This window comes from Acomys minous, assembly GCF_964271855.1.
Source record: "Acomys minous genome assembly, chromosome: 14".
Taxonomy (NCBI): Eukaryota; Metazoa; Chordata; class Mammalia; order Rodentia; family Muridae; genus Acomys; species Acomys minous.
The window spans coordinates 108,571,487-108,715,665 of NC_140496.1; positions in this window are offsets into that span (position 1 = coordinate 108,571,487).

Genomic DNA, 144,179 nt, shown 5'->3' on the forward strand with positions numbered 1-144,179 from the left:
GCTCATAGCCACACCCCTTCTAGTTCACTATTTTAGCTTCAGGTTTAGTGGTTGGAGAGCCAATCTGTCAAGCTTCTTGTTCCAGCAGCCTGCTCTCATGCCCCACGGCCATCACGGGCTCTTGCTCTGAAACCACGAGCCCACATAAGCTCCGCCTTCCTTCAATCTCTGTTGTTGATAGAAAGGTAGCCAATGCAGGCTGCTCCTGGGAACTGGTTCCCACTCTGTGGTAACCCTGGAGCTCTGCTTGACAACTGAGCCGGGACTTTGTTCCCATTCTTGAATCCCTCTTTATTTTTCCCTCAGAGCTCACTATTACCTACCCAAAGGCTCTTAAAGTCCAAAAACTACGTCAGGGTTCCTACCGCACACCCCGTACTCCAGGAATCCCATTGTGTCCAAACAATTCTTTGTTGTTCTTTTGCAGTATAAATAGAGTTCATGGGGCCTCCCTTTAGATTTTATTTTACCAGGGCCCCTTGTTCTTGTCAAGCTTCAGTGAACGAGAGCTTAGGTCTCTCCATTAGTTCCTTAAAGACATAAAATATTACCCTCTCAAAGAACATCATTCTGCAACTGCGTAGAACCGACTTAGTCTGGCTTCAAGCAGACTGACTTCGTTGTTTCCCAAAGATTTCCAGAAAGCTCTTGGAGTCTGGCAGCCCACAGCTGACTGGCCATGGCAGTCCACGGGTCTGAATGTAATCTTGGCGAGAGAAGCAGCTTTCCTAAAGCCCAGAACCATGAACTTCTAAACGCCAAAAAGCTTAATTTCATCCAACCCTTGGAAACCATGGAAACGGAACACTCCAATAAACGCAAAGGATTGCAGAGCCTCTACTCCTCCTAAAACAAACCAACGTCTCTCAGCAGAAGTATATTTGAAAGCTTACCTCAAAGCCTCTGGATTTGTCCCAATGCCAGCGGGATTGAAGATATAGATTATGAGACCTGCGTTGTGCTTCGACCTGCTTATTCAGGGTAATGTGGAAAGCACACCCCCTTCACTCAACATCTGCCCAGAGCGTGAGATGCAAGCGGGAGAGCACTCTAACTGAGATGACCTGAACACCCACACGTGCCCCTGCTGAGAGCAGCCTGCATGCGAGTATCCTGTAACCAGCAAGCGATTGACCCTATCTTTGAACTAATAATGGAGATACTTCTTGGCCGATTTTGGTAGAGCTTAGTCTCATGGGGACGCTTAGGTACTAAAACTACGGACAGAACATTCTCAGATGCTAAGGTACCAGTCAGGAAATGCCTCACATGACAGCTGGGAGTTTGTCACACAGGATTTCTCTTACTTCAATCTGAATTCAGTGCATTGGAGTCATGGATGAACAGGGACTACTTGTAATTTCATGTAGGTAGCTCGGAGACCTAAATTTGGGAGTCACAGGCAGCCAAAGTGGAAGAACCTTTTTGTATAAAGCACCTGGGCCAAATAATCAGCGCTACCTGTTTATGTAAAAGAAACAAGTAGCCAGTCTTATTGCTGAAAGTGATTGTTCCAAAATACTGAAAGAAACTTGTAAATGTGGTCTCTCACTGTGACCCAGAAACAGTATCCGTGTTGCCTTTCTGAACTCCTAGTTGTAGAAACAGTAAAGACATCAACTTTCTCAGAAAAGTGCAGCTCCAAGTGTGAGGACTCTACCTTCAGGATCCTGTTCTGACTTAACCTCGACAATGGACTGTGCCTGGAAATAAAAACCAAATAAATATTTTTTCCTATTTTTTTTTGGTCAGAGTGTTTTCTATTACAGTAACTAAATGAAACTAGAAGATCAGAGGTTCTTAGACGATCTTTGTTCTATAAAGGAGAACCTTGCACATCCTTTCCCTAGGCCTCTAGCTTAGTGACTGATCTTCCCCTGCTCAGCGCCCCCTACTGGTCCTTTAGCCCCATGGATCCCTGTGCTCCACCACAGGTTAAGAGGAGACAGGTACTCTGAAGCCAACTCCAAGGATCTTCTCACCTGCAGATCAGAAGCCAGATTCAAGACACCGATTCGCCAGGGACATTCTGAGTACTTACTTCATAATGGGGTATAAAATATATTAAAATTCAGCCCCAAATAGCAATGAGGAAGTGAGGGGTGGGTATCAAGGTCATGGATGGAAGGGAAAGACGGTCTTGAGAAGGGAAACCATGCACGTGTGTTGTGGGAGATGCCACTGAAGTCATGTCTACCACATTTCCTGCTGCGGGTCCCTCCTCAACATCCTGAAGTCAGTGTACCAGAAAGAGTAGGAGCCAGACAGATCCCAGAAGGCAGACAGACAGGGAAGAGAGGCTACAGGTAGATCAATTTACTTTTCTTTTAATTGTGAAGATGGCCCACTTTCTGGTGCACCCTCTCCCAGAGGGAAGAACTGGGGCCCGGAACTTTCAAACCTCCCATGAGAGGTAACGTCCTGTGGTAGGAACCAAGCAAGTTCTCCTCTGTCTTGGTCATCTGATATCCAACAGAGCCCAAATTGGCTAACTCTGCGGAGAAAGGGGAAAACAATTGATCCCTAAACACATGAAAGTTTGGGGTGGCACAGCCATAGCCACTGGAAACTGCATGAGCCATGAAGCCAGAACAGCCGCGCCGTTGCAGCAAGGCGAGCTAAACGTTGCAATTGCTGTCATTCTATCTCTAACTTTTGGTTTGTGGTCTCTGTGTGTTGCATTCGTTGGGACTTTCTGCAATTTGATTCATTTTATGTCTTGTTTCCTGAGAAAAATAATGTCTGAGTCTTTTTAGGAAAATCCTAAAATTAACTTTATCTGGCCACTATTTGGCAGTCTTCCTTATGCCCTGTAGATCACTAAGCACAGATAAGCACACAGCTAAATGAGACCATCACTCCAGGAATCCTCCTGGGGTATCTGCCCCTGAGCTAACTTATACATTATAATTGCTGTAGGGTAAACAGAGAGAACTGACAAGCTGACAGGCCAGGAGACTAGGTTGCAAGATTCAAGGTCTCTTTTTATTACAGGCTTAGAGCTATTTGAAAATGTAATATAAATATAGGGGTGTACAGGATACACTCCTGAAGGAATAAATCTCAGTAAATAAGATAGATGGACTAAAACAAGCCTTTTCTATTTTATAACATGTATGATGAAACATATAGTAAAGGAAGTTAAGTATTAGTGTTTGTTATTCATATAGAGACCAGTTCAGACATTTTCTGTTTGTCTGGAGTGCTCTCAGATTACAAACACTAAAAAGTAGCATGCCATATAATAAATGCGTTTGCTTTGAAGGAAATTTCTTTAGATTATTTTAAATTGTAGTTATAGGGAAAATAATGATAACAACAACAACAACAACAACAACAACAATATCTGTTCTGTTTGTATTTTTCTAATTGTAACTGAATTTATAACTTGGACATGTAATGAAAACTCAAACTTCCAATTCTTACCATTGGTATAATCGTTAGTTTGTCTTTGTTATATAAATGAAGAGCTCCCTTATTGCTAGTTAGTCACAGCAGTGAAAGTCCCTGACCATTCCCCCAGACTCACTCCCTCCCCTCGACAACTTCTTATCTCCTCTACTGGCCCTTTAAGCAGGGACCGGACCCCCCTGGGGAAAAGAGGTGATCAGGTAAACTCAGATTCTCTTGATGATCCAGATACCTTTCCTCTGTCTCTGTGCCTTGCTGCATGTGTGTGCTTACCTTAATAAAATCTGGGTGAACGCTGAGCCCCTGCTTCTCCTGCCTGTATATTATTTAAAAAAAATTTTTTTTTATTTCATGAACATTGGTGTGAGGGTGTCAGATCCCTTGGAACTTGAATTACAGACAGTTGTGAACTGTCATGTGGGTGCTGGGAATTGAACCCAGGTCCTTTGGAAGAACAGACAGTGCTCTTAACTACTGAGCCATCTCTCCAGCCCCTCCTGCATATTCTTTAAATCAGTGGAGAAGGAGAAACAGAGGCCATCCCTGGGCCCTTAGGAGCCCACATCGTAGGGCACCGTCCCTGCGCTAAGCAGACTGTGGAGGTGAACAGGATTAGCAGTTGGGAAGCCCCTAGTCTATATCAACAAACTCTGTTTCCTGTGCTAAATGAAGAGACCCTGGGCCTGGGCAAGCTGCTGTAGGCACACAGAGAAGGGCGCCATCTCTGGCAGCAGTAGGCGTTGCTCCTCTACAGCTTGCCCTCCAGTGAGCACCTCCTGACCTCTCAGAAGGCCCCATAAGTAAGTGGTTTTAAGTTTTGGTTTCAGAAGAATCTGTATGTGGCTCTTTAGCAACAGAGATTAGTGTCTGGGAAAGGAAACTCCTTGCCTATTGGAGTATTTGATCTGGATGCTTCCTGACTCACCTTCATCCCTGTTCAGCAAACACAGGGAGGGCTCGATGCTCCCACTGCTACAGGGACACGGGTTAAAAATGTACTTAGTCTCACAGGCTTTCCATCAAGGGCACTTTGAAAGTTCAAAATGAATGGACAAATCTATTCTTTAAAGACTTGCCGAAGCACTCAGCGTCTCTGCGGCTGTCAGGGAGATGTACTGCAGATTTCTTTGCAGACATTAGATTGTCTGCTCCCGTGGGCTGAAGTATTAGTCACAGGGATGGAGGGTAAGGGCCGCAGTGCCTGAGCACTGGGGTGTGTGACTGCTAGTCTCCTTCTTGCTTTCTTCCTTTTGCTTATGCTGTGTCCTACAAGTTGGATCTACTTCTATCTTCTCGTCTAAATAAAAATTCACATTGCTCAGGACTCTGCTCCTGGTTTGATTCCCTTCCTGCCTCCCAGAGCTCATTGTTTATTACCTGTAAGACGCCACAGGCTAGAGTTCTGAGCCAGCAAACTTACTAGTAGCCAATAAATTATTTAAAATTTATTTTAAAAATTATTTTATTATGTTTCTTTTTTAACATATAGTTATATTATTACACATGAATAAAATAAACTACACACAGCAGGAAGAATCGTGAGACAATCGTGAGTTATATAAATGTTACATTCATAGTGATTTGGCTATTTGCATTTGTCAAACTTGAAGTAAAGATCTTTCCTATCTTGTTCGGTCTAAATTTCTGAATGAAAATCAATATCTATCATATCTCATCTCTATTAACTTAAATCCTTTATTTTGTTCTAAAAAGATCTTACCCCCTAACCAACTAAATTTGATTGTAAGACTAAACTATCTGGTCTTCAACCTCCCTCAGAGACTTGAGAAGGAATAAAACTTAAATGCCTGAGTGAACCGGTAGTGCCGGTTAGCAGTTTCCAAAATGGAACAAACAAAAATCGACGGACAGTTTACTTCCTGAACAGCCACCCAACACTCTGTATCTGGGGGTGGTGAGATATGGTTTTCTTTAGCCCAGGATGACCTCAGTTTCCCTGTGCAGATGAGGATGAACTTTAACCTCCTGCCTCTGCTTCTCAAGAGCGGGGAAATCAGACTCCGCCAAGCCTGCATCAAAATCTGTCCTTGGTGCTGGAGGACTACGGCGTAGGAAAGTGTGAGTGAGCTAGGGAAGTTTTATGTGGTGGTTGCATAATGGGACAGCAATCCACAGATACTTCAGGGTGGAATTCTGACACTATTCAGACCAAATTGTGCTTTAATGTTTTCTATAAATATTCATATTTGTGATTCCAACGCTCTAGGATTTAAAACCTTATTTCCTCCCCGTGTACTCTTATCTGTATGCTTTCAGTGCGGCCATCATTTCTTGAACAAATATTTGAACGGAACTCATTTGTCTTTAGTCTACGGCTTCATCTTGTGCAGGAGACAGCCTTCCAAAAAATTCATCTTTACGGTAAAGATAAGGAAGTGAGTTAAACGTCCACTCCCTCCCTGTAACCATCTGATGTCCTGTGTTAGCCAGACCTTCCAGATAATTCCTGGTTCTGCCTCAGGAGCCATCATAGGGCCAGCCTGCTTTTTATAGCCTTACTCAAATAATGTACTTCCTGTTAGTGGGTATGGTTTGAATGTATGTTACTGTGTTCAATCTTATGTTCAACACAGCCTACTTCCCTGGGCAGATTAAAAACATTTGTAAGCCACTGTGTGTCATTTATATGCAAGGTTTAGAAAAATTACAGCTGTTCAAGAAGCATTTAAGTATGACCAGTAGAATGCCTTTGTGTCCTTTCCAGGTGATCTTCTGATCAGCAATTCACTTCCTTCTCTGTCAATACTATTGCAGCCTTTTCTGCTTTGGCATCCTTCACAAACTGCGTTCCCTTTATCCCACCACAGTCTCACTTTTCCCAACTGCCCCTTAAATTCTTCTGTGAACGGTTGTCACTAAGTCTTTCCAGGTGTGTTGGTCATTATACCACAAAACACAGTTGAGCCGTTCCTCATGACCAAAGCTCACTCGTGATCTCTTGGTGCCTTATATAGGCACAAATCAAGCCACGAAGTCAAAAAATGAGACCATCCTTGCTTCTCTCTCTTCTTTAACCCCCTCACAAAGTGTCTCCATACCCTGTAAATTATGTTTACAGAACATATTCTTATCTGTCTCTTGTGTTTTCTGCACCTTCTCCAATTCAGTAGAAGGTACTGGTTCCTCTTTTATAGGTGATTTATAAGTTAGACATCTGTAGCAAAGAGCACATTACAGAGAACTGCCGTTCAGGAGGAGGTATGGCCCATGTGGACCATGGAGGTCAGTACAGGCCATCAGATCTCCTGGAACTGGAGTCACAGGTGATTGTGAGCCACTGTGTGGGTGCAGGGAACCCAGATCCCCTGAAAGAGCAGGGCTCTTCCTGCTGAGTCTGTCTCCAGTCCTTCTATGGCAATCTCATATGCAGTGTTAATACTTCACTTGACAGCTGAAGAATTGATGCTGAAAATCTGAAAATGCTTCTTCAGCCACACACTCGCTAAAGGGGTCAGAGTTCCAATCATCATCCCCAGTGAGATGGCTTCTTCCAGATTCACTTGTTTTCCTTCACAGGTGTGTTCGCTGGTCCACACAAGGTGGTTTGACCTAGAGTTGAGTGAGGAAGTGTGGCCTAATGTGCAGTGTTACATCGGGATGTTCAGTTTGAACACTGTTTCTAGTGTAGATGATGGGGCTGGACTTAGGATACCTGGGTTCAAATGTCAGCTCTGTTTATTCATTTGTGGTTTTGTTGTTGTTGTTTTGTTTATAGCAAATTTTGTGAAAGAAATTATTGTATGAAGTTTCAAATTCTTCTTCTTTAATATGGTAAGTTTTGGGTAAAGAGGAACTGAAATCATGCTTGTGAACAAAAATCTACAAGCAAGTCTGACACACAACGTCTCCCCAGTGAGAGGTAAACAATGACAGTGAACACCATGGCTGGGGATCCATTAAACGTTTCTCACAGACAGACTAAGGGTGGCAAGCAAACCAACAGCGAGCAGTCTTCATGGGACAACAGGAAAACCAAGCAGATTCCTGTATCTTGTACACAGAAGGAGAATGCCTGGACAACCTTGCAGAGAACAGACCACCTTTGGGGAAAGCATTTGAAGGGGGCGCATCTTCCATGAAGTCAGCCTGTACCTCATGGTTCCAACCACACTGTTTAAACAGCTCTCTCTCTCTCTCTCTCTCTCTCTCTCTCTCTCTCTCTCTCTCTCTCTCTCTGAGAGACTGAATCCGCTCCATTGGAAAACCTAGCTCTTAGGACAAAGGCCCTTGTTTCCTTTCTGACTTTCAGGTTACAGCCCATTTCCACGAGTTTGTCAGGAAAATAGAGGCCCACAGAGTGCTGATCACTAGGGCTCTGTGGCTGACAAGGCACTCCATGGAGGAGTGCCCAGGGTGGAAGCTACAGTGTGATCTGGAATGCCCAGCACGTGTCCCCCTGAGTACCTCTTCCATCTTTTTATTCCTGCAGCTCACTAGTCAATGCATCTGAACTGTGAACTCATCATCATTTCTAGTTCAGGCTATGGCTCTTAGCATATGCCGTGTACTGAAAGAGGAGGAGACTCAGACATCCAAGGTCTTCATTATGGTCCAGTTCTACCCATGAATATTTTAAGAAATGTTTTGTCTCAGATTGCTCACTTCCCGGCACATTATCTCAATGTCTCTTGTGTGTGAGAACCATCTTGCCAGGTTATTGCAAGGGCTGAACGAGAAGTCACACCCTGAAGATTTTGAAGCCTCAGGTATCACAGCTGCTGTGCACCTCACACCATGCTCCACGTTTGGCTAGAAGCACATCAACAATGGTAGTCAACATTTTTTTAAAGGACATGACGATTTGACTACTTAAACCTCCAGGGACTTACGGTGGTTGGTTGCTTTCCTTTTGTCTCTGCTTACAGCCGTAAGGCACAACAGATGGACGAGGCCTTAAATGCCACAGAGGCACCTGAGGAGGTCCCAGCAATTGCTCTTCCATTTAGAAGCAAGTGGGTAACTAGCTCACTGTGGATGGAAGTAAACTTTATTTGATATAATAAAAAGCAAATGGAGCTGGTGAGACGGCTCAGCAGGTAAAGGTGACTGCTGCCAAGCCTGGCTGCCAGTTCCTACACAGGATACACATGGTGGGAGGGGAAAAAAGTGACTGCCAAAAGTTGTGCTGTAACATGCACATGTGTGCTATAGCATGCAAGCACACACACACACACACATACAGAGGCACACAGGCACACACACATGCACACATGCACACACGCATGCACACACACACACACACACACAGAGAACAATAATAGCAAATAAATGTGATACATTTAAAAAGATTTGTATTTATTTTTAAATATTTGTTGTGTGTATATGTTTAAGAAGAAAGTTGCTTGTAAAGGCCAGAAGAGGGTGTGGATTTCCCTGAAGCTTGATTGTAAATGGCTTTTAGCCACCTGACCTGGGTCCTGGGAACTGGGCTTAGGTTGTCTGCAAGGGCAGCTCTTAATCATTGAGCCATCTCGCCAGCTGCACAAAGTTTGCTTTATCCTTTTAAGGTGGCACGTGCGTTTGAAGGCAAACAATTACTTCTAAGGATAATACTTCTGAAAGATATAAATACTTCTGAAAGATACACTGCCAACTTCCGAGTGTTGCCCTGCATATTGTCTCTGACTGTTATCATAACCATTCCTGCAAGTGAAAGGTTTCTAGCTGACATTGCAAGTGGCCACTCAAGTTTTTTGAAGCTGCTTTATAACCTGACTAGGAATTCTGGAGGCCACGAGGCTGTGTGAGGTGTCCTGTCCTTGTCAAGTCATCTTGTGGGTGACATATGTTTGTGTCCTTGTGAAGTTGTCTTGTGGGTGACATATGTTTGTGGCCTTGTGAGGTCGTCTTGTGGGTGACATATGCTGTTTATTGTGAGGTCGTCTTGTGGGATACATGCTGACCTGTAGCTGTAAGGATCTTTACCTTTCTAGTAGTCATGTGCACATTTTGTGCATCCATTTTCCCTCTCTAGGAAATAAGTTAAGTGTGTATCTCCTCTAGCTTGTTCTGTGCATTGCTCTTCCCAAACTCCTCTCTACTTTATTTCATCTTCTCGTGGTGGCTTAAATGAGAAAGCCCTCTTAGGCCCATCTATCTGAATACTTGGTCCCCAGTTGGTGGAACTGTTTGGGAAGGATTAGGAGGTGTGGTGGTTCAAATGAAAATTGCCCCCAAAGGCTCCTAAAGTTTAATATTTAGTCACCAGGAAGTGGCACTGTTTGAAAGGCTTAGGAGGTGTGGCCTTGTTGGAGGAAGTATGTCACTGGGGTTGTTGGGCTTTGGGGTTTTATTCCAAATCTAGAGTCTCTCTCTTTCTGCTTCCTTCAGACCCAGATGTAGAACTCTCAGGTGCTTCTCCAACACCATGTCTACTTGTGTGTCGCCCATGTTTGCCGCTACGATGACATGGACTCAATCTCAGAAATTGGAAGCAAGCCCCACTTAATGCTTCACTTTGTAAGAGCTGCTTCCTTTTCACAGCAATGGAACACTGACTAGGACAGGAGCATGACACATTTGGAGGAGCTGTGTCACTGAGGGTAGGCTGCGGGCTTTCAAGAGTCTCCTGTCACTGCCAGTGTGCTCTCTGTCTCCTGCTTGTGGATCAAGACGTGAGCTCTTAGCTGCTGCTCTGGCCACCTGTTGCCCATCCTTCCCGCCACCATCACAAGCTCTAACCCTCTGGAATTGCAAGCATAATTAGGTGCTTTCCTTTCTAAGTTGCCTTGCTAGTGGGAATTTATTACCTGTTCTTATTACAGAAATTAAAAAGTAACTAATGTGCCTCTCTTTGGATACATTTTACCTTCTGTTTTGAAAGATAGTGGCTACTTCTTCTAAGATGTGAACTTCTCAAGAACATGCATGTGCCTTCATCATCTTAATTATCAGTATGATGTTCATCCCAGAAATGTGTGCATAGGAAGCAGATGAGTCAATAGTTTGCTTTTCTCACTTTTTTCCCTGTTAAATATACTACTTTACTAATAGTCTGTCAAAGTTTTCTTACTGATAAAATGAAACTTCAGCCTAAAATACAATGTGTTACACCATCTCATGTATACATAGATGTATACATATCATGTATCTAAGTTATAGACACAGAAAAATACTTCCTTTTGAAATATCAGAGAATAACACTTGTATCCAAGAAGTGACAAGAGCCCGGTGATTTGCACTAACTTAAACTAGCACATGTTGGGAACTTACTCATCTTTCAGAAGAAATGCACCTGTTAAAGCATGAATGGTGCAGAGAGTGGAATGGGGGCAGGAGTCTCCACCCCATGAATGTTCTGTTATTTTGATAAAGATATTCATGGATGTAATCAAGTCACTCTGTAAAGTGGTCATCATCAGTGATCTATGTAATGTCAATGACAAGCCTTCCTCTGAGGGACAGGAGGAGGGCTCAGATTGAGGAGGTGATGAGAGATGCAAGTAGAGAAATAGGATGAAAACTACCAGATGCCAGAAGAGGCAAATACAGAACAATTAGACCTTCAGGAGAGAGGGCAAGTCTGAGGATGCCATACACCTGGACCTGGCTTCAGAAATACAATTGAATATAAAAAAAAACCCTACTACTATTATTTTGTTATATGGATACAGCATCAAACTGCCTTCTAAATACATATTTCTATACATGCAGACTTATATGGCTCTCAGTCCTCCTCGGAGCAGCTCGTTTTTAAAATGCACAGTGAGTGGTTAAAACTGAGACTCACAACTAGACAAAGCACAGAGAGTAATTAGCTCAGAGGGTTCAGCATAAATGGGATATCTGTGAAATCTGTGAGTCTCTCTCATAAGCACACACAGACAAGCATGCACACGCACATACACACACACACACACACACACACACACACACACACATGCACACACGCACACATGCTAGGAAACATCTCAGAAGAAGAAACAGAAAGATGGGAAGAGCAGTAGTTTGGGGAGAACTGCCATGTAACAGTGTCTTCTGGGCAGGTCAGGTAGCTGCAATCAGGACTCACAGCAGCTGAGGTTGCCTACGTAAGACCTGTGCAGAGTCAAGTCAGTCTACATCCCAGCACGCACAGCGAGACCCCTCTCCTAGCTGAGGAGCTCTTGGCAGTTTCCTTCAGAGCTGTGGTTACTGGTAGGTTGGCCAGGATCCAACGGATGTGAATATAGGCAGCACTAACTGGACTTGGTGGATTGTGAAAGAATTTGTTTGAGTGTGTGTGTGTGTGTGTGTGTGTGTGTGTGTGTGTGTGTGTGTGTGTGTCAGGGGGAGGGGAGATTGTGGGGTGGTCAGAGATGACCTGGAGGACTGAAAGGGGATGAATACAATAAAAATTCATTGTACACGTGTAATGTACAAAATTCTCACAATTCTATTATATTTTTTAATTAGCCATGGCAGGTTTCCTCCTGTTTTAAGCCACAGAGGTCACACAATTTGTTGTAGCATCCACAGGGTCCCAGCATGTGTGTGCTGGGACGCGGTTACAATCCACAGTAACTGAAGCACACTATGCTGTAAAGCAGCTGAAGAAACAAGAGGGGACTGTAGGAAGTCACCCAAATGCCCCATTCAAGTGACACCAGCCACTGAGCACAAGCAGTCAGTACAGCTAAACTGCCCCTAAAGGATTCTAAAACAGACAAGGATTAAAGGTGGCCTGTAAACATGCGGGCAAATGCAGTTAAACATGGAGGCGTTCGTGGTGATTTTTCTGGAAGGTAAAATGCCTGTAAGAAATGAGGAGGAGGATTTGCGTGTGGAGGGGGTATAGGGGAGGGCATGTCGGTACACAACCTTCTTGTGTCTGTGACAAAATATCTGACAAAGGCAAAGTAAGAAGGAGAGTTTACTGTGACATATGTGGTTTTAGGAGAAACAGCCCATAATAGCAAGGAAGCAATGGTGGCCAGAGTGACTGCACAGCTGTGTTACCAGGTGTGAGGCAGCTGGCTTACATCATGTTATCAGTCAGGAGTCAGATCAGACATGAAATAAAGCCAGGCTGCACACTTGAAGGCCCCACACCCTGCAGACAAATCTCCCCCAATAACACCGCCACCTGGGGACCAGGTGTCCAAGCAGGGAGCCCTTGGAGGACGTTTTCTATAGAAACCATGGCAGGATGGCAGGTAAGTCCTTAGCACTCCTATTTCAGTGGAGGATAACTGGGCATGACACTCCCACTTCTGTTTATACTTTATGGCTAGGAGCAATGTTCTACGCTTTGAAAAATTGCCAGTTTCATAACATTTAACATTCGAATAAAGATAGGTAGTGTACATGGTACTACAGTAAGCTTCTCCTGAAACCACTCCTGGAATCCAATATCTCTTCAGATAAGTCATTGAAGATTCATGTTGGCACTGAGAACTCTAAAACAAATTACCCCAAAGGAGAAAGAAGATTGAGTGGTACTCCCTAAATAAATTCAAGACAGTAAATAGCAATGTCTTAAGCTATATGGGAATTTGTCTCTTATTCTCTGGAGTCCTGGAGCACGGAGTCCCAGGGCTGGTGTGGGTCCCACATCACTCATGTTCTCCTCGGTGCCTTGGCTCATGGCCTAAAATGGCCACCCAGGATGGCAAAGTCTGCAGCACTGTTCACAGAGCCTTGAAGGGTGAGGGAAGTGGGGGTGCACAGGACACACCTCATCCTTCCAGGAAGTGGAGGTCCACGGGACACACCTCATCCTGTCAGGAAGTGGAGGTCCACGGGACACACCTCATCCTGTCAGGAAGTGGAGGTCCACGGGACACACCTCATCCTGTCAGGAAGTGGAGGTACACAGGACACACCTCATCCTGTCAGGAAGTGGAGGTCCACAGGACACACCTCATCCTTCCAGGAAGTGGAGGTGCAGAGGACACACCTCATCCTGTCAGGAAGTGGAGGTCCACGGGACACACCTCATCCTGTCAGGAAGTGGAGGTCCACAGGACACACCTCATCCTGTCAGGAAGTGGAGGTGCAGAGGACACACCTCATCCTTCCAGGAAGTGGAGGTGCAGAGGACACACCTCATCCTGTCAGGAAGTGGAGGTCCACAGGACACACCTCATCCTGTCAGGAAGTGGAGGTGCACAGGACACACCTCATCCTGTCAGGAAGTGGAGGTCCACAGGACACACCTCATCCTGTCAGGAAGTGGAGGTGCACAGGACACACCTCATCCTTCCAGGAAGTGGAGGTGCAGAGGACACACCTCATCCTTCCAGGAAGTGGAGGTGCAGAGGACACACCTCATCCTGTCAGGAAGTGGAGGTGCAGAGGACACACCTCATCCTGCCAGGAAGTGGAGGTCCACAGGACACACCTCATCCTTCCAGGAAGTGGAGGTGCAGAGGACACACCTCATCCTGTCAGGAAGTGGAGGTCCACAGGACACACCTCATCCTGTCAGGAAGTGGAGGTCCACGGGACACACCTCATCCTGTCAGGAAGTGGAGGTCCACGGGACACACCTCATCCTGTCAGGAAGTGGAGGTCCACGGGACACACCTCATCCTGTCAGGAAGTGGAGGTCCACGGGACACACCTCATCCTGTCAGGAAGTGGAGGTGCACGGGACACACCTCATCCTGTCAGGAAGTGGAGGTCCACGGGACACACCTCATCCTGTCAGGAAGTGGAGGTCCACGGGACACACCTCATCCTGTCAGGAAGTGGAGGTCCACGGGACACACCTCATCCTGCCAGGAAGTGGAGGTGCACAGGACACACCTCATCCTGTCAGGAAGTGGAGGTGCAGAGGACACACCTCATCCTGTCAGGAAGTGGAGGTACACAGGACACACCTCATCCTGCCAGGAAGTGGAGGTGCACAGGACACACCTCATCCTGTCTGCTTATATTCCCATAGCCAGAACTGAGGGGACATGATATTTTCAGTGCAATGAGAGTTGAGTTGGGTGCAATGTGACACAAGCACAATGTGACACAAGTACAATATGACACAAGCACAATGTGACACAAGTACAACATGATACAAATACAATGTGACACAAGCACAATGTGACACAAGTACAATGTGACACAAGCACAATGTGACACAAGTACAACATGATACAAATACAATGTGACACAAGCACAATGTGACACAAGCACAATGTGACACAAGCACAACGTGACACAAGCACAACGTGACACAAGCACAATGTGACACAAGTACAATGTGACACAAGTACAATGTGACACAAGTATAATGCCTCCCTAGGGTGTTGGACACTGATGTGGAAACAGCTGACTCTTTGATACATATATTGAGCTTGCTGTGTTGATTATTTGAGAGTTTTAATTTTACTCTCCACCAAAGTTTTTTCTTTGGAGGCTTTGAAAGCATTTTAAAACATACAAAGAATAATAATAAATGCCTTGAAGTGTTCTACCAGGTTTATAAATTAATGATTTGAGACATTTACTTTTCCCATTCCTTCCCTTTCCCTATCTTTGTTTTTCTTCTATTCTCTCTTCTCTCTCTCCCCCCCCCTCTCTCTCACACACACACACACTATTTTCTTAAACTATTTAAAGACATTACAGTATCTTATCTCGGTAAAGTGAAGACAGTAAAGGATTAGACATCCCTGAGCTACACTGATAGGTGGGGAAGCTGTGAGAAAAATGTGAGGGATGTCCCAGTTCAAAAAGACCCATATAAAGAAGACATCACTGACAAGTGGGGTCTGAAACATTTAGGCTTTAGGTCACCGCAGGTGTACTCTTAGAATGGCCTGCAGCAACCCAGGCTCCTCCTCTTTCTTACTTTCATGTCTCAGGCAGAAAGTGTTTAATTTCAATGTGCTTCATTCTCTGGAAGTGACATATAGACACCCGACACCCAACCAGAAGCCCTAGTGTGATGGCTTCTACCTTAGATCCTCCAAACTGTGAGCCAAAATAATCCTCATTGTGAGTAATGGAGGGCTGACTGAGGGAAGCAGAAGGGGAAGCTGGAGAGATCTTTCTGAATCAAGTGAAGGGAAAGGAGAAGCTGGGGAAAACGCCAGAAGACAACACTTCCCTCAGGCCAGGCCAGGGTTCTTGATCCCCTGTCTGCACTCCATATTCACAGCATTACATCATATGACAATAGTTAAGGATTCGTGTGTGGTATCAAAGGTTCCTACAGGAAACAGCAAAGTAGGAGGAAAATAGAAAATACTATAGGGGCCCTGTGTGATTACACAGCCTGGAGTTGCCTCGGCCTCACTAATAACAGTGTCCTTTGTGTGAGAAAAGGAATAAGAAGCTTGGCAGTGGTGGGAAGGGAGTTTGTGGAGAGGCGACAGCAATCACAAAGGCCTGAGGTGTGCAGGGGTAGGAGGAGGCCACGTGCCAGCAGCAGAAAGAATCGGGACCTCAGCATGCCTGCCCTTTCATCCTGAGCATGGACCAGCTAAGGCAGGCCTTGGAGGTGACTGTGGTGCAGCCTTTACTGCAAGTGACTCAGAGAAGCTACTAGACAATTTGAGCATAGGAACATCATGATCTGGCCTTAAAACACAAGGCTTTCTTTTATTGATTTGTTCAGGGTAGGATAAATGATTGGGCAGATTTAAAAGAGTGACAGGGAGATGGATTGGGACTGTCCAGGTGAAAGACAGAGCAGTTCAGATCAGAATGGATCTGGCGGACGCTGTGAAATCTGATCCGGTGTGGGGCAGGCATTCAAGTGCCCGTGGAGCTCCTGAGGGGTCGGTGGCTTTCATATCCACAGATGTGCATGTGTGCTTCATGGTGACACGTGTTGCTCAACTTAGATGCTTCATACAAGCCAAAGAACTTGTCCTGAAACAAGCACTTGGGTATCTGTGTTTGTGTGTCCCTGAGGGTGTGTGTGTGTGTGTGTGTGTGTGTGTGTGTGTGTGTGTGTGTGTGTGTGTGCACCATATGCTAGCAGTACACAAGGAAGCCAGAAGAGGGAGGCACATCCATTGGAACTGGAGTGAGCCACTGGACTGTGGGGAACCCCCCGTTGACTTGAAAGAGCAGTCCCCTTCTATTTTTTTCATTAAATTGTTATTACACTTACATATTTGGTTTGTGTATGTAGTGAGGGCTGCGTGTGCCATAGTGTGCAAGTGGAGGTCAGTGGACACTTGGGTGAAGTGCATTCTCTCCTTGTGTGGGTCTCAGAGAACAGGACTCAGGTAGACACAGCTGCTTGCACAGTGCCTTTGCCTGCTGAGCAGTCTTCCTGACCTATAAATCTTATTTTTAAAATGAGATACTACCGTGCTATATTCTACATGACAATGTCAAAATACAAAATTTAGAGAAAATACATAATATGTTGTTTCTTCTTGCATAATGGAACTTATTGTTATGAAAAACACAATAGGTTATTTCATATGGTCAAAATATTTTCAAGTACAAATCTCAAGGGACTTTAAGTGTGTGATTAATTCAGTTTCTCCAAGCACAACACTAATAAGCACGCAGCCCAATTATAAAATCATTATTCTCTGTGCTTGATGATCCAGTAATGTTTGTAGTGGGTTTTGATGAGGCGTAAAGTTCTAGAATGCTCCATTCCACCACCACATGGCAAATAGTGCAGGGAGAGTTGGAACTACTTCCTGTGAAAGCCAGACTTTGCTTATATCTGCAGGCCTGCACAGAACAAAACGTTCTGAGGCAGGTCACCGGCCACCACGTGGCTGACTATGTCTGACGGAGTCTGAGCTAAGCCTGAGGAACACAGGCTGCCTGCTTCTGCACACATGACTGTGATGGAAGCCACCAACACCTACATGATAGCCTCACTTTACACAATCATATATGTTCTCTTTGGTGATGCCTTGGACACATTTGGGAAACAACACTGAATAATAAAATAATTTGATTAATAAAATGTCAAATGGAACATTGGGGTCTAGAACTTGTTTCTACTTAAATTAAGCAGAGTGTTCAATTTCTAAAAATTGTAATGAAAGTAGGCCTTCTTTATTTTTCACCTTCTCAAGTATACTAACGCATACAGTGGCATGACAAACATTTATTGTCTTGAATATTACCGACATTTCTCAGGCCTGGGTTTGACCAAGGCTTTGCCCATGCTAGGCCAGCACCCTCCCACATGTTATATTTGGGGTGTAAATTCCAGAAGATTGTGAAGCCTCTTTGACCTTGCTGCTGTCACTGTCTCAGAGACACCCCCATTCCCTCCTCACCCCCCATCCCCCCATCCCCCCTTCCTAAATGTTGCTTAGGATCACCTGGGGCTGAGGCAGGAGCGTGCTCTGTGGGAAATATGTTGGGCAGCTGTGTGTGGAAGAGGCTAGAATGTCAAATAATCTTCCGTGGCATTAACGCTAAGATCGAGTGCTTAATACCATCCCAGACAATATGCTTGTAACCAGCAGAGTCATTGGCTCATTGTATGCTGACAGAAAAGCCCGTCCTTACTCTGCCCCTACAGAACCCTACATGTTAAACACTTAGGAAATGTTAAAGTTGGATGGCACCTCACAGAAAATAAATAGGCAGGGCCCTATCTTTTATGTCTCTGTGTGAACAAGGCCTGCCCATCTTTCAAGGCCAGGTGTAGATCCCCCTTGTATAGTGAGCACTGCTGTTAGCAAGAGCCTGGGGAAACAGCCCTGAGGAAGGGAGGGAGCCAGTTTGGGCTTAGGCATTAGGGATGCTGTCCATCATGCAGGGAAGACAGGGTTAGGCACACGGAGGCATCCTGTCACGTAATATTGTTTGTTTCTTCTATTTATCCAGCCTGACTCCACCTAAGAAGTTGGTGTTAGCCATTTCCTTCCTTTCTCTCTCTCTGTCTCTCTCTGTCTCTCTCTGTCTCTGTCTCTCTGTCTCTGTCTCTCTGTCTCTCTCTCTGTCTCTGTCTCTCTCTCTCTCTCTCTCTCTCTCTCTCTCTCTCTCTCTTTTTGGTTTTTAAGATAAGGGCTTTTCTGTTTAGCCCCAACTGTCCTGCAACTTACTCTGTAGACCACACTGGCCCTGGTCTCATAGAGATCTGACTGCCTCTGCGTCCCTAGTGCCAGGATGAAAGGCGTATGAGCCACCACTGCTCAGCTTGTGCCAGTTATTTTCAAGTTTTTCCTGTTGACCCTGGAAATGCCCTCATAAGTATGTTGTCATGCTGGATTGATGTCAAGTTGACAATAAATATTATCCAACAATGTCGTCTCTACTTCTTTAATGCCCACTTCTTTATTTTTATTGCTATCCTTCAATACTTTCCTATTCTTGGTTTGCAGCAATCGTTTGCTTCTTCTCTTTACTGGCTGTGTTAGTTTTCTGTAGCTGTGGTAAAATATCATGACCAGAAGCAACTTAAAGAAGGAAGCCTATTTTGTGTTTACAGTTCCAGAACAGTGGGCGAGGCATGGCCGCAGATAGCTGGGCGAAGAAGCTGAGAGTGCACTCATCTCAGGCACAGAGAGGAAGCTGAGAGTCTGAGCTGGAACCAAGGCGCAGCTGTGAACCTTTGATTTCCTCCTCCCCATCAGGGCTCCACATCCTAAAAGTTCACAGCCTTCCCAAATAGTGTCATCAACAAGTGTTCAAATACATAAGCCTGTGTGGGACACTCCCCATCCAACCACCATAGCTGCTTTATAGTGTCTGGAGGCGAGTGATTGATTTCAATCTACATTTTTTCCCTCTAGGGCAAAGATACATAATGGATAGTAAGGAATACTTTGTGAGTAAATGAGCTGGGGGAATTTTTTTTTTTTTTACTTTGAGACAAATGTTCATATGCACGATGGGATCTCCCTTCAATGCACACGGCACATTTGTTCCCTGTTTGACCCACTTGTAAGGCCTCTTCTGGCTACATTTCCTCTGTGACATTTTATTGAGGATTTTCTCTGGTTGGTGCCTACAAAAGCTGAGTTTCATCCAGGTTATTACCCTCTCTTTAAGATAAAAGGGTTTTTATCAGGGTGTCCACACTTAGTCGCATTCCAAATGCTTTGTAATGATGATAATTAGCATTTAAATGGAACCTCACCTGCTCAGGAGTTATAGCCTCGCTCACCGCCTAATGGAACAGTCACGCTACCATCGTCCATTGGCAAAAAAAAAAATCTTCAAATATAATATGCTGTGACATATGAAGACCGCAGAAGCCCGGGGGGCGGAGGCATCACCGATGGCTCACATTCGCCAGGAACTTCAATTTTATGGTATGAAATTGAAGCAGGGGCAGCTACTTGTACTTTCCGGCCCTGAAACTTAAGCATGCAGCATACAACTTACGGCCCAACTATACAGACAGAAATCCCTTCCACAATAGCTGCCATTTGTCAAGGAGGAAAAAAATCTTTTCTTTTCAAAAGTGTCTTAATCGCCACAGGACAGGAGCCTGTTTGAAACTCAGTGAGATCACTCAGAGCCAGTCTCAGGCTGTGCTCGCTCATAAAACACTCCTGATTTCTGAGAGCTCCACAAGAGAACGGTTAGGCCTTCAAAGAATAAATCTCAATTCAAGATCCCCGTTGGCTTCTGACAGCTAGCCCATCATCTTCCCATTATACTACTGTATCTTGAAGGAATGCCAGGATTTCCCCCTTTCATTCTCTTCCTAGACGCCAAGTTTATATTTCTCGTCTTCCCTGGCTTAATTCTGCAGCTGATGAGCTCATAGAGGAAGAGCAGATGAAGGCTAATAAAAGAATTATGGTACAACTTGAGATAAATGATAGAATACAGATTTAAACTAGAAAGTTTTTTTCAATTCTGCTAAACGTTTAGTATACCTTTCTATTTCTCGAGAGACAAAACTTTATTTTAATCTCATTAAACTTTCTAGACTTACACAGAGAGATATAAAGTGATGTGGACAACAGTGGGCTCGGGCTGAGTGCTGGGCAGTGCGGGTTCCCTGCTCAGCTTACCACTCACTAGCTGTGCAGTTTTGTGGGGATAACAAGCCTCCCTGGGGGTACGCTAGCTCCACAGCTTTGAATCGGAAAGTTGAGTGCTAATAGTCACTTAGGTTTTGTATTTTGATGTCTGACTCTATAAGTGGACATATGAAATTACAAAGTAGAAAGTGCCTTTATTTTTGTGACTAGGAACCTGGGTTTCTGTCTCTTGTCAGAACTGGCTCATGAGAAATCCTGCAACTCAGTTCATCAGTCAGGAATTATTTGAAACACATTTGTTTTCTCATTTACCCTGCAAATTAGTACTGCCCAACTATTTTTTAAATTTACCTTTGTGCCTTGTTCGTTTGTTTTTGGGAGAGCGTGTTACTGTGTAGCCTTGAAGTCACTAGGTAAAACAGGCCCTCTTGCACTCTGCAGCGGCCACCGTGCCTCTGACTCTTGGCTTTGAGATTAGGCACACCATCAGACCTGGCCTCAACTGATGTTTTGGGCTTTAGCATATTCAGGTCAATGTCTAAGCATTTCAGCTAACAGCATGCTCGTCAGCATTTCCACAAACAGACCCTGCAGTCAGTTGGAATCTGGAAAGAGGGTCCATTTGTGGCTTCCACAGAGAGGTTACTAAAATATCCAAATGACCTGTACCCTGACAGAGGTCCTAGCTTGGAGCTTCCGCTCTAGCTCAGGAGACAAGGGAAGGAGGCTGCAGGCCACACTCCCCTCCTCGCTGGATGGCAGCATAAGGGGCTGCTGCATGTTGGAGAACACCATCTCCTCCCGGATCTCTGCCCCTGCTGTCCCCAAGCTCATGGTGCCGTCCTGCGTATTTCTCCCCGCCTTTTCACCACACAGCGCAGGCCTAGAGCTGAGAATGGCCTCTTCTTTTCCCACTAAAAAAAATAGGACAGCAAAAGACGACCTCACAGATGAGGGCAAACGTTACCCTGCTGGATGATCCTAATTCTGTATAAATTATGGCCTGTGCTTCCAGTAGTTTCCACCAAATATAAAAAGAAAAATTACACATGCAACACAAGTCCCTTCAAGTGAAGAACAGCTCTGGAAGAGACAGGACAGCATGGTCTGGATTCACTCAACTTTCTAGTTTAGGTGTACACAGCAACAACACTTGCAGCTGCATTGTAAACAGAAATGTGAGGTTTTTTTTTAATTGCAACTCATCCCACACTGGGCCCCTGGATAAAATTTGGGGGAAATACAATGCTACTTGAATTTTTAAAAATATTTGTCAAAACAAATCATCTACAGGGCAGGTACCTAATTCATATTTCCATTCATCCAATGTGACAGGCTCCCGGGTAGAGAGCTGAGTGGCCTAAGTATGTGACAAAGGATCCTATAGAGTTCACTTTCCAAGTTCTGAGTTAATAGTGTTTGAGTCAGAAGCCCCTGACACATGTCCTCCACAGCACCAATGCATACGTGAGTGCTGAGTTCCAGGGGTAAGAAGAGGGGGCAGCAACTCTGTCAGTGCATCCTTCACCCGTCTCATCTCCCTCCATCCCTGGCTTTTGTTGAACACTGTGTTGTCCGATACAGTGCTGAACCTGAGCAATCATTAGCTCAAAATGAGCTCAGGTGGACAACTGTTGTATCACTGGAGCGCTTTGACCCGGATGTGTTCTCTCTCTCTCTCTCTCTCTCTCTCTCTCTCTCTCTCTCTCTCTCTCACACACACACACACACATCCTCACTTTGGTAAATAGAGTGAGAGGGGCCCAAGAGAGCCCTATAAAGTTTTAAAGGCTGCTTTGTAACCTCAGAGCCGAACCAGAGATTCTGGAGTGACTGGGGCAGCAGGTGGTAGCAACCATTCATGCTTAACCACTCAGAAACAGTTTCTGTTTAGTGCAGGAAGAGCCTCCACATGGGTTCTGGGTCAATTCTGTAAAGAGACCTATACTTTAGCTGGAACCTTTGAACACGCCCACTAGACACTGGAAACATAGAAACAGGAATCAAAGAAACAATGTCTGTGCCGATGTGACTAGGAACATAGACTTTTAAGCCAGGAGTGCTTTAGATGTGACAGAATAAGCCAGAGAACTCATAAGCACCAGAAGTTTTTCAAAGCGCTTTGTCATCTCCGAGTAGCATCCCACATGCAGAGTAGAGAGAGAGCCCCTAGGACCAGGGGCTCCCCCAGCTCTCACTTGGAAAGGAAATGGCTGCACTCATTGGTGTTACGTTACTATCACAAACTACATGCTGCCACGTAATGATAAAGCGAAAAGGTTCATGTAGCTCCCAGTTTCAGACGTTCAAGGTGGTGTGACTAAATTGGTTTAGTTTTTAGGGGGCAGCAGATAAAGAGACTGAGAGTGTCAGAACAAAATGCTCACACCTACACCCAGGGTAGAGAGGAAATGGGGAGGGTTACTTAATCCGTTGTGAAGCTGCACACAGTGACCTGACTGAGGGCCTCCCACAAGGGCCTGCCTCTTTCTTAGGGGACGAAGCTACTTTGGCTTATACCACCAGGTCGTGGTGCATCATTGAGGCAAGTCAGGGCAGGAAATTTATCAGGACCCTCAAGATAGAAACCATAGGAGAAAACGGGCTTGCTCCCAGGTTCAAGCTCAACCTGCTTTCTTATTCAGCCCAGAACCATCTTCCTTGGGATGGCGATACCCACAGAGGACTGAGGCCCCCCTCATGTCAGTTAACAATTAAGACAAGCCCCACAAGATCCCCAAAGGCCAATCTGATCTTGGCAATCGAGACTCCCTTCTCAGGAGACTCTAGCATGTCAGGTTAACATTTAAAGATAACTAGGAAAGCACCGTGAAGACATATACACACACCAGTCCTGGCAACTAGGCGCGGTGTCCCAGTGACAAACAGAATGGTAGGCTGTACAGCCGTATATAAGTCATCGCGTTATGACTCTGCATAGCAGCACCGCCGTGGGAAGACTGGCTCCTGACAGCCTCAGCCGAGGTAAGAGAGCTGCATTCTTCACCGCCTTGCTCTTAGGTGAGACGCACAGGTTTTCTTGGTTTCTATGCGTATCTCCTAACTTCAGAGGCCCGAAGCAGTCAGGGCAGCTCGGGTGGAATGACGCTGGGGTGGGAGCCAGGCTTTTAACCGACAAATATTGCTAAGTAAATAGGACATAAAGAAGACAGACGATTCTGTTCCTCGCTCAAACTGTAATGAGCACATGAGCACAGAACGCAGGCAACTGCAGCGCAAGGGGCAGAGAGAGCTTCAAACCCAAGCACTGCTCATTATCCACGGGATGTGATTAGCCTGGAGCTAAGCCAAGTCTTTCGAGATGCTTCTCACAAGCTGAGTGCAAGAGGGCCAAAGCAGCACATCCTCAGTGCGCATGCGTGCTCCCAGGGACTCACATAGGAACAAGACGCCAATAGCTGCCATTGCAGAAGGTGTTTGCTCACTATTACTCTCATTTTGTTTATACGGATGTTTCAGCATCTGCAGCTAGCACAGGACCTCATCCCCCGGACCCTACTTGTTTGAATCAGTAGACCGAATGACTCGAGGGCCACCTTATGTTCAACAGTGTCTAATTAAGTTAGTGATGAGATGCTCAAAGTCTAGTAGCTATGCAGAAGAGAAGCACATTTTATTTCAGAACTAAGAAAATCCAGAACAAGAGCGAACCCAGTTTGCCGCACAGAATGGAAACTAAAGTGCAGTGTTGACAGGTTAAGATGGTCTTAGCTGTGCCTTATGAGTCTAATTTGGGTAGTTACTGAGACTACCCCCTTCTGAAAGGTAATGAGTTAACCAGGCTGTGTGCATGCAGGTGTGTGTGTGTGTGTGTGTGTATGAGTGTGTGTGTGTGTGTGTGTGTGTGTGTGTGTGTGTGTGTGCATGTGTGTATGTGTGCTTGTGGCAGTGTGAGGGGTGTGGGCGAGTGTGCATGAATCTACTTAGAAATGCAGGAGTCATGATTGGTGACTGTTTTTACAGGGAATCTGTTCACTTGATTCTGTGCTGTTTTTATTAACTGCGCTTGGAGAATTCTTTATGATGAGCAAATTTAGTTATTACAAGCAAAGAAATAAAGTGCAGAATATGAGGGCTCTGAGTGATTCAAATGTAAGCTTATTATTCATTTTTCAATGTATATACCTAAGCCTTGTATTAATTTTATGGTAACATGTAGGGTAGAAATAAGGAATGGAAGTAAAATTGTCCTAGGTGCAGTGTCCTGGCTGGAACAGAGGCTCCTTTGAAGAATTTACTATAAAAGCAGCATAAGAAAGGCTCTGAAATAATTGAATATATTTTATTGTTTGAATTTACACAGGAATTCACATAGTCACCTCTGACACCTTATTTCCACAGTCTCTTCCTCTGTATTAACTGTTAGTATCTCTTAACCTCCTGACAAAGAACTGAATTGGGGCCATTGCCACTCCAGAGCCCCTGTGGACCAAGGCTGGAGCCCAGCCCCACCCCTCTGCTGAGGCCTCTGTGGACTAAGGCTGGAGCCCAGCCCCACCCTTCTGCTCCCCAGCTTTTCACCAACCTTTCCTGACTTGTTCACCTGGAGAACAGAGCACTTGGCTTCCCTGTAGCTGATGGTGGGAGTTGCCAAACAATCGAGGAGATGTTTATGTATTTTCCTTTTGAATCAAAACAAGACAAGCACATACCTTTCCACTGATAGTGTTGTTACAGTGTCAACAGCCATGTGAATAACAACAGGCTGAGGCATAGAATAAAATATAAAACACAGTAAATAAATTTTTTAAAAATACCTTTCTTTGGGCTATGAATACATTTTAAAAAAATCTATTTTTTAAAAATTCAACACAAAATAAAAATCTTGTTAGGGCATAAAAAACATGACATTTGTTTTTTTTCATATATGTGTCTGTGTATGTGTGCACACGCGCGTGCATATGTGCATGTGTGTATAGGAATGCACATACAATTATACAATGATTTACACAGGGATAACTGTCCATCACTCCATCTAAGGTACACTTGTAAGCAGGCTGTGCTCACTTGCTCCCAGTGAGAAGGTGGTTTAAATTCTGTCTTTTGGATATGTTTGTTATCAGTTGCCAGGATTTAGGGGGGAAAGTGAATATTGAATTTATAACTTGCAGTCTTCACCGTCCCTTTGACCTCCTTTTGTTACAGGATAGCGAGGTTGTCTCCTCTTAGGTTACAGCCCCTGAGAGTTTCTCCTGTTTCCTCCGGGTGAGTCAGGACACTCACAGTCCTTGGCTCCCTAAGACATCTCTGTGATGAGCTGAACTTCTTCACATTCCTTTCTCTCACCAAAAGGCATCAGTGAGGCCACCCGAGTCCTTTCAGTTAACTCATTTCCTGCTTATGGCTTCCAAGAACAGTTGCCTCAGTGGTCTGGGATGTCAGTCAGGATCTCTGTCTAAATCCACACACCACTCCAAACTGCAGATGGCAGCCCTCAGCCCCGCAGTGTTGGTGCCTCTGTCATCCCTCAACATTTAACAGTTCTGGAGCTCAGCAGGAAGGGCAGGCTTATGTGTTCCACACCATCATGTGATTGGTTGGGGCTATTTCAGTTACTGGTGTTGTATTTAGCTTTAGTTTTACATTTGTGCCTTCTTCTTGCTTAAAATCTCAGCCAATACCACCCCAGACCCATGGACAACTCCGCATTTCTCTGTGCAATGTCAGTTATGTGCTCTGTTTCTTCACTGCACTCAACTCATTACTGGTCAGTTCTGTCTTTCTGTAGGATCAGGGCTTCTTATGGACAAGTCCTCAATCTCAATCAGATGAGACTCCCTCCCACAGAGCATAGAGAATACACAATTAACTCTTACTTAAGTGTGATTAACCCACTGTACCTAAACATCTCTGTTATCCTACCGTCTTTCCTGGAGCAATGTCCAATCCACCTGCTGTGATTCCTCAGGAGCAGCTCAGTTATTGTGTTGGGTGCACATTTGGAAAGCTGTTATTTTTGTCTGTTTAGCATACACACACATAGATCTTTACTTTTCCTTTGGTATTTCCTCTCCACATTGGTAGTTCATGAGCTTTGGGTAGATCTAAGGTTCTACAGCGGTTCATGAATTGTTTGAATGTTCATAACTTCACGTTTTTCTGTGTCCAAAGATTGATTTAGGAATGAGCATGCACAACAGCTGGACCAGCGAGAGCTTCAGAGGTTACCTTCAGGGCATGTGCTGTTGGTGTGTGAATGGAAGACCTGCTTCTGCCATATGAGCAGCTACATGGTGGAATTTGGGGATAAAGTCAATGGTGGGAAAGAGATGAGGTAAGAAAGTTGAGAGCCGGCAGCGAGCTTCCCAATGCGAGTTGGAATTCTAGGTCTTGCCTTACTTCTGTGATATTTACTTGTTAAATTCTGAGTCACAGTAAATGGAAACTATTTCTTCTTTTGCTTAAACCACTGTGAGTGCATTTCTGTCATTTGCAGCTTTAAATGTGCATCTAATTAGTCAATCTAGACTCACATTCAGCTTTTTTACAGATTGCAGATTACATATATATATGTATACATATATATATTCCATTTTAAAAAAATGACTGGAACAATACTATAGTAAAGACATATAGTAAATTATTGAGTAGATTTTGAGTGGTTTGGACCTCCATCCTCAGAGTCCAAAAGTTTTACTTAGGGTTTTAATAGTAAAGACATCTTTTCATCTGCTAGCATTTATCTTAATCTCCATCTGCATTCCATGAGCACATACTGATTCATTTTCCTTTGAAAGACTCTTTAGTACTTTATTTTTGTTCAATATATAGTTGTTGAAAATGTGATGCGAGTGGACCACTGCAAGACACCAGTGATTCAAATCAGGGCAGCAGGCGTCCAACAGGGTAAGTAAGGTCAGCAAATGAAAACCCCATGTTTTCATGTGTCATGTTAGGCTGGCTGCTGTAGAGAATCACAGGAGGGCTGCAGGACACATAGAAGGCTCCTATTGGGTCTACCTGTTGACATGGGATGTAGAATCTGTGCTGCCACGTGTTAGTGTAGAAGTTGGTGAGGCTAAGTGTGCTGTCTCCACACATGAGCCCTTTGTATGCTCATCAGACCTGACTGCCGTCTTCATGCCCCATCTTGAGCAACCTTTCTCTTCCAGGGTGTTGGTTTACACTTGGGTATGTTGCATGTATTTGGCATATTTCACATCACATGGCAGCTTTTAGTTCTTTCTGTCTTGCTTCTATGGCTGCTCAGGGCTCTGCTGTAAGCACAGCGTGGTTTCCTTATTCATCTACTGATAGGCAGCTAGACTGATTCCATATCTCAGCTCATTTGAATAGTGCTGCAGTCTATCTGGGAGTAGGGGACCCGGGTCATACGGTATGTCTTCTTGTAGTTTTCTGAAGGTCTACTGTACTGTTATCCATAATGGCTATCCAAAAGAGGGACACTTATGAGAACCCCACAACCAATATCATACAATATCATGTCGGCCTAAGAGTATTTTTTGTAAGACCAGGAATGAGACAAGAATTTCCCCTACCACCCCTTCCATTCAGTGATGTATAGAAAGTTTTAGCCAACAGAGCTAAGCATGGAAAACAAAGAAAAGAAATATAAATGGCAAGAGAGGACTCCAGTTACCCTTGTTTGCAGATGAAAGATTCTATGAGCAGGAAAACTTAAAGATCCTGAGGAAAGATAACTAGATCTGATTAATTATATAAACTGGCAGCATACAAATTCTACACATGAAACATTAGTAGCTTTTCTGGGCTCCAATAATAAACCAGTTGAGGAAAAAAAAAAAAAAGAAACAGACCTAAAAAAGTGAGTGAACCTAACGAAGGAAAGACAACGGAAGTGAAAGGCTTCTGTGGTAACTTGTGGAAGGCATTGAGAAAGACAGAAATGTGGAAAGATCTAAAGCTTGGCTTGAAAAAATTAGGACCAAAGTACTGAAATAAATTTAAAGACTCAATGCCCACCCTATCAAAATAATAGCATTCTTCAGTGAACTATAAAATCAATCTAAAATTCATATAGAGTTATAAAATAGTCAAAATAACCAAAGAAGTCTTGAGACAAAAATAAATAAATAAAGCTGAAGACATGACAATAGTTAATTTCACTACATATTACAGAGTCATAGTAGCACAGAAAGCATGACATTGGCATAAAAAATAAATAGGCGTGTAGACCAATGGGATAGAACAAGGCTACAGAAATAAACTTATTTTTCTACAGCCAACTGACTCCCACTAAAGACGTTCACTACAGGAAGGGCAAGCCCCGACATCTGGTGCTGGGAAACCTGGAGACAGAAACACAGGAGCCTTGGCCTCTCCTTCTCACCATAACTTAACATGAATCAAAGCCCGGAGCATAGAACTTGGATTCTGACTCTGTTAGCCAAACCCAGGGAGGAAGAGGATCACTATGTCAGCAGATTTCATCAAAGTTTGTCCATGAGCCTGAGAGATCACTGTCTCAAGTCATATGGTACTTTGATTTACAACCGTTTGACCCACATTTGACTAATGGCCACACTGGGCCATGGGCTGCTTCACGTAGCTCAGCCTGAGCAGCACTTTTGTGGTTTGAACAGGAATGTTCCCCATGAGATCAGGAGTGTGAAAATTCGGTGTCCTGTTGGTAGTGCCGTTTGGGAGATCTCAGGGGTGTGGGTCTGCTGAGGGCTATGTCGCTGGAGCTGGGCTTTGTTGCCTTAAAGCCTCACACCATGTCCAGGCCATTCTCTCTGCCCTGCTTGCATTGAAGATGTCAGCTCCCTGCTCCCTGCCTGCCATGCCTGACACCACTGGCTGCCATGCCTCTCTACCATGACGCACTGTTTATTCCTGAACTGTGAGCCCCAAGAAAACCCTCCTTCTATAAGCTGCCTTGACCATGGTGGTTCATCACAACAACAATAACAAAGTAATACAAATACTGAATAAATTGGTTTTTTATTGCTCTTATTATCCATTACTTTGAAAGAAGCATACGTGGAGACTTGTTTTAGCTTGTGTGCGTAGGTACAACCTAAGGACAGGAGCTGCCATGTCCAGTTGCCCATGGTTGCTAATGTGGCAACCATTCTCTGTAGGGAACTCAGTGGTTCCTTCTCTACCCTCTCATGCAGAGTTACTTCCTGACGGAGGCAGCCGCTCCTAGTTTCATTAAGAAATTCTGTTGTCTTGATTCAGAGACAAGGCTTGTAAATAACTCGGTTTTCACTTTAAGCCTTTGCCTCCCTCTCTGTGTCCATCTAGCCTGTTACTCCTTTCTCTCCCTACAGTTTTAATTATCCCTGATACCATCTCCAGCATAATTGAAGAAAATTGTCTTGCAATTATGAGACTAACAGAGATATCAAGCCAGTGCCCCTTCCCTCTCACCTGCGTCTGCACTCTCCCTTGCTCATTGCTGATGGTTGGCCTGATGAGAGCTGCGCCTACTATTTATTTACTGTCTCTGTAAGGACTGCGTGTTCTGTGTCGTTACAGTGTCCAGTGGAACACAGCAAAATGGCTACAAAAGGTCTGTGTCTAAGCACAAAATGCTCCCCAAACTCTAGCTGTGACTAGTTCATTTAGTTCCAGAAGACAGTTGTACAGTCTCAATCTTAATCGTGCTTCCAAGCTTTTCAAAATCAAAGCTTTGAATTCAATGTTTTACCGACAATGTGCCTCTGCAATCCAGCCATTTGTTTCAAAATGATAAAAGGTGAAAAAAATCACACATTTCTGCGTGGTACTAGGTCATGATGTCAACCCGCATTCATTTGTTTGTCTTAGAAAATAGACGCTAAGACACCTGCTATGGAAAGAAGGTGCAAAGAGGGAAATCAGGCAAGGGAAATAGCATGAAAGGGAGGATTGTCCTCATCTGTAAAGAGTCTGTTCCAATGAGAGGTTGACAGGCGTTTATGTGTGTAAAGCACTAAGGGTAGATGATGTCCCAGGACAGCTCCATTAGGTGAGGAACGGACACATTCTGCTGACCTAAGAGCAACACAGCCTCAGTGTCGAGGGTGTACCAGCAGCTCCTGGGTCCAAGCAATCCGCTCACTCAGCGCCTTCCCTCTGTCAGCTCTGCCTGCAAGGGCATTGCATTCAGGGTTGAGCCATGTCCCATAGGATCAATTTCTTCTCCACTGGAGCAGTCCAGAAACCACTCAGGATCCAGCACTCCCATCATGCCTCTCACTTCTCAACAAGCAGCCCTCCAGCTGCAATCCCATTTCTCAGCTGCCCAGGTCTTCAAAACTTCCTTTAAGCATCCTGCATGCTAGGTCCCCTGTTCTACCTACCAACACGGTTGAACTGTGTTGGGAAGCCACAGCAGCGTAGTGACACACTGGGTACCCGAAAGCTGCAGGTTTTTTTTTCCTGCTTTCCAATGCCAGCATGGTTGCCTAGCAACCGTAAAGCCGATGGATGTGGCGATAGATGTTTCTTCAGAAGCAAAACGGAATAGCCGCACTGTGTGGGTTTCAATCATAACTGGTATAAAGTATTGAAGGCACGCAGAGGCTGATAGGCACTTTCGAAGTGAAGACGCTGACTGTGCGCTTCCAATCATTCCCAGGGAACTTCTGAGCTGTGTAGGGTGAGTTCTTGACCTCACAGGTACAGACGGCATGGTTGTTGCCTTTGTTCTATTCCAGTTCTCCGTTGTTTTTGGCATAGCAACTAAGAGTGCCCTTCTCAACTCCCCAGACAACCTTCCCCATTCTTTTCTCTGCACATTTTCCCAGGTCTTCTTGGTCTTCTCTGATGGTGATGACTCCTATCCTCAGCAACCCGGTGGACTCTACATGGAAGGCACTACCAACTCTGTTGACTTCTCCGTCTGTACTGGCACCATTCCAGGACATGCCTGGTTTCTGTAATGTGGAAAACGGCAGACTCCATATTTGCTCACATTAACCTGTTTCCCACAATGCCACAGTATGTTCTTTATTAGAATTGTTTGCTATCTAAGACTGTATCCCCAGAGAGACGAGACCAGTTTTGCATCCCCACTATCTGCAGTGGCAACAGAGGAGCTTGTACTTGGTACATTCTGACCAAATGCATAATAGGTAAACACGCTTCTCTACCGTTGTGGCCTCCTCAGGAGCTGAGCACATGTGGTGGTTGTTGTTCTGTTTGTTTGTTTTGAGATAGATCACCCAAATTTGAACACACCAAGGAGGCCAGTCTGTCTGAACAGTGATCCTCATGGCTCTGCGTTTGTGTCCCTCCAGCGATGGGACAACAAGTGTGTGCGTCCACACCCATCCTGTTTACATGGGTTCAAGGGATTGAACTTCGGTCCTCAGGCATTCATGAGTGCTCACGTTCCCCACGAGCCATCTTCTCCCTAGGCTCCATCACTCCTAGTTTGGGTTAGACAGCCCTTAGGTCAGGGTGGGAACGGAAGTATTCTCCACAGGGATTACTTGATGCACACCTTTTCACTTTCTGAGGTGTTTCTAGCACCTGAGTTATATTGTCTGTTTGTCCTCACTTCTATGGCCTAGATTACAAATCATTTGCTGTCTCAGTTTTTATTACAATTTGCAGATGTCTTCTCTCATCAATGTACTGTAACAAGGGAAATCTAGTCAGCCATTTTAATGCAACACACTGGGTGTCACACACTTAATGAATGCTTTGGGGACACCTTGGGTTTTTTTGTTTGTTTGTTTGTTTGTTTGTTTTTTGTTTTTTCTTTTTTCAGGTAGTATATTCATTAGGTAGTGACAGTTATGAGGTCACATGTATTTATTCATCATTTTTTGTTGTGGGACACAGACACTTTATGCCCTGTTGCTGGTCAGTGTGTATATTTGGATAATCACTGGAAGCTGACACTAAGCACACACCACTTCATAGCAGAGCCTGTGAGATTGGACAGAGGGCAAATGCATTTTCCAAGGAAGTGTTCACTCTCCCTTCATGGCCCTGTCCACAGTCTTGGCAGCAAATGCTCACATTATTAGACAGCTACCTTGACCTCAATGTGTGTGACGAGTGTCCTTAGGGTTATGAAAACGTCAAGTACTTTTTGTCCATGATTGGGGCAGTTCCAATCCCTGTAACTTTGCCTATCATCTTTGAGAGAGTTTGCTCTTCTGTGTTCCATAGCTACATTAGACTATTTATCTTTTATTCATGTTGGAAGGAGGAACTCCATCTATATAAAGGCTATATTTTGATGAATTTAAGCAGATATATAATCTTGCAAAACCATTAGAATTGCGGTCTCAAGATAGATGGCACCATTTCCAGCCCAGAAAGATTCCTTGACCCTCTTGCAGCTCATCCAGCTCCCAGCCTTCAGCTGCAGGAAACCATTAATCTTATTCACTATAGGTTAATCTGTAGCTTCTCAGAACAGTATTGAGGCTGTTCTGTGCAGCGTAGTGCCTGAGTATTGTCTAGGGCTTATTCTCCAGAACTATAACACACAAAGCCACAAATATATGCGTGCATGTATGTATACCTGTATGTGTGCATGTATGTATGTCTGTATGTATATCTCTATGTATGCATATATTATGTATCTTATTCTAGGTAATTTGTTTCACATAATTGAGTAGAATTTAGCTAGAGAATTGTGGCCATAGTTTGATCTATAATTTAGATAATCCTGGTTAAGTTGGGAAGAGTAAATAGTGACTGAGAAATGAGCACTTTACCCTGTGAGCAGAAGGTATCATACATTTGTGCTGTTGAAACAACAGGCATATTTTATAAAGAAACAAAAATGCTTCTTCGAGAGTTACTTCTGAGTCAGTAAAAAATTAAACCTTTTCCATTAAAGACATTCAATACTCCCTTCACTTAAGAGACCAAGCATCACCATTAAAAAAAAAACTTTCTGAAATGATGAATTTAGATGTAAAAACATAACGAGTGCGAGAAGCATTGCCACTGTTCCTGCAGGTTCATAGGAATCTGATTTGGGTTCCCACACTCTTTTCACAGGAATATTTAAATAATTTGACTGTGACAAGCCAAACTGTTTTGAGACCTCATTGAAAGTCAAATGAAAACATTAATTGCATGCAAAAATATTCCAGTCAGGCATGGAAATGCTTCAGGTTAGGGAATAAATATGTTGCCCATGAGAAGAAAAATCAATCGACTTAGAGAAAGCTAGTGTTGGCTCAAGTAAACATGGTCAGCATTGACCGAAAATCACTTGGGCTTCAGGGTCTTGTTTTAGCTTAAGAAGGAACAGACAGCCTTGAGCCGTGCGCACACTATACAATACATTTCTTTGACTAACTCTTAACCTGAGAAAATTAGAAAATCAGATCACTGAAACTACTAATTACTTTTCTTTTGTTTCTTCCTGTTTTCTTTATTCAACCTTTTATATATATTGGAGTGGGGGAGACTTTAGTGACTAATAGGCATATAATTATCCCTAACACCAAATATTCAGGCCAGTGATTTACACAATAGCAGTAGTAATTCAGAAGCAGAAAACATCTTTCATCTCATGAAATACCAAATTTGTATTGAGTGAGAATTAGTTTCTTATGCCTGTTTTGAATTCTACAAAGTGAGGCCCACGTGGTGAGGCAAACTATTGAGTACATTATATTGTTGTCCTGTCATGGCTGTTCTGGTTAATTGGAACTAAATATCAACTCATACCTGTGTTTTGGACTATATGACTGAACAACATGGATAACAAACTTAGCCTGTGACAAGCTTTATTGCTTTAGTAACTTTGTTAATCTCCCTAAGCCCTTCAGCCATTTTCTATTTAAAAGAACCCTTAAAATTAGAAACATTTAGGATGTGTGAAACACTAAATTTGATGGCTAGGACACAGACACAAAAATGGGTATTACTCTTATGGCCCTTGATATTTTTATAATTAATTCCTTCCTGCATTTGACAACCTGCACTGCGGCTATGCTGATAGAGAACCTCAGGTTCCCTGGAGCCCAGAGTGGTTTTAACTGACTGAGATCAGCACCAGCAGGAGAGATGTGGTAGCCTCCAGGGATTCCTGAAAGAGGCACGAGAGGTGGACAAAGATAAGCCAGGAACAAACAGCCCAGGGTGAGATCTAAGCCAAGTGTGACTTCAGATAGACATTAGACAAGCAACAGAGACAGAGCTGAAGGACACTCAGTTTTTCTCTGCTGCTGCAGAGCTGAAGAAGTTTGGCAATTAACAGCTCATTAGCTTCATGTTTAGGATACAAAGGGAACTTTGTCAAGGTTAATAAGAGTTCAGTGGGAAATCTCTGGCCACAAGGCCACTGACATCCCAGCAGGAGGCTCAACGTACTGTTCTTATTCTTTATATGAAATGAGAGAGGAGAAATTAAAGGAAGCGGAAGCATTAGAAGATGTCTGTGATCAGCACTTTTCCTTAAAAGCCCTGGTGGGTTGGGAGACGTCAGAGGACAGACCTTCCTGAGATCACAGAGAGCAGAAGTCAATTAGAATGTGCTCCCATCTCAAAGAAAGGGGTCACCCAAGATCCCTGACCCTTTGCTCTGAATGGACTAATGAAAGCTGTCTGCTACTCTAAGAATTTAGAAGTAAGATTTCCCTCTTCATTGGAGAGAATAGCAGCATTGTAAGAGTCCTTGCTACTCCATGCGTAGCACTGGGTGCCTTGCGCTAACTGCTGGAGGGTGTTGAAGACCTTATATGGGGACAGTGTAGAGACTGAGAGTCCAGTTCTTTCTGGAAAGGCTACAAATGTAACTGATACCAAGAGCAACCCTGCAGCGCTCAAGAGCTGTGATCATTCTGCAAGGCTGGCCTGGCTCTCCTCCCCCACCTGCTACAGATAACACATAAGCCTTTCAGACAAGGAGTACGCTGTCCCCACGTTGTCTCACCACCTCAGCTCTTCCACCTTCTGCAGGAAGGAGAGCTCGAGTGCTCTCTCTGCAAACAACACCGCGCCAACAGCTGGACGGAGAGACACTCCCTATCTGAGACCTTCAGGCAACTCTCTGGGTTGCAATGAATTCAAATTAAATGAGCGAACATTCACAAGGTGGGGTGGGACGCAGGACCCTTACCTGTGTAAAACATCCCCAAGGCTCTCTGGCTGTTTACGTCTAGTGTGACTGTGCAGAGTTGTTATGGGCGCAGAGTCAATTTATCTGGAGGCAGTTCACATGCTGGAACAGCCATTGATTGCCCACTCCTTGTGTAAGTCATGACTATGGGATATAAACTCCATTCAGGAAGCATATCTCTGGCTCCCACTAACTGGAGGCCAGGATGTTCTAATACCTGAGGCTAAAGGCATAGACTTCTCCCTTTGGCTGTAAATGGCTGACCTGCTGTCTCCACCAGCATCTTGATTTGTGACTTTTTCTTGCTCCCATAAAAATGTCCTGCATCTGTTGCCACTTCAGAACATGGAATTTGGGGAGCTCTAAATGTGTGCTCCCGGGCAATGACCATTTGTATTTTGGCTCCATGATGAGCCGTCTTGTATTCCTTTGAGATGAGAGCTTTCTGTGCTTACGGAGTTGACCATTAAAAGCAAACTTCCTTTGTGGAAACTTCCTATACCTGACTCTTATCGCTCATCAGAAACACATAACCTCCACTGTCTCCACTTTGCTCATGAAGAACTTGAGTCACAGAGAAGTCAATAATGCAACAAGGATGAACCAATAGGAGGAGGGATGACAAAGTTAGTTGTTGCTCAGGAATCTGACAGGTGTGACTGGGCGGGACTCCTCTCTCCTGTCACTATTAAGAGCAGCACAACCTTTTCTTAAACATTTATCTGCATTGCTAGCTGAGCTCTGTTGCTAGCCAGTCTCTGGGGAAGAAAGCTGAGTAATAGCGCAGATTCCCCACACAGTCTCCACGAAACCACAGCTAAGTCTTTCTGATGACTCCTTTTCACCACGAAGTGTATTAGTCAGCTGCTGAGTCAGGAGGTGACAGGCACCACCACTGTGTGAATGAGACCTGTGGACAGTCCCTGAGGAGGAACCTGGACACATGTAACTCAGATCCTGCCCCAGACATGAGTCTGTGTAACGGGCTCGCCAATGGAATCCCGGATACGAAGCTCAACCGCAAAGGGACTGCACAGCTCTGTGAAGGCAGGGATGCCGATCTGGTCCTTTTCCCACTCTTCCCAGAAAAGATGCCCACCCAGTCCAGGCATTCCCCAGAGCTTTGTGTGAGATGTTACCCTAACTCTTCAACGTGGTGAGCAAAACCATGCTAAGAGGATCAAGAGGGAGCCAGACCATCGGAAGCACACTTGACACTGAGGATACTAAGTGGTGCTCAAGAGATGGCTCGGTGGGTACCTGTACCTGCCACCAAGCATCTGTGACCTCCGTTTGATCACAAGGACACACGTGGTAGAAAAAGACAGAACTGACTCCTGCAAATTCTTCTCTGATGTCTACATATGGATTGCAGCATTGCACCCCTCTTGTATAAAATTAAAGTATAACCATTTTAAAGCCCTCATCAAATGGTAAAATATTCTTTCAGAAAGCTGATAATTGCTAACGTACACTCTCATTTAGATTCAAGAAGTCAGGTATAATTGATCCCTGAGAGTTACGGGTCAGAGAAGATTCAGTGAGGTGAGATTATTCACAGATGTACTGACTGGCTTCAACTCCTGGGCTCTCAGCTCCTTTGTCCTCTGGGTTTCAGGAGCATGGTGCCCTCAGCAAACAGTCCACACATGATCACTCTACAGCTAGAGGCAAAGAAAGTGCACATGCCTAGCAAGTGGCTTTCTCCTCAGGCTGATGGAGGATTTACAAGTAGAAAGTGATAGATATGAGATATGATAGATATTGATTTACATTCAGAATTTTAGTCTCACCAAGATAGGAAAATGTTTTCTTCAAGGTTGCCAAATACAAATAGCAAAAACAAACAAACAAACAAAAACTATGAACGTAACATTGATATAATTCCTGATTGTTTCGTGGTTCTTCTTGCTGTATATATTTTATTTTATATATGTATAATAGTATACAATGTATATGTAAAATTTAAAAATATTTTTTAAGAAGTTATCAATGCCTTGCCTGTTTTTACTGTCAAATTCATGTATAGTTGCTGAGGGGAATACGATGGGCAGGAAAGACTTAGCGAGTTATCAAGCTTAGACTCTGCTTTTAATTATTATTTCTGACTTGGGATCCATTCATACATTGTTCTGAAACTTTAGCATCTTAAGAATCAAACATTAATGTCTTTCGGGAACTGGGGGTTGGAAACGAAGATGTTGGAAAGGCAGAGATGCCAAAGGCGGCGCTAATATCATTACTGAAAGGTTAGCTGCTCAGGAAATCGACAAAGCTCCGAGAGGGCGAACACAGGGTCTCCTAAGAAACGAGAGCAGGAGATATGAGCCTGGACGGAGAGAAGCTCTTGTTGACATTTTCAAAGGCCGCCTTTCTGCAGGCTGGGTCTCTGGAGGATGGCAGACAGCCAAGCATGGAACCAGCAACACTAGAAACTGCAGGTCAGTGAGCTCAGGCCACAGCCTTGGGGAAGCCCAGGCAGAGAGAGGCCCATTCTGCTCCTCCACACTCAGCCCCTGGTGAGGGGAGGAAAGAAGGTTCCAAGAAGGGAAGGCGGCCCCTGGCTTGGACACAATTATCCCAAGGTGTAGCCCTGTGGTTTTAAGGAAAAGGAGCAAAACCAATCGCCTAGAAAAACAAAACTGGATTTATTTATTTGTTTATTTATTTATTTATTTTGTCAAATGAAATGTAGACTTTTTGTTACAGAATTCCTGCTCACAGCTTCCTATGCTCTGTGAAAGACACAAGAATCACGTGTGACTTAGACTCCGTCTCTGAGTCGGGGAGTTGGGATCTGAGCGGGATGGCTGAGCTGAAGGTGCTGGTGTCACTTACACATGAGAACACCCGGGGCAGGGTGTCTGTGCAGCAGCGCAGTAGACGCAAAGAGAACTAACCTCTCATGCCTCGGCGTTATGGCTGTAGAGCACGGAATAAGGACTCGGGCGGCTGCACACTTGTTCCCACTTGGGGAACCGTAAGCCGGACGAAATGTGCAGAGGGTACTTGTCACAGAACCGCCTCTGTAAACTGTACAGTAAGGACTGTGGGGGGCTGTGGGGAGCCGTGGGGGGCTGTGGGGAGCTGTTGGGGGCTGTGGAGGCCGTGGGGGGGGCTGTGGGGAGCCGTTGGGGGCTGTGGAGGCCGTGGGGGGGCTGTGACAGCCACACAGAGAAGGTCAAGATGGTTTGCGTGGAGCGTGTCTGTTGAGACTATGGGTAGGAAGTGGAGAGTCGTAAGAAAATCACGGTTTCTTCTGCACATTCTGGGAGCTGAGGACAAACGGACAGACTTCTAAGTCAGACAAGCACGTCAGAGTGGAGGCCAGCCATCAACACCTGAGCAGGGTCGCACAGAGTAGAGACTGGTTTGTCACACAGGACGGCCAAGGTGCCTCTTTGCTACGTGGAACACAGTGAGGCGCTCTGAATGCTAAAGCCATAGCTTATATTTAAATTTTATTTCTTAAATATGAAAAGCGCGTGCATATGTTTTGACTGATGCAGACTCCCTCTGTGTGTGACAGTAACGAACAGTGTAGTTCTTGTTCTTCCTCCCAACCAGTCTCATGTGCTCCGTTACTGGGGCCCCATTCTGGTCCTGGATCGGATGTCCCCACTTTCCCAAAGGCATTTTTGTTTCAGACCTAACTAATAATTGAATTTAAAGATAAATGGACAAAGACAGTATGTTACGTATACGCAATGAGATTTTGTTCAGCCATGAAAGCAAGCAATATCATGACATTTGCAGGAAAAGGTAGAACAGGCTTCAAGCATTGGGATTATCACAGAAACTCAGGACTGTATATGGTTGCCTGTGAATTGACATATAATACGTATGTGTACGTATATGTGGGTTTTAATGCACATGACTGCAGTGCATACTAAGAATCCCTAAGTCAGAAATCTGAAGTCCCTGACACTCCTAATGCTCAAGGGTTGAACCCTCTGACTTTCACATATTCTAGTTTAAACATTTTTATGCTTGGATTTTCCAGGCTAAGGCTCCTCAACTGGAAAACTGTCTGCTACTGTTCCAAACCCCGGATCATCAGAAGCACGAAACACTTCTGTTCTAGGCATTTTGGATGAGAGATATTCAATCATCATTAAATTCTACATTCTCCTGGGTTTTGTGACCTTGAATACATCTATAAAATATTCACTGAAAATGTCTGATATAGAAACATTTCCTCTGTTTCGGCTGCCAGTGAAGAATATACAATGCTTGGACATTTCTACTGTCACTCAGAGACTACACCTCAGAGTCCATAGCATAGGCTACAGACCTTCCTTAGAAACTGATAAGACCTGGGACCTATTCTCTGGACCACACACTAAGGAACTATGCATCCCTGACTTCAGCGGACTGAACGAATAACCATATCTTAATTAGCACGGTTTCCAAAGCCTCATTCTGTAATGTTTATAGTTTGTGTGATCATAGAAATGGGTTGTCAATCCTGTTCAAAGCTGCAAAGCTTCAGGCTCAACATGAGGCTTTCAGAGTCAGTCCATCCATGGCTGAAAGATGCAAATCTCTCTTAAAGTATGGGAGCCCACATGAGACTCAGGACCAGAAATGTTCTAAACTGTACTGGAAAAGTCCTAGGTCTACCATCCTCACATATACCCACAGACTAACATAGGTAACAGATAATTTCAAACATTCAACAAGCATTTGAAATGTATTTCTGAAGTGAAAAGGATTAGGAAAAAAATGTTTAGAAAAATCTTCAAGGCCCTCTTGCGATGATGGATTTAAGCTAGACAGCCACAAAAACAGAACTTTCCATAACTTCACAAGCGCACACAGGTTCCTGCGGACGTCAGATCCCTGAAGTTTAGTCATATCTTTGTTTGCGTGTCCTCAGGACAGTACTGACCAATGAATGCTAATGTCCTTCTGTACCACCACATATTATAATAGGCAGCCATGCAGACTCTGTCCCTGCAAACAGGGACCATGCCTGATGGGTAGTAAGAAAAGAAATAAATTACTTTGTTTGACTGTTGTATTTTTAATTGCAGTTTTATATTTTGTATTCAATTGAAAGGCAAATGCACATGTCAAGTTAAAAACAACTATTAAAATTTCTTTGTTATTTCCTAAAAATCTTCACTAATTTATTTAAATGTCACCTTTAAAATTAAAATCCATTTAGCCCTTATCAGGCTTGTCTTTTTAAATTACCTGTCATTCATCACCAAAAGATTTTCTGTTTTTAAATTATGCGCAATTATTTTCCTTTATATTTACTGGGAGAAGATGGCTCTCAAAACACCAGCAGCGGCTCCTCAGAATTATACTACTGAATGCTCAGCTTTACTTCATTAAAAGAAATATTTGTGTGAGCATGACATAAAGAGTTTTGTTTTGTTTTGTTTTATTCTTTTTCACTTGAGAGAGGGTCTAACTATAGAGCCAAAGCTGGCCTCAAACTGGCTCAGATCTGCAATTTAAAACCCTGCAACCACTCGCTAGGATCTGAGATTACAGGCATGTACCATGATACTAGGACTGATGGAGTGCTTTTTATAATTCCTTTCCTATATAAGGGAACACATGAGATATTAAGAAAATATTCACATTTTCTGTAGTGCATAATAGTATATAAAATTATGTATGTATGTGTATGTATGTATGTATGTATGTATGCATGTATGTATGGCCACTATAAAGTATTTACCATTATTCAGCTCCCATGGTTGTATAAAATGCTACAGTACAGATATCTGGAGAGAAGACCATCCATTTAATCCACATCAATTGGCAGTAATGTCACTGCCTTCCAACAATTTGGAGATATACGTGTTCAGGAGAACAGGCCTCGTTGATCTCAAGCACAAGGATTTAAAGCCTTTAGCTGAAACTGTAATCTTACTTAAGCACCAACTTCATGAAATAAATATGTAAATTGGGTTAAGGGCTAAGTTGGTCCTTAAACAGTTAGAGCATTCTTGAATAAAACTGAGAATCATTTAGAAATATTTACACTCAAAGGGCCACCCATAGTGGGCTGGATTTTCCTGTACCACCTAAGTGAAACAGTCCCTAAAGAGATAGATACCCACAGGCCAATGTAGACAATCCCTCACTGAAATTCTCCCAAGATGATTTTAAGTGGTGTCAGTTGATAATTAAAGCTACTCAAGACAAATATCAGCACCACAATCCTCCCCTCTCTGTCTTCTGAAATGACTGTATGTACCATTACCATGTGGTAATAAGGTGACTCTGGATTGGTCTCTTCTCTCAGTTCATTGTCTACACAATAGTGAAAAACAATACTACAGACTCAATGTGAGCATGGCCACCTCTTAGCAGAATCCTCCCATTCATTGCAGATGAACTTTCTCTTTAGTATATAGTGAGAACTAAAAGTAATGTTTATGGTATAACAAAAAGTGAGAGAGGGAGAGAGAGAGGGGGGGAGGGAGGGAGGGAGAGAGAGAGAGAGAGAGAGAGAGAGGGATAGAAAGAGCATGCTCTTTCTTGTCAAGAGAAAAGTAGTTTTTCTCTTTTGATGAACTAATAGCTCTGTCCCCAATATAGAAGAGTCCCCTTTCTATAGGTTGATCAGCCACTATCAATAGCCTCTTTCCCATACAAGTATGAAAGGCATTTGGAAATTCCACAAGACTCTAACCAGAAGTAGCCATGATTATATAAACTACCCCCTCCTTTTTTCAAAAACTGCAATGTCTCCCCAACTGATGCCCATAATTTCTCCAAGAATATGTATTTTTCACATTGAGTACAGAATGTGAGGAAAGGGGTGAGAAAGAGAGAGAGCTCTTTGACACTGAAGCCCTGTGATGTCTTCAGGAGTTGGGGAGATAAAACTATAAGCAACCAACAATCACATCAGTCCAAAGGCCATTGCTATCAGAGCTCCCTCTGCTTGCTCCAGGGAGACTTTCTGAGAACTGAGAAAGTGCAAAGTATGTATTCTTAGGGAAAAAAGAAAACAGGCCTATTCTTCCAGCTCTACAGCCTCAGCTTTCCTCTGCACTGTGATGTTTGGCTTTGCTTGACTTATCTTGAAAGATGCTTTCAAATCTTCTTGTCCTCAGTCATGCCCTAGCCAGAGTGGAGACTGAGGTGCTCCCTCGGTGTATGACTTGCTTTTATGTGAAGAAATTGTGTGTGAAGCATTGTGCCTTTGAGCCATGTACAATGCCATGTCTACAGAAATATAAAAACATATATGAACGTTTTATTGTTGTTTCTGGGTTGGAGATGGGTAGAAAAGGGTTTGCAAATCTAGTTAAGTCTCTATGCTTGTTTCATAAAATTTCAAGAGTTTTGGAAAATTAAAGCTGTTTGGTTTGACTGTAGTTGGGAAAAGTATGGTAAAATAAGCTTGTTTCTGTTACATATTAAATGTTTTCTTTTTACATCTAATCAATATTTATATTTCTGGTTCTTCTGAGCATGGGACAGTAACAACCTACACTTACTGAGAAGGCAACAGAGCATACACTGGGAATAAAGGGTGTGGGGCAGAAGACACTAGCAGCCTTCCATTGCACTCTGGTTCCACACACGGTGGCAGAAATGGATAATGATAATCTCCATGCACAAAGTCCTCAGTGCATTCTGCGTCAGTTTGATATTGAAATCTTTTCCCCAAATATTGTTAGCAAAGCGCAAATAAAATATAAAAAATATGCTTATTAGCATAAATGTCTTGAAAAGGAAAAAAAAAAGAAAAAAGAAAAAAGAACTAGTAACAGTGACAAAGACATGTCCTTTAGTTCAAAACTAAGAAACTGTAAGTAACTTCCCATAGTATTTACTTCCAATATTGGAATCACCAACTCTGCCTAGATGTCTATCTTTCCACTCTTGCTATTCTGCTTTTAATCAATGTCTGCAGTAATGAGCTCATCAAGTTCTTGACTGGGTCCTCATTGAGAATCTATCACGCATAGCTTAGTCTTTCTTTAAAATGACCTCAGGTTTGCGATTGCTGCCAAATACCTCAATGGCTTCTTCTTGCTTCCAGGAGAGCATCTAACCAGCCTTGCTTGCCCAGCATGCACTGTTTTACTTCTTCTGGTCCTTTTTATGTACTTCTTTCCAAGTGTTTCGCCCCAGACTTCACACACACACATACCTTTATTTATTTTGAACACTAAAATGGAGTGGCTTATATATATTATATATGTTCAACCTTGATCTCTAGTCAGCTACTCTCTTCCAACTCTTGAGATGTTCCTTCAGATTTACTCATCCCTAGGGAAAGGGTGATGTGTCTCTTCATCCTTGGAGCTGTCTCTAAACTCCTCTGGGCCGATTATCACCCTTTCTGGAATTTTATAGAAAATTTCACTACTCTGATTTTTTTTATATAGAAATTGATGTCACATATATTTAACTTGCTTAAAATACATTTAGATAAGCGTTTTCCTTTTCTGTTATGATGTGAAATCTCTTGGGAACTTGGAGAGTAGAATGTGTCTGAGTTTCATTTCGCATATGGAAATGCACCAAGTGTAGCAGGCTGTAAGAATAGTGCACGCCCATGTAGTTGCTGATTAAGTGCCTAAATAAAGTCGTTCCTTAATATTTAAAAGTTTTAGATGATATCTGGGATTTATATGACTTATTCACAGTCGAGATGTAGGAGTTGCTGGTATAGAATAGATGGATGATTTGTCTGCACAGCAGATGGGGGGTGGGGTGTTCCACAAAGGTAGCTGCAGGCCTCACTCCTCTGCAGTGGGAAATGGGAAAGTGCAGGGAGATTTCCAACCAACATTCAGCCTTTGGACAAAAATGCTCTACTTTGCATACTGGCCTTGGGTTAAGACTACTAGAGAAAGTGTTCACAGTTTAAGAAAAGCATTGACGTTCCTTGGGGTCCCAGCTCTGTGGAAAACTTGGATTCTATATCTGATTCCAGGTTCTGCACAGCATGAAAGCCTTTTGCATGAAACCCACATGAGGATCCTGCTTTGGTCTGGTTGATTGTCCTGGCACAAAAATATCAAAAAATATCTACTTTGCACCTCATGGAACTTTCTCCAAGATTGCCTACAAACTAAGATACAAACAAAGTTTCAACAGATACAGGAACGGAAATAACACCTCAAATCCTATCAGACCACAGTGGAATAAAACTGGGAATCAACAACAATAGAAACAGCAGAAAGCTTACATATTCACGGAAACCAAACAACACGCTATTGAATGAAAAATGAGTCAAGACAGAAATCAAGAAATACATTAAAAATGTTCTAGAATTCAATGAAAATTAATACATCACATATGCAAACATATCAGAGTCAATGAAAGTTGTCTTAAGATGAAAGTTCATGCCACTAAGTGCCTACATAAGAAAAACTGGAGAGATCTCATACTAGCAAATTAATCATGTATCTGAAATCTGTAGAACAAAAATAAGTAATCACACCTAAGAAGATTTGATGGCAAGGAAAAAAAATCTGAGGGCTGAAAAAAAAATAGAATAGAAGCAAAGAAAGTAATACAAAGAATTAATGAAAGAAAGAGTTGTGTCTTTGTGAAAATCAACAGCAGACACATATTTCCACAAACTAACTAAAAGACAGAGAATCTTCATATGAACAGAGTCACAACAGACACTAGGACATCCAGAGAACTGTAAGGCTATATTTTATGCCACTAAATTGAAAGCCTACAGGAAATGAGTAATTTTTCCAACAGGCACCACCTACCACAGCTTATCAAGATCAGACAAATGTTTCAAACAGACGGCAATGCAAAATGAAATAGAAGTGATCATCAAAAGTCTCCCAAACAAAAAATGCCAGGCCCAGATTGTGTTAGTGCAGAGTTCTACTGTACTGTCAAAGAAGAGTTAAACCAATACTACTGAAATTATTCCATAAAATATAAACAGAAGGAACATTGCCCAATACATTTTATGAGGTCACTGTCACACTAGTACTCAAACAACATACAAACTAGCAAAGAAAAAGATTTACTCAATAATTTCTCCTTTGAAAAAACAAAAATACTTAATAAAATATACTAGCCAACTAAATCTAACAACACATCAAACTGATAGTCCACTATGATCTGGTAGGCTTCATGCCAGAGATGCAGGGATGGCTCAATATGTGAAAAACGGTAAGTATAATCCACCATACAAACAAACTGAAAAAAAAAAAAAGAGCATGAACATCTTGTTAGATACAGAAAAGGCATTTGACAAAATCCAACACTCCTTCTTGATAAAAGTCCTGGAGAGATTAGGGATACAAGGAAAACACCTAAACATAATAAAGGGAATATATAGTGAGCCTAAAGTCAACATCAAAATAAATGGAGAGAAACTCAAAGCAATTACACTAAAATCAGGAACAAGAAAAGGCTGCCCAGTCTCTCCATATCTACTCAGTATAGTTCTTGAAGTTCTAGTTAGAGCCATAAGACAACTGAAGAAGATCAAGGGGATAGATACAAAGTGGAAAGGAAGCTTACAAAGTGTCATTTGCAGATGAGATGGTAATATACCTAAGTGGCTCTAACAATTCCACCAGGGAACACCTACAGCTGGTAAACACTTTCAGAAAAAGTGCCTGGATTAACTGAAAAAAAAATTTTTTTCCCTCCTATTTACAAATGCCAAATAGACTAGAGAAAGAAATCAGGGAAACAATACAATTCACAAAAGGCTCAAATAATATAAGATATCTTGGGAGAAACTCTAATCAAACAAATAAAAGATTTCTATGATCAAAAACTTCAAGCATTTGGAGAAAGAAATTGAAGAAGATATCAGAAGATGGAAAGATCTACCATGCTCATGGCTCAATAAATTAGCATAGTAAAAACGGCCTACCAAGAGCAATCTACAGGTCCAACGTAATCCCCTTCAAAATTCCAACACAATTCTTTACACATCTTCAAAGGACTACTATCAATTTCATAGCATAACAACAAATCCAGGCTAGCCTATCAATCCTGCACAATAAAAGAACTGCTGGATGGCCCACTGTCCCCAATTACAAGTTGTACTGCAGAGCTGTAGTAATTAAAAACACACGGTATTGGTGTAAAACATGCATCGTTGATGAGGTCAAATTGAAGACGCAGACAAATTCACACACATATGGACACCAAGCCAGAAAGGCACAATGGGGGCAAAGCAGCATCTTCAACAAATGGTGCTGGTTGAACTGAGTGTTTGCAAGTAGAAGAATGCAAGTGGATTTATATTTATCACCCTGCACCAAACTCAAGTCCAAGCAGATCCACATAAAACCAGATACACTGAACCTGACAGAAGAGAAAGTGAGAAGTAGCTTTGAATTCATTGGCACAGGAGACAAATTTTGTACAGAACACTGATAGTTCAGGCACTAAGGTTAACAATTAATAGATGGTACTTCATGAAACCAAAAGGCTTCTATAAGGCAAAGGACACCATCAATCAGACAAAGTAGCAGGAAAAGATTTTTACTGATTCCACACTCAGTAGAGGACTAATATCCAAAACATATAAAGCACACAAGAAACTAAATATCAAAAAACCCCAAATAATTCAAATGGAAATGGGGGAAGTGATCTAAACAGTATTCTTAGTAGAGAAATCTCAAATGACTGAGAAACATTTGAAAAAAGTGTTCAACATTATTAGCTACCAGTGAAATACAAATCTAAACTACTTTCAGATTCCACTCAACACCATCAAGTGGCTGGGATTAATAGCAAAAGTAACAGCTTATGCTGCTGAGGATCAATGGGAAATTTCTCCATTGCTGGGAGGAGTGCAAGCTTGTACACCCACTGTCTAGGACAATCAATATGATGGTTCCTAAAAATTTGGGAATCGATCTACCTCAAGATACAGCTATATCACTATTGTGCCTATACACAAAGGTTGCTTTATCCTACCAGGGGATATTTGCTCAACCATGTTCATGTGGCTTTATTTATAACAGCTAGAAACTGGAAACCACCTACCTGTCCCCCAACAGAAGAATGGATATAGAAAATGTAGTACGTTTATACAATGGGATATTATTCAGCTGTTAAAAAAAATAACATGAAATTGCCAGGTAAATGGATGGAATTAGAAAAAGTCATCTTGAATGAGGTAACCCAGACCCAGAAAGATAAATATGCTATGTACTCACTTATAAATAAATATTAATAATAAATATTAAATAAATATTAGCCATTAAATAAATGATAACAAAGCTATAAAGACCTAGAGGGGTTAGGTAAAGAGAAGGCATCTATGCAGGACACAGTGATCTCCTTGGGAGAGAGAATAGAATAGATTTATCAGACTGGAGACAGGTTGGAACCAAGCAGGTCAGGGAAGGTGTGGTGGAGCAGAAGTGTGGGGAAAGATGGCTGGGTCTGGGGGACGTTATTGGGGGTGGTGTGGAAACCTCCAGCAACAGAAACTTCCTGGAATCTATGAGGTGCTCCAATGAGGACTCCTAGTAATGGAGGGCACAGAGTCTCAACTGGCTGTCTTCTGTAGCCGGGCAAGGCCAGGGATGGGAGCAGGATTACATTCAATTGTGTTGTTGGCCATGAAGGTCTCGTGGAACTCATCAAACATCCCAGGCTGTCTCGAAGACAAAAGATTGCTATCTCCAAACTGGCAGCGAGGCCCCGTTTTTGAGGACAACTCCCACACAACTCACTGAACGTGGAGAAGTGGAGATGCTGCCCATCCTACTTGGAGGCCCATCACCCTACATTCTAATCTCCTAGGTGAGGAAAGGTATTTGCAGAGTACCAAAAGAGAAACACAGACGCCAAAACAACCACAGAACCTTTGACCTATAATCGGTCCTGCCCTCCTAATGTTCTAGGGCAATGGTTGCACAGAACCTGAGGGAGTAACCAGCCAATGTCGGATTTGAGCTAAGGCCCACTCTTTGAGAAGAAACACACACCTGACTTGACTCTTCTTGAATAACCAAGAACCAGAGACTAGACATCTCAGAGGCCTAGAGTAAAAGCAAACACTACTGATAAAATAAAACCAAGGAAAGGATTCCTAATGGTGTTCTGCTATACTCGTACATCAGTGCCTTGTCCAGTTGCTTGAGAGGCATTCTCTGGCAGCAGACGGGAACACTTGTGGACCGAGCGAGCCTAAATTGGAAGATAAAGCAAAAATATTGTAAGAGCCAGAGAAGATAGAGGACAAGGCCTCCCAAATCAACTAAGGAAGGCACATATGCACACACAGAGACTTAAGTAGCAAGGGTGCAGCTTGCTGATCCTCTGTGTACATGTATCTATCAGCTTAATACCTTTATGGAACTCTCGTGAGGACAGGTGGGTCTCTGACTCTCTTACCAGGTATTGGGACTCTTCCTCCTGTTGCTTGTCATTCCAAATCCAGCTAATAGGGTTTTCTTCATCTTATTATGTTTTTATTTTGTCACATGTTAAAGACAAAGAAAAATGCTCCCATCTCCAAAGAAAAGGAACTTATTGGTTAGCCATAAAAATATGAAGATGGGAAAAATCAAGTTTACTGATAATACTTGAAAATTGTATAGGATTTATTTCTGAAATTCTGTAATTGTAATTTTAGACATCTTTGCCTGCCAAAATTAACTGTGGTGGACTTTTATTTTAAGTGAATGAATTTATATCATCTATCAGTGTAGTATAAAGTCTCTGTTTTGACAAGAAAAAAAGTTTCACTTGCTGAAATTGCATTTGTGCCAACTTTCTTTGTTATCTGTGCAGTTAGTGATCTATCCAAAAAAAGCAACTTGCAGACCAAAGCAAGCAAGATCTTCCTCATGTTGTCTTCTGGTAGTTTACAGCTTTGTGTCTTTAGCTTGTGTTGAGTTGCTCTTTGCTCATGGCATGAAATAAAGATCCATTTTTCTTTCTTCATATGTAAAAGAAAAAGACTTTAGTATTTCACTTGGAAATAATGCAGCATCTTTGTAAGCCTGAAACATCAACTAACACGATGTGGGGTACGTAGAGAGCTTGCTCCACCACCATGAGACCTGAGTTTGGCTCACAACTCCCTGGGTGAAGAGCTGTGCATGCATCGCTAATCCCAGGTTTAAGAAAAGGGAGACAGGTGCCCCCTTGGTGCTCACTGGCGAAGCCGAATGCAGTAAGTTTTCTACCTTCGCATTCTGATTCTCAGAGTGTACCCACAATCCTGGGCTCGATGCCTGCTTTCCTGAGCCTCAAAGCCAGAAGCCGTGTAACCGAGTCCTCTTCATACTCCTGTGGCTCAGCTTCTGCTGCCCTTCTGCACACTTAAAGACCACTGCAGGTCAGCGGCTCAGCTGAACGAGACAGGACAAAACTTCTCTCTTAATACAGTCTATTATCCTTTGCTCTGCGAGGCAGCCAGCTCACATTCCAAGCATCCATCCTCACGAGTCCCTGTGGCATTTTCTTCCTCCACGTGGTTCCACGCAGATGACATGGGTTTCCCCATCATCTTTTAAACCCCAGGGTGGGAGAAAGATGGTGGCAACAAAATCCTGCGGTAGTTTGCATGAGACTGGCCCCCCGCAGGCTTGGATGCCAATCAATGCTCTGAGCCTGCTTAATGGATGTGCTGGCGGAGAATTAGCTGAGAATTAGCTGATGTGGCTTGGCTGGAGGAGGTGGGTGGGCTTCGAGGGCTTGAAAGGCCTCTGCCAGATTCACTCCCTCCCTCCCTCTCTCTCTCTCTCTCTCTCTCTCTCTCTCTCTCTCTCTCTCTCTCCCTTCCTTCCTCCCTCCCTCTCCCTCTCCCTCTCCCTCCCTCCCTCCCTCCCTCCCTCTCCCTCCCTCTCTCTCTCTCTCTCTCTCTCTCTCTCTCTCTCTCTCTCTCTCCTCTCCCTCCCTCCTTCCCTCTCTCTCTCTCTCTCTCTCTCTCTCTCTCTCTCTCTCTCCTCTCTCTCTCTCTCTCTCATCAGATGTGAGCTCTCAGCTACTGCCTAAGCACCACGCCAGCCTGCTCACTGCCATGATGATAATGGACTAAACCTCTGAAACTGTGAGCCAGGCCCCAATTAAACGCTTCCCTTTATACCCTGCCTTTGTCATGGTGTGTCTCCCCAGTAACCCAACAGCAACTAAGACAATATTTTTGGAGGTAAGTCACTCTTTCAACTGCCCCTCACTAAATTCATAGCTTCTGAACTTAGAGCTTGACCCTGTAATCCTGCAGCGAATTGGAAACTTTTCTTCAGTAACATTAGTATATAGATTTGGGTCAAGAAAATGAAAAAAAAAAAGCCAGACCAAAATATTTCCCATTATTTCTGCTTCTCCTAGGAGACACTTCCCTCAACACATACCCCAGTGTTGACCCAGATATAAGAGTCTAATTCACAAATTCCTCTTGCCCGTGCCTCTGGGCTGTCTGTGAGCTGACTCTGTTGAACAGGCAGAGGCCCTAGGTGCTCCCCAGCGGATCAGGGCGCAGCATCATGAATTCTGACCGCCTGTGAGAGACGCTGATCACACCCGTCATGTTTCTCTCACTGTAAACGCTCTCTTGGCTCCACTTGCTCTGAGCAGTTCTAATTTCCTGCCAGCATGGTGGCACGATTTGCTGGCATTTTCTTTGGAATACTTTTCATCAAAAGTCTAATGAGTGTCTGGGTTCTGGCTGGTGATAAGCCAGCGGCTGCCAATGAGGTGCCAAGAGGCCCCCTCTGCTCTGCAGGGCAGCTCTCTGCCTCATCTCCATCGCGCTGATGGCTGAAGGCGCAGAATAGGAAAAGCTCCTTTGCTAGAAGCACTTCGGCAAGCCCTCAGTAGGAGAAGGAAGGAACCACAAACACGGGGCCACCGTCCCAATCCTGGTCACAAGGAACAAAGCAGAAACGCTCCCTTTGAAACGCCACCGATCTACTCATCAAGCCACGCCCCTGAAGGAGGACAGGCAGATAATCACGGTACAGCATCAACATGCCCAGACCTAATCAAAATTCCACAGATTTAAGAAAATGTTCTCCTATAGGCAAAAATCCAATGTCTATATTCGCATATTGTAAACATGGCAGGTTGCTGCGCCCCTAGCTCAATTTAACAGCAGTCTGCACATTCAGAACTTCAGTGTATGCAGCAGGGGGATCTTCGCTCTTACTCTGATGGATAGGAATGTTACTTTCCAGGTGTGTGAGACTAGAAATCAGTTCCCAGAGATGTCAGGGCAGCAGCCCAGTGATGCATCGTGGTCTTGGGTACAGTGGAAACCTCATGGCTCTTGAGGAAGAAAGTTTAACTTTCTCACAACGTCTCTCCATCTCACCATTTCAACGTGGAGGCAATGGACACTGCCTCCACTCCTTGTCTGGGGAGTAGTTTAAGAACTAGATATGAAGGTCAACAGAAAGACAGCAATGGCAGCACACCACCCAGGGTCTGGGACGTTGAATCCCTTTGAAACCTTTGTTTCGGATTAGAGGAGACACAGCTAAATGTTGACTGCCATTCCTCACACACTCACCTCCTAATGTTTCAGTGCAGGGTTGCTCGTGTGCCTGGTGCTCACCAAGTAAGGTAGTTGTGTGTCCAGCAAGCCTCGGTGACCTGCTTGTCTTGATCCTCTCGTGCTCGGACCTCAGGTGCACACACCACTAAGCTTACCTCTTGCCCTGGGTCCTCGGAACAGAATGCAAGTCCTCATGTTCCCATGACAAGCGCTTGTCCCATCCAGCCATCTCCCCCGACCCTGCCCGCCCCACCGCATACAGGGAAGCGTTACTGAGTTGGGCTTCAGTTGCCCGAATCGTTGAAGGCACAGACGCAGCTCCTGACACTGGCTCAGAGGAACCCAACTTCCAGCAATGGCCCATGTGAGATTTAGGCCAATGTCTTTGTGCACTTCTTATCGTATAAAATGTCATTTTCCAGAAGCTTTGAGACATGGTGTCAGATGGTCTCTTTTGAAGTCTGCCCTTCCCACAGCTTGGTTCCCTGCAGAGAGTTCTGACACCACGCTGCCGATGAGACCAAAGGTGAAGACAATTCCTGGCTTACTATGTCTTGCCATGACTCAGCTCTGCCAAGTGCCTCCACGGTGAGACCCACCTGACCTTACCCACCCAGTTATTACTGCTCCTCCATTACGAAGTCAAAAGAAAATGCGACCCGCCATTAGGCACTGGTGCGGATTGGCGAGGATGACCAGTTACTGTGAGACCCTGACAGCTGAGGTTTTCCAACCTCCTGCCTCTCTTCTTCCCTTCTCAACCCATCTGCCCTCCCCACTTCCTCTCCTTCTTTGACTATTCGTCACGCACCTGTCAGAGGCCAGAACCAGATTCTTCCCAGTGAAGCCTCTCTGACTGCTCAGTTTTAGATAATGTCCTCAAACACTTTACTCATCACTGCATTTCACTCTTACTTTGTTGACAGCTCTTATGTCATTGTGGTATATGATCCTCTCCATTTATTTTCTTAGCTTTGGTCTGTCTCTTTCTGTTAGAACTATGGCCTTTCTCAGAGCACAAAGATGCTACCTGTGTTTCTCCTTGCTTCACCTCAGTTCCTGGATCAGTACCCCCTGCATTCTAGCTGCCAATGCATTTCTACTGGAGGAATAAATTAATAGCTATAGTAAATATATTGTTGAAAATCAGCTTTTTTTTAAAAAAAATTCTTATAGCAAGGCTATTTACCAGCAAAAAAAATTATACCCCCTATGGGACTTGGGGAAGCAGGCTTGGAGCAAGAGTGTGGGTAAGGCATGTCCAAACCATGGCATCTCACCCTGACAGCTGCAGGAGCGGGATCACTAGCCCCCCTGCCCCAGACCTGTATGCCCTCATACATGTATCCCTGTGCCGCTACCTTTGCTTCCCAGAGGAGGTCACGTAGCCCAGCGACCAGGAGAAACTTGTTTTTTGTAAATACAGGGCTCTACCTGTATATACAAAAAGTAGGACAATACTAAAAACTTCCTCTCCATTTATAAGGTTATGTCCTATGTCTGGCAGCACCTGGAACTCCATCTGAGGTAATAAGACATCCCCAGCACCCTGGCCAATGATGCACACTCACCCTGAAAGCCCAAAGGTTTAAGGCCCCTAATCCTGCTTCCCTGTGATGAAGTCTGGCACTCTGCTCCCCCCCCCTCCCCGACCCCTTCTTTCTTACTTCTGGTTTGCACTGTCATGAGGAATCAGACATGGCGAAGCAGCAGCTGATACCCTCTGGCCAAGGATACTCCATAGTATGGATAGAAGGCCTCAAGCCCCATGTTTGAACCCTGACTGACCATATGGGTGTTGTCTACAACCATTATGCTTCTTCTCATAAAAATCTGGTGACACGTTGATCGGTTAAAAAACACTAGAGTGTGGTGGTGCATGCCTTTAATCCCAGCACATGGGAGGCAGAGGCAGACAGATCTCTATGAGTTTGAGGCCAACCTGGTCTACAAAGTGAGTCTAGGACAGCCATGGCTACACAGAGAAACCCTGTCTCAGAAAACAAAATAAAATAAAGTAAAATAAAAACAAACAAAAAACAAAAAGCCAACGACAACAAACACTAGGGTGGCCACTAGCTTTCTGAAATTTGTTGACAGACTTGCATCTAGGACACCAAACTCTAAAAGCCCAACTTAAAACACAAAAGACAGTCACCTCCTCCCTCTCCTGCCCCCACAACTTACAATTATCAATGGCCCTAGTCACTTTAAACATATTTAGTATTTACAAAAGCTCCAAACATCCTCTATTTCCTTCTACTGGCACACAGCAGGAGTAAGTCCGCCCCTCCTGGTACGACTCCTTAGACAGAATATGGAAAGGACCCAGACCTCTCTTCATGATGAGAAGGGGTTTTGTTTGTGCCTTTGCATACGACCTGCCCAGGTCTATTTAGGTCCCAGCCAGAACTGTCAGATATCACCCCTCCAACCAAGAAAATGGTCTCTCGCTCATGGGTCAAGGACTGATAAGACAAAGGAGACGCCACCTGTGACAGGACAACGAGGTCTCCTTAAAGGGCCTCCATTGACCTGGTGGCCTCTTCGGCCTCTGTGCTTGTGACTTTGTTATTCACCATTCTAACTCCACTGCCAGCCAGCCCCTCTCCAATCCTCCCAGTGCCCACCACTGGAGATGTTTTGTTAGAGAAATCTATTATAGACACAGCAAAGTTATTGGATCAGGGGGTTGCCCTCAAGAAGGGTCCTGGGAGCCCCAATATATGCAGACTCTCTTGGCCTTGATGGCATGCTTGCTTCCCACATTGACAAGCAAACACATGAGTCTATGGGGTTCACACTTAATCACATGGACACAAAACCACAAAATCAAAAGCTCCCCTTGCCTGCATTTCTGTCAGTGTCTTTACCCTTCAAGCTCTCGTGGCTGTAGCTCACTGAGATTTAAACACTCAATGGCTTTTCCAGCCCAAAGTACAAACGCAGCCAGTATCTTCCAATAAGACAATATGGCCCATCATAGCAACACCCCATGTCTGGAACCAATTTCCCTTCTAGTGGCCTGTCTGTTGCTGTGATAAAACACCGTAATGAAAGGCAATGTGAGGAGGGGAAAGGTTGTTGGCTTGCAACTTCTAGGCCACAGTTGATCAGGGAAGGAGACCTACAGACGTGCTCCTGGGTCTTTCTGTTCTAGACAGTTCCTCAACTGAGACTTTCTTCTCAAATGACTCTGGACTGTGTCTGTCCAGTTGACAATTAAAGCTAACACTGACAACTCCATAACTTCAGGTTTCCAACTTACAGACATAATTTCAGAGGCAACGGAAGAGCAATAATTGGTATTCCTGAAAACATCATTCACGAGATGCCCTGTGATGGAACATGGGACATATTGTTATGTCTTTTTTTTTCTTTTCTTGATTTCATTTGAACAAACATACCCTGGACTTCTGTGAAGAGTCAGCCACTGAATTTATCTGTTTTGGAAGACAAAGACTAAGAGCTCTAAAGGTTGTTATACAGAAGTTTGCAATTCAGTAGGGATAAGGTGTTTTAGGATGATATGGAAAATAGAGATACAGTATACAGGTGACAAAATGAAACATTAAAAATGCATTTCTGAGACTGGGATGCAGACAAGGCTTTCTCTTTGAAAGATTTTGTATGCTCATTTGTGGTGGTCAAGTGAAACATCAGAAATGTGAGGAGTGGAGTTTGATGGAGAAAAGGGAAGAGAAGAGCCCTGGGAAGGAAGAAGGTAGAAGGACAGGTGCGTCCAGGGATAAAAGAGGAGACTTTATGACCATTATATTAACACATCCTGCTCCTCTGTGTCATTAAATAGAACAGTCAGTAAATCAGTTTGGAACATCCATGACACAGAGTGGACACTGGGAAAATGGTGGTGACCTAGAAACTTAAGGTGGTGGTTGTCACATGTGGGAACATCTTTGTGACAAAAGTGATTGCGCACAGCGTTGGCAAATTAGGAGGTGCACTGGGTATGGTTAAAAAGTAGTATTTTTTTCTCTTTCTGTATGTCATTGTGTGTCACTGAAAGGTTTTGCATTTTTAGTTCATTTGTTAGACTATAGTTAAAGAAATAGGTCTGAAGGCTATTAAAAGCAAAATGGATTATTAACAGGTTGTTAAAATCAATTGGGCAAAATATAAGAAGGGTCTGAACCAAAATAATTGTGGTGAGAATGACGAAGAAAGGACAGAGTCAAAATGCACTGAAGTGGAGTGAGGGGACTTTTTATTTCAATGGCTATTTGAGCTGGGGGCAGGAAGCTGAAGGAGAAAAAGGTCAAATATTATCTTTTTGCTCTTGGATAAAGTGACACTATAGATGGTGCCATCAAATAACAGAATGAGTCAGGGATAAACAACAGAGGCATATTGACGAGGCCAATGATGCTGCATTTGGTCTCAAGTTTCATGTGTTGTTTAGACAGTCAAGTCTAGGGATGGGGTCACCTTCTGGAGTGGTAGTCTTGAGCCTTGCAGGGTCTTCCAAAACAAACCTGAAAGCCCTACTGTGGCCAAGAGGCTTGCAATGCCCGAGGAGATTTCACCACCATTTTATGTACCAACACAGCGACACATATGAGAATGGTGGTACCAAATTACTGTAATGATACTTTAAATAGGGATTGTCAATTTTTTTGTCTTGATTTTGCTTTAGTCTTGAGGTTTTAATGTTACTAGTATGCTTTGAGCCTCAAATAAAAGTGAGCATTTATGTGACCTATCATATACTTTTATATTTTTTAAGTTTTGTCTAATGGACTTGGCATGGACAGAAACCCCTCAGTAGATGCTCCGAAGGGATTCTCACATACTGTCTGATTATTTCACATACACTGAAGCAAACTGAAAATGAGGAAAATTCTACAGTGCACTTAAGTATAATGAAGATCTCAATTTCCATCCAGGGTCTATCATGTTCTAAGCATATCTGAAGGCAGAGAGAGATCAGAGGATGCACACATGGCCATGGGAATTAAAGACATGAAGGGATGCACACGTGGTCATGGGAATGAGAGAGATCAGGGGATGCACACGTGGTCATGGGAATGAGAGACATGAGGGGATGCACACGTGGTCATGGGAATGAGAGAGATCAGGGAATGCACACGTGGTCATGGGAATGAGAGACATGAGGGGATGCACACGTGGTCATGGGAATGAGAGAGATCAGGGGATGCACACGTGGTCATAGGAATGAGAGACATGAGGGGATGCACATGTGGTCATGGGAATGAGAGACATGAGAGGATGCACACATGGTCATGGGAATGAGAGAGATCAGGGGATGCACACGTGGTCATAGGAATGAGAGACATGAGGGGATGTACACGTGGTCATGGGAATGAGAGACATGAAGGGATGCACACGTGGTCATAGGAATGAGAGACATGAGGGGATGCACACGTGGTCATGGGAATGAGAGACATGAAGGGATGCACACGTGGTCATAGGAATGAGACACATGAGGGGATGCACACGTGGTCATGGGAATGAGAGACATGAGGGGATGCACATGTGGTCATGGGAATGAGAGAGATCAGGGGATGCACACGTGGTCATGGGAATGAGAGACATGAGGGGATGTACACGTGGTCATGGGAATGAGAGAGATCAGGGGATGCACACGTGGTCATAGGAATGAGAGACATGAGGGGATGCACACGTGGTCATGGGAATGAGAGAGATCAGGGAATGCACACGTGGTCATGGGAATGAGAGAGATCAGGGGATGCACACGTGGTCATAGGAATGAGAGACATGAGGGGATGCACATGTGGTCATGGGAATGAGAGACATGAGAGGATGCACACGTGGTCATGGGAATGAGAGAGATCAGGGGATGCACACGTGTTCATGGGAATGAGAGACATGAGAGGATGCACACATGGTCATGGGAATGAGAGAGATCAGGGGATGCACACGTGGTCATGGGAATGAGAGACATGAGGGGATGCACACGTGGTCATGGGAATGAGACATGAGGGGATGCACACGTGGTCATGGGAATGAGAGAGATCAGGGGATGCACACGTGTTCATGGGAATGAGAGACATGAGAGGATGCACACGTGTTCATGGGAATGCACCTGTGCTCCCTGCTTCCTCTTCCCCACTGAGCAGACAAACGTTTCACCTGTGCTATACAGCGGGCTTCTGTCAGGGCCCACTGTCCGTGAACAGCTGTGTGTCTCAGGCAGGAGAGATTTAGCAGATAACTCCCAAATTCTTTATAATGAAAAGAGAAAGCCTATTTCAAGGACTCTGTCAGCAAGGCATAGTGGTTGGTTCACCCTTGGATCCGAGACCCAGGGTCTCATACTGAGCACACACCGAGTTCCAGAGTAGCCTGGTCTAGAGAGAGCGACTCCACCTCAAAGAACCAAAGCACTCAGAAGTAATTTTCTTTGTTCATACATTTATATAAGCATATGCTACACGAATGTAACAAATGTGAATTACTGTCTACCCATTATAAGTATCTCTAAACTTACAGCAACTGTAATGTTTGTGTATAACCTCTTTATAATAACAATAAAACCTTTTCATTTAAATCACGGATACTGTTATTATATCTATTTGAAAGAGTAACTAAATATATAAAGAGGGTGTAGCCAGTATAGAAATACCCATACAGTTTTAGAAATACTACACTGAGATTTTCTTCTTTTTAAATTATATTTCCTTTTTTAACTTATATATTTATATTATTACAGGTGGGAGAGATGTCTCAGAGGTTAAGAGCACTGACTGCTCTTCTTGAGGTCCTGAGTTCAATTCCCAGCAACCACATGGTGGCTCATAACCATCTACAATGTGATCTAATACCCTCTTCTGTCCTGCAGGTGTACATGTAGGCAGAGCATTGTATAAAAAACAAGTAAATAAACCTTTAAAAATGTTTTAAAATGTACATTTATATTATTACACATAAATAAAATAAACTAGATACATCAAGAAAAACCATGAAACAATCAGGAATTACATAAATGTTACATTCGTAGTGTTTTGGCTATTTGTATTTGGTGAACTTGAAGAAAATCTTTCCTATCTCGGTGAGTCTAAAATTCTGAATGAGAATCAATATCTATCATATCTCATCTCTATCAACTTAAAACATCTATGTAGACCTAAAAACATCTTAACTCCTAAACAAATAAGCCTCGTTGTAAGACTAAGATAACTGGTCTTCAACCCCATCAGAGACTTGAGAAGGAATAAAACTTAATTACCTGAGTGAATTGGAAGTGCAGGTTAGCCACTTCCAAAATGAAAAAAAAAAAATAATGACAGAGACAGTTTGCTGCCTGAACAGTCACTCAAAACTCTCTATAACATTGGAGCATTATTTTCAGCCTTCAGGCCCAATATATCTGACAGACATATTTGTGAGGCAGGAACTATTGAGGACTTGCTTACTCTGTCTTGGCAGAGTTTGGCCATTGACTCTGCCTGCATCCAAGCTTGCCCATTTTTAGGCAGAATTCAGTCTGTGGCAGAAATGAGGACATTTTGTCTAGTGGTTCAGTTGCCACATTTGAATCCATCTCCATAAGGAAGCTCTTTGAATATACATATATATATATATATATATGTACATATATATATATTTCCATTCTAATATGAGCTATTGTACCCATACAACTCAATTATAATAGAATGTTTACTTGCAATACCTTGAAAGTGCTATTGGAGGATGTTTAGGATAGTTAAGCAATACAAGCTAATTGTTAGTTGATCAAATCATGGTCATGTCAATTACTAATCTATTTTTGGTCACAAGAATATATATTCTAGTTATAACAGACAGATAGGATTATATAGATATATAAAGTAAAATAGTTAGATATGGTCTTCAAAAGCCTCAGAGACTTACAGAATATGGCATTTAAAGATGTTTTTATTGTTTTAAAGATTCATTGACAACAAGACAGGTTAACTGCTGGCAACACCCAGCTACCTGGAGTTTTTATTGGCTCTTTTTCCCCTCTTCCTTGTTCCCAGTCTCTTCTAGATGCTGCAGGCTCACTAAGTACACACTAGGCTTAGAATCCAGGACGGTAACTGTCTGAGGCCTTCTGATGCTTGCAGGTGAAAGCTTGCAGAACAGCTCATGAACCTACATGTTCTTCCCTTTCTTTCTCTCTCACCTTCAACCCTCAGGTACTTTTTATGGGCTAAACTCTGTAGGAACTCATGACTATGAGATTTCATTACTCTGTTAGAGAGTACACGATAACACATTTACTATAAATAATTCACACCGCACTCTACTTGTCAGAAGGAATAAACAAAGCATGTATCTCAGGACAGGAGTCTCAATTTTTATTGTTTTGCTCACTTACTTCTAATTCTCCAATCCTGGCTTCCTGTCACTGTGAATTATGGCACCTCTGCTATATATAAATATTGCATTGTGGGTAATTAAATATTGGGGCAGGAGCCTCTGTAAATTACTTTAACTAGTGTCAGCACTGAAGCAAATCAGAAGTTTTTATTCCTGTTTCAAGTTTGGGTTATTTTCTGACCCTAAACAGCCTGACATAGAAGACTGCTTTTCTCTGTGGAAGGCAGCCTGTTCAAATCTAACTACCAGACAAGCCATCGAACTGTGAGTTCAGTTCTAATTGGCCGAGATGTTTTCATTTGGCTGTTTCATCTTTAATGCAATGGATGCAAGATTATGTCCAGATCTTTTCAATGGGCTTTCCATATTAGTGCTTAGGGCAGAGGCTTTGAACATAAGCAGAAAGCTGGCTGTTTCTTCTGGACAATTTAAATTGATTCATACAAGTCCTTTGTGGCCCCAGGAAAAGACAGAACACATACAAGAGAGATGGCGCACTATCCCTTCACTTTCAGGTGGAATTGTAGAAGCAGGAGGGAGGCGTGGGGAGGGGAGGCACTGTAAGCACTGTAGAGTTGGAGCTTGGTGCCATCTGCCAAACATGGCCAACTCTCAACTAGCAGATTTCAATGTAGAACTAAGGTCAGCAGGGGACACCTTCCGAAGATTGGTTTTGGTCTTCATTTATTAAACGGTTCATGCAAATAGGCAGCATACAGCCTATACGGTCCCACACAGCCAGGGCGAGTCATTTCTTTAGAGAGTATTTCAAAAGAAGAAATGACTTTCCTAGACTCTCAAAGCCCCCTGGAGTTACTGAATCAAAAGAATTGTGCGAGCGTTGGCTAAAACTTAATTTGGATAAAATGCATGGCTTTGAGACACATGTGGCACCGAGAGACACGAACTGCTGTTCTACTGTGAGTGTACTCTAGGATGAGCTCTTCAGAATGGGTGCCCAACCTTTTGGTCATTGTCACATGACACTGTTATCTATAAAGTTCATGTTTGTGAACGAACCACAACCAAGTGAGAGAAACACCACAAAATAACCTCTCATGCTGTTTTGTGCAATTTTGGATCTTGTATTGGGCCATATCATAAATATCCTAGGCCAAACTCCCCTAATAGAAGTGTCCTGTCAGAAAGATGCTGTCTGTGAACCCCCTGCCTAGTCTCACTGTCCTGGGGTCCTGTTAAACCACAGTGGGGCTCTTTGCATATGCCTTCTGCTCTGGAGAAAGAGAGAGAGAGAGAGAGAGAGAGAGAGAGAGAGAGAGAGAGAGAGAGAGAGAGAGAGAGAGAGAGAGCGCTTCACGCGGGTCTCACTGCAACCACAACTTCATCTTCACTTTGCCCACAGAGGAGTCTTTTTTGAAAACCATCAGTTAATTTAGCAATTCCCTCTCTGAGGGACAACAGAAGGATAGCCGAGCTCTGTCCTACTGACAGTACTAACGAGGCTATTTCAGTATTCCTAGAGCACATGAAAACAATGCTAGAAAAAAATGACAACAATTTCATCTTCTCAGTCTGACTTGCTTTGCCCCAGAACATATGCAAACCATCCATCTTTCTTCAGGACACTAACATTCTGTTTGTTTAAGTTCAAAGTAATTATGGGAATCCACGCTGGTGCCTGCCACATTAGTTCAGCAAATAGAGGTAAAGGTTAGGACCAATGCTGGAGAGGTGTGTGAGCAAGCCTGCCGAAGAACAGTGTTTCTGCTGTGCTTTGGTAAGGAAGCCCTAGGAATTGTGCAATGATTCATTGTTTTGTAAGAAGTGGATTAAAACACAAATAAAATAAATAGTGACTATCACTTTCAATGGACTAAAAACAAAGTCAAGCCCCAAGAAGAGATAGCTGCAACAGCAATTTCAGAATCGCTTTCTGGAAGACTACCCCTTGGTAAATACTGTCTTCTGCATCTCACAGCCCTGGAGAAAGGCTGTCTGAGAACTCATGGACGAACATGATATGTTGAGCAAAAGGAACCTAGTGAGGCCTGCAAGCTTTAAACCGTGGGAGATTTTCCAACTGATGCTTAAAGACAGAGCAACTTCAGTCTTGTAAACACAAAGTGGGAAGCGTTGATACCTTAGGGAGGTGCGTTCATATCCATCGAAAGTCACACACTGCACACTCATAAGTGAGTAAGAAGGCATAGAATTCTAAAAGTTCCAAACTGAAATGTGTCCAAATATCCACGGAACATAAACTATATACATGAAAACTGATACTGCCTCAAAACCTAAGCTGTGATATGAATGGACAGTCTACAGCTGCCGGCAAAAAAGTGGGTTGATCTTTCAAGTTGTCGGTTAACAGAAACTGGATACAGTAGAATATACCATAACGTTCCACTCCATATATCAGAGAAAGAGGCTTGTCACACTCCTTGGGGAAGGAATTAGAAAAGAAAGCCAGTCGTGTTTCCAGGGCTTGAGTGCTGGTAAATTTTATCCTCTGGGTTCTGGGTGGGTATAAGAACCTACTGAGCTATGTGGATAGAACTTGTGCGAGAATATAACGTGTTGGCTCTTTTGTCACTATTTTATTTACTTGCCTGTAAAGAAGTAACCCCACATCATTTGTACTAGCGATCTTCAGGCCTGTGAGCTTTTCTGTCTTTTTGTCTCTGAGTTTACAACAGTTCCCCATTTTCATCCTTCAAACTTCCTCTCTCTTTTCACACTAATGGACTTCACCCTGTTTCAGGCACAAAACCTTTTAGATCAACTTGGCAGCTGAGAAAGCCTACAGCTTAGTAATTTTGCTTGTCAGCATGATGTTTGAAGATTCTCACATTAAAAACAAGAAACCTATTTTTATATATACTTTAAACATCTTAAAAATGCAAAGAGGCAAGGAGGATTAAATAGGGAGGGCGAAAGAAGAGAGAGGTAAAGGAGAGAGTAAGGGGAGGGACCCGTTAGGAAAGCCACATGGAAATCTATAGATATGAAAGGAATCTAAATGAAGTTATCAAACAATAGGAGAGACAGTATCCCAAGTAGACATCTTATGCCACCAAGTAAAACCTCAAGTGCCGGAAACTGGTTATATCTTATTGAGTTGTTAGACAAAGGGGTGCCATGGAAATCCTCAACTATCACAGCTTATTGCCAAGGCTACTGGTTATTTTGCCCGACATGGTGATAAAGCCTTTTGGCTGAAGACAGTAGTTACTCATGTCATCCAACTTGGAGAAATTAGTTGTTGCCCAACTAGACGCTTCATATTTCTGACTAACATTCATATAATCACATTTTGATTGAATTTAAGGCACATTCCATGAGATGGAACCCATACCTGACACTGTTTCAATGACCCAGAGGCTACGTCAGTCATCAGCCTAGGGGACTACCTGCTGCTGTCATTCTGCAAAAGGAACATGGCAATAAAATGGTTCCCAAAAACATACTGCTATACACATAGATCAATGCTTTTCTTTGCACATTAGAGAAGCTTCTTGATGCCATAGTTCGAAATTAACAGCACCTACAACCAGACATTGTGAAGAGAGTGAGAGATTTGAGCACTCAGCCCTGAATGGGATGTCTTCAACAAACCCTTTGCCTCACATCCCACTGATCTATGCTGTGCAGAAGAGGAGGTGGAAAGAGCATAAAACCAAGGGTTGATGGGTGATCCAAGGAAACAGTGTCTTCCAGACACAACAGAACTGACACATATATGAACTCAGAGATTCCAGCAGCTCACACAAGACCTGCACAGGTTCAAACCAGACACATTCAACACTAAGATGGAAGTGGACACAGGGTTCTCTCCCCAACCAAGAAGCTTTCTGCAACTGATACACAGTGGTAAAGAGGAAAAAGGATTTTTCCAATTGGGTGTCAGTGAGCATATCAACCACACTCTGAGACAGGTCCCACAGTCTGCCCACCTTTGTGCATGACCCAAAATTCCTGGACCTGTTAGTTAAACCCTTTTGGTGTGTATGAACAGCCTGTTGGCTTCCACCAACCCAAAGGTTAAGAGTGGCATCACATAACACTGGAGACCTATAACAGAGACATTCTCTCATGGCTCTATCCAGCCTATCTGATATTTCCCTCAGTGTATTTGGGGGAAAAAAACCTCTTTTACTGCATTGGAATATGGTATTTTGAATCACCTAAATCTGTATTTCTCCATTTGGAATAAGCTTTTATTTTATTTTTTTTAAGACTAGAGCTCTGTGTTTTGTCTCCTCCCTCCCTTGCTTTCTAATACAGACATCCTTAGCAGTGTTAAAACAGACAAATGCTCCCCTGTTCATATACATATGCATATGTATGTATGTATGTATGTATGTATGTATGTATGTATGTTTGTATGTATGTATAAGACTTTTGATGCACATCAACACATCTTCTAAGATATGGAAACTATCTGTTATTCTACTCTGCTATGTTCACCTATCTCAGCCTTGTTTCTCTACAGCCTAGAATTGCAGCAGCCCAGTCCCTGTTCCCTGTCAATGTTGAGAATGCATCAGCTCATTTGCAGCCCAAAAGTTTCTTTCTCTAATAATGATCTGCTGGACTCTTTGATCCAGGTCCCCAGAGCCTTACACACAATCTACAGAGGAAATGGGAGGCTACAATTTATGTAAGCAAAGAAATTATTGATGCATTGACATAATCTATGCACACAGTTCAATGTGTCACTGCAGAGACACGATGATTAAAAACATACCTTTTTTCATAAGCCCACATCAAACATGTCTGCTCATCTTTTTCACCACTAGACCTGCTGGGATCACAAGCCACTAGATTCATATCTGCACCATTATCCTGTAGGAACTGCACCAGGCGAACGTGGCCATGGTGGCAAGCAGAGTGTAATCCTGTGATGGAAAAGAACAAAAGGAGGAAAAAAAGAAAGACGAACATATGCTTTGATGTCAAAAGAGTCACTCCTAAAATCAGGGTTGTTTCCAGAGATATAAAGCCATATTTGATGTGTGATGATGAATTAAATTTATTAGAAAAAACAAATGATATTTTTAGCAGTAGAGGTACTCTAGTCCCAGCAACCTTCAATATTGACTATATTTACTCAGAGTGTGTTTTAAATTTTTTATTCCTCTTTCTACAGTAATTTTAAAAAACAAATATTATTGCCTTTACAAAAGAAAAATAACCAAGAATCTAATCAGCGTTTTTCTTGAGCACCAAATCAAGGGCAGAGAGACGTCATAATCATCAGTCTGTCTTGATCTAGGGAACACAGGAGGCAAAGATTGTATGTAGGTCATCAGCACAGCAGTGTGACCAAACAAAACTCAGTCTGATTTTTATTATCGGCATTTACCATTACTTCTAAATGATTCTAATTGATAAAAAAGAATACCTCATCCCCTGGGACTTGACCATTATCAGTGTGCTGTTTCCCTGTGGCTCAACACTGCTCTTGAGAACTGACGAGAATGTGTAGACATGATGTGCTCAGCAGTCTTACCTGTGTGCCCGTCTCTTTCTCGGTGGTTAATGTTCACAGCTCTCTGATCAAGAAGAAACTTGACCAAGTCAATGTTCTTGCCCTAGGTACAAGCACTGCAGAATCAGAAAATAAGAAAGACAGAGGCTTCGTATATGTTGAGTCATGTCTCCTCAGAAGTCCTAATTACCAGGATTTCAATGTGGACTGTACTTAGAGATACCGTATTCCAAGATGTAGGTGAAATATATCTTACAGTAGACTCCTTAGAGTAGATACTAATCCTGTAAGGTTGTTGTCCTTATGAGAAATGGAACTTGGGACAAAGATGACACAGGCAGAAGGCTGAACACAGAAAAGCAGAGAAAAGGTGACTATCTTCAATCTAAAAGAAACATTAGCACAGGAAGCCAAAGTTGTCATTGCCCTGACCTGGTAGATCTGGAACTGGGAAATGGTGTGACACTATTGCTTAGATTGCCCAGGATGTTATATGCTTCTATTGGAACCATAACAAATGATACAAATGGTGTGTGTGTGTGTGTGTGTGTGTGTGTGTGTGTGTGTGTGTGTGTGTGTAAAAGTAACAGAAAGACAGGCAAGGAAGAAGAAGGGGAAGAAAAAAGGAGCTGGAAAGAGGCAACAGGGCTCCTGTGAGCTTTGCTTAAACAAACAAAACACATATTAAGCATCTGGAGCAAAACAAAGGAGTTGTCTGGAACTCAAGTGTTCCCCAGCCTGTCTGGTCCCCTCTAACCCAGCAGATTCGAGCACAGCAGTTGTCAAATGCATATTCCAGACAGCTCCAGAGAACTTTATTAAACTGAGCTGACCATTGGGAATTAACCCCCAGGAAAACGACACAGCATCTCTCAATGGTTCTGTCACCAGCGCGTAAATGTTCCAGGTTGTCACTGCTCTACATTCACATATGACTGGGCGGGACCTGGCCTCTGAGCCTGAGACCTCATCCTCTCCTCTCCACTTGCCTCACACTGTTGAAATTTCAAATGAATCCGTGCTACGGAGGCACAACGCAAACTGTGCAGCATGCGCGTGATCTGCTCTTTCTAGTTGGAGAGAGCTCTGACATATTTAAGGGCCCAAAGAAATGAAGATTTCTACAGGTGAGTTTTGCAACTTCATCTGTTAAACTGCTTAAATGGAGTTTTGACTTTCAGTGTTGACTGTGAAAGCTGAGATACACGGGGAAGAGCATGTGTAAGATGAGCACATCGTATGTATAGTACTTGCCTTGTTGCCACAGGAGCAATTTGAGTGAGAGAGGGCTCCCTTTAGCTCACAGTTAAAGAGGGGACAGTTGTTTTGTTTGTTTGTTTTATTTTATTTTATAATTAATTTATTCATATTACATCTAAATTACTATCCCATCCCTTGTATCCTCCCATTCCTCCCGCTTTCACCCTACTCCCCTCCCCTATGACTGTGACTGAGGGGGATCTCCTCCCCCTGTATATGCTCATAGGCTATCAAGTCTCCTCTTGGTAGCCTGTTATCCTTCCTCTGAGTGCCACCAGGCCTTCCCATGAAGGGGACATGGTCAAATATGGGGCACCAGAATTCATGTGAAAGTCAGACTCCACTCTCCACTCAACTGTGGAGAATGTCCTGTCCATTGGCTAGATCTGGGTAGGGGTTCGATGTTTAGTGAGGGAGCAGTTGTTATACAGGGAGGGCAAGTAGCACAACCCAGAGCAGCAGAGGAGCTAGAGCTGTAGTCAGGAATCAGAGAGGCACACGGGCTGTTGCTCAGCTCAGCTCAGAATGCCATCTCTCACATTCAAAATGGGTCTCCCCTCCCCCCAATTTAAACCCTCCTAGAAACATTGCCACATCTGGGAGTAATTTTCAATCCAGTCAAGAAGAAAATAAAAGACAAACATGCCATCCACCAATAACTGGTTTTTGCTTTTAACCAGCAAGTGTCAGAAATGCCCCTGCTTCTGTAATGTCCCTTTACCAAAATTGGTCATTCATGCAGTCCTCTCAAACCCTAGTGCACTGAGGCTCCACATATAACACAGGGATCAGCCCGGTCTAATGATGGCTAGAGGAAACAGAATGAGACTGAGTTCTAGAAGAGGCAGTTTCCTGGGTCTCACTACTTCCTCTTCCTGGGATGGCCTTGAGGAAGTAAAAATTTTTTATCCTTAAATAATTATTTATTTATTCACTTTACATCCTGATTGTAGCACTTTCCTTTCCTTCCAGTCGCTGCACCCCTCCAACACCCTTCACCTCCCCCCATTATGCCCTCTCCTTCTCCTCAGAGAAGTGGGGAGGTCCCTGATGAGCACCAACCCACCTTGGCACATTAAGTCACTGCAGGACAAGGTACATCCTCCCATACTGAGGCCAGACAAGGCAGACCGGTTAGGGAAACAGGATCCAAACAGAGGCACCAGAGTCAGAGAGTGTCCCCACTCCAGTTCTTTGGGGATCTACATGAAGACCCACCTGTACATCTGCCACGTGAGTCCAGTCCATGCATCTTGCTTGGTTGGTAGTTCAGTCTCCTTGAGCTCCCAGGTTAGCTGACCCTGTAGATCTTCTTGTGGAGTCTTTGACCCTATGGCTCCCTCAGGTGTTCCTCAAATTCTTCCATAGGACACCCTGAGTTTTGTCTGTGGGTCTCTACATCTGTTTCCATTAGGCTGTGTGTGAAGCCTCTCAAAGGACTTATGCTAGGCTCCTGTCTACAAGCAGAGTAGCACTAATAATGTCAGATTGGTTCTCTCCCATGGGATGGGTCTCAAGCAGGGCCAGTCTTTGGTTGGCCATTCCCTCAGTCTTTGCTCTGTCTTTGTCCTTTGCACATCTTGTAGACAGGACACATTTTGGGTTGAAGGTTGAAGGTTGATGTCGTAATCCATCCGCCGGAAGTCTTGCCTGGCTACAAAAGGTGGCACAGTAGGTTCCCTATCCCTCATCGCTAGGAGTCTCAGCTACGGTGACTCCCATAGACTTCCTGGGGCCTCCTCTACCCCTCTCTCTCCTGCTCTTCCACTTCTGCTCCCCACCCTTGCTCCACTCCCCACCCCGTCTCCTACCCAGTTCCCTCTCTTCACCTACTTCGGATGTCTATTTTACTTCCCCTTCTGAGTGAGAGTCAAGCATCCTCCCTTGGGCCCTCCTTGGCTTCTTTGAGTCTGTAGACTGCAGCATGGTTATCTGTACTGTATGGTCAATAACCCATTTATAAGTGAGTATATACCATGCATGCCTTTTTGGGTTTGGGCTACCTCACTAATAAGATATTTTCTAGTTTCATCTATTTTCCAAGGAAGTAAGTTTGTTTTTTTTTTTTTTTTACATGAAACAGCCCCTGCAGCATAGACCTAAATCATTGCCCCTGTGTGACACCTCATGAAGCAAAGCCAGAGCTCACTCTCCTGGGTTCTTCCTTGCTTCACTGGAATGGAACACAGAGCCTCGTGTGTGGTGACAGTCTAACTTCTTGCCTTCACAGTTCACAGAAGGGGCTTCTTTAAGGAGATAAGCAATCCTGTTACGCTATTGTTCCTATTCCCACTAAACTGGGAAGGTCTGTAGTAATTATTACTTGAATGAGTGGGTGGATAAATTGTCACTATCTTGGTACAGTATATCATATCATTTTTTTTTACACCATATCACCTTTTTTATGTCATAAATAGAGATGCAACATTAGGCAGTGAACTATGGAGTTCACTGTCCTAGTTGTTTTTTTGTCCTCTCAAAGCAACTGATTACAGGACATGGAACATTAAAAACACCTTATCAGTGTATACATATGAGTGCATGTGAACATACCTATATATGTACACATGCATGTGTATGTATGTACTTGTATATGTGTTTATATGTATGTACCTTTGTTTATCCATATGTGTATGGATATACAGACCCCACACACACACACACATTCCATCATGGCTAACTTATGTTGTAGACTTAATAAATCCTTGGGTGTTAGTAAGGTACACCTTTGCATGTGTCTGTCAGGACTTTTCCAAAGAGATTTAACTTAGACATCCCCTGAATGTAGGAGCCACTGCCCCACGGGCTTGGGTCCTACACTGAATACCCAAAGAGGAACGGGACACCAGCTGAGAAGCAGCACTCACTTTTGACACCTGACTGCAGACGCCAGGGAAGCAGCTGCCTCCCTCTCCCGCCATCATGCCTTCATATCATGATGGACTGTGTCGCCACAAACTGTGAGACCAAACAGACCCTTCCCCACTTAATTGCTTCCTGTGAGCTATTTGACCACGGCAACAAAAAGAGTAATTAATAGATGCCTAGATTTTCTTCAACTTCAAAATAGTTTATGAAAATTAAGTTGATAATAGCCTGCTGTGTCATCACTGCTTTCTCCTTAAGTAGCAGTTCCCTTTTTTCTTTGTAACAGGTGTGCTAAACAAACAAACAAATATGCAATCCCATATTATATTTGAAGGGTTGATGTCTGATACAGAAGCACGAGGTTAATGTTACTTTCAGATCAAAGAGTCTTTTGCTCTTCTATTATTCACCAGCACAAGCAAAAGATGTGCAGACAACAAAGGAGTCTGGAATACAGTTTTTATAGGCTGCAAGTTAGCTGAGAAATATGTAGTGATTAAGTAAATGACTTTCTATTCAAGGTTTATTATGTTCAAATAACCATTTTTTACAGCAAAACATCATCAGCCAGGACTTCCAATGTTATTAAATGCCCATTTTCCTCCTGGACAGCTCAGGAGCTGCTGTGGCTGTTACCAGCAGCCCCCTGCTTCACTAGCTGGGTGCATCTTTCCCAATCCCAGCTGATCTTGAAGGGCACTTTCCTAAGCAGCCCAGCAAGAGCTCTTAAGGGTTCCAAGAGATAAGAGTGACATCCTTGGTATCTCAGCACCATCCTGACTAGGCTTTTAGCAGCTGGCAGATGCATATCCTGGGTAGACACATGGCACATGAGGTTTAAGAAAGTGTCATATTTGATGCTGATGAATCCTAGTAATGAGATTCTTGTCAGAGCAGGATTATGGGTACAGCCCCTCTTGGCAGCTTTTCACAGAGTGAGGAGCAATATGCTTACAGATGTTGATAGGCCTGTTTCCTTGGCAACATCAGGCCCTGTCTTTCTGGCTCCAGCCAGAAAGGCAGCATCTGGCTGCAGATCCATTTGCTGTGCCAACAGCAGCACCTGCCTCCACCTTTGCTTTCTGCATCCAGACAGGCTTCTCTTCCACCCTACCTCTGTGCTCACTTTCTGACTGCAACACCTGCTGCTGTTTGTTATGGCTTTGTATACATGACTTCGGGAACTGCGTGGTATCAGCCAAGCTCAGTCGCTAGTGCACAGAGACATTCCTCACCTGTGGAAAGCCATCTCGCTGAAGATGTTTTCCTTAGTCAGACTCTCAGCTCCTGTCATGCGGACAATTTCCTTTGCAGCCTCATAATGTCCACTGTAGCATGCCCTGGATGGGATATAAACACTTTAATAAGAAAGGGGACACATGTTGGGCAGAGGAAGCGCTAAGTTGTAATCACAGGTGCAAAGGCGTGTCCCCATAGATGTTAACCACGTGAGGCTGAACCTCCAGGTCACTCCGGAGCAAGTAGCTCACTATACTGTGGTGTCCAGATCGAGAGCAGAAGAGCAGAGGGACAGGGCCCTCATTGTCCTGAGTGTCACTGCCATTGGTGAGAAAACACAGAGGTGTCACCTGGAATCCATTCTTTCTTATCCTTCATATGTGCAGTGCCATGCGCCTTGCCTAAGTGTCCAAGATACTCCTGGAAGTTGCCAGTTACTGTTTATAATAGAGGAAATTAAGTGCAACCAGCTTAAAAAGATGTAGTTCTAGTCTGTTGCCTATTACCACACCAAATAGACCTTCTGTCAGTGCTCATAAAGTCTGCAGAATACAGCTAATCAGATTTGTCTTGCAGTGGGGCGATTCCAGACACCAGTAAGCACCCAAGGGCACCTGTGGCCTCGTTCCCATAGGTATCCATTCCAAACTGACTCCCTTTTACCTGACCGCTGAGACGGTCAGCAGATAGAGGCATCTAAGCCTGTGGGCCCGAGTTCTATATCCAGGCCCCACGTGGTAGGAGAGAACGGACTCTTATGTTTTGTTCTCTGACCTCCTCTCATAATCTGTGGTACATGCTGTGCCCACACACATGGTACACGAGTGCCCTCACATACACAAGTCTATGTAATGTAAAGTTTTAAATTAAAGGCCCCATCCAGATCACTGAATCCAGTAGTGCTGGCCCAGTTGGTGGAGGCAATAGCTGGTGATCTGAAATGTTTAGGACCCTGTACAGGAGGTGCTGCACTCCTCAGCTGAGAGAAACAACACTGTTGTGCACAAATGGAAGCGGGTTTCGGATAAGAATGATCAGAAAGGGATCTCTGCCATTCCAGCACTGAATCAGACTCTGACTTTGGAGTTCATGACACAGGAGCTCAGGACCCAGTTGTTGTTGGCCACACGGTCGTTAGTGACAGTGTTGCCAAGCAGTCTCTCCTGGTAGCAATGCCAGCCGCAGGATCAGGGTGCTGGTTGGCTGTTTCTAGAAGCTCGAGGTCTGCATGTGTCTGGCATTGCTGGCATCGTGTCTCCATGGGTTCCTTTTGAGGTTGTGACATTGAAAATGGTTCTTTGCTGCGAAGACTCTGAGCCTCACTCTTCGATCAGACTCTGGCGTTGCTCCAGACTGCTCTAGTTCTCTTTTCTTTTAGAAAACAGTAGGAGCAAAAGCAGACTGGTGAGGAAAGGCTTGTTTGTCTCACATTTCCAAGTCGTAGTCTACCACGGAGGGAACTTAGGGCAGTAACTCAAGTAGGGAATGAAATAAAGCCATGGGAAGATGGTGCTTACTGGCCTGACTGTGGCTCATGTTTAGCTACATTTGTTTGTCCACCCAGGACCAATGTCTCAGGGCAGGTGCCACGTATGGTGGGCTATTTCCTCCCACATCAATCATTAATCAAGATGTTTTCTCATAGCCATGTCCAGAGTCCAGTCTGATAAAAGCAATTCTACAACTAAGGTCCTTTCTACCTTGGTGTGTCTAGGTTGTTCCTGGCTTGCAGGACAATAGTTTTGAATATTTTTGTTTCGTGTTTAAATCATTATTAATTTGTTTTGCATGCTTGTAAAAACTTGACTGCAGTCTCACTCCTTAAACAGTCGCTGCAGGTCCACCACTGTACCAGTGTTAAAACACTCAGGTTTTATCAATCATCACAGCTGTAACAGAACCATGGTTGGAAGCAAATGGAAAACATCCGTGAACTTTATGTTCGTAAGGCACTTATACTTTTCATGCATACACACTTAATGAAGATCTTTCTGCCTCTTCCATAATTTCTCTCTCATAAGTTTTGTGTTAAAACCAATGAACTATAAACACATAAAGGATATCTCCTAATAACAAAGTCTAGTGTCGAGACAGACTTAATAGTGACTGAACACCAACTGGTCAATCCTAGGCCTGACATGAACTCAATATCTGAGGGGTAAAATAATTGGATAGCTACTCTAGATACATTTGGTTTTTTATGATTTTTTTCTGTCCAAATTCACTTGTTATTTGATGCTTTGTACACATAGAAGGAATAGGAGGAAGTGCTGTTAAATGATGGGAAAGCGAGGGAAGACCACCATGACTCAAAAGTGTGTTGTCACTTATTCTGACTGCTGACACACCAACATGTAGCAGTTAATGACTCTGTATCTGCCGTCTAGCTGCAGCATTTGTTGACAGCCTCTCTTACTTATTGTCCTTCAAGGTCTTAAACAAACAGAAAAACCTTAGCTATATCCCTGAGATTCTCCTGTAAAACTCTGAGAAGTGCTTGAGAAGACCAGCCTTCCCTCACAAAAACATTCTGGCTCATTTTTATTGCGTGTCTATAACCATTTTTCTTCATGTTGGGAAGGGTCTCCAAGTCTCAACTGAAGACTTTAAAGAACAGTGGAACATAGTCGCATGCCAGCTATGAACTGCCACTTGGCGTGCCTCATCCCCGCCCCGCGCCCCAGTGTGATTCCTCTTCAGCAGAACCAAGTCAACTTTGAGGTAGTCTGTGCTGCAGACATTCCTCCATTCACTACACTTGAAGGGCTACGGCCTCAGACACAGGGGCCACACAGTTTTGCCACAGTCACTGTGGAATATTTGTTTTTCTCTTGGACTGATTTACAGAGACTGAATCACACAAATTATTACACTGTCTCAGGAACACTGAGCCATGATGACATGTAGCAGTGATGTCCTGTTTGGAATGGCTTTATATTTTACTAAAGCCAGGCCTGGCAACGCAGGTAGGTCTTTGATTCCAGATGAATCTGAAACAGGAGGATTATTACTTCAAGATCAGCCTGGACTACAGAGAGAGTTCAAAGTCATCACGGTAACTTAATGAGACTCAGCCCTCCACAAATAATGCAATGCTTGGGGTCATTGCTCAGCAGTAGGCAGTGTACTTAATGTGTGAAAAGCCCTGAGGCTCAATCTTAGCAAAGGAAAAAAAAAAAAAAAAGGTCTTAGTTCTTATCAAGATATTTAAATAAAGGAGTCTTTCAAACAATAAAATACATATAATTCATTATCAGGGAAATATTTCATGCTGTCATCCGTTTTACAAAATAATTAGTGCACACCAGTGGCTTTTCAGAGACTGTTGGACAGTTGAGTATACGCAAGCTGTTCTTCCCTATTTGTGACATTACAGATAAAACAAAGCTTCCGGGTTAAGTCAGCAATGACTGCGAAGAATATAAACTGTTTAAAACAAACCCCACATGCTTCTTAAGTAAAAGAGGTAATAAATTCTACATCATTTCAATGAGAAATATTTTTTTAAAAATTCCACAGCCTTGTTGACAATGATCTTATAGGGTTGTTTTAGATTTATTTTTACTTTTGGTTGTGTGTGTTTCTGTGTATGTGTGCATGTGTGTGTTTCACCTCCAAGTATAGGTGCCTACAGTGGCAAGAGTAGGAGAAGGCCCCCCAACACCAGAAGGTCAGGTGGTTGGAGCCATCTGATGTGCATTCTGAAAGTTGAACTCAGGTCCTCTGAGTGAGCAGTGCATGCTCTTAGCCACTAAACTGTCTCTTAGCCCCCGTGTTGGTAGATGTTTATATGGTTCTGCAGGAGCCTGTGGCATGTTAAAAGAGGACCTTATAGTAAAGAACTTACATGTTTAACAGTAAGTTAGCAAATATTAATAAAAATCGAATTTAAAAGTTCCCGTTTTCAATTCTGTTGAAAGGATACATTTTAAGCATCATCTCAGTATTTTCAACCTCAAGAGACACAGCAAAGCAGACCAGAGACGTGAGGACATCTGACTCGATAGGCACTGAAGAGCCCGCTTTCTGAATTACACTGGATAATTTTGTAACCTGAGTGTACTCTCATTTATTGCATTCCATTTCCATGGAAACATACTGTAAACACTAGGCTGCAAATTGTACTCCTTTCGGGGTTGTTCATTTAATCTTCCTCTTATGTCCATTTACCACAAGGGAAGTCTAGAGTTGAAACACATCATCCTGAGGGGCAGCTATGTTTCTGAAAGGTGAGTCTTGTGCCATCCACCACGTGGGGCAGGATATGCTGCGTTTTTTATGATCTAGTGCAGTACAAAGCAGGCTTACTGTCAAGTGTACTACAAGGAAATAAAAATACTTAAATGTTTGAGTCACGCTGTTTTTTTTTTTTTAAGTGATTGAGTAGGAAGAATGTAGTGCTTGTGTGACTCAGAAAGAAAATGCTAGAAGTTATACCGTGTCATGCGGTAAACGGGAAATGTGGTGCCACATGAATGTCAATGCCTTTTTACAGACGAGTCCTTTGATCCTGGAGACGTGCTGATCACAAACTGCACTCATTTGACACTGCCAAGCTTTGGAGCTGTGCAGGAGAATAGAAGGCTGACGCTGGCGTGGGTAATGAGAGGGGGGAGTGGTGCTTTTCCCGATCCCACAGAAGAGCCGAGCACTTTCAGAAACCTTATCCTGGTGGTGAGCGGAAGCAGGGGGTGCATCTTGGCCTCGCCTATTCTGCAAGAAGGAATGACTGCCCAAGACTGCTAAGTGAGGTCCACACCTTGCTTGTGTTGTTCTGAAGGTCCCTGCTGTTCATGATCACACTACCACATGGACACCCAGGCCACTGCACACGATGGCCCACTGAAGGCAACGCAAAAGTGCTTTCTGGCTGATTCGGACATGAACTGTAAGCAGCTCCAGCCTCTTGCCTGGGTGTCTGTGCGCCACTGGCCTTCCTTACCGCCGGATAAAAACATCGATTAGCTTTAGTAGGTGATTACCAATTTGAATTTTGTACCCAAGGAGCTGGCAGCAATATGGGCTTGACAACCGTGTCCTTTTGGAGCTGTGCCTCATTTCTGCTGCAAAGGCCAGCAGCTTTCTCTGATGGGTATTTAATTAAGTCTCTAGGGGGTTGGAGGGAGGAGGCTGGATATGCTTGAGAAGATTTTTATGGCCAGATGTAGCTCTTGGTGAATCTGTGTCAAAAAATAATCCGCTTTCCAAGATTTACTTAATAATTTTAAAAATAAAAATAAAAATAAAATCTAACCTGACAACCCTCAGACTTTATCCCAATCAAATTACAGTATAACAATAGAGTGTCAGGTGTTGGGCAGGGCATAGGGAGGCAGTAGAATACACTGCTACTGGGCTGGAAAGAGTACTCATGTCCAATGTATGCATTCCGTGAGGTCCAGCAATTGCACATCTATATATGTATCCAAGCAAGCTAGGCAAAGGCCTTATGTATACCACAATGGCAGAACTATCCAACTACAGACAGGAAGAAGCTGGGCATGTCAAAGGTGGCACATTTGGAGTCTTTTGCAGTTTAAAAGGTAAGACTCTGCTTGTTGCAATAATATGGATAAATGTCAGCATTATCTCAGTGGGCAAAGTTTGGAGTTCAGAGATGGCTAACTGAGCAAAAGCACTTCCTGCAAAGCATGAAGACATGAGTTCAAATCCACAGTACCCATGTAAAACCCTGGGTGTTGCTCTACAATGCTGGTAACCCCCTGCCAGAGGGAGAGACAGGAGGATCATGGTGAGTTCCAGATGCCAGCCATGATCTAGGTTCAGAGAAAGAGAGACCTTTTTATCATGGGACTCTGCCAGAGTAATAGAAGAGGACACCGGATGGTTGCCTGGCATCTACACATGGCTGTGATGACCTGAACACACACTGTATACATACACTGCACACATGTACACACAGAAAAAAAAACAGAATAGAACAAAAATTTTGTGGTGCTTAAGAAGAGATAAAGTGATTTGGGACAGGAGAGCCTAGAAGATCAGTTACTTTTGGAGTTAGCAGCCATTTACTGAATTTTCTATATATAAATAATACTTCTGCTAGATCAGTGAATAACAATAGGATCAATTTATCTGGAACCTTCATAGGGAAGTCAGCGTGTGGGAAACTGAACAGAAGAGTGTAACAGAATATTCAAATTTGAGTTTAACAAATTAACTTCTAAATATCAACTATGATTTGTGGAACATGTTATCACACGTCTGCAGGAGTCGCCAACTTCAAGCTTGTTCCTGAGAGAGGAAGGGAAAGACACGGAAAGATGACATGGAGGTAGCAGGCACAGCCTTACGATCTGCCTTGCTCCCCTCTCCTATTAGGAGCTTCACAATGTTGAAGAACCCTTTGGCGGAGGCCAGGTGCCTGTCTCCAACTTCACCACTTACATCGATGTCAGGACCAAACTTCAAAAGGACTCTGGTTACCTGGAGGAGCCCATCATTTGAAATTAGCATGGGATTGGTGTCCCCCTCCCTGCACTGGACGCCTCACCTGGCTACAGGGGGTGGTGACTTCTGGATCCATATCCTTTCCTGTGCTAGGAGTCTTACCTAGGGACACCCCCATAGACTCCAGGGAGCCTCCTCTGTCCCAGACATGCCACCTCCGTTCTTTCTCCTGGTCCTCTCTCCCACTCCCCACCCCTGCCCTCCACCCTGACTCCCCTCTACCACCCACTTCCCTCCCTCCATCTACTTCAGATGACTGTTTTGTTGCCTCTTCTGAGTGATAGTCAAGCATTCCCCCATTGATCCCTCCTTGGCTTCTTTGGGTCTGAGGATTATACTCACCCATAAAAACCTTAGACCCCAAATTTGTCTCTACAAGAAGTGTAGGGATAAAGGTAGAGCAAATATTAAAGGAATGGCAAACCAATGACTGGCCCAACTTACTTGAGACCCATGTCCTAGGAGAAAGCCAACCATCACACTATTAATGAATTTCTGCTTTGCTTGCAGACAGCAGCCTAGTATAACTGTCTTCTGAGAGGCTTAATTCAGCAGCTGATGGAAACAGATGCAAAGACCCACAGCTAAACACTTAGGCAGAATGCGGGGAGTCCTGTGGAGGAGTTGGGGGGAGGATTGAGGGATCTGGAGGGATCAAGGACACCACAAGGAGACCTACAGAGTCAACTAACCTGGGCCCATGGGGGACCACAGCGACTGAGCCAACAACCAAAGACTGGTCCTAGGTCACTATACATATGTTGCAGATCTGTAGCTTGCTCAACATGTGGGTCCCCTAGCAGTGGGAGTAGGGACTGCCTTTGACTGTCACCTGCTTTTGCATCCCTTTCCCTTTGTCAGGCCTCAGTGGGAGAGGGTGCACTTAGTCCTGCTGTGACTTGAAGTGCCAGAGTGGGGGCATCTGCTTCTCTGATAAGGAGAGGGGGGATTGGGGTGGGGGGCATGAGGGTGCAAGTGGAAGAGGAGGAAGAGGGGGCTAGGATCAGGCTGTAAACTGATGAGAGAGAGAGAGAGAGAGAGAGAGAGAGAGAGAGAGAGAGAGAGAGAGAGAGAGAGAGAGGAGTTTCAGTCTAGGGCTTCTACCTAAGGAATTGCCACCCACAGTGGCAATTTCACATTTCCATTAACAGTTAAGGCAATCTTCCACAGACAGGGCCAACTTTTCATAGACTATCCATCACTGAGACTCCCTACCCAGGTGATTCTACTATGTGCCACGTTGACACTGGAAACTAACCAGCCGAGTGCATACAATGACTACAGTGACTGGGAGTTAAGAACCAGGGGGCAGGGTGTCTGCATAGAATCACAATCTGACCTACTTAGGCTCTGGGCCCTTGAGATGAGCGATTAATTGCTTTCTGATGCTTTCAGTGCTGGCATTAGAGTCCAGGCCCTCATACTCCTAGCCAAGTACCTTATCAATGAACTACACTGCCCCGACCAATTGTATTAACCTCACCCCAAGTGCCTTTGATGTGGTCGGATGTAACTCACAGGTTACAGTGAGGACTAGAGGAGATTGTATGTTTAATGTGCCAAGTTCATCGGCTGACATACAGCAGGCTAGTACAACAGACATTTGGTACAAGCTCTCAACAAAGCATTAGCTAGGTGGCAGATGGGGAAATCCTTCCTGCTGGGTGTTCTAGGCAACAGGAGGGACTCTGGGGTCCAGCTCACATATCTTAGCTTGTCGCTGTCATCAACTGAGCTAATCTTTTGAGACCTTGGCTTCTTCTTGTTGGTGTAGAAGTGGAAATGGCTCTCTTTCTTCAAGCTACTGTGGGGACAAGTTAGACCTTGTAAAGAGCACAGAGAAGTGCTTAGCCCTAAGCATCTGTCTGCAGAAATGGAAACATGCACGGGAAATGCGTGCATTTCAGCCTTCTGTTTGCTAATGGACTGGTCCACACTTACTTCCTGATGAGCAGAACCTGGCCACCTAAGCAGATCTCCCCTCTCTTGCCATCTCAGAGACTTCATAACAGATTTAAACCTTCCAGAAACTCGATTGTCTATTAAGTGCTCTTATTACATGTTTAGGAAATACTACTCTTGCTATAAGGACTCCTTCCTTCACTTAAAATTAAGTGAATAAGCAAATGAGAAGGAACAGGGTGCACGGGGACGCTGAATTCACCACTCTCCTTGTCAGCATATTTTTGCAAATGACAACAGTTTCCATAAATTACTGGTTCTGTGCCTTCACTCAGAAAGTGAGTCCCTTATCATAAAAGGGCCATCCACATTTTAGCATAATTTGTACGGCTGTGACTGTATTTTCAAGGAAAGTAAACAAATTCAGTTGTTCACCGGCACACATAGAGGCTCTTTATCTCTCTGTTGGTTATGAGGTTAATCAACAAAGTTTATGACTCCGCAAACAACACACACATACACCACAACTCCTCTTCCTACCTAACTATAGGCAGTGTGGGGGTTTCCCCTCACCCCACTTTTGAAGCCTGTATGTGTACTGTGACCTGTGTCCAGTTTCCTGGCCACCTGGGCACACTCTCAGTAGCACATCGACGGGCTGACAAGTTTCATAATCTGTGGGCTGTGCTTCACAAGCCTAAGAGTGTGCAAGCCTATGCCATTGCACAGGGACACAAAGGCGCGGCCAGGGCAGCACAGAGCAAGGGAAAATGGCGTTAGACCCCTCAGGGTACTCAGACATGATGACTGAACAAGAAGATAAAGATTACACACAGGAAGGATAGTTTGATTTAGTTATCTACTTACTTTTGTATTTATTGGTTTCTTTGATTCTTTTTTGTTTATTTTCTTTTCAAAATAGCTAAGGGGGAGTGTTTAAAATCAGCACAGGTATTGTTTGTCTTTCACCATGCAGAGGTGGAAAATCAATAGACTTTGAAGTTAGAACACATCGTTTTGAATTCTGACTTCGCTGTTAAGTTAAACTGCCTGGGTTTGACGGTGGGCTCGCTAGAAGGGGGCATGTATGGCCTTGCAGAGAAAGCACAGGGCTAGGAGCTGGCCAGCTTGGTGCGCTTTCTGGCTCTTCAGTTCTTAACAGTCTAACTCGTGTTGCTACCTGTCCTGCTGGGCTTGGGATGTAGCACTGGTAACTGGGGGTAAATGCACTGAATTAGAAAATGTTTCTGAAAGCCTATGCTCACCCGATTGCTGCAGGTCCCCATTTGCAAAGCTGCTGACAAGGCCTGGCATTCGCAGCCCTTCCTGATGTGACTTCGACCTCTCACTGCAGTGTCCGTTCCCACAGTGTGTCATCATTTCCTCCTGCTCTATACAGACAGACCCGGAAGAAACATCAGGCCTGACAGCAAATCCAGGACAATCAGCTGAAAACATTGTTGATCACAACTGCAAGTTCCTCTTAAGGCAACTCACAGGCCTAGAGCCAAAGAAAGCTATGGATCTTTTGGGGGTGGAGGAGGAGGGCCTTTCTGGCCTCCCCCACCCCCAAGAGCAGAACAGAGAAGTATGGCTTCTGAAAGGCACCTGTTGCAGGCTGCCAGAAGGGCCTTTGTGATACGGCTCATGCCTGCTCCTCTAGCATCCTAACAGTGCCATGTACTGCACATCTCCCACACAGCTCTATTTCTTTGTAAAGGCATTCCTGGAAAGTCCGTGTCATACATATTCTTTCAATTAAGAAATGAAGATTGCTGTGTGTGGTGGTGCACATCTTTAATCCCAGCACTTAGGAGACAGAGGCAGGCAGATGACTGTGAGTTCGAGGCCAGCCTGGTCTACAAAGTGAATCCAGAACAGCCAAGGCTACACACAGAAACCCTGTCTCAAAGCCAACAACAACATCAAAAAAAAACAAAACAAAAAACAAAGGAATGAAGATTAGATGTACTATATAAGCTACAGATAGCCATAAGACTGGGAGATTTTTGGGTTATTTTTTTTCTAAATTCAAGCTGACTGATTCCCATTCCTATAAATCGCCATGAGCTCTGCAATATCTCCTTCCTGCACTAAGACAGTCTGAGTGAATGACACAGCATTGCGATGTTTATATGGATCTATAAGCTCTTACCAATTGAGCTGATGAGAATATTGTACAAATTACCAGCATGGTACTGGGGTTCAAACCAAGGAGCATATAAGATGAAACCTGTTGACCTACAGCTCCCAAAACACCTCAAGCACTTCTTTGTTGAAGACAAGACAGTTTAACAAAAGCCCATGCCGACCTGCTCATCCCATAGCAGGCTGCGGGGTGCAGTGGGATGAAGAAGATTGCATCTTGAAGATTAACGCTGGCCCCATGTTGCAGCAACACTTCCACAGCCTAGATGAGGAAAAAATGCTTGTTAGTGCCCCCTCCATGTGCAGCTCCCAATCAGGAGGTCAGTTCTGACACACATCCTCCTTGCCTTTGCCAAGAAAACAAACTTCAGCACTTTCATATGACATCTAAGGTCACCTTCAGTCTGATGGTATCACTTGTGTGTGTGTGTGTGTGTGTGTGTGTGTATGTGTGTGTGTGTGTATGTGTGTGTGTGTGTGTATGTGTGTGTTGCACATATGTGTGCACATGCTCCCTCATGCCACAGCATGCACGTGCTGGTCAGAGGATAACTTCCACAATATAGGTCCCAAAGATTAATCTCAGGTCATCTGGCTTGGCAGCAAACCTTGCCTTGCTGACCCTCCTTGCAAGACCTGATGGCATCCTTCTGACCATGCCTCTGAGGCCTCTCTTCTGTAAAAATGAAGCAGCTTCCGGTTTCCTCCTCTTTCTAAGCTTTCTTCTCACATTGCCCTCAGTCCTGTCTGCAGAGGTTTAAACTTTGGCCAAAATGGAGCTGCTTCTAATGTCTCCTCAGTTTCCTTCTCTTCACTTCCTTCTGCTTGGATGGGACTAGGTCTTGTCTAGGCAAAGTTTATTTTGCAGGCTCTACGGTGCTGTGGTCATGATGGCAGAGCTGCTTCCCGACAGGTGGTGCCATCCAGGGGAGTCTTTGTGACCTTATGAGATAAGGATGAAGGAAGGTGATGGGTGTGTCACTTCCTTTCTTCCTCACAGCTGGTGATGAGGTAGACCATCCTCTTCCACAGGCTCTGGCCACTGCACAGCCATGTGAACCTTTACAAGCCATAGACTTAACCTTTTAGAGTCAAAGTCCCCAAAAAAGCTACCCCCCCCTCCCTCCCTTCTTTCCTTCCTTCCTTCTTTGCTCCCTTCCTCCCTCCATTCCCTCCTTCCTCCCTCCCTTTCTTCCTTTCTTTCTTTTTTGCTATTGTTTTTGTTTGTTTAGTTTCTTTTTTTTCTTGAGTATTTTTTCATAAAGACACACAAGTTCCTAATACATATTAATCTTCTCTGTGTTAGTAAGAGTGGGACTAACTATTATCTACACTTGTAGATAGATAGAGCTTTTTTTTTTTTTTACAAGTCTATGTCTTCCTTATAGACAAAAAGGAAGAGAACAGAGCTTTGCTTGCTGATTTCTTCTCCACTTTCTGTGTCCTTACTTGATGTACCCACATGGTTTAGAGCGTTATGCTCTGCTGTCTTTCACATTGAGCCTGATGACCTGTCAGATCTTCTTCATCACACGCTGATCGCAGATATTTTTCCTAATGTATAAGCTAGTCTTCAGCTGACACACATTTGAGAGCATTTTCAAATGTCAATTAGATGAGAAACAGGATCTTGGTCTGGAGAGTCCAGGTTCCTAACTTTCCTTCTGTCCCAACAAACACCAGAGGCCCTCAGAGCTGAGGGGCATTTCCAATCACAGCCCTAGAGTTTTAAATGGAAGCCATTAAGAATGAGAAACCAAGACCTGTCTGAAGGTTATAGATCAGGTTGGTTTCAGGAGTGCAGTGACTCTGCAGTGTCCCTCCCAAGCCTTGCTCGGCTTCTACAGGGAGCTCGCTCACTTATTCGTTGTGTGACCATTGGCACTTACATTGTCGCTGGCCACTTTGTGCTTCCTGCTCTGCTTCCTAGTTGGTGGTGAGGTGGACTGCTCTCCCTTGCCACCATTGCTTACGCATCCACTGTCAGCACAGAACCAAGTCTGGGTGTCATACACAAAGGCGACGAGGCTGCTCTTGGAATTCTGAAAGTCTGGGTATGTGAGTCACTTCCTAGACACTTCAGAATTGAGCTTTAGTTTATGTTTAAATATTTTAAGTTAGTGATCAGTAGAAATTATAGTGTATCAGTAGAACTTGTAGTGTACTAGGAGAATCTGTTCTACTAATAAAAGTTGAAGTCATAATCCTTATTGACAGAGGCTACATATCAGACACTGAACTTTTCAGTGGAGCTTAGAATTCACTGTGTTTTATACCCCCAAACAGAAAGACAGGCACTTCTCTCCCATTTTTAAAATGAAGAAATGGAACCTTGGGGTGACCCAGTGGCACACTTATGGTCAGCTAGCCAGTCTGAGGGAGAGTCAGAGTGCAAACCCACATCAGTCTGACTTCAAGCTGTCCTTCCATCATGCTGCCCCCTGCCCCCACACCCCCACACTTCCAGCCCAATCTCACGAGCATTAAAAAGGAGCCAAACTCAACCTGGGTTGAAGAAGCCGCTTTCTGTGGATCACCCTGGGAATTAATGCCAGGGCCATTAATATGAAACATTTGGTATCTGAGGCTTCCTGTGACTGTGAGACTAGAAACGAGCCAGGGAGATGGGGCTTCTCATAATTTGTGTTATTTTAAATATAGCTTAAAAGAAAGTGGATGGCATGAATTTTTACTTGAAAAAGGACATTCAAATATTAACATGTAGAGCCAATTTCTTGGGCATGGTCCCATAATTTACTTTCCGTCTAGAAAGATAAATAGTCAAAGGCAGATGTCTTCCCTACTAAGTTTGCTCTTATCCAGCCACTGAGAAGGTCGACCTTGGGCAGAATATCCATTAATTATGAAGTACTGAACTTTGGAGAATCTGTCAAAATCTAAGTTTTAATGAAACCACATGGAGTCCTTATTGAACTGTAGGGTTTTAATAGCATATTTTTAAATGTAAGAAACTAGTTAACCATTGAGACACTGTCCGTGGGATTCTGTATTTTCAGTTAGAGGGAATTCTTTATGTTATGATTTTCAGTGTCATTCTGCATAGACTCTTTCCTAGGAGTCAGGGGAATAAGGAATATTTGGTATACAAACATGTCCGCCAGTTGGGCAAACACAGAGGTATTTGTGTAGACATTTAAAAAAAGAGCTCTACAATCGTTTTATCCATATTTCCTCTACCCAGAGCAGGAAAGGATTCGTTAATCTGCCTTATACTGTTTGTATTACATGGAGCCACATATTGATTCCACCCTACTTGACACTATGGAAGATATCTGTGGGTGTATGTGACTCTATTTTTAATCAAAGAGGAAAGGGGGAAGATACAACTGCTATGGTGTGTAAGGGGATTTAAATGCTGACAATGGCAACCTCCTGTCTGATAAGAATGTTAAACAATGTGATTCATTAAATGCCTGTTGAACTTTTACTTCAAATCAGTCTTTAGCAATTCCCAAGTGTTTGATTCATGACAGAACTTATAACTGGGCATTTAAAAATTATGTACATCACCTCATAAAGATTTCTGGGGGCCTACCTGGGTGTGATAGTATAAACCAGCCATTCCAACAATCAGATAGAGGAAGCAGAGAGAACTCCACAAATTCAAGGCCCTCCTGGTCAGCAGGCTGAGGCTTTGTCTCAAAAAAAGTAATTATAGAGTATATATTATGCAACTTAATCTTTTGGAAGAATACAGTATGAACTTCCTCAAAATATCAAAATAATTTTTTTATATAATAGTAACCTGGAAAAAATTCTTATCACATGATCTCTGAACAGTCTACAGACACATTCGGTCTGTAAGCTGTTTAAGATTTAACTTTGTGTACTCTACGGAAATGTCATTATTAAAGTATTAACTGGCAGAAGTACCCCCAGCTAACAGGAAGAGAAGGACCATAAGTACTTCCCAGTAAGTAGATTTTTTTAAGCACAGAAATTGGGTCAGAACGCTATATTTTGGGGGGAATGGAACAAGCATGATATAAATCACCCTCTGTAGATATACTCCTTTTCCAGGTTATCCATAGAGGTCCCAGAAAAACCTCTTCTTGAGCTTGTGGCTTGAATGTTCACTGGTACCTTCTGCCTCCTCATTCTTGAATCTCATTCAGCTGCTTAACTTATCTTTTGTTTTATGGGTGGCACCACAAAACATCCATCATGGATCTCATGGAGATGTTGACTGAGCTTAGGTATCTTTCCCCCTGATAACTCTAGCTTGTCACAAGCTGACACACTAACCCAGCCAGTTCCACGGCTATGGCCACACCTCTGCAAGAGCATAAGGAAATGGCTGGAAGTTACAGCCACACTCACAGGGAGATCATAAAATGAGCCAGACCATTGGAGCCAGAGAATGGCATTTAGACTGTCCTGGGCGATAGAAATCGTTGTCAGGAATGGTAGTGCCAAGAATGGGAAAGACAAGACCAAGGTGTCAATGATGACACCTGCAAAGTGAGACAGGCAGGAGCATAGAGCAGTCAAACTCGTGCATTCCCAGGGTAAGGAGCACAGAGCAGTCAAACTCGTGCATTCCCAGGGTAAGGAACAAGAGGTAGTAGCAAGGGAGGAAAAGAAGGCAAAAGAGAGCCTCCAAAGCCCACATTTCCTGCAACCCCTAGTCAGCCACTGTGGTGCTGTGCTATTGGGTCCACAAGACATGTCTTCATGGGAGAGTCTTATTTTAAAATCTAGCTGGTAACGCAGACTTTCAACATGAACTGTTAGGAACACATAGTGCTCTATGTCACCCCTCTCCAGTGGAATGCACCCCAAAGCTGTTATCTTTTCTTATGGGATTTATTTATATAGCCTGCATTTGGGCCCTGCATTTTCTACCACACTGCAATTGCTTAGACTTGGAAATTGCAGTAAGAGTTACGGTCCTTTCCACTGATGCCACAAACCCCTTGGCATGCAGCCTGGGCATCACATGGTAGAGGAATTCATATCTGACAAGCAATTTTCTCTGGACTTTTTCTTCAAGCCAACTCTCCCATTCCTTTATCTCCTCAGAGAAAGTGCTTTTGGGGGAAGTGTTTGGAAAACAAAAGTGGTAAGCCTTGGCTTGAGGCTTTGTAATTACATTCCTTAGGCGACTCAGCTGAGGGGGGCACAGAAAGAGTGTACCTCTCAGACAAGACAAAGTGGTATGAATCCTCCCAAGAAATTATGGCAGGAATTAATGAATTCTAGCAGCTGGGTTTAAAAACAAAAGTGACAACATGAACAATGAAGTCTCAGGGTCAGTACTATTGTAAGCTCACATCCAGAGGGTCCAGTGAGTCCTTTCCCGGGCTTGCTCGTTAATTAACGACAGAAAGCTGACTGCCTGATGAGCTGCTGGATACCACGTTAATTTGTTGTGGGACAACAGATGTTAGTCATCTATTGTTCCTTACAGGTTCCTCATTTAACAGTAATGTTGAGAGTGTTTGGCTTAAAATACCTCAGAGTAAGTGGTGCAGTGAGACCAGCACATTCACAGTTGTAGGCGAGCCATGGTTGGACAGGCACAGAAGCCGCATATAGATCATGTGCTTTTACTAAGAGCCTGTTACGTAAACACCTTCCGTGAGTCAGCCAGGGTTCTGTTACAGGACAGAGGCACAGTACTCATGATCGCATGAACCATCCTAAGTCCTGTCTGCCCAAATTCAGGCGGTATAAATGAAAACCCAATGACAATGAAATATATATATATGCGTATATACGTAGGTACTTATATATATAATATATACACATATGTATGTATAAACACCTATATGTAAAAATATAATAAAATATATAAATAATACATTTATATAATTTATAACCATCCCTGAGATTAATTTCTTTGAGTGTGGTCTGACAAAATGATTTATTCCTAATGACTAAGATGTGGTAAGATACGGAATGTCATTGACAGTGCTAGAAAAATTTGGCTGTGACTCCCTTGATACTCTCTTTTTGATCTGCCCCTTCCCTCTCTTTCTAAAGGAAGCCGGGGTGCTTGCTTGTGTGAGCCGTCTTATGAACAGGACCTCACAGCACTGGATAATGGCAGCACACTATTAATCTGCCAGCATCCACAGGAATGTGGAAGTAGATACCTTTCGCATCAGTCATTGAGATGGCTACAGTCCTCCCTGACACCTATATCCTTTTGAGACCACTTAATTCAGGGGGCCAGCTAATTTACCCTAATATCTTAGACCTAAACATCTATAGAGATAATAAATGTTACTTTACAAGTCACAAACTGTTGGTGGAACATCAATGTAGCCATCAGTAATTAAGGCTGTGGTACAATCTCTAATATAGATAGCTAAACGTTTTGGTACAATCTTTAGAATGATTTAACAAATTTGGTTGGACATCATCATCCTAAGATGAAGGGGTATTTAGTTCAGAGAAGGGAGCTGGGTGGAGGATTGTAGTTCATAAGACTGAGTACCAGTGACAAGAGAGATACACGAAGGCAGAACTCCCTGGACATGCAGAAGACACCCTGAGAACCACTGCTGACAAGGACGAGCACCATAGAGGAGGTTAAAGGTAACATTGTCCAGACCCCAGCAAGTGTGATGGCTGCTTCTGCCTCGCAGCATGAAAACCTTATGATTCAGGGGCATTAGTGACACAGTCAGCAGAGATAGAGCTACAGTAAGGCATGGTGAGAATCAGAGTCTCCCAGGTATCTGTCACTCAGCGAGGGTGTTGACAATACTCATAGATTCACATCTATAGGATTTCAAAATATCCAGCACATGGGGTCATAGAATTCCCAGTGTCTGAATCAAGTCAGGAATTATTAGGGATGGGAGGCAGTAAACATGACATATAATGAAAGGACTATAAAGGGCATAACCAAGCCTTCCTTCCTTCCTTTCTTTCTTTCTTTCTTTTTTTTCTTTTTGGTTTTTTGAGACAGGCTTTTCTATGTAACTCTGGCTGTCCTGGACTCACTCTGTAGATCAGGCTGGCCTAGAACTCACAGAGATCTACCAGCTTCTGTCTCCCTGAGTGCTGGGATTGCAGGTGTGCGCCACCAGGCCTGGCTAATAACCAAGTCTTACCCAGAACTGAGAACTGTCGGAATCACCAAGAAGGATTACAGAATTGACACTGAAATCATTCTGTGCAATCAGACATTCAGAAGAGTCACAGACGTACGATAAAGACCAATGCCCAAGTAACAGAGATGAAAACTACAATATGCAAAATTAAAATATTCTAGATAATATAAATAATACAACAGACACTATAGAAGAATACAGGGGTAACTTCATTTGGTAGATGAAAGATAGACAGTGAAGAGAACCCTTAGAACTGCAAAGCTCTATTGAGGCTCCAGTCCCTGGACGCAGTGTCGTCCATGTCTCGCACATGCTGCCCTCTCTGTGCCCTCTTCCATTATCTCCTTTTATGTGATGCTCATTCAGATCCTAGGATCACAATAATATTTGATTGAAAAGAACTTTATTTTGGCATTGTATTTAGAAGATATTCCACTGGAAATAGAATTTTAAATTATGCGTTCTTTAATTCCAGTCCTTTAAAAGCCACTGTTCTATCTTCTCATTTGCATGCGCTCAGATAGGGACTTTGCTGTCCTCATTGCTGTTGACTCTAAGGACATGCACGCTTTCATTCCTTTGGCTTTTGACTTCAACAGTTTTTCTTCTTATCACCTGCTTGAGCAGTTTAGTGACTACACTCTAATAATATCTGGATCTCTTTCAAACTCTTCTGTTCTGAGGGTATTGGGTTCCTTGCATAGGAGAGCTTATGCCTTTTATTAAGTTGTTTGGGTGTCTGTCTTCAATGCCTGTCTTCCCCTAAGAGAAGCTCTGAAAACTAGTAACCATAGCAATTTTTTTTAAAGCCATGAATTATTTGCACTGAGTAAAGAAAAAGACCTTTCACCTGTTAGCTGTTCAGTAGACATTGGTTTAGTAATCAGGTAAAGGGAAAGATGAACGACCGAATGTCTGAGGCTATAATTTATATGCCTTTCAAACTCTTCTGTTTTGAGGGTATTGAGTTCCTTGCATAGGAGACCTTATGCCTTTTATAAGGACAATTGTCCCATGTCATTGTGTATCTGCATTCAATAAATCTCATTGACATTATTTGATTCTCCTGCCCAACTTTTACACATATTTTGGTACAAATGTCTCCAAAGAAAATATGTAGAATAAGGGGGAAAGCCTCCTGGAGCATCAAGGTTAGCTTTGTGAAGTCTAAACCGTGAACACAGACTCTCAAGGTTTACATATTGCCCAAAACTAAACTCACACAAGGGAGAACCAGTAATGAATTTTCCTGTCCTTTGGGAAATAAAACTTGATAATAGAAGTCTATTTATAGTTAGAACTATAACATGCCTCTGGGAAAGCAATAATATTGGGGCAAACTATCTTGTTTTCTTAAAAATCTAGTTTTTTAAGAAAAGAAGCTGCATTTGCCATCCACACATGGAAAGAGCCAAGTCTAGAGAGTTCATCAAATCTTATCTCAGTCAAGTTTTCTGACGTCATGAACCACAGTACACAGGCCTGGCCTGGTTGGTGGAGGAGAATGAACAACAGCGGTGTATTAAAATTGCTAGCTAAGACTTGATACATTTTTAACACAGTTTAGTTTATTCTCTAATGATTGTTTATTGGGTTGAAAATTTGATTTATTTTTTTTAGATACTAGCGTTAAGAAAAGAGTTTAAAGTAGAGCAATAGTGAAGCACCACCCTTTTGATTGTTTCTTCTCCAAAGATTCAATTCTCCTTGGAGAATCTAAGAGCTTTCTCTCACTGTCCAGCAAATTCTGATGACTAAGTGAAAACAACCATGACCAATGTGCATGTAAATCACATGTTCACATAGTTCAGGGTTCCAGGGTGGCACCATTTCCCAAGCAACCCCTTCACTACGCGTGGTTGGCTGGCGTTCACAGGTGCTCAGAAGAAGGCACCCTGTGCTTCCTTCAGGACAGAGCAAACTGCACATGAGATGGAGAAGCAAAACTCAGTCAAAGGTTTTTCCCTCAGGTCTATTTCTCAGGTTAAAAAAAAAAACATGAATTCTCAATATGAGTTTCCTAAGTTCTAGAATAAAATAACAGATGCAGTATAAGTATGTCATATAACCAAGTATTTGTTTTCCTCCAAACTATAACCAAGTTATTATAGGCAATTATTACATATTTTAATTTATCTTTTGTTGCAGCTAATCCTTATTCTCATTTGGAATCAACACAGAAACAAACTTGTGGAATCATCTAGGTTAGGACCACTGAGAAGAAAGACTCAAATTAATTGTGGGCAGTTCCATCCCAGTGGCTGGGCTGAATAAAGGGGAGAAAATAAGCTGAGCATCAGCATGGATCTCAGCTTCCAGCTGCCACACCTTCATGGCCAGGATGGACCTCACATTCAACCTGGGAACTAAAACAGCCCCTTTTTACTTCAAGTTATAGTTTTAAGTTCTTTATAAATGTTAGCAACAAGGTGCATTATTAATGCATACATCTTACCTCTCAATTCAGTCTTGGCCGTTGTCTTAGCTGACAGAGTTTATTTCACTAACAGTTCCACATCGCAGCTCACCATTAAAAGCAGTCAGGGCGGAAACTCAAGCCAGGTAACAATCTGGAGGCAGGACCTGATTCCTGACTTGCTCCCCATGGCTTGCTCAGCCAGCTTTCTTATACTACCCAGGAGCATCAGCACAGAGATGGCCCCACCCACAATGGGCTTGGTTCTCCCCTATCAGTCACTGATTAAGAAAATGCTTTACAAGTGTGCATTCAAGCTGATTTTCTGAAGTCGTTTTCTCAGCTGAAGCTCCCATCTCTCAAACGATGTGGCTGTGTCAAATTGCTTTAAAACTAGATAACACAGCTATCTGCAAGTATAGCAGAGTATCTTTAATAGTGTCAGGGGTTGGCTCTCTCCCATGGGTTGGGTTTCAGATTGGGCCAGGCATTGGTTGGACATTCCCTCAATCTCTGCTCTATCTTTATCCCTGCACATCTTGTAGGGAAGGTGAATTTGGGGTCAAAGTTTTTGTGGGTGAGCTGCTGTTCACCCCCAGGAGTCCTGTCTCATTAGAGGGCAGCCTTGTTGTCTCCATGCCCCCTGCCATGTGGCCCCCTGCCATGTGGCCCCCTGCCATGTGCAGTCTCAGCTGGGGTCACGCCATATCCTCCCAGAAGCCTACCCTATCTTAGGACTCCAATATGTCACAGAGATGCCCTCACCTATTGTTTCTCTTCTCTCTGCAGGCCCTCTGTCCTGCCGTCCCTGCTTTCCCCAGGTCTGATCTTCACCCTCATTTCTAGCATATAATCTAGCATAGCTGTCCTCTCAGAGGTTCTACCCAGCAGTGGACAAGGCATAGAGGGTGCGACTGGGAGGAAAGGAGCGAGAGGGCTACAATTGGGATATAAAGTTAGTAAATTACTTAATTAAACAACAAAACAAAGAAACAAAACCAAGCTAGACAACACATAAAAGCCCACTGAGAACCTCAGGAGTGCTTTCCTACCATTGGGAGCATCATATGGTCATACACCTCACATCTATGGGGATGCTGAGCGTCTGTTAGGGTCCTGTTGTCATTACCTTGAAATTATTCTGCTTTTTTCCTTAACTTTATTTTTTTCTTTGAATATTTTTAAAACAAAGTGTGTTTATTCATTAACAATGATACAGTTTAGAGTTATAACAGAGTAAAAAGGCAAATGTCTCAGAGTTTTCAAATTCCTGGCATGTTGCTCATTAAGATTTGGGGACAATAAATCAGTATTCTCAGACATTCTCAGCATTTTCAAAATTGTGATTATTTTAAACACACTTTTAAAAATCACCACACTCTACTATTGAATAGCTACAATTCTTGTTTAGTGGCTAAACAAGGAATCCATCCTTTCACAGGACTGAGTAACTAATCCAGGTTGGCCATAAAGCATCCTTCTCAGGAGAGGGCAGATGGCCCAGAGCTTAGTAGAGAAAATGCAGAGATTATGCAATGAGGGCAATGAAGCTGAGAACAATGACTTCAGCAGGTGCTTAGGAAAACCACAAGTACCCCTCAGTCTCTCTTAGAGATTTCCCTCCATGTGGAGGTTTTAATCAATAACTAGTGAAAGACCCAGATCTCAAGGTCTCTTCTTTTCTGAGGTCTGATGATGAAGGCAGGAAGGTTTAAGAGAATTTTACAAAGTTTAGTTTGGAAACTTTGCCAATAGAAAATTTTTTTCCTTTATTAAATATTTTTTTCTTGCATACATATATGCACATATAAATGTATATATACATATATGTACATGCATACTTTATGTGTATGTAGTACACACACACACACACATATTTAGGGAGAAAGGGGGCACGTCATCATATAATCCAAGTTGGAAATAAGCATGCCATACTCCTTCTAAATTCAGGGACTACAGGCGTTAAGTCACCATGTGCATTTGTTCTGACATAAATTTGTTTGCATTGTAATGTACAAGAACTCTACATGTCCCAATAAAACAGAAAGACAATAATCAGCCATAAATAGCTTCGATGGGCGTTCTCCAGTTTCACATTTTTGCTTTAGTTTATTTGCAGTTCCATTCACGTATTCTACCAAGTTTCCTGTGCCCTGCACAGACGCATAGCCGTGGACCAACACTGGCCCACACCACGCATCCCAGGCAAAAGGCAAGAGAGCACTACTGGAGAGCAAGGAGCTCTTCCAACCACTGGTCCTGAGCACTAACTGCTTGTGGTCTACAGTGCTGCTCACTAATGCTGTGTTCTATTAGATGTCTCACAGTCTTCCTGGATTTTGACATTTCTCCTCCCTTTGACTGTGCATCTCAACACACACCATTCTTAGGAAGTCTAACACCAGGCACAGCCCAGAGCACTACGTACCTATGCAAAAGCCAGGAGCAGAGGCCAGGGGGTTCTAAGTGCATCTCAGAGTAAGGCAAGTACCGAGGCATCAGAGAAGCGTGATACAAAGATTTCTAGTCTATATGTTAAGTACAATTAAGCTCCAACGCTGGGGCACTTACTTCACAAGACATCTATAGCTTTCAAGGAGTAAGGAAGGAAGAATTTTCTGAGTACAGAATCCAATGCATTCAAAGAAAAGACTCAAAGAGGTCAGAAGTGGAAGGTCTGCCCTGTCCTCCAGGCTGAAGAGTCTTCAAGTGGGTCTACCGAGCATACATTTCTCAATTATACTGAACACTATTTTCCGTTCTTGATACTTTCATAAAATATACCACGTGAGCCTGTTGTGAAGTAAAGGGCTCACAACGTACATTTTGTCAAACTTCAGGTTTCATACTGTTGTGTGTTATCATATTTCTAGCTATCTTCATTTGAAAAACAAAAATCCCAGTTCACTAGAACCAGGGGAACTTATAATTGGACTAATGACTTTTTTTCAATAAGGAGGAAGCTAATTAAGCAATAATCAGTTTTAGGAGCTTCCATTGCATGACAGATTTTTTTCCCTGACAGCTAGAAGCCTACAAGTTCTGAATTAATTTGTCTGGTTAGGAGAATGGCAAACTTATTAGTGTAAGTCACTCTGGCTCCTAAATTGTTTCATACTTGTTAAAGAGCAGTAATGATTAAAAGTTCTATTTTCAAATGATCAGCTGCTCTAAGTTTGGTATGCAGTATAGTTCAAAGGAACTGATCCTTGCTCTTGGAGGTTCTGAAAAAATAAAAATAGCAAATGAACTTTCCCCAAATGAAGCAGAATGTCCCTGTCTGGAGCAAGAACTGTGCTTCCCTGGGGACCAGGGGACTCTCTGCCAGTGGTTAAGGGATGTGAGGTGGCCCAGGTGCTGGATTTGGCTATTTGCCATGTAAAAGGAAAGAAAGAACATGAACTTTCAAAGAAAAAAACCAGTCATTCAGGCTGCTGTGAGATGGACAGGCAGGGGCCTATTTCCCATGATGCCATTTGCATTTGCAGCCATTCCCTCAGAGGCACATTGCAATCCACACACCTCTGAGGGATGTAGCAGGAGCTGGCCTAGTCCCCAGGGGATTTGCTGCTTGTCCAGCAAAACCCAGTCTGGTCCCGGGCGCACGCATGCTTTTCAGCTGTGAGCAATTTCTTGATTATCTCCTTCTCTGATTTGGGCCCTTGATCTTTTAGGAATAATTGTATTAAATCTAACAAATAAATAAACAGATGAGCACATCATACAATTCTCAACACAGGATATCTAGCCAGACATTTCCAGAAAGACTTAAGTTATTAAACTTAAACATATCCAAGAGGAATCTTAAACCTGGATGCCTTATTCCTTTAACTTCCTAGTATTTATGGAAAGATGCAGTGTGACTAGAAATCTGCAATGTCTCTTGCTCTAAGATTCTGTTGGTACAGAGGACCCAGAAGATGGAAGCCAATGAGAAGCTAACCATGAAGATCACATGATCAGAAAACTTTGTCTGTTTGCTCACTTCAACAACAATAAAGCAATCAGCTGTAGCTGAAGTCATGAGTGTCCATTGTGAAACAAAGGAGTGCTGCTATCTAGACACATTCAAAGAAACCCTTAACTCTATGACTGTGTGTAGGTGTGTGCTGTGTTGATATTGAACTAATCTATTTTTACACAAGCTCTCTATTTTTAATATCTCTTTTTTGGCGGAAATCGTAGCTCTGGTCCTTGAGAAGGGGTTTTGTGTTTGAAGGACTTAGTCCTCCCTCTGCTGGGAGGACCGATGCTGGAGGATCTATTCGGGAGGATGTATGCAGAGAGGACCTCTGCTGGGAGGACTTCTCTTCATGATACCTGATTGAAGGGGCTCCCCGGAACGCTATGACCTCCTCAGAGAGCAGCCAGCATCTACTGGGCAGTGCAGTTCCACATACAAAATTACGGCTGCTTCATTCCATGTTGGAAGTCCCTTGGGATTCTCTCCAAATTCAGATCTGGCCAGGAGACTGCCTGAGACAAGACCTTTTCCTCGTTCATCCTCAAAGCTTGGTGCAATAAACACTATGACTATTAAGGACTTGTGCTCACTTGCTTCCAGAACTCTATAGTACTAGCAGAGGGTCAGTCTCTCAGAGTAACTCTTTGCAGCCTACCTGAGACTCGATGTCAAAACTGACTGTCAGACAGCAACACAATGTTCCCCTGCCCCGGTTGCCATGAAACTCCTCTCTCCACATCCTCTTACCACAGACACAGAAATGGTTATCAGATTCCCTACTTCAGCTTTTGTTGTATTTCTTTGCTGTACTTACCGTGTCATTATAACTAACATCTTCACAGGATAACACCAGCTGCTATAATTACTAGATTTACAAAGTGATATCTTAAACCTAATAGAACTAATGTGTCTTGCCCATTTACCAATTATTACTAGGTAAACAGGCTTTCTGACCACCTTGCCTCCACACCCTCCTGGACAAGTCTTCACTAAGAATTTCCATGAGAGCTAGCTTCATTTCAGGAGACCAAAAGAGGCAAGTGTATGAATGTCAGGTGCACACATTGCAGAGGCCATATGTGGAAACAGTGGATCTTTCTTCCATTGGTTTCTTTTCACACACGAAGCCAAGAGAGGCATAAAATTCATTCTTCTTGAAAATCCAAGGAAAAAATATTGCTGGGCCATTCAAGAATCATCCCGAGTCCTCACTTTGTAAGGCACAGCAGATCAATTCTTTGCAACCAGGTGTCTGAGAGACCTGCGGCTGACCTGTTGATTACTGTGCACTCAACCTTCCCTTGCACCATGTTCTTTGTTTATGTGAGCGTTTGAAGGGGGGGAACTGCTGTTGGTGTCTCCTCTGGTCTTACATTTCTCAGAATGACCTGTATCACCCTAATCATCTACTCCTGTCTTCTTGCTTACCTACATAAGAAATAAGTGTGCTGTCCCCTGGATGGGGAGGCCTGATGGCACTCAGAGGAAGGACAGCAGCCTACCAAGAAGAGACTTGATACCCTATGAACATATACAGGGGAGCAGGAGGGAGGGAGAAATGGAAGGATACAAGGGATGGGATAACAATTGAGATGTAATATGAGTAAATTAATAAAATATTAAAAAAAGAAAAAAGAAATAAGTGTGCATGTGTATATTAAATATATATATAAACTTATAAAACATATAAGTTTTATAGATGACCATAAGTTCAGCAAATTATTTGTGTGCATTGCTGTTAAAAAGCACATGCCTATTTTCCCATATATTTATGTTTCAGAAAGAAAATAAGGCATTGTTTTATTTCTAAAAAGAAGTGGCCTACTCATGGCCTTGGACCCTTTAGGTACTTTCAGTACTTAGAACAAAAAAAGTCACTCCTTTTAGTACCGAGTAAAAGACAAAGCTATTTGCATTTGGTGAAAAAGCAATGGGCTTGCCCTCTTACCAGGGCAGCACAAGATCAAACCATAGAGTTGAGGTTTAGACCTGAGTTGATTTGCCTCAATAGAATGTTGACACTTGTAGCTAGTGATTATGCATTACAGCTGGCATCTATGGAACACACAAAAATATGAAGGATAGTTAGAACCCAGGCAATGAGTGTGAGAACACACTGCAGCATATCCCAGCACACTGGAGCAAGAGCCACCCAGTAGTGTGTCCTAGCACACCAGAACAAGAATCACCCTGTGGTGTGTTCCAGCAAGAGCCCCCTTGTGACGTGTCCCAACACACCTGAGCAAGAGCCACACCGTGGTGTGTGCCAGCACACAGGAGCAAGACCCATGCTGTGGTGTGTCCCAGCACACAGGAGCAAGAGCTACCCTGTGGCATTTGAGCTTGAAATCCGGCAGTGAGGTTCCTGTAGGCAGTTTCCTGAATCACCTCTCCCTCTGCAGAATAACTTTTATGCTTCCATTCTCAGTTTTAATATGGAAATGGAAATCCTATAATTCCACTCAGCCAGAAAAAAATAAGTAGACTGAGCTGGTGTCAGGCAGGAGCAATGTTTAATCTCATTAGAAGCCTGAGATTCTGCCCCACCCTGAAATGCCTTCTCCATGAGTGTTTAGTGCCTTACACAAAGAAAAGTCTCCTGGTGCAGAGCCCTTCTCTGCTGCATCTCTCCCCAGGTGGAAGTCCTCAGAAACATGTGTCATTCTTCTAACTATGTCCCCAGGCACCCAGTGCATTGCTAGGAGTTCTGCAACTCATAACTTACAACATATTCCATTTGTCTCCAAAACTGCTAGGACAAAAAAACAAAACAAAACAAAAGAAAACAAAACAAACAAAACAAAAACCAAAAACCAAAACCCCCCAAAACATAGACTTTCAATGTGCCAACATCCAGAAGGGTGACATCATTTCCTACTTGGTGACATCATTTCCCACTGGGTGACATCATTTTCCACTGGTGACATCATTTTCCACTTACAACATGAGGACAATGAGAGAAATGAAGAGATGGTCAATAAAAAGTTCGCAGACAATGCCTGATGTGTTCACATACTTGAGAAATAATTTCCCAGTAACAGGTGCATATCTACGATGGTTTACATCATACTATATGTGGCAAAGAGAACATGCTGTGAACCAGTCTTACAGGAGATGCTTTTCCAGGTTTCTACAGTCTACTTGACATTCAAGTTTATAAGAGAATCATGCTGATACATTGGCAAGTCGTGCAACTACAGATAACCTCCACATTCTATCATAAAGAGACCAAAAGCAGTCAGCGAGAGCAGGGAGCAGTGACAGCCCTGCTGCAGGCACAGTGCAGGCAAGGGCTGCTATGCTGTGGTGGCAAAAATTTTGACATATTTCATTAAATTCATGATTAAGGAGAGTGTTTTTTTCTTGCTGTATTTCCTCCTCTGAAGAGCAGGACCTCACTTTGTCTCTTTCCACTTCTGATATAATTCAGAAAGAATAATATCGTGTCTTAATTTAAAATGAGTGATGTGGTGCAGCGTTCCAGGCCATCCATCTCTCCAGGGATGGCAGCTTCCTTTCACCACTTATCTTATATTCGAAAACACATTTAAATTAAACACATATCAACTGTAAATCTGCCAATGGCTGCCTTATTTATGACACTATTAGAGGAAACATTGATGCCCTTTTATAAACAAGGATGGACATGTTCAGATTCCTTCAGAGCTGAGAAGAAAACAGCTGAAATGTGTGATGGACTCTGATTAGTCACCAGGTTCTGCTGTTGTGATGACCTTCGGGGTGGTTTACTAAATGTGTGCTCACACTCATAAACTACAGAACAGCATAGTCAACATAGTACGTTAGAGGAAGGCCTCCATTTTGTGTACCAAACTTGGAAAATATGAAATTATGATATGACTTGAAGATTTAAGGGAAGGGAAAATTGCAGTACAAGATGGTTTAATCAGGTGTCTAGAATCTGACCTCGCCTAGATTTATGATACCTATAAAATTTACATAACTTAATATCCAAAGCTGAAGGAGAAGAAACAATGGATAGTGTGCTGAGGTGTTTAACTACCAGCTGGAAATAGTGGAAGCATGCACACCACCAGCACGCAGTAGTACAAGTGTGCAAAACAGAAGCCTGCTATGGTGCAAACACACACAATGCCAGCCTACAGTAGCTCAGGCAAGTACAATGAAAATCTGCAGCAGTGCATGCAAGCACAATACCGGCCTGCAGCAGTGCATGCAAGCACTATGCCGGCCTGCAGTAGTTCAAGCATACAAAACGTCAATCTGCATCAGTGCAAGCATATCTATTTACGTCACATGAGCACTTGCATACAGTAATACATAGTTGACAATTCTGTTATTCTTATCCAAAGTGTTTGGAGTGATCACAGAATCTTCTAGCAACTCCTGAATCTGGTTGTTCTTCCTTTCTGGGGTATTTGAGTCTTAATGACAGCAGGGTTGGGTCTCTGGCTTTAGCATTCCACTGTGGTTTTCTGTGCCTGTTCTACCCTGTGTTCTGGGTGAGCTAGACAGGCAGCTTGTCTCTTCAATACACCCAGAATCAGACTGAGACGCGGCATCATGGTAGATGGATGCGCTGGGGTCCTCACCTTTCTTAGACCTGACAAGAACCTGAGTCAGCACGAGGCTCGTGGATGAGTCTAGAATGGGAAGAGCACTTCCCTTGGGAAGTAAACAATTTAGAGTTACACAATGGACAATAGAGACATTCGAAGGGTGGTAACCTGTTTGACACTCACGACCGAGAAGTAGAGAACATTTTTCCTCCCTTTGAAACCAAGTGGCTTTGATTGCTTTGATTAATAGAGTTCAGTTGGGGGTGTTTTGTAGCTCTCAGGGTCATAAAAGGCCAGGAAACTTCTAACTTATTTATTGAAATACAAACACTTGTAGCCCCTTGGCACTTCATAAGAAATATGACTACTTTGGCTGGTTGTGAGAAAATCCAATCCAAAATAAATGAAAGTAATATATTGAAAACATTCTGCACCCTGTGTCTAGTGCAGAATTGTTCAAAATTGCTAAAATATGAAACAATCTCACTGTTCATCCACCTCTCTCTCTCTCCCTCCCCCCCCCCTCTCACACACACGCGCGCGCGCGCGCACACACACACACACACACACACACACACACACACACACACACACACGCACACACGGAGCTGAAAGCCCAGCATCAGGAGACCAGCATGGTCAGGCTCTGGTAGGGATCTTCTTAGTGGCACCGGGATCACATCTCTCTGTGATATTATTGCATTCATAGTCTCCCTCCCCAAACAGGACCAAGTTAGGCATCTGGGGCCTCTACAGAGAGTGTGGGAAACAGCAGTGGCAGAGCATTCCTCCACCACACAGTAAGTACAGGTGAGGTACACAGCCTGTGGTAATGGGGTCCGGAGCATCTGACTCACTCTCCTGAGCTGTGTGGGCACCAGAAGCACTTGGTGCTTATAGAGACACACAGCCAACACTCCTACATGTAAAGTAAAATTTAAAACTTTTTAAGAAAATCCAGTGGTGAAAATTTTCATATTTTTCTAATAAGAACAGAAAGTATATGTTTAGCATATTTGCACACAAGGAAATAATTTTAAAACATTTTTTATTTTGTACATGTGCACATTTTGCCTGCTTGTATATATATGTGCATCGCTTATGTGGTTTTCCCCATGGGGGCTGACAGGGGCATTGGATTCTGCAGTGAGGGTTCTGGGATCTAGATCTTTTTGTGAGAACAGCAAGTGCTCTTAAGAACTGAGCCCCAGAGAGAAAATGATCAGGAACATATGAGAGGAAACTCTTCAGGCAGACACGAAACGATTCCAAACAATCATCGAGACAACAGGACCAAATGTAAAATGTTGAGTACATGGGTATCCCAAGGAACACTGAGTGCGTTTGAGAACAGTAATACCTTGAAGTGTTTTAAATTCTTAAAGAAATAAGATGTGATAATAAATTTTTTAAAGTAAGATATAACAAATCATTAAAGTGTTCAAAGAGCTTTCAAAGTTTGGGAATTGGCAAATTCGATTTTACTATAAGAGGTAATTTATAGCACACGTCTAAAAGGTGAAGAACACACAACGCGATCCCTGGCCACCTTGACGCCGCCGTTCATTATTGATCTGTTGTTACAGAGACATCAAAGGTAAGAACTGAATACATGGAGCCTTTAAAATCAAATAATTAATATTTAAACTCAAACATATCTGTGAAGTCAAATAAAAAGTTTAAATGTTTTAAGTCTGCACAATATTCAAGAGATACAGCTTAAATGGAGGCTTTAAAACAAAATAATTAAACAATATTTAAACTCAAACATATCCTTGAAAGAAAAAATTTAAACATTATTAGTCTGCACAATATTTAAAAGATACACCTTAAATAAAAGACATGGAAATGTGGGAACAAAAGCACCAAAGAGAAATGCCTAATGTGTCATGACCCTGCTGGGACCTAATTTCACTGGAAAGCCACAGCAGTCCTTAACACATCGTGCACACCTCATTAACATGAGCTGAAAGATAGAGACAAAGCATTGGGAAGTGAAGGAGATGCAGACATGCACTCCCACGGTGTGTGTGTGAGGGGGGGGGGAGGGTGGTGCCTAAAGCAAGCGCCTCATTAACAGACAGAAAGAACACTACCTGATCCAAGTGGTCAGCAAAATGGGCATCGGCGGCAAGCTTAGAGCCATGGAGGGACATCTGCCAAAACAGCCATGTGCTGAGCCCGGAAGCAAGCCACTCGGAGGCTCAGTGTCTGTAAATTGCAAGCTGGGATCTCTAGTCACACTAGAAATCAATTGTAGAAAAAAAAATACCTAATGATTTCCAAAATGTTTGGTGATTAAGCAGTGCCAAAGCAAAGAGTCCAAGAGGCAAAGAAGAAATTTTATGGAAACTAGAAACGGCTCCTGTGTGTGTGTGTGTGTGTGTGTGTGTGTGTGTGTGTGTGTGTGTGTGTGTGTGTTCATCTGAGGTGCAGGTGACACCACTAGCAACACCTGGGAATGCCCTCAGAGGCATAGGAGGTTTTCAGATCATCCTGGAACTAGTTTTATAGGAGAGTGGGAGTTGACTGATGTGGATGCTGGGCACCAAACTCAGGTCCCTCCTCTGGGAAATCAGCAAGTGTTCTTAATCACAGAGCCATCTCTCTGACTTGTAGTCTTAATGACTGCCATTTGGACTGGGGTGAGATGGGTTCTCAATATCTGAATTTGCATTTCTCTGATGAGTAAGGATCTTTCATGTGTTTATTGGTGCGTTGTATGTCATCTCCTGAGAACTGTTTGTTTGTTTATTGGTGCATTTACTGACAGGATTACTTGGTTGGTTAATGTTTAAAGTTTCTCAAATGGTATAGATATTAGTTCTCTGTCAGATATGTAGCTAGCAGATTCCCTCTTGCCCTGTAAGCTGCTCTTTCCTTCAGCAATTTCCTTTGTTGCACAGAAACTTTTTAATTTTATGTAATCCCACCTGTCAATTGTTGGTTTTATTTCCTGAAGTATTATATTCCTTGTAGGAAAGTCCTTGCTTACTCCTGTACCTTGAACTGTTTTTCTGGGGAACTTTCAGAGTTCCTGGGCTTAAATTAAGTCTTAGATCAATGCTGAATTACTTTTTCATTTAGAGTGAAGTACACAAGGCTTCATTTTATCCTTATATATGTGGAAACTGGTTTCGTCAGCACTATTTGTTAGAAGACACCATCTTCTCCGACTGAGTTTTAGCCAACTTTGTCACAAGCCAGGTGCCTATAACTGTACAGGTGAGTTCAGTCAGAACCCTGTAACCCATTCTCCCAGCCCTTGTGATTGCTTGTATGCCTGTGTCTTCCTGGCTTTGTTACCAGGACTGTAAAGTAATTTTAGATCAACATAGAAAACCTCCAGAAACCCTCATTTTCCTTGGGATCACATTAGCTAAAACATATTGATTCATGCAAGGAAGCCAAAAGTAAAAAGGACTTAGCCTTTACTGAAGCTAAGGGAACTGTGCTAGATTTTCTAAATTAGTTAACTAAGCATTTTAGGTGTCTCTGACCTTACTTCACTTTTGTAACTAAATAAAAACTCAGTACCAGTGTTTTAATAATGTTTGCTTTGAAATATTGCTGTCATTGACTTCAGTGTCAGAAGTCTACGGCACCAGGAAGGCAAGAACTGTAAATCGGCAAACTTTCAAGTAAAGAACGTACTGTAAGCGCACCCCTGGGCCTACTGTGTACTGGGTGCTCAACGTGCTTGGCCTGGGGGCTACTTTACCCGAGTCTGGCACTGTCTATAAAAGTTTAAAGTAGTTACTGGGGGAAATGAGAAATGAAGCTAAGAGAAAATCCAGGGTCTTTCACTACAATCTGTTATGATTTCAGAGCTCAGGTCTAGGTTTTCAAAGGCTGTGTTATCAACCGTTTTATGGTATGTCCTCTTGTATACCAGTAAGACCCCTCATGGGAACAAAACATTTACACTATTCTCAGTATGACTCATATCAAGGTTACATATTTAGTTGAGCAACTTATTAAGTCAAAAAATATAAAGTTTGGAGAGAGACTAGATTGGTTTAATGCAGTTCTGTAACTATGGAATTATTGAATAATGGAATATATATATACTTTGGCAGTTTGTAGAGGAGTCCAGGCTGCTAGTAAGGAAGCTGTATGGCAGCATAACCCTACTAATCCAGAGCAAAATTTTATGCCAGAGAGAAATAGTCTCATATTAAACTATAGACAAGGTTACTAATCAGATTAGAGATGAAAGAATTCAGCCTGGTTACAGAGAGGTATGTGCAGACTTCTAAGATGAAAGCTCATCCCCACTGGGTGGCAGACTTCTGGCTTTGAGGTTAAGGAATTCAAATCCTACCCTGTCTTTTTAGGGGAAAATCTATCATTAGATGAAATGAAATTTCCTTCTCATATTTTACACAGGTCAAATGTACATTAGAGGAGGAGAGGGAAGCGGGCCGTACTTTAAACTTCAGAAGACTCCACAAAGTCAACTGTAAAAATTAAAATTTTCTAGGTCCATTTTCTATTTCCTTATGCCAAAGATAACCTCTTAACTATTAGACTATTTCTTTGGGTGTTTATTTGTTGTGTTCTGCTTAAACATCTTCTGTGGAGAATGAAGCTGCGATTTTCTCACTTGCTTCTCTGCCATTCATATATCTTTTCCCATCTTACTGAACATAATTTCTCACTAGATCTTTAAAAAATAGTTTAGGGCTTTATTAAAGTTTATATATCTACACATAGTTACATTGTAATGAACTAATTTACATAATTAGTTTCACATATGTGCTCATCATCTGTATTTCTCCTTTAAAAGATAACTATTTGGGTATTTGGATTATTGCTAAATTGATACATGCATTGGCCCTTTGAGGAGTTGATGATTGTGCTCCTTATGAATTTTGGATATTAGCTTCTCCTCAGATATATAGCTTGTAAATATCTTCTCCTGTGCCACAGAATGCCTTCTTTCTTTTGGCTATTTTAATTAGGTGTAATTTGATTTTCTACTTCTGAGTCTGTTCTCTCTATATTGAAAAAAATTATTATTATGCTCAACATTAAGATTTTAACAGCCAGGTGGTGGTGGCACATTGCTTTATTCCCAGCACTAGGAGGCAGAGACGGGCAGACCTCTGTGAGGTTCAAGGCCAGCCTGATCTACAGAGTGAGTTCCAGGACAACCGAGGCTACACATAGAAACTCTGTCTTGAAAAAGACAAAATTAATAAATAAAAATTATAGCTATGCATTTTTATAGTAATTTTTCAAGTATGTCTAAAAGTTTAAGTCTTGTCTATTTTGAATTGCTTTTTTACTATTTGGGTGTGTTTTGTTTTTTCAAGATAGGATTTCTCTGTGTAGCCCTGGCTGTCCCAAAACTGATCCTGTAGACCAGGCTGGCCTTGAACTCATAGATTTTCCTTCTCTGACACTTATGTGCTGGAATCAAAGGTGTCTCCAACCACTATCTGGTTCTTTGTAGATTTTTTTGAGATTGATTTTATTAGTTTTAATTATGTGTAGGTAGATATATCTGCATCCTGGTATGTGCACAGAATGTCAGGTGTCTGCAAAGGCCAGAGGTGCTGAGTTCCCTAGAGCTGGAGTTACAGGGTTATGAGCTTCTACTTGATGTGGAGGATGGAAACAGGACTGGTCTTCTGGAAGAGCATCAAATGCTCTTAACCACTCAGCCATCTCTCCACGCTCATGTTTTTAAGGACCCAGATCTATCCAGTTCTTCATGTAAACAAATGACTTCTCAGTACTGTGTGTTGTTGGGCAGTCTTTTCCCTTTGTGTGTTTGTGGAACCTTTAAGTAGCACTGTCCTTGGTGGCTCCTTGTATGTGGGTATCGCTTTCCTGCTGATGCTGTTGACCTTCTTCCGCTTGATAAATCTCATGAGTCAGCATCTCTCTGTTTAATATATATTTTTATTATTTATTATTTTTAATATATTTTATTAATTTATTCATATTACATCTCAATTGTTATCCCATCCCTTGAATCTTCCCATTCCTCCCTCCCTCCCATTTTCCCCTTATTCCCCTCCCCTATGACTGTGACTGAGGAGGACCTCCTCCCCCTTTATATGCTCATAGGGTATCAAGTCTCTTCTTGGTAACCAGCTGTCCTTCCTCTGAGTGCCACCAAGCCTCCCCCTTCAGGAGACGTGGTCAAATATGGGGCACCAGAGTTCATGTGAAAGTAGTATATTTTTAAAAATATGGATGTTATTTTTCCTTTTCAGATTAGGAAGTTTCCTGTCATTATTCCTGTAAATAGGCTGTTTTTCTCTTTCTCTTTCTTTTTGGACTTCCACAATGCATGTCTGAGTGCGTGCCACAGCACTGTTTTAAAAGTTTGGTTTTTTCCTTTGCAGTTTTTCTTTTCTTTTCTCTTATCCCTCTGCTTAGGTGGTCCCGGATGACTTTCCTTTGAACTCGCAGATCCTCTGCTTGCTCACGTCACCAGCTACTGAAGCTCTGCAATGTTGTTTATCTTAGTCACTGCCTCGCTTCATGTCTTTCTTTCTATGTGACTCTTGGCTACCTTGGCTGGACTTTTTATATTCTGGGTTTAATTTTTGTTCCACGGTTCTCTTCGGTTGCTCATCTCTCTTCTCACGTGACTCCCAGAGTTTCTTTAAGGTAGTAGTTTTGAAGTCTTTATCAGGGAATGTGCAGATGTTAATTCCTTAGAGTCTGGTATGGAGGGTTTACTTTTCTGCCTTTCTAGCATCAAAGGCCGTGATCATTTGCCACCCTTGTGACTTTGTGTTGATATCTGTACATTTGTAGAAATTGTGTCTCTTGTAGGATTTAGATTGATTTGTAAGTAGGAAGTCCTTTACCAGCCGTCTTGTCCAAGGATTCTAGGATGGATGGCGATCTGGTGAGATCACAGAGCGAATTGCAGCTATGCTACTTCTTGGGTTGGTAAATAGTTCGGGTCCCTGGGTCCCCAGGTGTTCATATTGGGTCTTGTTCTTAGGGTAAGGTCTGAATCCCAAGCCACCTGGGGTAGGATTCGACCGTGGGTCTACATGAGCAGGCCTGATGTCCTCCTCTCTCGTGAGGAAAGGACCGTTAGAGTTTAGGTCTCCAAAGCCAGCCGAGATGCTGGACCTACAACAGCTGACCTGTTTAGAGGGCTACTATGGAGGCTGAACTTGGATATTTGACTAATGAGGATAACCCGGCTTTGGGGTTGGACTAAAATAAAAATGGTTAAGAGTAGGACTAGAAATTGTGGCAATGGTGGAGCCTCAATCTGTTAATCCTATTACGGCCCTTTGGGTTGAGCCTGGAGGTTGGAGAGGACAGCTTGACGTGGGGCTGGGTGAGAAGCTGGGACACCAGGGCCCTGTCAGGAGCTGGAGTCCCTGAAGTCTACTGTGAAGGGGAGCCCCGTCCACCTTCCACGGCTGCCTGGAGTCTCTCTCTCTCTCCTTTGTTGTTCTAACTGGGGCTGGGCTTTCGATGGAATAATTCTTCCTGCTGTAGGAACTGTCCTTCGTAGCTTCCTTAGTCCACTCCTTTTTAAATTTCAGTACCCTACTCTGCTGTGGTGACATCTTCCCTGGAGTCCTAAGAGTTTGAGAAGGTATTTTCTTGTATGAATGCTTGCTCAAATTGATACTTGTGTGAGGGAATGAGCCTATGGATTTACTATTGTTCTGTCCTGAATGTCACTTGAGAGTTTTCTTTGTAAATGCTGTGATACTCACTTGAATTTTGTGCTTTTTAAAAAAAGATTAATCTGTATGAAGGTGTTTATGAAAATTGCTTGTGATTTCGTACACTCCTTTCTTCATGAACAGGGTCATTATAATCTATCTGCTCTGCCTTTAAGAAAGAGACAAATACATTTCCTCATTTTGTATAATTTCTGAAACACTTCAGTATTCATAAGTTTAGTCACTTAGCAAACACTTATTAAAAATCTGCTGAAGAACTAGGCCAGGTGGCGAATGCTTATAACCCCAGCACATAGGAGGCTGAGTTAGGAAGATCATAAGTTCAAGACTGGCCTGAGCTACCTAGCATGGCCTCTGTCTCAGAAGAGAAAAACAAAAGCAACTATCTAGTATACACAAAATATATTCTATGTATCTGTAAGGTCTATGAAGACTTTTAAAGTATGTTGTTCGCATAGTCAAAAGCACATGCAATAAATGGCCAAATCAAGCTCTGCTTCTGAGGCCGTCAGTCTTAAATCTAGCAGAAAAGCACCTAAAATGCTTGGGTCAATTGGAAGACAGAGATGCTCAGCCGAGAGGGATTCAGCAGTGTGATGTATAGAGCCTTTCACCTCAGCGTGGAGGACTCTCAGAAAGCAAAGCACAGACACTACAATATGAAAGAGCAGAGTACATTAAAATGGGAACAGCTAATTTCTTTCATAGCAAGTCTAGTGAGATGCAAAACAGGATGACTCCTAGTTACCTCGGAAGAGGATCTGAACCATGCATGCAGCATGGTGGAGCTGGCAAGGCTATGTCAGGCAGGGAAAGTGTCTTTTCCAGCATCTTGCTTGATAAAACCTAAATGTTTGGGGGAGGTTTTAGGGTTCACTGGAGTGTGAGCACTCTGTATTCAGACCTGAAAAGCCAGGGCACAGCTGCAGAATAGTGCCACCAAGAACACAGAGAAAATTGAACATTCAGGATACTTCTATTCTCTGTGTTTTGCTAAAGTTTACCAAATCTCCCAGATATCTCAATCTATATCTTTTCAGGACAGACTTACATTAACTAGTTTAGAGTATGGGAATATAATAATTTTAGACTGCTTGGTTCAGAGCAAAGAGAGTTAGAATCCCACAATCTTGACTACACAGTGAAAAGTATCAGTATTTTATACTCTACAAAGGTCCCACAGAACTGCTGCTCAGAGTAGCTCCAGAAGTGTTGTGTGCCTCCTGGAGAGCCCGGGTGTTTTGTGGTGTCTGTACTCACCTGGTACACAATCGTGCGAGGACAAACAACAGGAAGTAGGGGTAACACATGTTTTTGAGGAACACCTTAGAAGAGAGAAGCTACGAGGGCCAGGGAACTGCGAAGAGCCGGTAGCTGGGCTCCACAGCCTTCCCTCTCCTATCTCAATCTCAGAACACTTCTGGGAGTTGCTAGAGATCCTGCAAGGCAGAGCTACAGAGAACAAGCCATGTGGTGATCTTAGGAGGCCCTAGAGTTCCACCACTGACTCCCTGAACACCACCCCAGGCTGAGCCATTCCTGATAGAAGGGGGATAGTGCTCGCTGTCCGGTGCTCGCTGTCCGGTGCTCGCTGTCCGGTGCTCGCTGTCCAGTGCTCGCTGTCCGGTGCTGCCTCCATAGGTCCGGCAGAGAATACTGAGCTTCCCATGGCTTCATGGTCAAGCGCAAGAATGCTAGTTATCTAAACCCCCAAAGCAAAAAAGAAATTCTGGAGTTCTAGTAATATGGCTTGACCAGGTGTGGGATTAAATTTCATGGCAATATTCTATCAACAGCTAGAAAGTACAACAAGGATTATTCCCATTTGGCTGACATATCACATGTTGTGTGTGTATGTATGTATACATGTATGCATATACGCATAAGTGTGGGTGCATGTGTATGTGGGTATCCACATGTGTGTATGTGCTTATATGCTCATGTGTATGTTTGTGTTCATATGTGTGTGTATGTGTGCATGCGTGTTTATATATGTGTGGAGGCATATGTGTGTGTGTATCAAATCTGTGTTTGTAGAATGTATAGGGGACTGAGAATGTTTGAATCAATTTCAGCACCTAGAGAAATTGGGAGAGAAGCAGATTTTCACAAAACATTAACTGGTTACAAAGGATGTCTCATTTTGGGTTGATTTGATTAGCAATAATCTCTGAATCTAATTTCTCAGGTAATGTCTCTTTCGTCACTTTTCAGGGTAGAAAGCTGATTAACGTCTCATTTACATTTTTATTAGCCCATAAAGCTTTCCTGGCCTGTGTCCTATCTCACGCCCACAGCAATACTTACTGTCTAAGAGCAGCTAAAGCAGGCTATGCCAAGGGTCTGACTGAGCTCTAGGGCTCTCTCTCTACGTCTTACAAAGGACACATGCTTGAAGCCTTGCCTGTGCGAGTGTAAAATAAGCTGATTATAAGGTATGGCTTATTATCCTGTCTCAATATCCAGACCAAAAGCCTTGACAGCGAGACGTGGCCTCTACCTTTAATAAAGGGAGATGCTGCAACACGGGACTCGATAATTGGGAGCACAGGCTCTCTGGTTTTAACTTATGGGAAAATCGCTTTTGAATACCTCAGATGTAGTACTCCGAAATTGGATATTAGCCATTTAAGAGTGTATATGCAGTAAGGATTTAGCTTCATAAATGAGCCATGTGACACAGTGGAGGCCAGGCTCATCGTCACTGAGTGACAGCTCAAAGCACACGTGGGAACACGACAGTTAGAACATTGGTAAGATCCACTGGAGTGATAGTTAAGCAATGATTTTTATGCTGGACTACAGTTTACTGCCTACATTGGTCACCTTCTGAATTACTGTGGCCTTGAGGGGTCAAATTTCATGGAATAATTTAGGATATACTTCTTGACCTGAAAATTCTTGTGAGTTACCAGTCAGTAATAGCACTTGATGAAATATCAATAACTGGATATATCCCGGTGTCTGTGCGAGAGAGAGACTGGTGACTTACGCGTCTGCCTCCCATGTAAGATATGATCTGGCCTTCAGCAGGGCCGGTTGCCATGCACTGAGCTATAGTTGCCTCAACCTCATATCTTGAGGTGCTAACCTCTCATACTCTAAGATGGGCCTGCATTTAGGAATTGTATATTAGACAAATGAATGCGTTAGAATGTGACTTTGAGTGAGCATCACTTCTGTGACTATTGTTCTTAGAGGATGAGGAGACAGGGTCAGCAATAGGTCACAGAGGCAAATGCAGAGATGTGACTATAATAACAGTGAGAACCTCCCCATCTGCATACCATAAAAAATGTCCTGGAAGAAACCGAACTTCCCAGCATTGTGGTTTGGTGATTATAGGTCTTCTTTCCAACTGTTTATTCAGTCAGATGCCTATTTTAAATTTCACCATTCCTAATAAATTCTATGGCAGTGTCTCACAAACACGCATGTTCAGGCAGTAGATAGGCTGGGCGGGTCAGTAGGGCCAATTGGCTCCTGAGGGGGTTAGATCTTTCTTCCTTGGGGGTGGACTTGTTCTGAAATGAGACTGTGAAGATATCTTCCTGACTTTGTGACCACGCTAAAGCAACGGCCATTGTGTCCTATGATTTCTCACAGCAGAGCTTTTAAATCTATAATGCATAAGGAAATACACATCACAGTCTGGAAGAGGCACCAGGGCGCCATCCTGGATTTATTATGAAGAGTTGGGATGTGTACAAACAGCATGCTTTCCTGACACGTGCTTCGCTTTCATCCCTCATGCCTCAAGCTTTCATTCTTTCAGTCAGAGTACATGACAGAGCCGAACGTGGATTGAGAAAAAGGTACCCAGCCTCCATGAAAGGCATCAGATTTATGAATTACTAATTTTATCATCTCAGATGACGTTTCTGGATTCCTCTGTGGTTTTGCTTTTCTTTGTTTTGCCTGAGAAAAACAAAATGAAGAAAAAATCCACAAGGAGGTTTAAGTCTGGGGGGGGGTATACTAGGTTATTAGAAGTCTGTGTGGGGGGTACTAGGTTACTGGAAGTCTGTGGGGGGTACTAGGCTACTGGAAATCTGTGGGGGGTACTAGGTTACTGGAAGTCTGTGTGGGGGGTACTAGGTTACTGGAAGTCTGTGGGGGGTACTAAGTTATTGGAAGTCTGTGGGGGATACCAGGTTACTGGAAGTCTGTGGAGGGTACTAGTTTACTGGAAGTCTGTGGGCGGGATACTAGGTTACTGAAAGGTCTTGGGTAGGGACTCAAGAATCATATTGAGACAGAGTGTCCTTTGGAGTAAGAGATTTCCGGTTGTTGTTAGTGCTGTGTTTACAGAGAGTGGTGGAACCTCAGAAGAGAGTTCAGTTCCATGAGATGAAGTGGGGATCGCTCCCTATGGGTCTCAGAAGGCGCAGATTCCATAGCGCTGTTTGTACTCAACCTTTCTCTGACTCCTGGGTGGCAAGGGAGTCTGGGAGCCAGGGCCAGTAAACTCCCTTGTGGGAGGTGGACATTGGAGTGTGAGCACCTGTTGGAAGGTTAATGATTGACTCTCAGACCAGCTTCCAGTGAAAGGCTTGTCATTTTCTTTACAGCTGTGGAAGAGGAAGAAGGAGGTTGCTGCAGGTGGGCAGGGCCGCGTCAGCCTCTATCTCAAACCCAACAGCTATCGCTTCAGTGCGTAAATGCTTAATTGTTTTGTTTTGTTGCTATTTGTTTGGATTTCCAATAAGGTCCACAAGATACTGGAGGCAGCTATCATCTTGCCATGTAATAAATTCATCAGAGAAGAGCAGAGAACATATGAGCAAGATGGAGAGGCAGGCGCACGGTGTAATTTAAGCATTCTTTTGTCTATGCCTCTGGGGAGAAAACTAAAGCCATTATAAAAGAAATAATGTGGAGAGCATTGCAAGATTTTTGGTAAACAAAACTCTCTACTGAAACACTGAGATGATTTAGTTAAGAGTGGATTGAAAAACCATCAGCTACATTTCCTTGAAATCAGAAATAAATTCCCAAATAACTGGAGGCGCGTCTGAGCCACGCATGTGCTTCAGTGAGTGCTTCCAAAGCCAGAGGGGAGCAGGCAGGACTGATGATCCCTTCAGTGATGGCCTCCCCCACACGCAGTCTCTCTGTGCCTACGCTTGTCTGTGAAAACTAAGACACCCTCACTCTCTGCACTGCCTAGGCATCCTGGCTGCTATCTGCTTTTACTTCGGTGCTGCAAAGCAATGTACCCCTATTGACAGTAGCTGCAGAAAGAACTGCAGGGGAAACTATTTTACAGAGCTAAGTAATTAGGCACAGAGGTGTGTGTGTGTGTGTGTGTGTGTGTGTGTGTGTGTGTGTGTGTGTGTATTTCAGCATATCTCTGTATGCATATTTGTATCTGTGTGTGCTCTGTTTATCTGTGTGTATGTGTATGCATGTTTGTCTCTGTGTACCTTTGTGTTTCTGAGTGTGCGTGTGTCTGTCTGTGAGTGCATATCTGTGTGTTTCTGTGTATGCGTGCATCTATGTCTGTGTTCACTTTGTGTGTCTGTGTCTCACCTCTGTCTCTGTCTCTACCTCGCCCTCTCTCTGTGCCTGTGTATGCATGCATTATACCTCACTGGTTTCTTGTACTCAGACAGTAAGGATCAGGTAAAGTTCTCTTTGACTCAGTCACTGATGCTTTACATGTCCATGCAGTGACTCTCACACTTCCTTTGTGGCTGTCTGGACATATTTTGTTTGTATATTGTGAAGATAAATCCTGCTTTAGTAACAAGGCCAGGTCTCTGTGGAATACTGTCCTTTTCTTTATAAAATTGTGGCTTTGAATTTGGAGGATGTGAATGAAAATTCCTGAAAAGAAGCTGTGTTTGTCTGTCTCCAAACAACATCATCATCATCAACAACAACAACAACAGCAACAGCAACACTGCTCCTGGAAAGAGTATATGTCTGCAGACATTGATGGGACAATTGGGATCCCAGCACTGTAGAAGGATTGAATGTTGTACGTTCAGAGAGTAGTTACTTATCCTGGGCTAACGGTGGCTCCGGGAGCACCCATTCCCGGCCTCACACTCTCTATGAGCTAACAAATCATGAAAACCTCTTAGACCAGCGGTTCTCAGCCTCCCTAATGCTGCGACCCTTTAATACAGCTTCTCATGCTGGGGTTACCCTGCCCATAAAATTCTTTTTGTTGCTGCCTTGTAACTGTAATTTTACTACTGTTATGAATCATAATGTAAATATCTGTGTTTTTCAAAGGTCTTAGGTGGCCCCCGTGAAAGGGTCATTCAACTGGCAAGGGTTCACAACCTACAGGTTGAGAAACACTGTCCTAGAAGCTGTTAACTTAGCAGAATCCTAAGAGTGTCATCGGAGAGCACCTCAGGTCTGTAGAAAAGCTCCCTCAAACTCAGTATACCTGCTTCTCCTGTGTACCCACAAATGGGCTTTGAAATTGCCTTGACTTATAATTTTCTTTGATCTCTAAAACTGTAAAAAAAAAAAAATAACTTTATGTAACTGTTTCTGTGTTGAAACAGAATTTGGGGTAACCTAAGTCTATGTTCCTGAGCCATGGCCACTCAAAATGGCTCCGGAATAAGTTGTTTCTTATTCCCCTTAAGATGGGAGCTGTGGTTTAACAGTGACCAGGGCAAAGCCCTGCCTTCTTAATTTTTCCTTATCTGAATGCTCTACTCAGTGGCCATCATTAACTTTCCAGTCCTCAGTCTTTCCACTGTAGAAACTGATATTAGCTTTAGTTATTCTCAGAGGAGACCAAACAGCACATTACAGCAGAAACAAAGAAACAGCAAATCTAAGGTTCTGTCTTCTAGTTTCCATGCTTGAGAGATTGCATGACGTATGTGCACATATGAACCCAACGGAAGAAGCTTCAGTGCATGCTTATTGTTGGTTTGGGCCTTGTACAAATCAATATATGCACATGATTTGATAGATGGATAAATCAGAGAACTGTTGGAGCCACATAAAACCAATATTTTTCTCTCTTTTACATCACAATAAATTCACATCTGAGCCTCAGCTTGCATTCCGTGTATGTGGGAACCTGCAGCCTGTGCAATCTGCCATTATTGAAGCAGACAGCTGCCTGAACCAATAGAAATTTCACTGTAAAACTGTTTAACAGAATTCACAGTTAGAGGAGAACAAACACAGCAGAGACACTAATGGAGGGTCTAAATTTGATATGTGGAGAGGGAGGCCCGTCAGACCCAGCATCATGCATTGCTTTACAGAACAGGTGGGTAACAAAGACCTTCACTGCTGATAAGAGGCAGCTCCATCACACTCCCCTGCACTCCCCGGTGTTGGCCTGCCCCGTACCCCAAGGGTAAAGCAGGCCAGTGAGTGCATGCAGCTTTAGGAACCATACAGCAAACACAAACATCTCCATCACTGAATTGCCACTTGTAAACGCTAGTCTTTCCATCTTCTGATACCTTCTTCTATTTCTTTCTTTAGAGACTTGAAGTTCTTTTTCATATGAGTCTTTAACTTGTTTGGTTAGAGGTACACAAAAATACTTTATACCCTTTGTGGCCATAGTGAAGAGTATAGTTTCCTCAACTTCTTTCTCAACCCATTTGTCATTTGTATAGAGCAGGGCTAATGATTTTTTTGAGTTGACTTTGTATCCAGTCACTTCACTGAAGGTGCTTATCAGTTGCAGAAAGTTCCTTGGTGAAATTTTTAGGGTCCTTTATGTGAATACTACTCAGCTATTAAAAACAAGGAAATCTTGAAATTTTCAGGCAAGTGGAGCGAACTAGAGACAATCATCCTGAATGAGGTAACTCAGACCCAGACAGACACGCATGGCATATTCTCATTCATAAGCGGATGTTAGCCATTTAATTCAGGTTAACCATATTACAATACAGAGACTGAAGCACCAACCAAGGTCCATATGGGGTGTGGACCTAGACCTCCTGCTCAGACGTAGTAGATAGGCAGCACAGTCTCTGTGTGGGTCCCACAACATGTGGAGCAGGGACTACTTCTGACATGGATTCAGGCCTCCTAATGTATTCACAGAATGTGAGTTCGGTGGTCCCCATGGGAAGTACTGAAGCTTATGTACATGGCAGCTCTAGATGCCCACGTCTATGATGAGGCTCGCTTTACTTTATAAACTAAGTGCAGCGTGTGCTTAAATAACAAGAAGGAGGAGTTACAACAACATGCCACCATAAAACTTACTCTAACCTTGAGAATCATCTCTAGAACCTTCCTAAGCAGTGCTTCCAGAGCAAAGTTGACCATAGCTAACTCAAGCCTCCAGAAGGAAACCCACCCTGAAGGGGAGGCCGCTGCACGAGCCCGTTCTGCCCAGTCCCATGGCCTAAGCTGCTGGAGCAGCTGATGCTTCCCCTTGGCACAGAGAACAGAATATATTGAAAATATTCACTGCATCTGGTAGTTCTGCCCTGAAACTTTACATTTTTAAAAGATGTACTTCTATGTTTATCTATGTGTGTCTGTGTGGTAGCATGTTTCCAGTTGCTCATGTCCTATGTGTGCAAGCCTTTGGTGACCAGAAGTGGGCATCAGATCCTCTGGAGCTGGAGTTACAGAGGTTATGATGAGGGCTGGGAGTGGAATTAGCCCCTCTGCAAGAGCAATGCGGCCTCAACTCTTGGCTGCTGAGCCATCTCTTCAGTTAAAACGTTTACAGCTGAATATAATAATTTAGGTTTCTTCTTTCTTTTTCTTCTCTTTCTTGTAGGTAGCATTTCACTTCATTTTCTTTTAATCTCATCAATAACTTAATTAGTGTGGGATGTCAGAAGGGAAGAAAGAATGCTATGCCTGAACCATTTCATGTACAGTTGGTTATTGACTGTTAGAGTCATTAAGCTCTGTACACTGGGTAAGGAGAGAGGCTGGGTGACACACCAAGAAATTAGCAAGTATAGAGACTTTCCCAGAATTGTTTTAGTGGCGTTTGCCCTGAGCAGGTGAAATCCCTCTGGCGTTCTGTCTGTGTCCGATTCACAGCCCAGGAAAACAGAGCATTTGAACATGCTGTGGAGACTGGCCTGCTAAATGTCCCTTGCAAATACATGGCCTCACAAACGATTGGGCATCTTTCAGAGGAGTGCAGTGTCTGTTCACAAGCTCTTCCACTCAGATGTCTTAATGTTTACAACTTTAGCTAAACATTTATAATTTTGATAGAGGACAAGAAAATGCATGTAAGTTTACTAAGATCTTTGTTTGTCTTTCCCCATAAGCAGTACAAACCGATGCTGTGCATTTACAATGTCTCTGGGTCTCTGGATTAAAACTGTATTAAGTAGGGGTTTGTGTGGGGACCCATGGCAAATTCTGCCATGTCAGAAATCCTGTGCTTAGGTTGTATGCCGTGCCCTTCGAGTTGCTGACCTTTACCTCACCACGAGGTCTTGTGTTCTAGGCTCTCCTTGGACTATTTACCTTTGAAAGGAGTAGAGAAGTCTCAACTTGGAACCACCCAGAGATCTAGGAAGTTCTTACAAGGAACTACTCAGAGAACTAGGAAGTTCTACAGGGAGCGATTTAGGCTATTGCATTCTTGCCCAGGGGCTAGGGTGAGTGAAATAAGAATAGATCCTATTGACCTTGCCCTATATATGTTCCTGCTAGTTGGCATTAAAGTGAATCTTGATCAGAAATTTCCTGACTTGATTTGTTATTTCTCGCATCTCTGTATCCTACTTTCAATCCCCACTCCCTCTTTCAGGTGAACCCCGATTTGATTTTTCCCGCAGGCTGGGACCTGACAGGTTTGTAGTGATGAGAAAGAATAACATAAAAGGAAATCTTTTTTTTCCTTAACAAGATACTGTTAGATGTGAGAGCCTGTCTGGGGGCACTGTTAGGATACATGGCATAAATGCATTTCATAGATTCTATACATGGTTTTCTTTGCATCTCTGTCCACACTTGGCTGAGGGATTGTGAGTTGGTGGGGAAAGGCACAGTTGAATTTGGAATATGATAATTTTTAAAAATAACTAGTAAAGGGGGCAGAAAGGTTTTATTTATCACTTTAATGAGCTTTATAGGCTGGTGCATCTTACTTAGTGGAATATGAAAGCAATGGGACTTTGAACACAGCGATCAGGATTCCAGAGAAGATCTTTACTCAATGGCTTTGTAAGACAATTTCTCTCATGATACATGATGTGATACCTACTATAGCAGGGACAATGAAAACTACTCCTGATTATTTGTAAAGTTAGCCAAATATTTCCACAGCAGTCTGTTTAAAGTGTAACCCTTGGACAAAGTTAAGAGAAGGTCTGATACCTTCTCCTCACCTTGTCTCTGTGGTGCATCCTGCACACGCCCCTGTGACTACCGTGGCCTCCTGCCCCACTGGGCCTCTGTATTTATGTGTCATTGATTCTCCAGACTGCTCTTCCATTGTCATCTCTGTCTCGCTTCATCAGGCTCTGCTTCATCATAACCGTCCTTCAGAGTCTTCAATATAGAGCTATGTGAATGATACCCACTTCTCCAAGCTCTCCTTGTTTTATCATCCTATGGCACTCACTGGCCATTCTAATTATACAGAATTTTCTTTTCTTCTTTGCAAGGATGCTCCACAGAATTGGAAATTTTGTCTGCTGCCTTGGCCCTGCCACCCCAGCACTCAGAACAGAGTCCGGGGTATAAATTGAGTTTAATATATTTTACTTCAAGTAATATATAAGAGGGAAGATTAGAGAACCATCTTGCATCTCCCCTCACTCTGGAAGGAAGAAATAATCAGAGAGTTGCATGTGGGAAACTTAACTAAACACTGCAACAAACCTACAGTTCTTTTCTGGAAACGGAACCCAGAATCTTGCGTGTGTCAGGCAACACTCCACCACTGAGCTATAGCCTTATCCTTCTATTATTGTTTTCCAAATAAATAAAGCAGGTCATGAGAGTCAGTAGCTCCCCTGAAGGAAGAGGAGAAAGCCGTGGAGGCTGAGCTGCCTGAATCCAAGTCATTTACAATCGCTGTACAAGCCGTCTTACATCCAGACATCTTTATGTTAATTGATGTTTGAGTACATTGCTCCGTAATGAGTTGAACTCACCATAAAAGCACATTTACAGAGCTAAATTTTACCATCAGAGTAAATGAGTATGTCCAGTGGTTAGGAAAAAAACTGAATCAGCTCATAGGATCTGAAAAGCCAGTGTTTCAAACTGCCTCTATTTTCTGATCTTCTGAGTTGTGTTATGAAGCTGAAGATGGCCAGTCAGCTCCCCAGCAGTGGGTGGGTCTGCTCTGTGCTCCCTCAGGCCTAGGGAAGATCTGACTAGGTCTTCACTGTGACTTCCTCCTAATCCTGCTTCTGCCTATTACCTCAGAAGGTGTCACTTTAAGCAATTTTGTGCAGATTTCCATCCTCAGACTCTGAGATCCCCATGGGCATTCCAGATCATAAAGTGAGCCTCATTCATGTAAGCTTAGCTTGAGCCAGGGCTGGGACTTGAAGTTAGGGCTATGAACTCTGAAAAATATGCTTTTTTTTTTTTAACAACCCAGCTGCCCCCCCCCCAGGTCCCTGACTCCAAAGCCCTCTTTATACCATGATGTAATGTAATGGGGATTGCCTAAGAAAGCTGAACTCTAGATGAGAGAATCATGGGAGAAAGGCAAAGTAGAAGGACCCAGAGGGTCCTAGAAGCCTACAAGTAGAACATTATGATAGGCAGATTTGGGCCCAGGGGTCCCGCTCAAACTAAGGCACCAGCCAAGGACAATACAGGCGGTAAACCTTAAGCCCCTACCCAGATCTAGCCAATGGACAGAACACTCCCCACAGTAGAGTGGAGAGTGGGATATGACTTTCTCACATACTCTGGTGCCTCACCTTTGACCATGTCCCCTGGACGGGGAGACCTGGTGGCAATCAGAGGAAGGACAGCAAGTTACCAAGAAGAGACTTGATACCCTATAAGCATGTACAGGGGGAGGTAATCCCCCCCAGGAACAGTCATAGGGGAGGGGAATAAGGGGAAATTGGGAGGGAGGGAAGAATGGGAGGATACAAGGGATGGGATAACCATTGAGATGTAACAAGAATAAATTAATAAAGGAGGAAAAAAAAAGAAAAAAAAAAGAAAGCTGAACTGGGACTGAATAGGAAATGCTGCCCTCACAGTGCGCCCATCTCTTCCCACTTGTTAATATGTTGAAGGCTCTGAGTCTCAGCATTGGTCCCCACCATTGGTTTCCTTATTTTCTAAAATTCATTTATTACCCATCTGTCTTATACTGAACACATGGAGATTGTGAGCACTACCATGGAATATGTCCAGAGGCCAAACGGAGATTCGCAGCATCATCACATAAAAGGGTACTAGTGACTCAGCCTGGAGAGAAGGTCAGACGTTAGAAGTGAAGGGAGATGATATTTGTGTGTTAGTGATCATATATATCACTTTGTAAGTATAAATGTTTAGTTAAATTGAGGGCCCATTATTAACAGTGTTTTAAAAACTCATCATTACTTGGAAATTTTGGTTAAATATGGCCCCCCAAATGGCATTTTTTCCCTTAGTTTTTTTTTTTCTTCTTCTTCTTCAAAGAATTCCTTATTACTTTCTTGACAAACTCCCATTTGGGAAAATTTCAATCCTTAGTCAAGTCACTTATACAAATAGAAAGACAACTTGGATTAAAAAAAATCAATTTAAGTTAATGAATCTTTTAATCTTTCCTCTAAATCACTGGTCCTTAATTCCCATCTTGGGATTGTACTGTGCTCTTGGTTGTCAAAAGTGGTAATGAGGGCAGCGACTAGGGCCACGCTTAGAAAAGAAGCCCCAGAATGCTTGAGCATTCACAGAACAGACCCTCACCACAGACTTACTTAACACACAATGCCAACAGAGTTAAGGGTGAATAACTCAAGCATGGGAAGAGCCTCTGGAAACTGTGGGATGCTTGCTCTGGGTTCTGAATCTTAAGATTGCTGAAACAAAACTGTGATGTTTTTAATAAAAATACATGTGCTAAGAAGGGAGAATGGATCAGGCTGTGAGTGAAGTGATCAACTAGCTTAGGACCCACTGAGGGAATCTCTGGAGGGTCTGGTTTTTGTAGAAAAGAGCCCTTTCTCCATCTCCTTCAACTTTTTAATAAATATGTAAGATAATTTGGGATGAGATCTCAGTAGAAATGTGTAAAATGAAATAGAAACATCACCTTTCTTGTGCTTAACTTATGAAATGATAAAGAAAGACTTGAATTAACGACTGCCGCTAATGAACTTCCATGAAGTCGGTCTCCCATGCACTGCATTTGAGGCAGGCTGGGGGCTGAGTGAGACCGTCTAATTCAGTCTTTTGTTCATTTGAATTCCCACCTAAGCTCTTCTAAACCACACTAAGGCCCAACGCTTCCCCTCTGAAGTCTGCATTTCATTCTAAGAGTATATGGTATGAGAATACAAAGAATGTGTATGTAAAACTCTAGAGAAGGGCTCAGAGAAAAGGCTTCACCTTCCTCTGAGAGTTTTGCACACAGAGATTCATGCTGTAGCTGGATGAACCAAGTTAGAGATTTAAACACTAAACAACCAAGTTTCAAGGAATCAAACCTTACAAAATGGCAAGTGGCTCCACAAGATCCCTGTGAAGAAGACACACAGCACGTACTGTTAATGTACACAGCACGGAGATATGGCCCTGGTTAGACTGACTTTGTTTTCTTTGTGAGACGGTCTGTCTCTACAGCCATACTTCTGGCTCCTGGTAGGAGAAGGGAGCAAGAAGGGTAAAATAATACTGGAAAATTTCTCTTTTCTTTCTCTTATTCTGAGTTTTTTTGTTTTGTTTTGTTTTTTGTAAATCAAATTTGCAATCAAGCCATATCTGAAGTCAATTTGTCAAAATATTTGCATGTGGATGTATTTGCAAAGAGCATATTTTATATAGTATTAACTGATCATTTTGCTTAATGTGAATATGAACAAATACCTGCAGAAGAGAATTGTAATTTTATAGAACAATAGAGGAAGTATTCCAAGTACAGGCTAGAACCTTTCATGGAATTCCCATCTACTTCAGCTATCACAAAGCAAATGACAGACCAATTTCTTTTTATTTTCTTTGTAAAATGGCTAATACAAAAGTGTCTGGTAATCGTCTCTTGAAATTAAATTGCACAATAATAGTTATTTTTATTTAGTATTTTCTATGTAAGAGTTCTTTTGCTAGTACTAAATATGGTTTGTCCTTTAAAAAACCCCAAATCACATAACAAAACAGATAACTATGTTTACTGCAGATTTTCTTTTGAGGGAAGACGTGACACTGAGAATAAGGCTAGGAACCTTCCTCGTGCTTGGCAAGCACTGTGTCTGTGAGCTATACCCACAGCCATCACTCTGCCTTGGAGATGAGGAAACTGAAGGGCAAAGGGAAAGATTAGTTCTTCTGAATATACAACCTTAGCAAGCAAAACTTAAAGCTGACAGCTGGGCATAACCAGTTTTGCAGATGGGCTGGTGACACTCTTGAAGCTCAGCCACAAGTTAACCTATCTTGTTGTCAAAGAATCTTAAAATATTAAAAGCATCTTTAGCCTGGCGTGATGGCACACGCCTTTAATACCAGCACTCAGGAGGCAGAGGCAGGTGGATCTCTGTGAGCTCTAGGCTAGCCTTGTCTACAAACCAAGACTAAGACAGCCAAGGTTACACAGAGAAACCCTGTCTCGAAAAACCAACACACATACACACACACGTATATATGTATGTATATATACATATATATTATGCATATATATTAAAAGCATCTTTAAATGCCATATCATGTAGGTCTCTGAGGCTTTGAAGACCTTATCTAACTATCTTACATTATCTATCTATAGGATCATATATATCTGTTATACCTAGGATGTATATTCATGTGATAAAAATGAACTGGTAGTTGACATGACCATGAATTGATCAACTAGCTTGTATTGCTTGATTATCCTAAACAGTCTGCAATAGCACTTTCAAGGTATTAGAAGTAAGCTCTGTATTATAATTGAGTTGGGTTCAAGCCAGCCTCAAGAGGATGATGAGAACCAAAGAACCTCCTTATGGAGATGGCTTCAATGTGGCAAGCCAGCCACTGGACAAAATGTCCTCGTTTCCGCCACAGACAGAATTCTGCCTAAATATGGGCAAGCTTGGATATAGGCAGAGTTGATGGACAAACTATGCCAAGGCAGGGTAAGCAAGTCCTCAATAGTTCCTGCCTTACAAATATGTCTGTAACACATATTGGGCCATAAGGCTGAAGATGATGTTCTAGTGTTATAGAGTTTTGGGTGACTGTTCAGGCAATAAACTGTCTCTGTCATTTTTTCTTCTCATTTTGGAAGCTGTTATCCTGCACTTCTGGTTCACTCAGGTAATTAATTTTATTCTTTCTCAAGTCTCTGATGGGGTTGAAGACCAGATAGTTTAGTTTTACAATTAAGCTTAGTTGTTTAGAGGTTAGGGTGTTTTTAGGTCTACATAGATGTTTTAAGTTGATAGAGATGAAATATGATAGATATTGATTCTCACTCAGAATTTTAGAATTGCCAAGATAGGAAAGATGTTTTCTACAAGGTTGCCAAATACAATTAATTAAAACACCATGAGTGTAACATTCATATAATCCCTGATTGTTTTGTGGTTATTCTTGCTGTATGTAATTTTTTATTTATGTATAATAATATAAATGTATATGCCAAAAATAAAATGAAATCTTTAGAAAAAAACCAAAACACAAAACAAAACAAAACAAAAAAGCTCAGCCACATCAAGGAACATCAGGGCTGCATTCAGTAATGTCCAGATACTTGTAACATCTGGGCTCTATTCACCCACTACCTTTCTAGGTTCTACAGGGTGACATATCAAAGGGCAGTCCCCAGTTCTGGTGTTGAGAGTTCACAGAGCCACGTATAAAACACGCGAGTAACCCAGAAACTGTGAGTGCTATAATAAAAGATAATATAAAGTTTAAATTGGAATCCAAAATTGAGTGCAATAAAATCGGGAGCTCCAGAGGGCTTAAGAAGTCTCGGTTTCTGTTGACTTGAAGTAACTGGTAATGGTGCAATAAGGAAAGAGCTAAAAAATATTTTAGCAGGAAAATTACAAGGAGACACAGACAGATATAGAAGCAGTGTAAAGCAATGTTCTTCAAACTTTAGCCTTAAAAATTCCTGTGTAGGATTGGAAAAATGCACATTTGCCTACAATGGTCAAATTACATGTTAATCTGACTAAGCTCATTGCAGGCAGGTACTAAATAGCTGATGTGGACTCCTGGCAGGAAGATGGACTTTACACGAGCTTTGTGTTTCAATGGCACTGGTGACTTTGCTTGCTTTCATATATGTAAAGGACCCAGGCTTCCTGTGGGTGCTGTAAAGAGAGGCTTGTCCATTTTGTTTTCTGAGAGACTGCCTTCCAGACTTTTCTGAAGAAGTTGCTGTCAACGCCTCTTCCATAGCTGATAACACAAGAAACAGCAGAGGTACACTAAAAGTGGAAATTTGGTTTCTATGAACTGAAGTGGAGGAAATGCATTCACCAATGACCACCACACACCACAGCCCTCAGAACCCACCTGTGTGGCACTGCCACAGTGACTCTCAGCACAGGTGTCATTACAGAAAGGAACTCCAGACCCACGCAGAGTCCAGCACCTCACAGACCACCTTGCTATCTTTGCAGCTCCTTTATTATTCCTTCCCTGCCTTTCTGGAGGGAGGGAGATGTTTGTCAGATATTTTCCTGAAGCTGCCTATGTTTGAGTTTAGCAGAATGAGTAGCAGATGTTAAAGAAAACTCAACACTTAGCTGCCTGTTCCCCAGCAACCTGTTGGCAATGACCAGGCATTACACAGAAATGGAGAGATCAGCTTTAAGGTTAATTTAAGGGGAATAAAATGTGAATCGTGAGTGAAGGTAAGTTGTGCGTGTAGACTCAGCACAATGTAAAGTCACCTGGGTAGAGTCCCGTTGAAAAGCTGTTGGACCATGTTGGTTTGTGGGAGTGTCTGTGAGGGACTGCCCTGACTGTGATAATTAGAGTGGGAAAACCTGCCCACTGTGGGTGTTACAGAATCTGTGATCCTATTGTGATATCCAAAGTTGTGAACTATAAAAACCTGTCTTTGATCTCACAGTGCTCCCTGAGACTGTGAACTGTAAAAACCTGCCTTTGATCCCATTGTGATCCCTGATATTGAACTGTAAATCCTGTAAATCCCTGTTTCTTGTGGTTGAGTCCTAACACACCTTTAATCCAAGAATTTTGTTTATTGTAGACAGGTGATTGAGGTGTGATCCAGCCAGCCTTACACACACCTAATCTAAGAGCTATCTCTACACAGGAATTAATAAAGTTAATCCCGGGTCAAAAGGCAAAGCAAGAAACCAGCTGACAGAGATAAAAGAGTAGGAGGGACTTCGAGTTGAGAGGTATTTAAGACAGAGTGTAGAAGTAGAAAGGGTCTTTGGTTCTTCTTTAGTTGGCTCTTAGCTCTCTAGCTCTTGAGCTCCTCAGCTCCTTGGCCTTTGGCTTTTCAGGCTTTGATATAGCAAGCCTTTAGCCTTGGGTTTTCGGAGTTTTTTGCTTTTGTTTTTGTGTTGTTGTTGGCTTGCCAGCTGAGCTAGGGAGCCTTTTGGGGCCTTCTCCATCGAGATGTGAGCTGAGTAGGAAGTTCATCTGGGTGCTTTCTCTGCCTCTCTGAGCTAGCAGGTTTTTCACCTCAGCATCGGGCTTCTGAGTCTTTATTGGTAAAATAGAATGATGAGGGATTTTCAATTAAAACACCATGTGGGTGTCGCCCTTCCCTCAGAAGGAGATACTACACTAGATGAGTGGAAAAGCAAGTCGAGCACAAGTGTGCTCCACTCTGGACTGTAAGTGCGATCCAACCAGCTACTTCAGGTTCCTGCATTGTGAACAGCAACTTCAAACTTTGAGCCAAACAAATGCTCACTTTTGTTGCCTTCATCAGAATATTTAATCTCAGCACTAGAATTGAAAATCTCAGCACTAAGATGACTGGAGAGTGTAGAGGGGTCTTTGACAAGCCAACCAACACCTGCTTCTTCCCAGACCTGTTTACAGGCTTCAATAAAACTCTCTCATAGACTCACATGAAGTTGGAAAAGAGAAAACATTCAATATAGCTAGATGATTCGGAGCCCCGGTCATCTGCGGCAGGTTATAATCACTTTGCTATGATTAACTACACATTTGGCACAGATCATTTTTTTTCCCTCTGCAAAATAAACACTAGCATTTGCATCTTCCAGAATCTTTTAGTGCCTAAGGATATAGTGAATATTGGATATCTGAAATTACTCAGAGTGGTAGAGCGAGTGAAAGGTGCGGTGACTAAAATGTCACATTACTTATGCGATATGCAAATATACATTTATGACAGACTTGAGGGTCACTTCCAACAGCAAATATCCCAGTGTGCCCATCTTATTTTATACAAGTTTGGTGTGGTTGGCATGGAGTAGAAATCAGGACCCATGCTGCCCTTGTCTCTAAAAAATACATATAGGAATGAAAATGGCAGACCTTGTAAACTGCCAAGTGCAGAGCTGGAAAGCCGTTCCTTGTCAGTCTGGATGGACGGAGCCCTTTCAACATAAGGGCGCGGATATGTGACTTGTTGCCTGGAGAGAAATATGAAGGCTGATTTATTGCAGGGGCAGTCTAAAGCACTTCCCTTCTCCCGCTGACTTGAGGATAGATGCCAGCCTGACCTGTGAGGACATCAGCCCACTCACTGTTCAAGCGCATGCTTAGGCATTTTAATTCATCCACAGCATTACTTCACACGCATACATTTCTCATACTTACGCAACGTTGCACGGATATGGTGTATGGCAGTAGATTTGGCTTACAGGCTTTGTTTAATTCTTTCCAAACTCATAAGGCTTTGAACAACGATACACTAACCCTCATGCCGGCTGATTTGCCTTATCTCAGCATGTGAGACTTCGAGACCGGAGAGCTGCTACAAACTTTCCACTAGCCTGGACTGCGGACCAGATCTTGCCTCAAAGACTCCAAGCAAAATAAAACAAAAGGCCGTGCAGTTGCAAGTGAACTCATCTTCGTAAACCACTAGTAGGAGGCTGAGGCGACCATCTAGTGACATGGGGTTCTACAGAAGACCATCAGGACAGAAGCCACTCGGAGGAGGCAGGTGTGGAGGAGGCTGGGCAGCCAGCGCCCATTAGGAAGGAGGCGGTATGAAGCTGAGTCTGTCCTGAGGGTTTGGAAAAGCCCAGGCAGCTTTGGTCCCTTGCTGATGTGACACCACTGATACATTCAAAAAGCTTTTCCCAGCTGGATTAGTAAATAAGTAACAACTTTGCATTTGACAATTCACTGATGTTACTGAGACCCCATCACAGGTGGGGGGCCGGGAATCCCTTTGCTGTCCAATGAGGAACAGGGAGAATGAGACTTGAATTTACCTCCTCCAGCAATCTCCCCTGTCTTCTGTGCTGGACTATTCCTTCCTCCTCACATACACTTGTTTCTTATAGTAATTCAGCTGCCTGATCTTTTCAGGGAATGCATCAAGAGCCCCTCAATTAAACCCAGTTCCTGCCTGGCTGCCCACTATTAAAAAACACGTGCTGATTTCGAAGCTAACTGAGTTACTTCGTTTAGGGAAGAAAATAAACAGAAATTCAGAGGTGTGGAGCAAGGATCTGCCAGGGTCAAGACTCCTCTGAATGTTAACAGATTCCTAGGAGCAACACCAAAGAGAAGTTGAGCCTGACAGGGTTTTCTGACAGGATTCTCCTGCTGTCGCCTCCCTCACGTTTCTACCACGCAGACACAGATCCAGCTTGAAGGGAGCATGTTCCAGGCACTTACCTCCACACACACAGCACAGATGCAGCAGAGACAGCCCGCGCTCTGTGTGGTAATTTAAGCTGACTTCACTGAAGGGCTTCATCAGAGCTGAAAAAGCATGTAACAGGTAATCAGACCCTCACCACTTACTAAGTTGCCTTTTGTTTGAAAAGTGAATGTTGGTCTATAAACTCATGACTGTATTTTTCTATATATCTTTGCTCCTGGAAGAAGAATTTTGAATCCTACATATTAAGAAGTAAAATTTGATGAAAATCATATTAATAGTTGAAGAGCTGCAGTTAAGGTAAAGATTCATATATACACTGTGTTCTAATATATTAATATAATTACATAAATATATAATCTAATTTTACCAACATCGTATAAAGAAAATATAGACATCTCAAAGCAAAGTTATGTCTTTCACATTCAAACATTTTGCTATATTTGTAAACAAATACGGATCTGCACAAAAGAAAAAGAGGGAGAGAGGGAGGGAGACACAGAGGGGAAGAGGGAGTTTGGGTTGATTTTGATAATAGGGTGGGAAAAGGAATATAACCCAAATGTACAACATTTCTGCCTCAGGCCAGATTTCCTTGTGCTCTGACTGGCTCAGTTTCCTCAGATCAAGGAGGTCTGAAGTCTAGGGATACTATGATATGGTGGCTAGTGAGGAGACAAGTGATGGCATTAATGAATTTCTTGCCTTTGTCCTATCAAAGACTTTGTCCCCAAGAGGGCCCTGGGAGCCACAGGCAGCCTTTCAACAAGAAGTTAAGAGCTAAAATTCTTGACCTCTTCAGGTCCTTAGCACTCCCAGGACATTATTTCTGTAGAAATGAGATCATGTCCTTGGCCTCTGGGTCACCTTCATGGGGCCTCAGGATATTTTAATCTCTGCAGCTCTAGAGGGCTGCCTGGCCTCTGGTGCGGGAGCAGGGGATTCCCAGCACCTTTAAAGCACTTGCACTTGAAAGGCTCAATAAACTCAGGCCATTTGCATCAAGGCATCTAGTTAAGGACTTCAAAGGCTATTGGAATTTTGAAAAAGTGAAGGTTCTACTCTCCAGGGTGCTGCTAAAAGGAGCAACTCTCTAAATCCAGGGACCTTGGGGAGGCCCCAAGGAAGGCCTTAATTAGCAACCCTAAACCCCCGAGGTCTGTTTCCATAGGCCTGGGGATATTTGCCCACTGAACAAAGCAGGCTCAGCTACCCATGCTAGAAATGCATTCAGACCTTCTGAGCTTGTCCTCGCTCAGAGGAAATAAGGGATGGATTGTGCTGAGCCAGGTTGAGCGGCCACAGCCTGGGAGTTGAGTTCTGCTTGCTCTCCACTCCACATCCCGGAGCAGAGGCGACATGGGAAGGGTCGTCAACCTCAGGACAAAACAGAAGCAATAGATCGAATCACATAGTAAAGTGTTTCCATGTAATGTCTTTACATTTTTGTGTTTTGTGTTTCTCCATGTGAGTATGAGCACATGAGGCTGAAGGGCCCTCGAATCCCGGTGGACCTGTGGTTCCAGGTGGCCACAGGCTGACTGGTGTCCTGAAAAAGGAGCTTGGTCCTCAGGGAGAGCAGTCAGTATGTGTTGTTGAACACCAAGACTGTAAGTCATTTGATTTACAGAACTTGGGGATAGCAGGGTTAGAAAAGTGGGGAGACCTGCTAAAGGTGTAGCTATACCTGATGATATTCTGAGCTTTGGGACTGGTTAAAGCTACTGGCATATTGGAGTTAAGGTATTTTGAAGGTTGTACTTGGCACTTAGAAGGACATTAGGTCAAACAGCGAAGGTGGGCACTAAGTGGCTGGTAAGGGAACCACGTATAGCCCAAAAGTTCTAACTAGTGAAATGTCACTGTACAATCCTTCAGGTAGGCGTGGCTTTTCATTTTATGTATATTTCAGCTCCCAGGAACTGTGATGTGTCCCCTCCTTTTATGCCCCCCCACACACTCCATGAAAATGACTTTTCCCATTAAAAAAAATTCAACCACTGGCAAGTTTTACTATTGTATTTCTTTCAAATGTTTAAATTATGAAGTCCTCCCTAGTTTATGTGTGTATGTGAGTGTGTGTGTAAGTACAAGCATGCACATGAAATATAGGCACAAAAAGCAATTATTAGATCCAAGAGGGGGAAGAGACAGTTTATTAGAGCCAAATGTGAATGAATGGGGCCTGGAGATAAAGACTTAGTTTACCCCAATTGATAAAGTTCAAAGAGTAAAAGAAAAAAATCTTGACTCAGTTCACTTTTAAAATACTTCGGCAGAAATATTAGGTGAGCAAATACAGAATTAAGTGTGTGGTCATAGCATTAGGTGTGAGGGTCACAGCATTAGGTGTGTGGTCACAGCATTAGGTGTGTGGTCACAGCATTAGGTGTGTGGTCACAGCATTAGGTGTGTCGTCACAGCATTAGGTGTGTGGTCACAGCATTAGGTGTGTGGTCACAGCATTAGGTGTGTCATCACAGCATTAGGTGTGTGGTCACAGCATTAGGTGTGTGGTCACAGCATTAGGTGTGTCATCACAGCATTAGGTGTGTGGTCACAGCATTAGGTGTGTGGTCACAGCATTAGGTGTGTCATCACAGCATTAGGTGTGTGGTCACAGCATTAGGTGTGTGGTCACAGCATTAGGTGTGTGGTCACATCATTAGGTGTGTGGTCACAGCATTAGGTGTGAGGGTCACAGCATTAGGTGTGAGGGTCACAGCATTAGGTGTGTGGTCACAGCATTAGGTGTGTCATCACAGCATTAGGTGTGTCATCACAGCATTAGGTGTGTGGTCACAGCATTAGGTGTGTGGTCACAGCAATAGGTGTGTGGTCACAGCATTAGGTGTGTGGTCACAGCATTAGGTGTGTGGTCACAGCAATAGGTGTGTGGTCACAGCATTAGGTGTGTGGTCACATCATTAGGTGTGTGGTCACAGCAATAGGTGTGTGGTCACAGCAATAGGTGTGTGGTCACATCATTAGGTGTGTGGTCACAGCAATAGGTGTGTGGTCACAGCATTAGGTGTGTGGTCACAGCAATAGGTGTGTGGTCACAGCATTAGGTGTGTGGTCACAGCATTAGGTGTGTGGTCACAGCATTAGGTGTGTCGTCACAGCATTAGGTGTGTGGTCACAGCATTAGGTGTGTGGTCACAGCATTAGGTGTGTGGTCACAGCAATAGGTGTGTGGTCACAGCATTAGGTGTGTGGTCACAGCAATAGGTGTGTGGTCACAGCATTAGGTGTGTCGTCACAGCATTAGGTGTGTGGTCACAGCAATAGGTGTGTGGTCACAGCATTAGGTGTGTGGTCACAGCATTAGGTGTGTGGTCACAGCATTAGGTGTGTGGTCACAGCATTAGGTGTGTCGTCACAGCATTAGGTGTGTGGTCACAGCATTAGGTGTGTCGTCACAGCATTAGGTGTGTGGTCACAGCAATAGGTGTGTGGTCACAGCATTAGGTGTGTGGTCACAGCAATAGGTGTGTGGTCACAGCATTAGGTGTGTGGTCACAGCATTAGGTGTGTGGTCACAGCATTAGGTGTGTCGTCACAGCATTAGGTGTGTGGTCACAGCATTAGGTGTGTGGTCACAGCAATAGGTGTGTGGTCACAGCATTAGGTGTGTGGTCACAGCATTAGGTGTGTGGTCACAGCATTAGGTGTGTGGTCACAGCATTAGGTGTGTGGTCACAGCATTAGGTGTGTGGTCACAGCAATAGGTGTGTGGTCACAGCATTAGGTGTGTGGTCACAGCATTAGGTGTGTGGTCACAGCATTAGGTGTGTGGTCACAGCATTAGGTGTGTGGTCACAGCAATAGGTGTGTGGTCACAGCATTAGGTGTGTGGTCACAGCATTAGGTGTGTCATCACAGCAATAGGTGTGAGGGTCATATCATCAGGTGTGTCATCACAGCAATAGGTGTGTGGTCACAGCATTAGCTGGGTGTGTTACTCGGATGCTTTCTGACAGCACTCCCACACCCCCTTGGTGAGTGGACACTAGAATTCTGTTTTTATCTCCCAGAGGATTTATGTAATGATGGCAGAAATGTTCAATTCCATACATAAGAGGACAGTAAATGGCTTTAAGGGATCACAGATCCTTCAAGATAATGTTTGTCTGGACTTACTACATCCCAACTTACCCACCTCACCAAGGCTCTGCTTGCTTCACTGAGTGTGCAGTGCTTTCCATGGACTTCTGTTCACCGGAGCCATAGGACAACACGAGGCCAGACGTCCCTGCTTCCAGCCTGTGGGTCCCATGGAGGAACCAGAGTGTCAGGTTTGGTGGCAAACACCACCCATATCGCTGGCAATCTTGCTAGATCCACTTTGACGATATGAAATGAAAGTTCACTTTTACCCAAAGCCGGTCCTTCTCTTAGTATCTCTGCTTTTGTTCACACGCTTAGGTCAGAAGAAGTTCCATGATCTCTTGCTGCTCTTGGGGTTCAGGTAAATGTACACCTCTGTCCATTAGCAGACCCTTCCATCTTCTCACAAGCCCCACTGACTGATAGCTCTCAGTGACTGGGAGGAACCGGAGCTCCCTGGGCTATCCTGGGCTATCCTCGGCTACCTTAGTGGACTCTCACCGCTTCCCTCAGTGTCTGACTCAATACCCTTGTCTCAAGTAAAACGCTGACACAATCTACTGTTTAGAAGTCAGCCATGGGCAGAGTGTGACAATGTTACAGTGTTCCTGAAAACCCTTTGTGTATTTCTTCTCTTACTGCCTCTAAACATGTCTACTCCCCTTGCATTGTGTCCTGGTCAGATACCTTTATCGACTGGACACAGCCAGATTATTCTGGGAGAGGACTCTCCACTGAGAAACGATTCTCTCAAATTGTCTGAGGGCAAATCTGTATGGTATTTTCTTGATTGCTGATGGATGTAGGAAGGTCTAACGCAGTGTGGTTGGTGCCTCCCATAGGCACGTGATCCCGGCTGAGCAAGCCAGGAAGAGCAAGGCAGTATTTAGCACTCCTCCATAGGCTCTGAGTCAGTTCCCGCTGCTACGTTCCTGCCTTGAATTCGTACTTTGGTCTTGACCTGCCACCAAGGCACTTAAGACAAATAAACTCTTTCCTCTCCAAGTTGTTTTTGGTCGGTGTTTATCACATCAATGTTCTCTAAGACACTTTGTTTCAGTATATTTTTAAGTCATGAGAAATTGTAGCGCTGTGCCACTGTTACTGACAAGACTAACTTAAATTCAGCTCGAACTTTAATATGAAATATGAAATGTTGCAAGGCTACTTCAGGTAAATTATGATTTTCAAATGCTGATGACTTATAAAACAAGTGTTCTCTCTCAGTTTTAGTTTATTTTGGCATAAAATAGATATACAGGAGCTGGTAATGATGCTATTGAATTTTGAAAATGATCAGGTACAAAACCTTCAAAGTAATGTTTTGTTCAGAGAGAAAGCACAATGTGTGTGAGGAATCATAAGGGGAGATGGTGAGGGCAGTGTGAGGTGAGGCGCCTTCTGTTCACCTACTGAAAAGCGCCTCTGGGCACAGCTGCATTCCTCTCAAGGCAGCTTTCAGAATCACAGCCAACTGTGCAGTTCAGCTGCTACATAAGTAGCCCCCAAACACTGCAGGATGACCCTATTGCGGAAGAGTGAAACAAATCTCTTAAGGTTTTAGGAAGCCTTGGGGAGCCACGTGGTCTTCCAAACAGATTCCAAGTATTGTCTGAAATGTTTGGTAGGGTTTGTGCCAATAACCAACAAAACACAAGCAAAGCAAAAGCAAACACTGCCAATAACAGAGAGACTGGGAACGAAACTCATGTTGACTCAGGCTTGCACTTCCTGTTGTTTGCTTACTGACTGAGGGACCCTCCCCTCCCTCTCCCGACACCTCACTTGTGCCATAGCTTGAGGCTCCCCTCATCCTTCCTCTTCCCCTCATCTCTTTATCCTGTCAGGTGATATCACCTCCAACACCCTCTTTCCTATCCTTCTCCTCAAAAGTTAAACTCAATAATGGAGTCATAACTAACATAAATCAACACCTTAGCAAATCCATACCATTAACAGCTGCTAATAAAGGTACTACAATACCTAACCCCCTTAAACCTCACAAAACTTTACACCAAGATTATTACCTGAAACATCTGTTTAGCTACTTTCCACCACCTGCTCTCTGTCTCGGTAATTTTTCAGGTTTCCTCACAGCCTAAACTCATTTCGACCTTCTCTGGAAAAGTTACAGTCAATGAACTCTTCTGTAGCAGATAACATGAGAAACAGAGTAAGGGACCAACGACTAGAATTCCACTTCCGGAAATAGAAATGGAAGAGTAAGAATAATTCTTTTTTTTTTTAATTTTTTTAATTAATTAATTAATTTTTTAATTATGTATATAGTGCTCCATCTGCATGTACCAGAAGAGGGCATCAGATCACATTATAGATAGCTGTGAGCCACCATGTGGGTGCTGGGAATTGAACTCAGGACCTCTGGAAGAGCAGTCAGTGCTCTTAACCACTGAGCCATCTCTCCAGCCCGTAAGAATAATTCTTATTGTGAGTATTGGGTTCCAGCTTAGAAGCTCTTCAGCAAGTATGTTTCTGGGTATTCATCAGGTACTTGGTGGGAAAAGATCTGATCCTTGATTTCTGTTTCTACCACTCCATGGGTGGACTCTGCAAAGCATGTGAACAGCCAGCTATGTGGAACACGGGACAAAGAGGCTTCCTAGCTGGGGTTTTATTGCTGTGGCGAAAAACTATTGCCATGACAACTCTCATAGAGGAAACCGTTTAACTGGGAACTGCGGACAGTTCAGAGCGTAGTCCATTACCATCATGGCAGCACGAAGGCAGATGTAGTGCGAGAGAGGTAGCTGAGAGTTCTATATCTGGATCTTCAGGCAGCAGGAAAAGAGAGTTGACACTGGGCTTGGCTTGAGCTTTTGAAACCTCAAAGCCCACTTCCTGTGGCACACGTCCTCCAACAGGGACACACCTCCTAATAGTGCCAGTTCCTGTGAGCCTATTGGGGGGGGGGCACAACTGTTTTCACTTCCTAGCCTCTGTAGGCTTGTATCAAGATCATGATGCAAAACGGCATTTGGTCCAACTTTAAAAGTCCTCATAGTCTATTAGAGTCTCCATACTGGTTGAAGGCCCAAAATTCAGTCTTTTCTGCAACTCATAGCAATCTTGTAGCTCTGAATCCCTCTAAAATCAGGAATGAAACGGCAGATCACATGCTGTCAACACACAATGGCACGGGATATGCATTCCCATTCCAAAGGGAGGAGAGAGAACACGTTGGAGGACACACTGGACTGAAAACAGCTGGGCAAACTCGAAGCTGTGCATCTCTGTGTCTGATGCCAAAGTGCTGCTCACACTTCCGACTTGTTTCAGCTCTGTTGCCTACAATACACTCCTCTCTCTTTAGTTGGTTCCCTGTTTTCAGCTTTTCTTAGTGGGTATTCCAGGACTCTGGCACCTCCAACACCTCCAAGGCAATCCAGGCGTCACCTTCACAGCTTCACACAATGGCTTCTATAGGCCTCCATGCAAGGACACCCCTGACACAGTCCTGGCCTCTGCAGCTTTCCTTAGTCACATAGGGAGACTCCATAACTTTTTTCTTGTATCCTTGGCTGTAAAGCCACATGGCTGAAGCCGCCAAGCTCTGCTCCTTGCTGGGGCAGGAACACGGTCTCCTTGTTGGAAAACATTTTCACCAGATTCTTGTTTTCAATGACTTCCTTCACTACCTAAGCGTGGCCATCCAGAACTCATTTCACAGGTCAGGCTGTTTCCACACTCAGAGGTCCACCAGCCTCTGCCTTCTGCGTGCTGGCAGTAACGGTGTGCACCACCACGCCCGACCCTAAGCTTGTCTTTAATTCCTTTTCTCACGTTGGATGCTGAGCTGGGTGGGGTCTTGCTCTGATGTCACCACTCCCTTTATTCCACTTAGGTTCAAGCTTTTCTTTAATCTGTCCCCATTTTCTGGGCCCCCTTTCTCCTCAAACTGCACATTTTGTATCTTTCCTTGCTCAGCTTGCTCCTTTTCATTTATAGATCTGAATAATCACGGCAGCTAATAATCCAGAAACACAGTCAGTAAAAGGCTATCTGAAAACTTCTTCCGTCAAAGCTGTTAATCTATAATTCTTCAGTTCAGCCACAGGCACGTTATTTTTCTTGCACAAGGGCAGAATGCAGCCACATTCTTCACGAAGACATCGTAAGAATGACCTCTAGCGCTCATATTAATATAATTCCCCTCTGAAACTTCTCAAGCCACAGTTCCTATCACCCTCGGCACCAGTCTTCCATGCTCTTACTAGTGCAGTCCCTTGATCCAGCCCCACTTAATAGTGCAGCCCCTTGAGCCCCACTTAAAGTGTTCAATTGCTTTTCTAGTCCAACGTTCCAAAGCGTTCCATATTCCTCTAGGCAAAAGAAGCGTGGTCTGGCCCATCACAGCAATGCCCCACTGCTGGGACCAACTTCAGTCCTAGGGTCTCATTGCTGTAAAGAGACACCTCAACCATGGCATCTCTTATAAAGGAGAGCATTTGCTTGGGGCTGGCTTACAGTTCAGAGGTTTAGTCAGTGCCATCATGGCAGGAAGCATGGTGACGGGCAGGCAGACCCGCAGACAGGCAGACGGGGTGCTGGCCAAGGAGCTAAGGGTTCTATATTTGGATCCTCAGGCAGCAGGAAGAAAGAGACACACTGGGCCTGGATTGAGCGTTTGAAATCTCAAAGCTCAGTGACACGCTTCCTCCGACAAGGCCACACCTCCTAATAGTGTCACTCCCTATGAGCCTATGGGGACTGTTTCCGTTGGACTCATCACATGCATTTTCTGTACTTTTGAGAAGATGAGTTAATTTTTAAAATGTATCCACCTTGCTCCATGTTTTGTACAGCAATATATTATGTCAACCAACTTCTCAAACATTTCATTTTAATAACTTTCCACTTGTTGTTATGTCAGATGTTCTCTGAGAAAATTGAGGTCATGCATAAAAAGTTTAATTGGCTCACACAACCGCACACTTTTATGGCCAAAAGTTAAAGGCTAAGAAAAGAGTTCATTGTGCTTCAAGGCAGAAAGTAACCTTTAGGTACAGAACTACCCTTTTTAATAATTAAGGAAGTAATTCACTATTAGCGAAATATTCATGAGTGTGACTTAATCGTAATTAGGAATTTCATTCAAGTCCCAGCAAGCACTATGAACTCATTAGAATGTGTTGTTGGTAAGGGGCATGGCAGGTGATAAAAAATGCAAGGAGAAATTAGAGAATAAATTGAGCTCCCGGCATTAGAACACGCAACCAAGGCCCAGTTGTCAGGAAGTGTGATACACACAGCTCCTTTAGAAGAGCTGACAGGAGAGGAAACAGGTGTTTTCCTGAGGAATGTTTGCTTCAAGACCTTGAATATTTTAATTGTGCTCATCAAAACAGAAACATTCGGCTAGAAGTTGACGGGAAGTGAGAATTATGGCTGAAATTTAGCATGTACCTTTTCTCAAAAGATTGCACACCCATTTTTTAGTTACCCAGTAACTGTGTTATTAGAATTGTGCTTTATTCTCAAACATTGCAGAGATTATTCTCTGCTAGCTCGTTTATTTTGATGGCCTTAATCAAAGTTTCCAGGGTCCCAGGAGGAGAGAATCTTAAGAGGAAAAGGCACTTTAGTGGCATGCCTGGCATGTGGTAGGAACCAACTTATCAGTTTGTTTATTTTTCTAGAGCTAACCTACTGGTGTTGTTTATAAATACAAACACAGAAAGCCCACACAAGACAGAGAAGCACATTTAGTGATCACGTATGCCAGAGAGGAGGCTGGCCTAGAACTGGGTACGTGGTGCTGTGGAGGCCTCACTACTGTACTGATAACTGCGGTGCTTAGAGGCAGCAGAGGCTGCACCACGCTACCCTTCCCTTCCTTCTGGCTTCTGTTTTAATCTCTTCCCTGCCTCCTATTCATGACTTCAACACATGCCCAAAGCTATAAGTGAACACAACTTTGCATTAGAGGGAAGAACATTCTATTTCCATCCCCTTCATCTCCGTTATCAAATTCTCAAGGCAAAGCCACTATAAATTGCCACAGATACAAGAACGATGCAGGTCTTCTCTCTCTCTCTCTCTCTCTCTCTCTCTCTCTCTCTCTCTCTCTCTCTCTCTCTCCCTCTCTTAGCTTTCATTCCATGTGGCTTTACTATACTCTGGGTAAAAACCAGGGATGTTATGCATTTGAACAGATGGGGTTGTGACTCGTTGTGTAGTTTGCATTCTCCGTATGAGTAGGACCCGCACCTACTGGTAATGCCATAAGCAAATCTTTCAGCAAATGGACAAGTGAATACAGACTGAGAAGAGAACTCCTCCCCTGACTGTGCTAACTGCTCATCTGTGGGCAAGGAGCTTCCCGTTCTTGCATTTGAATCTTTAGAGAAAGGCACACTTCAAGCACACGGCACAGCTGTTTGTCACAGCATCACTTCACGTTATACAAGCTGGGATTAAGGGCGAGGCATGACGACACTTGTATGTGTCCATCACTGTGGTTCCCAAAGGGGATTTTGTGCATCTCATTTCCCCAGCTACCCTTGACACTTTGGTGGATGAGCCACCAGGAAGACAATTTCTAGTCGCAGCACAGCCTCCGTGTTCTTCCCTGTCATCCATCATTTTAATCCAAAGAGAAGAAAGTTCTCAGAACTGAGCCCTGAAAACAATTGACTTTCCAGATGGAGCTGTCTTCATTGACGGAATTAGACAGGATGATTGCTCTCCTTTGTCTGTGGCTGTCTTGACTCCATGGACTGCGCCAGATACTGACTTTCTGTCACCAATCTCTCGTCATTTAACCTACTCCACTGCAGGCGAAGAGTTCTCACTGCAAGTTTATCTGAACGCTATGTTTAGAGTCTTGGAAGTTATCCTTACAGATTTGGATCCTCTGATGAGAGATGGACACACTTAAAACTATAACATTAGCAGATGCTGAACACTACTTGAAAACAGAAACATCTTCCCAATCCACTCTGTAGCTAGCCTCAGGCCCATCCCTTCTGACTGACAGAATATTCCTATAGACAGATGTCTTCAGCCATCACCACAAGGCTGCTAGAACCCTGTCCAAAAGATACCCAAGCACTATTCTCAAGACATTCGACATCCATTTTGAAGAGCCTTCTTATCCTCATAGTATTCAAAATTCCGACTTTGCTATCATCAGGATTTGTTCTAATGTTACATATTTTTAATTTTGAATATTTTATCTCATTATGAAAGCATTATTTTTACCTATCTTATCTTCTAACATTTACTAAATTTACTAATTCGTTCTTTCCACCCCATGATGAAGTCCTCTGTCTTTCATGGTTTCTTATTTAATACATCAGTCACAATGACTCGACACCTAAGGTACAGCGGGTCCTCTACGTAGTATTTTATTTTCATTGTTTTCTGACTATCCTGTGAGGTAGTTACATTTACCTCGTTTTACAATTCAAATGAGGTCCAGTGAGATTAAGAAATGTGCCGAGACATGCAGACTACATGGAACAATCTGCCTTTAAGATGTGTGGAAAGCCCCCAAACCATCACAATTAAATATTTCCTTGTTGAACTCAAGCAATTAGCTAAATCACTTTCTCTTTATTTATTTATATTTTGAAGGGGGTTTCAAGACAGGGTTTCACTGTGTAGCCTTGGCCATCCTAGACTCACTTTGTAGACTAAGCTGTGGCCTCGAACTCACAGCGATCTACCTGCCTCTGCCTCCCAAGTGCTGGGATTAAAGACGTGTGCCACCATGCCTGACTTCTTTCTCTTTTTATTTCTCAGGTACTTCCTATGGTTCTCACCCATTTTTTCTAGATACCTTTAATTAAGTTTGTATTTTATCTCAAATACTTTTCAAAATCAGTAGATAATCAATACTTAATTCTTACTTTTTAATTTTACATTTGTTCTCTCTCTCTCTCTCTCTCTCTCTCTCTCTGTGTGTGTGTGTGTTTGTGTGTGTGTGTGTGTGTGTGTGTGTGTGTGTGTGTGTGCATGCAGTGTGGACAGGGATGGGTGTACGTATATGAGGATGTGTGCAGCAAATGGTGCGTGTAGAGGTCATAGGACAACAGGGGGTTGGTTTTCTCCTCCTGTTATGTGGGTCTTGGGCTTGAATCCTGGTCTTCCGGCTTGGAGGAATTTGTCTCTACTCGTTGAGCCATCACAGCAGCTGCCCTAAATCTTACTTTTATAATTAAAAATCATTCTTTCTCCCCTTTTCTCTCCCACTTAGCAAGTGTAGTTGTCTATATACTGTCAAGGTTTCTCATGTGTGTCAGGTTCTCTGCAAACCACAATGAAACCACTAGAAACAGAGGCATCTCTGTCTGTGCACCAGACAAATATAGTTGTCACCTTCCAGCCCTTGCTCTGTACAGGGTCTGATAGGTCATGATGTCTAGTTACTCACATTATCCACAAAAATTGATATTCTCTACCACAAAACATTGCTGAAGACTCAGTTATGTTATATATATGATGTAACATATGTAACATATGTTGACACTGACCTCTGCATCTCACACCCAGTACTAATTGGTCAAAAGGTCACATTTGTAACACTTAGTGTGAAGATATTTTTAAAAAAGCAGCTATAGCAGGAGTTGTAAAAATAGCTGGTAACTGATAATGGAAAAGTTTTCAAGTCCATTTGTTATTTAAAATTTTTAATTGTTAAATGCAATCCTTAAAAAGATTCATATTGTTTCTGCTGGCTAGCCTTGGCATAACCAAAATAATTTCTTAACTAAAATTAAATGATATTTTAGAGTTCATAACACTGAATAAATTAGTCCACTTTGGTCGCATTTTAGTCAGTATAATTATTGGACTGAATAAGGAGTGGACAGCTTATGACTGAACTGTCCTACCATCCTGCTTCCCTAGTGAGCTTAATAAAAGGCGGATATGAGTGGGCTTTTCCAAATTGCCCATCACGTCTCCGAGAGAAACTCAGATGCTTCCTACGAGCATGATGTGGTTCTGTGTGATCAGTGCCTCTCACCTGAAGCTGCAACTCAAGTCCTGAGAAGCCCTGCTAGCTCTGCTGGTGATGTTCTGGTTAACTGAAGGAAAATGAGCAACTCAGGGTTATACAGTCATACTCTAGCTAAATCTGAAATGCCTTTGAGAAAGATGGCATTTAGATATTCTAAGCTCTTGTTTTCTATGCAAAACCAAGGATGTTTAATATTAGAAGTGTGAATAATAGCTGAAATGGTTGTAGACAGTTGGCCTAGGCTTCCCTTCTCCTTCTCTTTGGTTGGTGGGCTGGCAGGATTTATGTCAACTTAACACAAGCTAGGGTCACTGGAAAGGAGGGAATCTCACATGAGAAAACACCTCAGCAAGAGTGGGCTGCAGACAAGCCTGTAGGTCACCGGTTCTCAACCTTCCTAATGCTGTGACCCTTTAATACTGTCCCTCGGATTACAGTGTCCCCCAACCATAAAATTATTTTTTGGTGCTACTTCATAACTGCAGTTTTGCTATTATTATGAATCATAATGTAAATATCTGTGTTTTCTAATGGTCTTAGGTGACCCCTGTGAAAGAATTGTTTCACAACCCACAGGTTGAGAACCACTGCTGTATGGCATTTTCTTTGTAAAGTTAGAGACTGATCGGGAGGGCCCAGGCCATTTTGAGCAGGTGGTCCTGGGTTCTATAGGAAAACCAACCTGAGCAAGCCCTAGGGAGCAAGCCAGAAAGGAGCACTCCTCTGTGGCTTCCATCCCAGCTCCAGCCTCCAGGTTCCTGCCCTGACTTCCTTTGATGGAAACAGTGACATGAAGGTGTAAGCAAAATAAACCCTCCCCTCCCCAAGTCACACCACAGGAATTGTAATCCCGAGTAAAACCTCTGCGAGGCACGTGCAGTTCGTCCACGTCGGATTCACCTTCTCTGGCAGGTTGTTGGTACAAATGGAACGGAAGCTGATGTCACATATATTAGATGCATTAGAGCAAAACGGTACTCAGTCCCACTGGGAGACAATCCCCCAAGTCTACATACTGAGAAGATGGGACTCGGGCCCAGTGGAAGACACCCCCAGCGCAGGTGTTCAATCCCACTGAGAGACAGCCTCCTGCATCTACATACTGAGGGGATGGTGCTCAGTCTGACTGGGGGACAGCCCCCCTCCAATGTCTACAGACAGAGGGAGTTGATAAACCTACATTAGCCCTCCAGAGAGACTCCAGGCTGGTGTCAACCACCCCAGGAAATGAGCAGTATCATTTGTTTGTGTCAGAGATAAAGAATGCAGGGATTAATTCTGGAGTTACATGAAACAGTGATGGCTTGCCCCCGATGGCCTCGCCCTGGAGCTCCTCTACCTCAGCTTCTGTGGGGACAGAATCTAGATTATATTTTCCAGAGCTGTGATCTTTCTAGATGAACACTCATGAACAGATGTCCCGGCAGTCTAAAGCTTATTATTTTTTGGTGCTACTTCATAACTGCAGTTTTGCTACTATTATGAATCATAATGTAAATATCTGTGTTTTCTAATGGTCTTAGGTGACCCCTGTGAAAGAATTGTTTCACAACCCACAGGTTGAGAACCACTGCTGTATGGCATTTTCTTTGTAAAGTTAGAGACTGATCGGGAGGGCCCAGGCCATTGTGAGCAGGTGGTCCTGGGTTCTATAAGAAAACCAGCCTGAGCAAGCCCTAGGGAGCAAGCCAGAAAGGAGCACTTATCTTAGCCGTTTGTAACTAAGGCTTCATTTTCATATATACAACACACCTAAAAACAAGACTCGTATTCAAAAGTAACGTTTAAAAACGTGCCTTTACCCAAAGATGCGCCTTAGCTCTGTAAGTTCTTCCTCTTTGATCTGTAAGTCGTCTTCCAATCTTTCTATTATAACAGCATAAGATTCACTAACTTTCTTCTTCCACTCATCTGGAAAGAGAAACAAATGGGATTGATTCATAATTGCGTTTTGAGAAATGTAGACACAGATCATAACATACAAGTAATCAAAACTCTGTTTTTATTCTCGATTACACAATACCTAATTTAAATGACTGATTGTGGGTTTAATGCAGATGTTTATGTTTACAATGCAATCACTTTGGGATTGTAGTAATTAAGAACCCATTTGATATTATACAATATATTTACATAAAAGAATATATTTGACTTATTTCATTTTATTTTATTGCATTTTAATTGCAGCAATCTCTAGTTGCTAGACAGTATCTTTTAACATTCAAATACTAGATACTTAAGATATAATTCTAAAATCTCTATACTTAATAGCACTCCAAACGTTCTACCACATTATACCAAACTAATATTTTTACAAGAAATCTTTTGTTTTGTTTCAATACTCTTTCAGAGTAAAAGAGTAAGTTCAGATAAAACTCAGCACTTAATGACCAGCACCCACTTCAGTGGGTTCTTACTAATATGTAGCTCCAGTTGAGTCACGCTGCATGTTAGGCAGGGAGAAGACTTAGCAAAACACAGGAAAGTAGGAGGAGTTACCAGAGCAAGCCTGCTTTGGTCTGGATTTGTAATTCCTCATGTTAAAGAAGGGGTCTCCTTCTCTGCTGTGCTGCCCTTTTGGGGGACAAAGTTCCAGCGCTGTGGCTGACCTGCTGAAAATACGTTGATGGTCTGGCTAAAAATAAGCCAAGTGCCGGAATGGAATGTCATGCAAGGATGACAGGGAACAAAACAGAATGTGCTTTCAAGGGTGACCCAGTGAGGGAGTGGCTGCGTTCGCTTTAGGGGAGCCTCATGAAAGATGAACAAGAAACGTTTCCGTTGTGTTGCTTGCTCCCATCAGCTGACTACCTGTTCGTCCGAGCATCCCCTCCCTGTAGGTCAGTTCAACACGAGTTAGCCTAGACTGTGATTGGTGTCTTCTGAGCTCCACTGGGAGAGATTCCAGCCAGCCAGCCCGTGTGCAGTGTCTTAATAATGGCACCTAGAAAACACTGACTATGGTGGACACTGATTATTCCTACCCTAAGAGTCAGAGGTAGGAAAAGAGGCACGGAGCTTTGTAAATATCCATTTACCAGAAGAACACTGTGGCCAGAAGACATCCTCCTCGGCTTGCCATTTCAACACTGGCTTCCCACATATTCCTGCGCAGTCAGCAGTGCTCACATATTATGATTTTTTAATGTCCATCCAAGCAGGTGGTGGAGCCTGAAGTCAATTCTGGGGCCACTGGCCAGGGCCACTGAGCCTGCCATTACTACTGATATGCTGTGTCCCCTGCTAGTCCACACGCCTTCTACTCACATCATGCCATTGCTTTTTTTCTGTGCATGTTTCCACTGAAATAAATTAATGCAATGTGGGGTGTAAAGTAAATAAAAGTAACATAGAAAATGTATTGTCTATTTTCTATATGTAGGTGATCTCACTGCATATAAACAATCTAAATGCCAACATCACACATAGCTTTAAAGTGTCAGGTGTAGATTTCACATTTACTATCGCCAAATTCTCAAGTGACTCTTTCTTCATAAGCAAATGCTCAGATGAGTTAAGGAATTCCCATCCCTCTTCCTCGCCAAGCTAAATGGAAGGCCCTAGGGCATGGGCTGGCGTACTGGTGGGATCCAGCTGGAAGGCTCAGCACCTGGCTTTGGGGTTAGTGCTTCTCTCGTCTTGTCAGTCCACAACTGATATGCAGGTGTATAATTTATACAGTGTACCGTCCTCTAGCTACTAGGGTCTAGAGTTGTTTTAGTTTTCTTGTTTGAAAGATCAACACCATAGATCCTAACATCTTGTTCTCAGTGCAGCATGATACCTATACAGGGTGTTCTAAGTGTGATACACGTGCAGCATGTTCTAAGCGTGATACCCACTCAGCGTGTTCTAAGTGAGATACCCATGCTTCGTGTTCTAAGTGTGATACTCACGCATCATGTTCTAAGCATGATATTTGTGCTTCATTTTCTAAGGGTGATACCCACATAGCATGTTCTAAGCGTGATACCTATGCAGCATGCTCTAAGTGTGATACCCACTCAGTGTGTCCTAAGCATGATACCCACCCAGCATGTTCTAAGTGTGATACCCACTCAGTGTGTCCTAAGTGTGATACCCACTTAGCATGT